The 144,179-nt window shown below is 37.1% G+C and overlaps 5 protein-coding genes across 14 annotated transcripts in view; 1 reads left to right on the top strand and 4 right to left on the bottom strand.

Annotated features, from left to right (window-relative positions):
• The window catches only part of NPF (neuropeptide F), a 4,036-nt gene extending 360 nt beyond the window's left edge, over positions 1 to 3,676 (bottom strand). The window contains exons 1-4 of one of the 2 annotated variants that reach the window (XM_090163584.1): positions 3,600 to 3,618; positions 3,307 to 3,537; positions 707 to 788; positions 1 to 28 (exon numbers count right to left, since the gene is read on the bottom strand). The exon at positions 1 to 28 is cut by the window's left edge and continues 360 nt beyond it. In XM_090163584.1, the coding sequence (XP_090019710.1) occupies positions 1 to 28; positions 707 to 788; positions 3,307 to 3,488 (292 nt within the window). In that variant the 5' untranslated portion in view covers positions 3,489 to 3,537; positions 3,600 to 3,618. Of the gene's footprint in view, positions 29 to 706; positions 789 to 3,306 lie in introns of both variants that reach the window. The other variant, XM_090163583.1, reaches the window with a different exon arrangement.
• A 17,454-nt stretch (positions 3,677 to 21,130) lies between these two features.
• LOC149922226 (uncharacterized) lies at positions 21,131 to 22,812 on the bottom strand. Its single transcript, XM_090163712.1, has 3 exons — positions 22,739 to 22,812; positions 22,172 to 22,384; positions 21,131 to 21,432 (listed from the first exon to the last, which is right to left on the bottom strand). The coding sequence occupies exons 2-3, from the start codon at positions 22,381 to 22,383 to the stop codon at positions 21,354 to 21,356; spliced, it is 291 nt and encodes a 96-aa protein (XP_090019838.1). The 5' UTR covers position 22,384; positions 22,739 to 22,812; the 3' UTR covers positions 21,131 to 21,353.
• Positions 22,813 to 52,568: 29,756 nt separating this feature from the next.
• Positions 52,569 to 54,313, top strand: LOC149922225 (solute carrier family 25 member 44). Its single transcript, XM_090162833.1, has 3 exons — positions 52,569 to 53,545; positions 53,609 to 53,736; positions 53,798 to 54,313. The coding sequence occupies exons 1-3, from the start codon at positions 52,897 to 52,899 to the stop codon at positions 53,987 to 53,989; spliced, it is 969 nt and encodes a 322-aa protein (XP_090018959.1). The 5' UTR covers positions 52,569 to 52,896; the 3' UTR covers positions 53,990 to 54,313.
• A 2,018-nt stretch (positions 54,314 to 56,331) lies between these two features.
• On the bottom strand, positions 56,332 to 62,448 carry LOC149922224 (transcription factor CP2-like protein 1). 9 transcript variants are annotated; one of them, XM_090162894.1, is made up of 17 exons: positions 62,272 to 62,448; positions 61,218 to 61,306; positions 61,020 to 61,155; positions 60,828 to 60,948; positions 60,671 to 60,758; positions 60,346 to 60,570; positions 59,778 to 60,148; positions 59,637 to 59,704; positions 59,469 to 59,574; positions 59,038 to 59,408; positions 58,449 to 58,729; positions 58,304 to 58,385; positions 58,039 to 58,235; positions 57,911 to 57,960; positions 57,692 to 57,841; positions 57,574 to 57,621; positions 56,332 to 56,601 (listed from the first exon to the last, which is right to left on the bottom strand). In XM_090162894.1, the coding sequence occupies exons 4-17, from the start codon at positions 60,934 to 60,936 to the stop codon at positions 56,549 to 56,551; spliced, it is 2,199 nt and encodes a 732-aa protein (XP_090019020.1). In that variant the 5' UTR covers positions 60,937 to 60,948; positions 61,020 to 61,155; positions 61,218 to 61,306; positions 62,272 to 62,448; the 3' UTR covers positions 56,332 to 56,548. The 9 variants fall into 9 exon arrangements, with proteins under 9 accessions (XP_090019020.1, XP_090019022.1, XP_090019025.1 ...); XM_090162896.1 differs by having other exon boundaries at positions 61,056 to 61,155; XM_090162899.1 differs by having other exon boundaries at positions 60,671 to 60,733; positions 60,827 to 60,948; positions 61,248 to 61,306.
• An 8,336-nt stretch (positions 62,449 to 70,784) lies between these two features.
• On the bottom strand, positions 70,785 to 119,984 carry fuss (SKI family transcriptional corepressor fussel). The gene is made up of 9 exons (XM_090162270.1): positions 119,888 to 119,984; positions 112,573 to 114,109; positions 110,972 to 111,336; positions 91,156 to 91,189; positions 80,045 to 80,104; positions 79,279 to 79,353; positions 73,853 to 73,927; positions 73,649 to 73,717; positions 70,785 to 71,407 (listed from the first exon to the last, which is right to left on the bottom strand). Exons 2-9 carry the CDS (start codon positions 114,017 to 114,019, stop codon positions 71,316 to 71,318), a joined length of 2,217 nt encoding a protein of 738 aa, XP_090018396.1. The 5' UTR covers positions 114,020 to 114,109; positions 119,888 to 119,984; the 3' UTR covers positions 70,785 to 71,315.
• Between the last annotated feature and the right edge of the window lie 24,195 nt (positions 119,985 to 144,179).

The following is a 144,179-nucleotide window of genomic DNA, read 5'->3' as shown; positions in this document are numbered from 1 at the left end:
TAGTAGACGCTTCGTTGTTCGAAGATTTCTGAAATGAAAAATATTTGATTAGGGTAAAATTCTACTTGAAGGTCGGAAAATGAAAATGAGATGTAGGATGCCATTTAATTAAAGACCGAGAAGAAGAAAACTACGGCTATAATAATAATTATATTAATAATAATAATCAGAATAATAATTGGCTAGGCTAATATCCTTACGGCCAAGCCATCTAGCTACTTTTAATAGCATTAATTTCGGTGGCCGGGTTAGCGTTTAAAAAATGCAAAACATATTATCTAAATCTATAATATCTATCGCGGTAAAACTTTTCAGTGGAAACTAATATTAATTACTTATAAAAAAAATCTGATATTTTTATTTCATCTTTTTAATATTTGGTTATTTTTCTATAGCAATTGAAGAAATATATTCTATGGAAATATTTATAAAACATTCTATAGAATATAGTCTATATAGAAATGCTTGGACCATCTGTAGGAATCCGCAAAAGTTGAGAATAATTTGTTTCTATAGCGAGTTTTAAAAATGGTCATAAAGGATCCTATATTACCTAGTTTATTCGACTAAAGCACGTTCTAACTTCAAGAAATTTTATATTACTTTTAAATTTAAATAAATCGTGAGGTTTGATAAGCCAAAACCCAAACCGCGAGCACGAGCCATTTTTGAAAAATAAATAGAAAAAATAAGATCGAATCCCTACCGAAGTCACGGAAGATGAAGCGTGCGGAGCCTCGGCCATTAAAGGTTGCTTACTAGGACCACTGGAGACGCTCCTTCCAAATCTGAAACGAAATATAGGAAAGTCAAATTAAGAAGAAAGCGGCGTCAATGAAGGGGAATAGGTACAGTCCGACAGTTTTTGTCCACCGATCCCAGGAGGACGTGCACCATCGAAAGATAAAAATATTTGCGCCTAAGGAATTACATAAACACTTTCCTTTTCGTTCGAGGCAACTCGAGCGTAATTAGACTAATCTAGAAAGGACATGGAAAAGAACTTAAAGGATTCCTGGCTTTCCAGATCTTATTGACAAGACACCCATCTACTCAAATAATATCTCAAACTAGGTAAATATAGAAATTAATTTGAATGGGGGGAAAAAACGGAAAAATATCATTCCGTCAAAGTGTCAGTCCTAAAACCCTGGTGGATCGCTTCTCCCTGAACGCGGTAGGCCAAACCCGATTACCGGCATGGTTCAAAACGACTATCGCGACTGTAGAAATGTATCCGCGTAACGTAGCTCAGTTGATGAGGTAAAAAACTAAATATCAAGGCGAGACTCTAATGACGGTGGCGTTTACCCTTAATGGCCTATTTGGATGGGCAAGAATCTGGTGAAAAAAGAACAATCAGATAACGAGCAGAGGGGAAAACCAAATCCAAAAGGGACGATCCGTGAGATTTAAAATAAAAATAAATAATGTTTCCCAAACCAGTAGAGAAAGGATACGTACACGTCCCAAAAGGTTTTCTACTTTAATTACTGTGAAAGGAGTAAAGTCCTGAGAGGATGAGAGTTTGCCAAAGATGAAAGAGAATACCATTAACTTTCTACTAAGAAATAATTCCTAAAGCAAGCCAAGTTTTAACGGCATTAAACATCTTAGACCATTGGCTAGAAGTTTATATTTTAATAATTCACGCGGATTTCCTATCCACCCGACTTTGTAGAATTGTAGTTGATAGTTAAGTTGGGGTCATTAATTTTAAATTACCACCGTCAGTTAAAATTGGCGTCTCCTAAAGCTTCGATAGTTCAATCTGTATTTAGAATTCGAACTAAAATCAATGTGTTTATTTAACCTCCAGAGATTCTAAATTATCAAACGCGCGTCTCTAAATTAAGCATTGTTATTAGTACGGGGGATGTGTTCGTTCAAACGCGCGTCTCTAAATTAAGCGTTGTTATTAGTCAAACGCCTTCGTTCGCGGGATGTCTTCGTGTCCCGTGGATTTGGAAAAGTCTATATAGCTTTCTCACGAATTAAATTTGACAAAGAGACAATGTCGTTCTATTGTTTTTGCTCAACTTTGTAGCGTCATTTCGAAGCGGAAACTAATCTCATTTCGCGACAAATGGCCAAGAGAGGATTACAAGCCCGCTAGCTAGACAATCTCTGATATAACCCCCAGGGGGGAGAGGGGGGTATGTTCCTTAACCGTCGCGGAGGATCAAAGAGTTTACTTCAATGTTCCTCGGGGGACAACGAAAAGTTACGAGACAAAGCCAGCCCGCAATCTCACCGACAGGTGTAATACTTGGAGAAGAAATTGGAACGAATGATCGGAAAACAACCGAAATTGATTTATATTGCCTCAAAACCACCCAGAAAACAATCCCCTTTCTTTCATTCCTAACTCCCAATGCCCGCTTGGGGGTTGAAATAAATAGACCTTTCCCTAAGGATTGGTTGTTCAGCCACCAATAACGTAAAATTTTCTATTGAAGAATACGCCCTATGGCTTCTACCAGGGTCCGCAATTTGCCAGAAATGTACCGGTGATTTATCGCTTATTACGGTGGTACTGGCTCAAATTGAATTATATCGGGATTTCGATTCGTTGCAATTTCTTCTTGGAATTAATATTTTAAAGTGGAATTTCGATAGTTCTTACAATTTATATTTTCCTTCAAATATCCCAATCAAAAATACGACGAACTATTGCTTTATTTTAAACACCAAATTCTAGCCGCGCCTGAAAATTATAATATTGAAATAAAATAACACGTTTTACGACAAAACCAAGATCTACTTAAACAACAACATCACGCATTACACTCCAAGATAAATTTTATTTTAAAAATTACCCAAAAATTGCACTGTATTTATATATTTTAATAATTTGATCAAACCCATAAAGTCTATATAACACCCCAAAGTATAAAGACCAACGATTTTAGGTTAAATTAAAACGTTGGTCTTTCTTACGTCTTTGCGTTTGAAAAGTTATCTTTCCAATCCAATAGTGATTATCGGCAATTCCCACGAATATCCTACTGGCAATGTTGTAATTTCAAACAAAATTAATCTAGCAACATAGTCACAACAATTTCAAACACAAAATAATGCCTAAAAATAAAAAAGAATATTCAAACATCAACATACTTGATTAAGTAAATTTTTAAGTACTAGAGACAATAGCCACAATATAATTCCAATTGTAAATATATTTTGAAGCATTTCGTGCACATCAAACAATTTTAATTCTCACCTAAAATTAGACATTAACTCGCTTCTTTAAAATAATTGAACACTAAACTGCGAATAATGATAAGAACTAGGAGGAAAACTTACCTGGGCCTCGCGGCTTGGGCGTAAAATCTGTCCAGTTGTTCCAAGTACTTAAGGGCTTCGGCCATATTGGCCACCTCGTCCATGGCCGGTTTGGCTTCGGCGACGGAGCCGGCGATGACCACCAGAACTGCCAAAGCGACGGAGGTGGTCAACAGAACCCAGTTGATTTTCAAACTAACCATTTTGCGTTTGAAATTGTAAAATTGAACGAAGTTGGTCAGCTAAGAGAAGCTAAATGAGAGGAACGACAACTGCTTTATCAGAGAGCTAACGCCAAGTGAATTCAAACTGACTCGTTTCGGCTGGAACTATCGGCAGAGTTTGCGAAAACTGGTGCCTGGCAAATTGACCACTTTGTGAGACAGTCCCGTTGAAGTTAGCGGCCTTATATATCCCGGTAGCGTACCACCGAGAGCGCCACCTACAATATTAGATAGTGACACCCCCCCCCGCCCCCCCCCCCCTCAACTGGTGTATGGGAAGCAACCAGCTCAGGCGCAGTTAATTTAAGACTCGCATCCTGGCGTCTTCACCCGAGTTAACAGTACAGTCAAGGTACGGATTCCACCTTACGCACCTTACGCCCGACACCAGGTGAGATCCACGCAACAAAAAAACCTTCTGCCCAGAAACTATCTTCCCCCTTTTCCCTTCCATTACTAAGATAAACCGTCGGTAGTTTATACGGGCAGAGGCTATAACTACGTCAAGTTAAGTTGGTACGACGAAGGCCGCGGTACCCAACGCGCTTGCGAGTCGTTTGTACGACTTAACCGCGTCTTCTTGGCCAAAGGAGTCGGATCTCATATTCGGGAAAAATTACACTAAAAGCCGAACTCTTACCAAACAGAGGGGGGAGAAAAGGGGGAAGGAGCGACAAGCCAATGAAACGAATCCTTAACCGAGCCACTATTGGACGGCCACGACAACGCTTTCCGTCGAACGAAAATTTACGGGCAGAACTTGCGACGGGGGTTAAATGGGGGAGTTCGTTCTGAAATTAAAAACTCGCCTATTGGAATATCTCTAATTGAGCGAAAGATGAATTCGTATTGTTGTTGCCGTAAGTTTAATATGTCTGTTTTCAGTAATTATAAATTTAAGTTATTAGTTCTTCTAAGAATAGATGTTTCTATAAAATTAAATGAGTAAAAAGGAAAAATATATAATATGTTGCTCTTAAGGGGGAAGAATACAGTAAAAGCCTCTTTTTCGTTCAAGCTGAACGTTTCTGTTTTAACAATTATATAATTGAATTATCTTTTTCTTATTAGGCTGAACCTTCCTCTAGTGCTTAAAATAATTTTGATAATTCTAATACTAATAGTTAACGAGATATAAGGTCCTAACTAAAGGGTAGTTTGGGCGCTTGCCCAACTTGTTTATCTCCGGGGGTCCGAATTAAAACGTAATAGCTTAATTATTTTTAAATTTAAAATTGTCAAAATTATTTTAAGCACTAAACAAGAAGCTGTTCTACACTTAAATATTAATTTTATACGTTAAAATACAAAATTACAAGAGTTCGGCTTGAAATAGAGCGAATGTAGACAATGGCCACTGTAGTCTTCCCCCTTAATATTAGCATAGTTAACATAATTACTCATAAGTATGCCACTGTACCTTTATTCCATTCAAATATCTTCACTAACGGTTTGTTTCACCACGAACCTGTAAAAAGGTGGACTACGTTAGATTTTAACCTTTTTATTTTAGTAATTTTGGGAGCCACACTATTGGCTACTAACATATGTATTTAAACCTCTAAATTGAAAAGGAATTTTCGGTGTCGGAATTTTAGTCAGCCCAATGTAGCTTTATTGAAATTTATAAACTCGCTCGGTTTGTGCGGATTTAAGTTAAATAATGAGTAATTTAGAAAAATAAAAGGTTGGGGAAAATGACCAATAAGTGATATCTTTCCGAAAATGGATATTCCACCAGCGTTATTAAAACCCATATCAAGCCTAGAAGAGTTAGGCCTAGGCTCAAAATAATCTGCAAAGACTCCAACCTTGTAGATGCGCCAGAAAAGCTCAATCTGAATTTCAACTATTTTTTCCAATAAACCTGCTTCTTTTATTTGACAATGCAAATTTATTTTAGAACGTGAGTCTCCGAGAACTTCATTAATTTGCAAATTAATTACATTAACAGAACTTGTAGTTCATTTTAGCTCCAAAGCCTTGGTTGTTCAAACCGGTTTGTTTACTAAAATAATGGCCGTCGGTTTATTAGATGTAGAGCTAATTGGGCGACCTCAAATATTATAAGAGACTGTGACGTAACAATTAAGCAAGAAGGCCACATCATTTTATAGAAAGACCTACTTTTCATTTATTTTTGTTGAAATAACTTTTACGGACTAGAAGCGAAATTCACGAGTTCAATTAAGTTGTAAATACTCAATCTATTGTATCTACTACAAACTTATTTGTTATGGCGGTCACGCAGGATTACGTCATGCGAAAGCTATTTTTAAAGTTAAATTTATGATTTTTAACTAATATTTGTCCTGATATTGTTTGGTTTTATGCTTTAAAGTCAGATTTTTAATAGTTGATTTTTAAATATTTCCTGACAAATTGGTTAATAACTTACACGTCAGTAATTTAAATTAATCTTCATTACTTATAATTTTAATTAGTTTAAATAGCCATTTAATTTTAATTAAAATGATTATTTATTTTGGACTACTATTTTCACACTCTATACAGAGGCATCATCAGATCTGCGATTAATTACAATTCAAAAGAGTAGTCCCAAAAATATTTTATTAATTATAATTAAATTAAATAAAAATTACGTAAAAAAATGTAATTTTATTTATTCTTTATTGATAGTTAATTTAATTTTAAAATTTAATTCAGCTTTATGATATAATAATTCTTAATTTAACCTTTGTTTTAAAAAAATCACGAGCTTTAAAATTTCCTTAAAATGTTTACAACTTAGCCATACCAACGAATCCTTAGACGAATAAAATTGGTCGTTGACCACATCAAAAGAACCTTCCTAAGTAAATATTTTCGTCCAATATCTTTACAAACAATGTTACGGAAAATGCCAAAGATTATAAAGTTGCTTTGTAAGCGTACACGTCAGTGTATGATTAAACAAACAAAAGAATTGCTCTTATAAAATGCATTGAATTCTCTCCCTCTCGATATAAAAAACAAAAGAGTGGTTTACCGAACCTGAAGCATTTATATTTCTTTGAATAACCGTATAAGCGATTGCTTCTCTGCTATAAGCGAAAGCCTCATCAATATGCCAAATAAACAATGTTTATTTTGGCCGCTGGAACAAAGGCAAATATAAGATATATAAAAGCCGCTTTTTTGAAGATGAAAATGTCTACGCTAAAAACTATAAACTTAAATAAGAATAAAAACCAAATAAAGCATTCCAATCTCATAACATTTCTGACCAGAAATTTAAGAAATAAGGGATAAAAAAATCAGTCAGAAGCGCATTGAGTAAATTTTAAGACCACTGAAGTTTTATTTATTGTCAAATATTATACAAAATCATTAGATCATTTCCGTGAAAATATTCGAAAGGTTTCGCCAAAGAAGTAATGGCAGAAGTGAATAATATCACTCTTAAAGGGGAACGGTCAAACTTTAACCAGTTAGATAGCCCTATAGCCCTTGAAAAACTAAAATTTAAGGCGAAAACCGCTTCATAAAATATTGAGTGGTTAATGTTTAATAAAATAAAGAAATTTCTGGAAATCGAAAAGCGCGCGTCCGCCGCGACACCTGGTGAGGAGTCGGTGAGACAGTAAGACAACGTTAGGATAGTTCGCAAATTGCTCGTACGGGGTTAGGGGCGCTGGCGGCAGCCCCTAAGATGGCGGCGAAAATTCAAACCCAAACACCTGGCGTTATTTTTCGTTTCAACATTTTGGGCCAAAAGGTATTTTTTCCAGACAAAAAAGGTACGTGTTAGTATATTGAACGTCTTGTTAATCTTTTGATACGGAAATAAGGCCATATTTGGAAAAGCTTGGCCGTTCCCCTTTAAGAAAGAAGGTTATAAAAAGAATTAACCCCGCTCATTTTCCAAAAAGTTACAAGAACATCATAACTGTATGGAGTTATATACTTTTCACCAAAATATATAATTCGCTTTAATGTTTAATTAGAAATTTTTGATAAAAAAAGATTTAAGAAGTTACAAAACGCATTCAACCTTATACATTTAATAATGTTCTCAAACAACTTTTAAGTAGTAGGTCTAAAATACCTACGTAAAAGCCTACAGAAGGGTAAACACCTTTTTAATTCTTTCCACGATCTGGTTTAATGGACGGAGCGGCGATTTTTATAACCTCCTAAAAGATGTCCTTAAGCCTCGGTCAATCGCGTTTGTAAGAGATAAACCACTTCTTTTATGGCCTTTGTTCCACTTAATTCAAACAGAGTGCGAACACGCCTGAAACCAAACGTGCCGTGGAAGAAAAACAACGTTTGTAGGCCTCGAAATACTAATAACGCTGAAAAAGGAATGTGGAATTTCTAATTAAATTTTCGTTCGTAGAAAAATGCCCGTTTAGATTGAGTTGCAAATTGGGATCAGTATTTTTGGAACATTTTTTGTTTAATAAATAATAAAATAATAATAATAGGAGTATTCAAGGTGAACTGACGCAGAACCATGGAGACTAACGTTCGAGGCGAAATCTGTTGCAATACCTGTCGTGATAAATTTAATTAAAATTCAACCCTTTACCGTCGCGCTACCTATCGTGAAGAGATGAAAATAAATAAAAATAAAATAAAATAAAATAAAATAAAATAAAAATTAAATAAAAATAAAAATAATATTAAAATTAAAATTAAACAAATTCAAATACAAATACAAATACAAATACAAATACAAATACAAATACAAATACAAATACCAATACAAATACAAATACCAATACCAATACCAATACCAATACCAATACCAATACCAATACCAATACCAATACCAATACCAATACCAATACCAATACAAATACAAATACAAATACAAATACAAATACAAATACAAATATAAATATAAATATAAATATAAAAAATTACATTATTAAAGTCTAAACCAGGACTGGCCAAATGGTCGATTTGCAGTAAATGGTGATCTCGACCTTGATAATGCCCATCTTGACCTTCAAAATGTGTATCTTTAAAATAAACTAAAATCTTACATTAAAAAATAACTACTAACATAATAATAATAATAATAATAATAATAATCAACTAGGCTAATACCAAAGGCACCACCTTAGGCCTAAGTCATCAAGCGACATTTAAAACCGTTTATTTCAGGAAATTCAGTTAGCCGGGTTACAATGCGTACGAAGGTGGTGGCAAGCCCTTGCCACGCGAGCCAACAGCTCCCTACACTAACTATTACCGTTAACCTCAACAAGTTTTTATGGAAGGGGAAACCGAAGAGCTCAGGGGAAAATCCCTTTAACCAGTGGGAGGAGAGCTTGCAAACTCAACGCGGAAGCAGTTGTTCCGAGTTTTCACCCAGTGCCACAAGCTGGGATCGAACCCGGCTCCATTCCACTTGACGATATCGACCTTGAGAATGGGGATCTTGACCTTTAAAAAGGCGATCTTTGAAATGGAAACTTGGTACCCCTGTTCTAAACATGTTTTTAGTGACCTTTGAAATTTAACCCACAAACCAAACGGGACTTCTTTAACAATCAATATTCCATTTCATTTCAGATTTTTTAAATTTTATCGGTGGCGACTCACGTGTATCCAAAAGACACGGTTCAAAGTTAACTACTAGACCTATCTTTATGGACTCCTGTTAAGCTGTTAAAACGTTTATAATCAAAATAGCAAATTTATAGTCGATTTGTAGAATTTTCAGGGTTCTTAAAAATGCTTTTTTTTCTTCAAAATGGGAAATGAAAAATTCAAAATTCTTTCTTCAAAACTCAAAATGTAAAATGTAAAATGCAAAATATTTTCTGCATAACTCAAAATGTAAAATGTAAAACGGTTTTTCTAGCTCAAAATAAAAATACAAAATGTTTACAAATGCACTCTGTTTACTTTTACCACTAACTATGGTAACCACAGCTAGTTTATAGTTATGAATATTTAATTAGTAATTAATTAATATTTTAAAAGGGTTCCGTAACGGAGCTCAGGGAGAAGATCGCTACCAGGAGTTAAAATTAGTTTCCATTGCAGGTTGGAAAAATAATTTAATTTTTATCTCTAAAGATGAGAGTTAGGAACACGAAGATTATCCCACGCCTCATTAACCTTGCCAACCGTTTATCTATTAAATATATTTTTCATACCAACGTTACCTGATATTAAAGGTATGGAAATAAAAAGGGGAGTCTAGCCTTTGAGAAACGGAGTAAGGTAAGCTCAATAAAGAATAGGGATAATTTCTGATTTTGACAGGTAGAAACGGTGAACCAATTTACGATGAATTAAAATGTCATAAATTTCAAATATAAGTTGAAATAAAAATATCAAAATAACGAGGAGCCCTTGAAAGTTCGTCTATTTATAGAAGTCAGATTTTTCTCCGAAAATTGGCCTTCTAAATTATTGAATTATACGTTATATCATAAGTAACATAATAAAAATATGTATGGCACACAACGAATTCGGTTAATGATAGTCTGTCGTGGAGTGATTGCGAAATAGGAAGTTTCCGAATCGGAAACTCGTCCCTTCCTACTCTTTCCGTTGGCAAAATAGTTGGTTAGTTTGATGGCGAGAAATACGAGCGTACACGCGTTTAGGTTTGAAATACGAAAAACTCTAACTTTTGAAATGGAGCCAGTGTTTATAATAGTTATTTTTATCTTCCGATAACATAATTAATTATTTTTTCCAAAAGTTATTTACTCTTTTGAAAGCATTTCAAATTTCAATAGGCCTTGGCTGCTCCGTCGAAAAGCCTACCGGCGGACCGTCGGCGATTTTCCAAATACTAGGAGCAGTTCGCGAAGAGTTTTCAGTCCGTTAGTACGTAATGGTTTACGTTGTCATTGGCGAAATACCACGGAGCAGGAGTATAAAACAGACACTTAATGTCATTGGTGAAACAAACTATCATTAAAAAATTTCATTAGCTGAATTGGAAGTGTCATACTTACGTTTATTACGTTACTTATGGCTATATGTATCGTCACCAACACGCGGAGTTGATTGAATTCACCATTACGGACGCTTCGTTAGATCTGGACGTTGATTCGTTGGCAATTTGAACAACAGCAGTTAAAATTAAAACTGTTCGATTGAAATTGTAGCCGCGAATTAACTTGACAAGTTTCGTTCAGGGAAACAAACGTTGAGAGCGAAGCTTTTAAAGTTTCAATTTTAACGTTTTTATTTATACTAGATGGCGCCATTTTGAAATTTTTGGCGGTAAACGAATAAACACCGATTTATACCACTATTTTAAAAGCTCCACCAAATCGTTTGGAAAAATCAAATTGAAGTTCAGGTAGCTTATCTTCTTCACGTTACTTTGTAGCTCCAACTTAAAAATTCAAACGATTCAATGGCCCTTTAAGCGGTGTTTTTTTGTAAAAACCAGAAACAAAACTCAAGAAAAATATGGCATAAAAAGAAATAGGAGTATAGATATTTTATACGTTTGAGAAATTGAGACTGAGGTATCTGGTAGATCTTCTGGCATTTAAAAATCGTTCACTAATGGCTAACCACTGAAAAAGGATCTTCTCCCTTGTCAAAGGTTTATTCGGAAAGTCAAGAGCTGGTCGTGACGAAATAATTCCTGGGCCGTTGTGGAAATTTGAGAATTAAAATGTCTCGAGGGCTTAGGCGGAACGGCGGGGTACAAATACACAGTTCTATGTACATATTGTAATTAGGCTAGATTTCAATAGTATTGTACTTGATATTTTTTTGGTTTTTAATTTTTTTAAATACGTTTTGACTGTCTCAAATGTATGGCACTCACGAAGCCATTTAAATGAGGGAAATTTTTAAGAGTAGCCACCGATTAGATGGCGCCACTAACAAGGAGATGACCCGAGGTGTAACGCACCGATTTTGTTCAAACTCGGGAGTTTAGTCTTAGACGATGAAATAAGGTTTAGTAGACCTTCATGTTACTTGAAAAACCCTAAAGAGAAATGTCTCCATAGGCAACCGTTTGAAAATGCTAAAAATAGAAAATATAAATAAAAAAATAATGAACAAGTTTGAAATTGATTAAAATTTTTACATGGTGGTACCCTGAAAATTGGTCAGATTCCCATGTTATATTCAATAGGAAAATTTCCATTTTGTGTTGTCATGGAGTTATTTCCCTTTAGGGTTTTTCAAGTTACACGAAGGTCTACCATACCCCCGAGTTTGAACAAAATGGGTGCGTTACTAGGTGCGTAAGTACTAGGGGAATTAAGCTATTTTCACCAATAGAAAAGAAGGGGAAAGGGCAATTACCTTTAACCCGCTTTCCAATTGGTGGAAATAAATTAATAATAATAATATCTAGCTAGGCTAATTCCCAAGGCATCGAGCGACTTTTAATGCCTTTAAGCAGGTGGACGGGTCACAACGCGTAGGAGGGTGGTGGAAAGCCCTGCATGCCGCGCGAGACAACAGCTCCCTACACTCACTATTACTATTAACCTAATGTGGTGAGAACTTGAAAAATCAAACCCAGAAGTAGTGGTTCCTGTGCCACAAGCTAGGATCGAACCCGGCTACTCTTTCTGCAGGGCAAGACTCCACTCATAACTTCCCTAGCACTCATCCCTAGCTTCAAAGGAATTTGTATTTTAACCAAAAGTAAATAAAAATTAATTTATCAATGGTTTTCCAAAATAGATGGTCGACGTTTTCAACCCCAAATGGCCGCTAAATCAATAACGAAATATACCGGATTTATCAATCTCTATTTACGAAATAAATAGAGCCGTTACAACGAAATATTTAGTCAAATATCGACACGCGTTTTTCGGGTTAGTAAAAAGAACGAGTGAACAAACAATTCGATTCGAGCCCGGGCGAAGGCTGAGCGAAAACACCTTATAAGCGCCATAACGTTTAGGGCAGCTCAAAGAGCCCGCGCCGCCTGAGGCGAGTTAGCAGAGCTATTTCCGAATGGAGCTCAAACGCATATTCATATTTTTATGGCGCGATGAATGCCTATATTCTATGGAATGGAAGTTGGGAGGAGGCACTTCATAAAGAGGGCGGTCTCTCTATTCTTGATATTTTTCCATTTTTGGCGGGATGACTCTCTAGTGCTTGTGGCCCCAGGTACTTTACAGGTATGTATTTTAACGCCTGTATGTACTACAGCCGGCGGAACATTAACCCAAAAGGTCCCCGGAAAAATAAACCTCTTCTAGCAGATTTTCAAGGAAAATATTTTTCAGACTCGTATACTCGCGGATAAGCTTTGGTGTCGCGACTGACGCCACGCTATCTTACGTAAAGAAAGAATTTCGGTATGCAGACCGATTTGCCAGTGCGTGAAACCTTCTAGTTTTGAATCGCCGTAGTCGTGAGATCATTTTTAAGTCTTCAAGAACATTATCTCAAGATTTTCAGAATTAATTTACCTGATTCTTTCTTGTTCCCCTGACCATTTTTATAGATTTTCCATGACCATTTTGAGAGATTTTCCATGACCATTTTGAGAGATTTTTCATGACCATTTTGAGAAATTTTTCATGACCATTTTGAGAGATTTGGCCATGTTTATTATTATAGATTTTCCATAACCATTTTTAGAGCTTTTCCATTGTGTTATTATCCAACTGTTATTTATTTATTTTAATATTATAAATTACGAGGCATTGTAAACATGAAACGTTCTATTTAATGTCCGAAAAACGTCTGCCTTACTTCGGCAAGTGGCGCCTCTATTGAGCGCGTCATACATTGAAGCGCGCCAAATTCAAACTGATTATACATCCATGACCATTTTTAGAGTTTTCCATGACCATTTTGAGAGATTTTTCATGATCAATTTTATAAAAATTCCACGATCATTTATAGAGATTTTCCATGACCATTTTTTGAGATTTTCCATGACCGGTTTAAGAGATTTTCCATGACCATTTTGAGAGATTTCCATGTTTATTATTATAGATTTTCCATAACCATTTTTTTAGCTTTTCCGTGACCATTTTGAGAGATTTTTCATGATAAATTTTAGAAATTTTTCACGATCATTTTTATAGATTTTCTATGACCATTTCTTGAGATTTTCCATGACCATTTTGAGAGATTTTTCACCACCTTTTTAATGCCAAAATTAAACCATTTTTAGCTTTATATTTTACTGTTATCAAAGTTGATTAATTAACTTCAGCTTTAGTAAAAATGTGATTCTTAATGTAATGTTCTATTCACAAAATTGTTGCAAAGTTTACAAACTGAAAGTTATGCGGAATTTATTTATCAGCACCCAACTAACCTTCCATTCATTTTGCCAAAACGAGTTTCCTCTTATAAAAAGATCGATTACGCAAACGCTTTCCAACAGACTATCATTAATGGAATTTTCTCAATGTCTTATACTTATGAATTTTATATATATATTTTTTTTAAATAGAGCTAATACCCAAGGCACCACCTTCGACCACATAAGCAATGTTGCTTGTGCGTGATCAAGTAACAGGTGGCCGGGTTACAATGCGTAGGAGGGTGGTGGCAAGCCCTTCATATCACTTATAAATGCCGGACCTGTAGCGAGTATAGCTTAGGCGATGTGGCTTACGTTGTTTTAATTCTTGAAGTAACGCAACGGTACCCGACTTAAGACCAAAATTTGGACACAATATTTGCGTGCCGGAACTAGAGACGATGCTTGTTTTTGTTATACATAGAGGACGGACGGATGAGTTTGTTTCTGATCTAAAAATAGTCGACTTCCCATTGTTCCGATCGGACTCATATTGTAATGGCGAACACTTCTGCAATTGGAGTCGAGTTTCAAAGCTACAACGGATCTCGAAAGATAATTTTCCTAAGGATCTGCCTCAGGCTCATTTCAATTTTCACTCAAAAAATCCCCTTTTCGAATAAAAAAAAAGGTTGATGAACAAAGTAATTAAGAAAAAGTTGTAATGATGTGGTGAAATAGCTGTTAAGTTATTAATGCTATAGTTCTAATTATTCGGGGTGATTGGGAAAGAGTTATTCGTGGACAGGCCGATTGGAAAATTCTTCTTCGTGGACAGGCTGATTGGAAAATTCTTCTTCGTGGACAGGCCGACTGGAAAATTCTTCTTTGTGGACAGGCTGATTGGAAAATTCTTCTTCGTGAACAGGCTGATTGGAAAATTCTTATCCCTGGACAGGCTGATTGGAAAATTCTTCTTCGCGGACAGGCTGATTGGAAAATTCTTCTTCGTGGACAGGCTGATTGGAAAATTCTTCTTCGTGGACAGGCTGATTGGAAAATTCTTCTTCGTGGACAGGCCGACTGGAAAATTCTTCTTTGTGGACAGGCTGATTGGAAAATTCTTCTTCGTGAACAGGCTGATTGGAAAATTCTTATCCCTGGACAGGCTGATTGGAAAATTCTTCTTCGTGGACAGGCCGATTGGAAAATTCTTATCCCTGGACAGGCTGATTGGAAAATTCTTATCCCTGGACAGGCTGATTGGAAAATTCTTCTTCGTGGACAGGCTGATTGGAAAATTCTTCTTCGTGGACAGGCCGATTGAAAAATTCTTCTTCGTGGACAGGCTGATTGGAAAATTCTTCTTCGTGGACAGGCTGATTGGAAAATTCTTCTTCGTGGACAGGCCGACTGGAAAATTCTTCTTTGTGGACAGGCTGATTGGAAAATTCTTCTTCGTGAACAGGCTGATTGGAAAATTCTTATCCCTGGACAGGCCGATTGGAAAATTCTTCTTCGTGGACAGGCTGATTGAAAAATTCTTCTTTGTGGACAGGCCGATTCGAAAATTCTTCTTCGTGGACAGGCTGATTGAAAAATTCTTCTTTGTGGACAGGCCGATTCGAAAATTCTTCTTCGTGGACAGGCTGATTGGAAAATTCTTCTTCGTGGACAGGCTGATTGGAAAATTCTTCTTCGTGGACAGGCCGATTGGAAAATTCTTATCCCTGGATAGGCTGATTGGAAAATTCTTCTTCGTGGACAGGTGATTGGAAAATTCTTCTTCGTGGACAGGTGATTGGAAAATTCTTCTTCGTGGACAGGCCGATTGTAAAATTCTTCTTCGTGGACAGGCCGATTGGAAAATTCTTATCCCTGGATAGGCTGATTGGAAAATTCTTCTTCGTGGACAGGCTGATTGGAAAATTCTTCTTCGTGGACAGGCTGATTGGGAAATTCTTCTTCGTGGACAGGCTGATTGGAAAATTCTTCTTCGTGGACAGGCCGATCGTAAAATTCTTCTTCGTGGACAGGCCGATTGGAAAATTCTTATCCCTGGATAGGCTGATTGGAAAATTCTTCTTCGTGGACAGGCTGATTGGAAAATTCTTCTTCGTGGACAGGCTGATTGGAAAATTCTTCTTCGTGGACAGGCTGATTGGAAAATTCTTCTTCGTGGACAGGCTGATTGGAAAATTCTTCTTCGTGGACAGGCCGACTGGAAAATTCTTCTTTGTGGACAGGCTGATTGGAAAATTCTTCTTCGTGAACAGGCTGATTGGAAAATTCTTATCCCTGGACAGGCTGATTGGAAAATTCTTCTTCGTGGACAGGCCGATTGGAAAATTCTTATCCCTGGACAGGCTGATTGGAAAATTCTTATCCCTGGACAGGCTGATTGGAAAATTCTTCTTCGTGGACAGGCTGATTGGAAATTTCTTCTTCGTGGACAGGCTGATTGGAAATTTCTTCTTTGTGGACAGGCTGATTGGAAAATTATTGTTCGTGGACAGGCTGATTGGAAAATTCTTCTTCGTGGACAGGCTGATTGGAAAATTCTTCTTCGTGGACAGGCCGATTGTAAAATTCTTCTTCGTGGACAGGCCGATTGGAAAATTCTTATCCCTGGATAGGCTGATTGGAAAATTCTTCTTCGTGGACAGGCTGATTGGAAAATTCTTCTTCGTGGACAGGCTGATTGGGAAATTCTTCTTCGTGGACAGGCTGATTGGAAAATTCTTCTTCGTGGACAGGCCGATCGTAAAATTCTTCTTCGTGGACAGGCCGATTGGAAAATTCTTATCCCTGGATAGGCTGATTGGAAAATTCTTCTTCGTGGACAGGCTGATTGGAAAATTCTTCTTCGTGGACAGGCTGATTGAAAAATTCTTCTTCGTGGACAGGCTGATTGGAAAATTCTTCTTCGTGGACAGGCTGATTGGAAAATTCTTCTTCGTGAACAGGCTGATTGGAAAATTCTTATCCCTGGACAGGCTGATTGGAAAATTCTTCTTCGTGGACAGGCCGATTGGAAAATTCTTATCCCTGGACAGGCTGATTGGAAAATTCTTATCCCTGGACAGGCTGATTGGAAAATTCTTCTTCGTGGACAGGCTGATTGGAAATTTCTTCTTCGTGGACAGGCTAATTGGAAATTTCTTCTTTGTGGACAGGCTGATTGGAAAATTCTTGTTCGTGGACAGGCTGATTGGAAAATTCTTCTTCGTGGACAGGCTGATTGGAAAATTCTTCTTCGTGGACAGGCTGATTGGAAAATTCTTCTTCGTGGACAGGCTGATTGGAAAATTCTTCTTCGTGGACAGGCTGATTGGAAAATTCTTCTTCGTGGACAGGCCGACTGGAAAATTCTTCTTTGTGGACAGGCTGATTGGAAAATTCTTCTTCGTGAACAGGCTGATTGGAAAATTCTTATCCCTGGACAGGCTGATTGGAAAATTCTTCTTCGTGGACAGGCCGATTGGAAAATTCTTATCCCTGGACAGGCTGATTGGAAAATTCTTATCCCTGGACAGGCTGATTGGAAAATTCTTCTTCGTGGACAGGCTGATTGGAAAATTCTTCTTCGTGGACAGGCCGATTGAAAAATTCTTCTTCGTGGACAGGCCGATTGAAAAATTCTTCTTCGTGGACAGGCTGATTGAAAAATTCTTCTTCGTGGACAGGCTGATTGGAAAATTCTTCTTCGTGGACAGGCCGATTCGAAAATTCTTCTTCGTGGACAGGCTGATTGAAAAATTCTTCTTTGTGGACAGGCCGATTCGAAAATTCTTCTTCGTGGACAGGCTGATTGGAAAATTTTTCTTCGTGGACAGGTGATTGGAAAATTCTTCTTCGTGGACAGGCCGATTGGAAAATTCTTATCCCTGGATAGGCTGATAGGAAAATTCTTCTTCGTGGACAGGCTGATAGGAAAATTCTTCTTCGTGGACAGGCCAATTTCGAAAAATATGTTTCAAGGGAAAATTACCACTTTTTGAAAAAATAGCTCACCGGTTGTTATAGTGTCTTTATTGCGTTAATGTACAGCACGTTTGAAAAAAATTCAAATTTTAACATCAATATGCAGATATATATATTCACATGTCTGTGACATATTGTTTAAACCCACATAGCATAACTAAATTATTTAAAAAAAGGAGCAGAAAATAACAACAAAAGCCATTGCGGATCTATTTGGTATTACCAAGAACGTATGTATTCGGATAATGACTATAAAACACACGACGGTGACGTTTTTTTTTTCCAATCATCTTGTACATTAACTTAATAAATGAACCCAAAATGAATTATGTTTTGGAAAATGAGTGTCTTCTCAACCACCCTCTCGTTAAACATAACTAACGCACTAACGTCGTAAGCACTAACAAGTCAATAATAATTTTATCTCCAAGGAAAAGCCACGATCACGCTTTATTAATCACCCTGTCCATTAATTAAGAACAATATTTCAATCACGCTGTACGTTAAATTAATAAGCACTCTTTAAGAATCTGAGTGAAAATTTCACCAAAATATCAACCACCCTGTACAATAACTCAATCACCCTGTTCTTTATCGCAATCAGGGCAATAATTCTTAACAACCGAACAGTTACTGTACCACAAAAAATTCATTACAACGCTATATCAATCACCCTGTTAGGCCCAAGTCAACAAGCGACTTTTAAAACCATTAATTCAGGTGGCCGGGTGACAATGCGTAGGAGGGTGGTGGCAAGCCCTTCATGCCAAATGAACCAACAGCTCCCTACAATTACTATTACCGTTAACCTCAAAAGGTTTTTATGGAAGGGGAAACCAAAGAGCTTGGGTCAACAATATTTCAATCACCTGCCATATTAACTTTATAAGCGAACTATAACCGCCTAAAGTAATAAAGAATCACTTTCTCAACAAACTAGCGCAATAAAGACGATCCTAATCAGCTTGTCATTCATCCACTGAAAAATCAATTGTATCACAACCAACGTGCAGTGAAAGCCTCTGTAGGGCGAAAAGAAGATAATGTACACGCGCAATTTCATTTTTTCCAAGGTCGACGCTCAAGTATTTGGAAATAGATGGAGGTTGAATTCTGAATCTTCAATTAGTAAGAAATTCAAATTTCAAAACGAAAATCGAAAAAAGCACTAAAATCAGCAAATGACCATTTTTTTGGGATCCGATTTAAAAAATATATGCGGGGGGGGGGACGCTAAAAAATCGTTAAAACATAAAACAAGAAAATAAAAATAAAATTCGATACTTGTTTACCAAAGCATTTACAGCTTTATCACTTTTCCAGGAGTTATCGAGGTACGGTGCATATCATAGGAAGTTATTTAAAATCTCCAAAATATTCTTTTATCATTTGGTGTAGCTTTCTAATGTTTATTTTTACTTATTTTATTCTCAATTTGGATATTTTTAACCTTGAATAAAAAATAATAATAATTAAAAATATAATTAATTTGAATATAAAATTACCATCGTTATTTTTTCCTCCCCAAATAAAGGTTTCGTTTATAACAACGAAGTGACTTAAGTATATAATCGGGGATTGCCTTGGCGTTTTCTATTGAAAGGATAGTTCCACATTTGGAATCGCTGCAGTCCTCTACTGTATGACAACATACATAATTAAATTTTATTTATTCAGAAAATGTTTCCAGGTTGGTTAGTTAACTACGGCCTAGCTTTAAAGTAACTATCGTTAGAAAAGTGTACTTTTACTGCGTATAAGCCAAAAATAATATACTGGTTTAACTATAAAATTCGTTATAATAATGCTCAGAGTTTATCATGAAGACTATTGAAACCTCGAAGCTGTGACAGTTAATAATGGCCACCATGCATACAAACAAAATCATTCCTAAAATTAAAATTATCTATTAGCCAATGGAGATTTTTCCTCTTATCACGTCATAAGAATTGAAACGCGCCAAGATCAATTTGAATGGACAAAACATTTTCTCAAAACATGTTACAGTTTATCACAAGGGCCATTTTTTAAGCCGATTCTTAATCACAAATATTGAAATCGAATAATTTTCTTACACATCCTTTTTAATGAAAAATAGTCATTCTACAAACAGTAATACATTGGTTTCGGGGTAAGTGCGTTGCGAGGGGCAATAAAACTATAAGTATACGAGTACCTCCCTTTGATCCATGCGGGTCAAAAATGTTTAATGTCAAAGGCTCGAACATAGGAGCAATTGTTTGTCGACTGTCACCGGGAACTGACGATTGGGATAAATACCATCATCTCCCTACATTAACACGACTAGCGGGTGAATCGGGGATAATACACCTCCGTAGATACGCTCGAGTACGCCTAGTCAATCGCCGTAATCGTGTTTTGTGACAATAATACGGCAGCTAGCTATCGAATCCGGAAAATGGAAACTCATCCTGATAAATGGACGGCCCACGGCAATCCCCCGGATAGAAAAACAATACCCATAAACAGTGATTTGCACCCAAGCCTAGCCCCTAAAAAAAGGCGTGGAGGGGGCACTTTGGAAAGTACGGCCACTCCGGTCACGCCTACGGGGTTCAACGACAATATGCAAATGAAGGAATCAGCAAAAAAAGCTCTCCTCTGAGCAGTCAGTCGTTGAATTAGCATATCACTTTAAAGAGAGAGGGTTACCCCATCGCGTACGCTCGAATTACGTTTAAAAACATCAAAATCATAATAAATTAAAGGACCCTGAAGCCCCAACGTTTAGCGCTTGCGTTTCCGTTTCGCCGGTAAATAAAGCTTATTGAGAAAACTCGACGAAGCCGTAATCCACTTCCAGAGTGGTTCTACTTGACAAATAGTTGGTTTATACTTAAATTCGACACTGAAATGTTTTGCATGGATCAATCTGGATAAAACCTACTTTACGCAAAATGTTTTTCGAACTTTTAAAAGTTCTGAGGTCTAGCGGATATTCCGTTTGGATTATCTAATAGCGTTTTCCATTTGATTACTCAATATTCGCTCTGAATCTGTCTCTGACGTCATAGAGCTCGCCCCAATCGACTAGAGTAAAAAAGCAAATGGAACATTCCATGAACATATTCTCGCGCTTTGTTGTTTTTCGTCTGCTTGTAATTTGAATTTTCGCGTTTTGGTCTGCCATTTTGCCAAAAAATCTAAAAGGAACACGCGAAAATTTGCTCCGATCTCGATCTCGATCCGTTGATCTGTCGAAATCGGCAGATCGGTTTTGGGCGATCTCGGAGCACCCGAGAACGCGAAATGGAACACGCGAAACTTGATCGGAGCAGATCCGAGCACGCTAATGGAACATAAAATGTTGATCAGAGCGATCTAGAGTGCTCGAGAGCAGTCAAAAGGAAAACGCTATAAATAACCTAAATATCTACGAGGCAAAGGGTATGTTCTCAGAAAATGCGTTCAGATTGTGGCTATAGATAGAAACAAGCAATCGAGGCACGACATAGAGCGAAAAATTAATTTTTATTTTGTAGTTATAAATCCCAACATGTAATAAGGTTTTAGTTATTGATCGCGTTTTAAGGAATTTCTTCCACGTTGCGACCTTGAAAGGAGAGTTGGTGTATTAAAAACATAAATGAGGTGCTGAATAGAAGGCTTGCAGTGTCGTGATGGTAGCTGGTAGCGTCGAGGGAGGACGACCAGGTCCGAGCGTCGCCAGTAGGCCTTCATATCCCTGATGGGTAGCGAGAGAAGGGGTAAGGCATACGATGGAAAGCGGTGCTCATCGAGAGGCTGCGGCCAAATCTGTATCAAAGGTAATGATTGGTTTTAAATTGGCTATCATGGCTCATAATATTTATGAAAAGTGATTTATGTCATAATGAAAATTCTGTGCAAGTAGTATAAAAATGATAGTTTAGTGTCAAGGGGTTTATACTAACTTAGGGTTTTAAATCGGTGTATACCCTATGACGAATTAATAATAATCAGCTAGGCTAATACCCAAGGCCATACCTTAGGCCTAAGTCATCAAGCGACTTTTACAGCCATTAATTTTTAGGTGGCTGGGTTACAATGCGTAGAAGGGTGGTGGCAAGCCCTTCATGCCACGCGAGCCACAGCTCCCTGCACTAACTATTACCATTAACCCCAACAAGTTTTTATGAAAGGGGAAACCGAAGAGCTCGGGGTAAAACCCCTTAAACCAGTGGGGAGATAACTTGTAAACTTAACGAAGAAGGAGTTGTTCCAAGTTTTCACCCAGTGCCACAAGCTGGGATCGAACCCGGCTCCTCTTGCTGCGAGGCAAAAGTGCTTACCTCTCCGCCACCCCAAAAAATCCTTATTTTATGCTCCCAGTAATTAAATTTAAATAATATTAATATTAATTTAAATTTTAGTTTAGTAAAAGATGCGTAAAATGTTTAAAAATCGGTAAAATCAAGTGATTTAAATAAAATATATCGATTTTAGTAAAACAATCAACAAACCATGGAGACACATTTGACGTCCCTAACACCTATACTAGTTTAGCAAACAATACCTAGGACGACCGGCGATGGCAAAGTATTTGTCCAATTCCTCTAAGTAGCTCCTGAGTTCGTCGGGACTGTTGAAGACGATGGGTGCGGATGGTAAGTCGGCCATGGCTTGTTCGTTAGCGCCTCTTTCGACACCCTCGGAAGTGGATATTTGAAGGAGAAGGCATGTAGCACCCAAGAGGAAGAGAGCCACGGAGATCACAGATTTGGCCATTCTAAGACAAACAACAACCGCAACAAAACGCGTTGTATTCGCCGTTTCTTCGAGCGCGTTTATAACATCACAAACTAGCAAATTGACCTATCTACAGCGGCATGCCACAGCTTAGTTTTATCTACAACGACATGCCACAGCTTAGTTTTATCTACAACGACATGCAACAGCTTAGTTTTATCTACAACGACATGCCACAGCTTAGTTTTATCTACAACGACATGCCACAGCTTAGTTTTATCTACAACATGCCACAGCTTAGTTTTATCTACAACGACATGCCACAGCTTAGTTTTATTTGAGATAAATAAATCAGAAAACAAAATTTAAGACACAGAAACAAGCGATAACATACCTATGGTATTGAGGAGTGAATAAATTCTAGTATACACTTCTGGGTCTCCTTGGAGGATCTGGGAACGAACTAACGCTGATCAGGGGTTTATATAGTGGTCACCAACAATTGTTTCGTGGGGGAGTCCGCTATTTCGTAAGACGAAGACCGGCGTTGTCAATGGCAGATGCGTTTCTTTACAATTCTTCCGAACGCGACCGAATTCTTCATTCGATTATTTTTCTATTGTTAGAAGACCAAAATGAAGGGCTAATGCAGTAACCTAGTACATATTGCAATCGATGACAAATTTGGATACCAGGGGGATGCGTCTAACAAATGAGTCATATTCATCAGTGTTGTATGGACATATTGAAGAAATGAGAAGGTGGGAATGAGATATACGAGCCCACATCCTTTAGATGATAATGGCAAAACTGGTATGAGGTGTGAAATAGGTATTGTGGTATACGTTTTTATCTTTAAAGATCTAACGCAGTTTCCAAAAGGAATCGCGTAAAAAGTAAAGCATTTTCAGCTTGAGCTCTTCAAAGCTTTATTGAAAGGATTTCATTGGAAGTTTTAAAGTAACCTTATATGTATAATAAATATTACAGTACTGTTTATTTATTTAATTTATCAAATCTTCTTCTCAATAACTTCAAAATACGGACGAATTTCTAATTGGAGAATCGTCAAGTACAAATTTAAAACCCCCGAGTCGCTGAAATTTTGTAAATAAATTATCAAACCAAAATCTAGACGGAGCCACACTTGCCATGGCAATTCCGTGCTGGTGCACGTGCACGTTAACGTCGTCTGATATGAACTGAAATTAACCTTGATTCGTGTTTGTTTAAGTCAAAGCAATTAATCCATCTGAATTTCTATTATGTGGAAAAATATGCCGTAGTCGTAAAAACTAATGATTTCTTATTTGTGAGAGATTACACAGTGTGTACCCTCAGCCACTTTCGTTTTATAACCATGAACCGAGTTTTTCAGATGTAAAAACTTTCAAGTAATTGATTATTTGAATTCGGTAATCATTTGCATTTTTGATGGAAATAAAAATCAGTAATATCACTAGTAATCACAAGTAATCAATGGAATTCACTAGTACTCACTGGTAAACAGAATCATATGATATCGATAATTTCAATTAAATAATCGTTTTCTGTTTTGAGGGAAATAAAAAATCAGTAGTATTCACTGGTAATCGGAAATAATCGTGTAGTTTTCAAACGTAATAAATAATAATCAGCGGTATTCATTTGCTAAAATTGAATCAGTATTCAACAATATTCAAGAGTTCTCCGATAAGCAAATGTAGTAAGCGATATTCAAGAAGAATCCCATGTAATCAGCGATATTGAAGAGGAATCAAATGTAATCAGCGATATTGAAGAGGAATCAAATGTAATCAGCGATATTGAAGAGGAATCAAATGTAATCAGCGATATTGAAGAGGAATCAAATGTAATCAGCGATATTGAAGAGGAATCAAATGTAATCAGCGATTTTCAAGAAGAATTCCATGTAATCAGCGATATTGAAGAGGAATCAAATGTAATCAGCGATATTCAAGAAGAATCCTATGTAATCAACGATATTGAAGAGGAATCAAATGTAATCAGCGATATTCAAGAAGAATTCCATGTAATCAGCGATATTGAAGAGGAATCAAATGTAATCAGCGATATTCAAGAAGAATCCTATGTAATCAACGATATTGAAGAGGAATCAAATGTAATCAGCGATATTCAAGAAGAATCCTATGTAATCAACGATATTGAAGAGGAATCAAATGTAATCAGCGATATTCAAGAAGAATTCCATGTAATCAGCGATATTGAAGAGGAATCAAATGTAATCAGCGATATTCAAGAAGAATCCTATGTAATCAACGATATTGAAGAGGAATCAAATGTAATCAGCGATATTCAAGAAGAATTCCATGTAATCAGCGATATTCAAAAGGAATCAAATGTAATCAGCGATATTCAAAAGGAATCAAATGTAATCAGCGATATTCAAAAGGAATCAAATGTAATCAGCGATATTCAAGAAGAATTCCATGTAATCAGCGATATTCAAAAGGAATCAAATGTAATCAGCGATATTCAAAAGGAATCAAATGTAATCAGCGATATTCAATATAAATCCAAATTAATCAGCGATATTCAAAAGGAATCAAATGTAATCAGCGATATTCAAAAGGAATCAGATGTAATCAGGGATATTCAAGAGGAATCAAATGTAATCAGCGATATTCAATATAAATCCAAATTAATCAGCGATATTCAAGAAGAATCAAATGTAATCAACGATATTCAAGAGGAATCAAATGTAATCAGCGATATTCAATATAAATCCAAATTAATCAGCGATATTCAAAAGGAATCAAATGTAATCAGCGATATTCAAGAGGAATCAGATGTAATCAGGGATATTCAAGAGGAATCAAATGTAATCAGCGATATTCAATATAAATCCAAATTAATCAGCGATATTCAATATAAATCCAAATTAATCAGCGATATTCAAGAAGAATCAAATGTAATCAACGATATTGCGACGACAAGTTTGGGTTTGATGATAAAAACCTTTATTTCAGTAACTATTTACAGCAGTAGTTTGGTTTATGGGTGCGTGGACGGAGAGAATACCGAGGACTTGATGCGTCAGTGATCGGCGGGGCTGGATCTAGTGGTAGCGGCGGGGTCGAGTCAGGAACGGTCAGTGGATCAGGAACGAGAGCTGGGCGAGGGTCTGGTCTGTCGCTGCAGCTGGTCTGTCCTTCGTCGGCTGCTGCCCCGGCATTTGTAGGCGGAGCGCGGCTCCCAGAGAAGCGGTCGTCCCACAATCCACCTCTGAGGGATGGGGGGTGAGCGCTGCCTCGGGGGGATGGGGGGAGAGCGTTGTCTCGGGGGACAACGCGAACCTCCGGGAACGAGTTGCTCCACAATCCAGTCGTTACAATGCCCCCTCCCTCCGGAAGACCCGCCTCGGGTCTAACTGCTTCGTGGTCGGGCTGGTGGTCGTCATGGTTGGGTCGGTGGTCGTCATGGTTGGGTCGGTGGTCGTCATGGTCGGGTTGGTGGTCGTCATGGTCGGGTTGGTGGTCGTCATGGTCGGGTTGGTGGTCGTCATGGTCGGGTTGGTGGTCGTCATGGTCGGGTTGGTGGTCGTGGTCTCGTAGATAGGCGGGCTTCATCCGAGTAACGTTGACGACCTCGGTGTGGCGGCGGCGGCCCGGGTTCGTTTTGACGGTGAAGGTAACTGGACCGGTGCGTTGGATGATCTGAAATGGTCCATGGAATTGATGGAGAAGTTTCTCCGCTCGTCCCCGCTTTCTCGTTGGCTTTTGGATGTACACCCACTGGCCGGGGGTGAAGCTGTCATCATGGCGGCGTTCGTCATAATGGGAGGCTTGTCGTGCCTGCGCGGTCTCGATGTTCGCTCGAGCACAGTCTCGGGTTTCCGCAACTGTGAGAGAGTCCTCGGCTATGCTGTCGGCGACTGGTAGGGTGCGATCGAGAGGCGTGAACGGGTCTCTTCCATACACCAGAGAAAATGGGCTGGCTCGGGTTGATTCTTGTACCGCGGTATTATATGCGAAAGTGACGCCGGGTATAGCGTCGTCCCAGTTGCGGTGGTCTTCGTCGACATACATCGAGAGCATGTCGGCCAAAGTTTTATTGAGTCGCTCTGTGAGGCCGTTGGTCTGCGGATGATAGGCGGTGGTACGGAGATGGCGGGTTCCAATCTGCATCAAGACTTCCGTCGTCAGCTTGGCCATGAACTGTGATCCTCGGTCCGTCAATAGTTCCTTCGGGGCGCCGTGGCGAAATACCACTTGGTCCACGAAAAAGGCGGCAGCTTCGGCTGCGGTAGCTTCGGGTACCGCTCGGATTTCAGCCCACTTTGTCAAGTAGTCGGTGCATACCAAAATGAACGTGTTTCCTTGCCGCGACTTGGGAAATGGCCCGAGAAAGTCCATCCCGACTCGTTGAAATGGTTGGTCGGGGCAAGGCCAGGATTGAAGTCGTCCAACTGGGCCGGTCGTCGGCGTTTTGCGGGTCTGGCACAAGGAACAGGTGCGAATGTATTGTTCAACTGATTTCTGCAGCTTAGGCCAATAATAGCGCTCGGAAATGCGCCGAAATGTTTTGAAAAATCCCATGTGGCCAGCGGACGGTGGATCGTGAGCGGCTTGAAGTACATCAGAGCGTAAAGAGCTTGGAACCGCCAGTAAAGGCCGCTTCTGGGCTTTGCGGTAAAGAACGTCATTCGTCAGGAGGTACTTAGTGGCTCGGCGTTGCAAGGCTCTAGAAACTGGGATCGATGGATCGTGGAGGTGATGTATGATGGGGCCAAAGACTAGATCGGCGAGTTGTAACGTCGCTATATCTGGTAGGTCGATTAAGGCGTTGATCGGGCCAGCCTCTGTGGGAGCTCCGGTGATTTCATCGGCAATAAGGCGGCTTAAGCAATCGGCGTTGGAATGGCGACGCCCACTGCGATGTACAATCTCGAGGTCCTGGTCTTGCACTTGTAACGACCATCGGGCGAGACGACCGTGGGGATCTTTAAGGGTCTGCAGCCAGCACAGGGCGTGATGATCAGTAATGATGCGGACGTGACGGCCGTAGATATAGGGACGAAACTGCTTCAGAGCCCATACGAGAGCCAAACACTCCTTTTCCGTGGTGCTATAATTGACTTCCGGGTCCGACAGGGAGCGGCTGGCATATGCTATGACGTGTTCGTTGCCATCTTTGCGCTGCGAGAGAACTGCTCCCACGCCCTTGTTTGAGGCGTCAGGGTGAATCTCCGTAGGGAGCTCAGGATCGAAGTGGCACAGGATCGGTGGCTGCGTCAGTTTGGCTTTCAGCGTCCGGAAAGCTCGTGCTTGTGCCTGACCCCATTGAAATATGGCTTGCGGACTTGTGAGCTCGGTCAAAGGCCGGGCGATTGTTGAAAAATTCTTTACGAATCTGCGATAGTATGAGCAGAGCCCTAGGAATGACTGCAGGTCTTTTCGAGTGGTGGGAGCCGGAAAAGCGTCAACTGCTTGTGTTTTAGCTGGATCTGGTGAAACCCCTTTCTCTGATATGATGTGGCCTAGATACGACATGGAGCTGTCTGCAAAATGACATTTTTCGGCGTTGAGGGAAAGACCGGCTTCGCTGATTCTGCCCAGTACTTGCTTTAAACGAGTAATGTGGGCCTCGAATGTTTCGGAGAAGACTACTATGTCGTCAAGGTAGACTAGACAGGTATTCCACTTGAGGCCGGCAAGGACGACATCCATTGTCCGCTGGAAAGTGGCAGCGGCGTTGCTCAGCCCCATGGGTAGGACGTTGAATTCGAAGAGGCCGTCCGGTGTACAGAAGGCGGTCTTTTCTCTATCGTCGGCGGCGAGCGGAATCTGCCAGTATCCTTTAGCTAAGTCCATTGTGCTAAAATATTTTGCACCGTGGAGTCGATCCAGAGCGTCGTCAACTCTTGGCAACGGGTAAACGTCTCGCTTTGTCAGATCGTTGAGACGGCGGAAATCAATGCAAAAGCGGGGTGTGCCGTCTTTTTTGGCGACGAGTCGTACGCGTGAAGCCCATGGGCTAGTGGATGGACGGATTATCTTGTCTCGCATCATCTTACGGACCTCTTCGCAGATAATGTCTCGTTCGGCGAATGACGTGCGGCGTGGCGGTAGGTGAACGGGCAAATGTCCCTGGGTGTTGATAGTATGCGGCGGCAGCTTGGAGCGGCGGAGAGGATCTTCGGCCTTTTTGAAACAGTAGCCAAATTCGGCCAAAATGGATTCTACTCTGCGGCGTTCAGCATCGGATAAATCAGCGCCGATCGTGGAGCGTTGCCACGCGTGAGGGTCAGGAACTGTCATGTGATTGACGGTGGCAACGGTAGTTGTGGATATTGCCAGGTTTTCGATGGTACCGATCTGCATTCCAGGTTGCAAAATCTTATCGTCGAAGGAAAGATTGCCAACAGCGGCGGCGAGGTCGGTTTTTATCGGGAGAATAGCGAACGGCGCGGCGAGGCCCGACTTTCGACGTAATTCTCTGCTGGGTGTGAGGAGAGCGTCCGTGAAATCTGGAGAGCGGGAGAGCTTGATTGGGAGGAGTGTTTCCGTCCAAGGTTTAAGGGTCATCGGAGTCTCAATATCGAGAAAGGCGATGATCGGGGCCTCCTCGGGGTACGGCTGGTTTCCGGGAAGATCTTCAAGCATCGTTGCGTCAGGGTGGTCAGGACTGGACGGTGTATTCGGCAGTTGTAGAACGTCTGTGGAGCCGAAATTGAGGACGAGTTTCGTATCACGGCACCAGTCGATCCCCAGCAGAACGTCGGCGGGTAGATTTGGCAGTACAAGCGCGGAGAAAGTTGTTTTCGACCCTCCAATGCTTAGTTTGACTGGAACACGGCCCCGGGAAAAGATGATATGACCACTGGCGGACTTGATCGGCACCTCGCAGGGCTGGATTGAAAGTTGATGTGCGGAGACGAAATCTTGACTGATGGCTGAAACAGCAGCGCCGGGGTCGATGAGTGCGTGAGCGGGATGACCGTGAACACGGCATAATCGGCGGATTAAAGCGTCGTTGGCAGAGGGAATTTGTGACAAGGCTGCGATCGGACCCTCTGCAGAGTGAACGGAATGGACGGAACGGGAGTCGCAATGCTTGGCGACGTGGCCCACGCCTTGGCACAGGAAACAGATCGGACGACCCTCCGGAGTACGCAGCTGATCGGCACGGCGAAGCGGACGTTGCGGCTGCTGCGGAGCGGGCGGGGGCGGCAGACCAAGCTGGCCGGGAATTGGCGTAACTGGTTGTCGAGGAGAAATAGCTGGTAGAGCAGGCGTCTGCGAAAATGAGCGAGGCTGGTACTGAATCATCCGGGCGGCGTCGGGACGAGGTTGCGGCGGCTGAATCTGCCTTTCTACGGTCCGGCTACGGGTCGCGGCGTCTCTCGCGGTTGTCAGCAATGATATCGTAGCGGCGAGGTCAACCACAGACGTGGGTTCAGACTGAACCGCGTCTTGAACGAGATCGGAGTGAAGGCCACGCAAAAGACATCGAACCTTTTCTGCCTCTTCCACCGTGCGGCCCAACTGCTTGCAGAGGTGTAGAATATCGGCGCAGTATATCTCGAAAGGCTCGGCCGGGCCTTGGCGGCGAGTGAATAAGCGGTGTTCGATCTCGGCGATGTCGATTTCTTTTCCAAACGTGGCTTTAAGAAGAGCGGTGGCGGCGTCCCAATCGGGCGGAGGAGAGATTTCGAGGATATTCTCCCAATACGTTGATGCAGTACCTTCCAAGTTGAGAGCCAGGTACGTATTCCAATCGGCGGCTGGCCATTTAGAGAGCGTGGCGATTCGGGAAAAACGCCTGAGCCATACGGCGACGTCGTCGGAAGGAGCTCCGGTGAAAGGCGGTAGAGTGAGCGGCATGGTAACGCTGGGTTCGAAGCGGCGCCTCCACCAATGCGACGACAAGTTTGGGTTTGATGATAAAAACCTTTATTTCAGTAACTATTTACAGCAGTAGTTTGGTTTATGGGTGCGTGGACGGAGAGAATACCGAGGACTTGATGCGTCAGTGATCGGCGGGGCTGGATCTAGTGGTAGCGGCGGGGTCGAGTCAGGAACGGTCAGTGGATCAGGAACGAGAGCTGGGCGAGGGTCTGGTCTGTCGCTGCAGCTGGTCTGTCCTTCGTCGGCTGCTGCCCCGGCATTTGTAGGCGGAGCGCGGCTCCCAGAGAAGCGGTCGTCCCACAATCCACCTCTGAGGGATGGGGGGTGAGCGCTGCCTCGGGGGGATGGGGGAGAGCGTTGTCTCGGGGGACAACGCGAACCTCCGGGAACGAGTTGCTCCACAATCCAGTCGTTACAATATTCAAGAGGAATCAAATGTAATCAGCGATATTCAATATAAATCCAAATTAATCAGCGATATTCAAGAGGAATCAAATGTAATCAGGGATATTCAAGAGAAATCAAATGTAATAAGTGATATTCAAGTAGAATCAAATGTAATCAGCGTTATTCAAGATAAATCAAATGTAATCAGCGATATTCAAGCGGAATCAAATGTAAACAGCGTTATTCAAGAGAAATCAAATGTAATCAGCGATATTCAATATAAATCCAAATTAATCAGCGATATTCAAGAAGAATCAAATGTAATCAACGATATTCAAGAGGAATCAAATGTAATCAGCGATATTCAATATAAATCCAAATTAATCAGCGATATTCAAAAGGAATCAAATGTAATCAGCGATATTCAAGAGGAATCAGATGTAATCAGGGATATTCAAGAGGAATCAAATGTAATCAGCAATATTCAATATAAATCCAAATTAATCAGCGATATTCAAGAAGAATCAAATGTAATCAACGATATTCAAGAGGAATCATATGTAATCAGCGATATTCAATATAAATCCAAATTAATCAGCGATATTCAAGAGGAATCAAATGTAATCAGGGATATTCAAGAGAAATCAAATGTAATAAGTGATATTCAAGTAGAATCAAATGTAATCAGCGTTATTCAAGATAAATCAAATGTAATCAGCGATATTCTAATGGATCAAAATTGTCGTGACACTCTAAACTGAGTGGGGGAGTTTGAAATTTGTAACTTATGATAACCTTGAAACATTAGTTCAAGGTCATTCAAAATTTATCCCGAGAACCATTAGGATTAGGAGAATGGATCCAATTAGAAAAATGCCCCCAAGGTTTTTTAAGTCAAATTACCTTTTACCCGGGGTAAATAAACCAATAAAATTCCAAAATTAACGTTAATTAATTGATTTAAGACGTACCAAGTATTTTTATTAACTTTTTTTAGTGTAAATGTTTTAAACACAAAAGAAACTAAAGAAGTAATTGAAATAAATTGAATGACCTTGAACTAAATGTTCAAGGTCATCATAAGTTACAAATTACGAACTCGTTTAGAGTGTCACGACAATTTTGATCCATTAGATCTGGTAGTTTTCAATTTATAAGCTCTTAAATGTCGTGTCTTTATTTGAATACCACACACGACCTTATGGTTTTTGGTCTAACATTTCTTGGCTTCCCAATGGTCAAATTAGATCGGGTAAAAGTTGTTTTGACTTCAACTTAAACGTAAAACACATTTCTAATTGGAACCATTCTTCTAATCCTAATGGTTCTCGAGATACAATTTGAATGACCTTGAAGACCTGGTTCAAGGTCATTGAAAATTGCATTGAAATTTTTCCCCCTGCACCCTCTATGTAACCTGCAAATTTCAAATTCTTAGATAAAACACATTTTGAGTAATTGGCTCTGTATCGTTTTTTTAGTTAACACCCTGTATAAACCAACTCAAACTTCCTTCACCCTCCTGGGTATAAGATTTAATCAAAATATTAAAATGTCAGATAAAAATCAGGATTAAAATATAAATTTGTGGTTGAAATGATTATATCGAGATTGAAAATATAAAATCGTTATTGAAATGATTAAATCAAGGTTTAAATTACTTAATCGAGGTTGATATGATTACATCGAGATTGAAATGATTATATCGAGATTGAAAATATAAAATCGTTATTGAAATGATTAAATCGAGATTGAATTGATTAAATCGATATTGAATTGATTAAATCGAGATTGAATTGATTAAATCGAGATTGAATTGATTAAATCGAGATTGAATTGATTAAATCGAGATTGAATTGATTAAATCGAGATTGAATTGATTAAATCGAGATTGAATTGATTAAATCGAGATTGAATTGATTAAATCGAGACTGAATTGATTAAATCGAGATTGAATTGATTAAATAAGGATTGCATTGATTAAATCGAGATTGCATTGATTAAATCGGGATTGCATTGATTAAATCGAGATTGAATTGATTAAATCGAGATTGCATTGATTAAATCGAGATTGCATTGATTAAATCGAGATTGCATTGATTAAATCGAGATTGCAAGATTAAATCGAGATTGAATTGATTAAATCGAGATTGAATTGATTAAATCGAGATTGAATTGATTAAATCGAGATTGAATTGATTAAATCGAGATTGAATTGATTAAATCGAGATTGAATTGATTAAATCGAGATTGAATTGATTAAATCGAGATTGAATTGATTAAATCGAGATTGAATTGATTAAATCGAGATTGAATTGATTAAATCGAGATTGAATTGATTAAATCGAGATTGAATTGATTAAATCGAGATTGAATTGATTAAATCGAGATTGAATTGATTAAATTGAGATTGAATTGATTAAATCGAGATTGAATTGATTAAATCGAGATTGAATTGATTAAATCGAGATTGAATTGATTAAATCGAGATTGAATTGATTAAATCGAGATTGAATTGATTAAATCGAGATTGAATTGATTAAATCGAGATTGAATTGATTAAATCGAGATTGAATTGATTAAATCGAGATTGAATTGATTAAATCGAGATTGAAATGATTAAATCGAGATTGAATTGATTAAATCGAGATTGAATTGATTAAATCGAGATTGAATTGATTAAATCGAGATTGAATTGATTAAATCGAGATTGAAATGATTAAATCTAGGATTAAATGATTAAATCTAGGATTAAATGATTAAATCTAGGATTAAATGATTAAATCTAGGATTAAATGATTAAATCTAGGATTAAATGATTAAATCTAGGATTAAATGATTAAATCTAGGATTAAATGATTAAATCTAGGATTAAATGATTAAATCTAGGATTAAATGATTAAATCTAGGATTAAATGATTAAATCTAGGATTAAATGATTAAATCAAGGATTAAATGATTAAATCAAGGATTAAATGATTAAATCTAGGATTAAATGATTAAATCCAGGAATAAATGATTAAATCTAGGATTAAATGATTAAATCTAGGATTAAATGATTAAATCTAGGATTAAATGATTAAATCAAGGATTAAATGATTAAATCTAGGATTAAATGATTAAATCCAGGATTAAATGATTAAATCTAGGATTAAATGATTAAATCTAGGATTAAATGATTAAATCAAGGATTAAATGATTAAATCTAGGATTAAATGATTAAATCTAAATTAAAATGCTTAAATCGAGGTTGAAATGATTGAACCCAAATTGAAATGATTAAATCGAGGTTGAAATGATTGAACCCAAATTGAAATGATTAAATCGAGGTTGAAATGATTGAACCCAAATTGAATTGATTAAATCGAAGTTGAAATGATTGAACCCAAATTGAATTGATTAAATCGAGGTTGAAATGATTAAAATGAGGTTGAAATTAATAAATTGAGATTGAAAATGCTTAAAACGTGGTTGAAATGATTATGTCGAAATTGAAATTATTAAATCGAGATTGAAATGATTAAATCGAGGTTGAAATGAATAAATTGAGATTGAAGTTATTAAATCCAGGTTTAAATGATTAAATCTAGGATTAAATGATTAAATCTAGGATTAAATGATTAAATCTAGGATTAAATGATTAAATCAAGGATTAAATGATTAAATCTAGGATTAAATGATTAAATCAAGGATTAAATGATTAAATCTAGGATTAAATGATTAAATCCAGGAATAAATGATTAAATCAAGGATTAAATGATTAAATCTAGGATTAAATGATTAAATCTAGGATTAAATGATTAAATCAAGGATTAAATGATTAAATCTAGGATTAAATGATTAAATCCAGGATTAAATGATTAAATCTAGGATTAAATGATTAAATCTAGGATTAAATGATTAAATCAAGGATTAAATGATTAAATCTAGGATTAAATGATTAAATCTAAATTGAAATGCTTAAATCTAGGTTGAAATGATTGAACCCAAATTGAAATGATTAAATCGAGGTTGAAATGATTGAACCCAAATTGAATTGATTAAATCGAAGTTGAAATGATTGAACCCAAATTGAATTGATTAAATCGGGATTGCATTGATTAAATCGAGATTGAATTGATTAAATCGAGATTGCATTGATTAAATCGAGATTGCATTGATTAAATCGAGATTGCATTGATTAAATCGAGATTGCAAGATTAAATCGAGATTGAATTGATTAAATCGAGATTGAATTGATTAAATCGAGATTGAATTGATTAAATCGAGATTGAATTGATTAAATCGAGATTGAATTGATTAAATCGAGATTGAATTGATTAAATCGAGATTGAATTGATTAAATCGAGATTGAATTGATTAAATCGAGATTGAATTGATTAAATCGAGATTGAATTGATTAAATCGAGATTGAATTGATTAAATCGAGATTGAATTGATTAAATCGAGATTGAATTGATTAAATCGAGATTGAATTGATTAAATCGAGATTGAATTGATTAAATCGAGATTGAATTGATTAAATCGAGATTGAATTGATTAAATCGAGATTGAATTGATTAAATCGAGATTGAATTGATTAAATCGAGATTGAATTGATTAAATCGAGATTGAATTGATTAAATCGAGATTGAATTGATTAAATCGAGATTGAATTGATTAAATCGAGATTGAAATGATTAAATCGAGATTGAATTGATTAAATCGAGATTGAATTGATTAAATCGAGATTGAATTGATTAAATCGAGATTGAATTGATTAAATCGAGATTGAAATGATTAAATCTAGGATTAAATGATTAAATCTAGGATTAAATGATTAAATCTAGGATTAAATGATTAAATCTAGGATTAAATGATTAAATCTAGGATTAAATGATTAAATCTAGGATTAAATGATTAAATCTAGGATTAAATGATTAAATCTAGGATTAAATGATTAAATCTAGGATTAAATGATTAAATCTAGGATTAAATGATTAAATCTAGGATTAAATGATTAAATCAAGGATTAAATGATTAAATCAAGGATTAAATGATTAAATCTAGGATTAAATGATTAAATCCAGGAATAAATGATTAAATCTAGGATTAAATGATTAAATCTAGGATTAAATGATTAAATCTAGGATTAAATGATTAAATCAAGGATTAAATGATTAAATCTAGGATTAAATGATTAAATCCAGGATTAAATGATTAAATCTAGGATTAAATGATTAAATCTAGGATTAAATGATTAAATCAAGGATTAAATGATTAAATCTAGGATTAAATGATTAAATCTAAATTAAAATGCTTAAATCGAGGTTGAAATGATTGAACCCAAATTGAAATGATTAAATCGAGGTTGAAATGATTGAACCCAAATTGAAATGATTAAATCGAGGTTGAAATGATTGAACCCAAATTGAATTGATTAAATCGAAGTTGAAATGATTGAACCCAAATTGAATTGATTAAATCGAGGTTGAAATGATTAAAATGAGGTTGAAATTAATAAATTGAGATTGAAAATGCTTAAAACGTGGTTGAAATGATTATGTCGAAATTGAAATTATTAAATCGAGATTGAAATGATTAAATCGAGGTTGAAATGAATAAATTGAGATTGAAGTTATTAAATCCAGGTTTAAATGATTAAATCTAGGATTAAATGATTAAATCTAGGATTAAATGATTAAATCTAGGATTAAATGATTAAATCAAGGATTAAATGATTAAATCTAGGATTAAATGATTAAATCAAGGATTAAATGATTAAATCTAGGATTAAATGATTAAATCCAGGAATAAATGATTAAATCAAGGATTAAATGATTAAATCTAGGATTAAATGATTAAATCTAGGATTAAATGATTAAATCAAGGATTAAATGATTAAATCTAGGATTAAATGATTAAATCCAGGATTAAATGATTAAATCTAGGATTAAATGATTAAATCTAGGATTAAATGATTAAATCAAGGATTAAATGATTAAATCTAGGATTAAATGATTAAATCTAAATTGAAATGCTTAAATCTAGGTTGAAATGATTGAACCCAAATTGAAATGATTAAATCGAGGTTGAAATGATTGAACCCAAATTGAATTGATTAAATCGAAGTTGAAATGATTGAACCCAAATTGAATTGATTAAATCGAGGTTGAAATGATTGAACCCAAATTGAATTGATTAAATCGAGGTTGAAATGATTAAAATAAGGTTGAAATTAATAAATTGAGATTGTAAATGCTTAGAACGTGGTTGAAATGATTATGTCGAAATTGAAATTATTAAATCGAGATTGAAATGATTAAATCGAGGTTGAAATGAATAAATTGAGATTGAAGTTATTAAATCCAGGTTTAAATGATTAAATCGAAAATGAAATGATTAAATCGAGGTTGAAATTTTTAGATGGAAATTGAAATGCTTAAACTGAGATTGAATTGTTTGAACCGAGATAGAAATGATTAAATCTTGATTAAAATGATTAAATCTTGATTAAAATGATTAAATTGAGATTGAATTGATTAAATCGAGATTGAATTGATTAATTCGAGATTGAAATGATTAAATCGAGATTGAAATGAATAATCGAGATTGAATTGATTAAATCGAGATTGAAATGATTAAATCGAGATTCAATTGATTAAATCGAGATTGAAATGATTAAATCGAGATTGAAATTATTAAATCGAGATTGAAATTATTAAATCGAGATTGAAATGAATAATCGATATTAAAATGATTAAATCGAGATTGAATTGATTAATTCGAGATTGAAATGATTAAATCTTGATTAAAATGATTAAATTGAGATTGAATTGATTAATTCGAGATTGAAATGATTAAATCGAGATTGAAATGAATAATCGAGATTGAATTGATTAAATCGAGATTGAAATGATTAAATCGAGATTCAATTGATTAAATCGATATTGAAATTATTAAATCGAGATTGAAATTATTAAATCGAGATTGAAATTATTAAATCGAGATTGAAATTATTAAATCGAGATTGAAATTATTAAATCGAGATTGAAATGAATAATCGATATTAAAATGATTAAATCGAGATTGAATTGATTAATTCGAGATTGAAATGATTAAATCGATATTGAAATAATTAAGTCGAGATTGAAATAATTAAATCGAGATTGAAATGATTAAATCGAGATTGAAATGATTAAATCGGTATTGAAATGATTAAATCGAGATTAAAATGACTAAATCTATATTGAAATGATTGAATCGAGGTTAAAATTAATAATGAACACGGTTGAAGATGTAAAAAAGACCAACAAAGTTTGGGGAAACTAGAATATATTTATAAGTCTTAACCTCGACCATCGTCTTGAAGGCCTATCGGTCGAAGTACCGCGTACCGGTTTAAATTAATAAATAAATATATTTTAACCGTGTTTATTGCTACCTTTAGATCGGTGGTTTTCGTTTTCTTGAAATGAATAATTTGAGATTGAAATAATTAAATCCAGGTTGAAATGATTAAATCGAGATTGGAATGATAAATTTGAGATTGAAATTATAAATTTGAGATTTAAGTGAATAAATCGAGTTTAAAATGATTAAAACAATATTTAAATTATTAATTCTTGGTTGAAAGGTTAATTCTTGATTTAAATGATTAATTCTTGATTGAAATGATTAATTCCTTATGGAAATGATAAATTCTTGGTTGAAATGTTTAATTCTTGGTTGAAATGTTTAATTCTTGGTTGAAATTATTCATAGAGATAGAAATTATTAATAGAGATAGAAATGATAAATAGAGATAGAAATGATAAACAGAGATAGAAATGGTAAGTAGAGAGAGAAGTGATAAATACATACAAATGATAGAGATAAATGATAAATAGAAAGATAAATGATAAATAGAGATAAATGATAAATAGAGATAAATGATAAATAGAGATAAATGATAAATAGAGATAAATGATAGAGATAAATGATAAATAGTGATAAATGATAAATAGAGATAAATGATAAATAGAGATAAATGATAAATAGAGATAAATGATAAATAGAGATAAATGATAAATAGAGATAAATGATAAATAGTGATAAATGATAAATAGAGATAAATGATAAATAGAGATAAATGATAAATAGAGATAAATGATAAATAGAGATAAATGATAAATAGAGATAAATGATAAATAGAGATAAATGATAAATAGAGATAAATGATAAATAGAGATAAATGATAAATAGAGATAAATGATAAATAGAGATAAATGATAAATAGAGATAAATGATAAATAGAGATAAATGATAAATAGAGATAAATGATAAATAGAGATAAATGATAAATAGAGATAAATGATAAATAGAGATAAATGATAAATAGAGATAAATGATAAATAGAGATAAATGATAAATAGAGATAAATGATAAATAGAGATAAATGATAAATAGAGATAAATGATAAATAGAGATAAATGATAAATAGAGATAAATGATAAATAGAGATAAATGATAAATAGAGATAAATGATAAATAGAGATAAATGATAAATAGAGATAATGATAAATAGAGATAAATTATAAATAGAGATAAATGATAAATATAGATAAATGATAAATAGAGATAAATGATAAATAGAGATAAATGATAAATAGAGATAAATGATAAATAGAGATAAATAATAAATAGAGATAAATGATAAATAGAGATAAATGATAAATAGAGATAAATGATAAATAGAGATAAATGATAAATAGAGATAAATGATAAATAGAGATAAATAATAAATAGAGATAAATGATAAATAGAGATAAATGATAAATAGAGATAAATGATAAATAGAGATAAATGATAAATAGATATAAAATTATGAAACTGTGTAAGAAATGATTTAATCGTGATTGAAGTTTTTAAATCGATATTGAAATGATTAAATCATTTACAGTATTGTGATCTTTCCATCGTCACTTCCTTGAAAGCCTTTGAGGGTTTCTTCCAGTACATCAACACTGACGGTCTAAAATCTTTTTCCGATACTTTCTTGTGGTACAATCGAGAGCAGTAACTATATTTCTTAATGTAGGAGTTGTTCCATCATTCGATGATTAGCAAGTATACATGTGCTAGCAAGTAGCAGCCCTCCGGGTAGGAATGCTCTGAAGTGACATAAATGTGATCATAATGAAACGTAATTCTCCGTTTCGTAATTTTGCTAACTAACTTATGTTTCTCAAAATTAATCATTAATTGTGATCAAAGGCAATTAACAAATACCCAAAGAGGTTCACTTAATTAGCTAAAGGCGTTGCCACCCGAATTAATATCCCATAAAACTCGTCTACAAAGATGAAATGATAAATTTCGGCTCTTTTTGTGAGCAGAATGATAACCAGGTTTTGTTGATGGTAACAAATAACAGTGAAAAGCGTTTTTAGTTCCACATCGATATATACAGGTTGTTTTAATTTGATCGCTCAAAACTATATTACGTATAAATGTGAAATTTTCAGGATGTACACTATCGGTAAAGGTCGTTGTTATTTGTACATTTCAGCAACATTGTGACATTTTACACGGTTTTACAAATTTTATTTTTTAACGCTATGGGGTATACGAAAACTGTCAATGAGCAAGTTGTAGAGCATACTCGAAAACCTGAAATGAAATTGTTTTGGTCTAAATAGGTCAGTTTGTCACTGAGATGAAAAATAACAAGTTGGTAACTAATTTAGAAATAAAATTTAACATTATTAAAACTAATTTTTACCTCTCCGAGGGGACTTTGTACCCTAGGAGGAATTATACAACCACCGTGTCTGTCTGTCTGTGGGTGGGTGGGTCGGTCTGTCTGTCTGTCAGGCCTCGAACACGTTAGCATTTTCGAGGCAAAGGGTAATCACTGCGTACGCAGTTTGTTAGAATCAGGGAAAATGTTTTTCCAAAAGCGCCCTCTTTTTGTCATTGGGTGTAGTATAATTTTTTAATCGGCCGGGATTCGAACCCGAGCCCTCTTGAACGACGGGTTAGCGTTCTACCGCAGAACCACGGATACAGTTACGCTTCACTGAAAAATAAAAACTCTTCCGAGGAGAGGTATATTTTGGCTTGCAAACTTGTTTCATAAGTAATTAATTTTGAGGGAAAACAATTTTCAAAAGTGTTACAAAATTTACAAATGTACCAGTCTTATACTAAATGAGGTTCAATAATTCCACCATCTGCTGCTATACACGTTCGTGCGCGAGACAGCATTTTTTGAAATGAACCACGGACCATAGCTGGAGTTACGAGTCGAAAAGCTGCAATAATTCTCAGGCGCAAGTCTTCTTCTTATAAACATCCTCCCGAGGGGCTAACCACTATCCGTAATCGGTGTATAAGCCCGTAGCTTTGACTGTACTAAAGAGATTACGTAGTCGATTACAGATTTAGCACTACCAAGGCTGTACTCGCTGTAATCGGTGTACAGAATTGAAGGAAGTGGTAAGCCGCCCCTCACGTCCTCCTTCAGGAATCCCCACAGGAAAAAGTACGGCGGTGTCAAATCTGGAGACCTAGGAGGCCATCGCACTGGACCGTTCCTTCCAATCCAACGCCCAGGGAACTCGGTGTTAAGGAACTGTGCCACACCTCTTTGTTGGTGAGGAAGCGCACCGTCATGCTGGAACCAAAGGTGTGGGATTTCGATCAAAGGTACATGTTCCAACGCTTGCGCAACTTCATTCTGTAGGAAGGCCAAGTAGTTCTCCCCATTAAGCCGCTTCGGTAGAAAAAATGGTCCAATAACGCGATCTCCTAGTAGATCAGACGTTGAAGCAAAATTGGACCTCATTGTGGTGAGGAAATCCCAGTGCGAATTTTGATGGCTCCACACGTGGTTGTTCTGTCTCTTATACGGGCCGTCTCTGGAGAATGAGCACTCATCCGACACGAGGAGTAAACGGAGGAAATTTTCATTTGCATCGGTCATGGTACTGAACTACGTTACAAAAGTTCAATCTAAGTCTCGAGTGGCATATTTCCTGACCAAGAAATCAGAAGTCAACGATCGATTCAAGGAATTACTTGCTGTGTGCGGGAATCAGGAACATATTGTTCGAGAACTGGTCACAGACAATGGAACGGAATATGTCAAAGAAGAATTCGGTCGTTCGTCAGCGTAAGAAGCTGGTATGAAGCATCGTACCTCAATGCCGTACACGCCCGAACAGAATGGAGTTGCTGAACGAGAGAACAGTACGATCATGGAGTCTGTTCGAGCCATGCTACATTCTAAACCCGATTTACCATCAAAGCTGTGGGCAGAAGCGGTCAATACAGCCACGTATAGCAGGGCTCCAACACGTGTTCCTGGGAAGACGCCATATGAGCTATGGACGGGGAAGATTAATCCTTCAGTAAAGCTTCTCCGAGTCTTTGGGACTGAATGTTACGTTCATATTCGTAAGGAGAAGAGAAAGAAACTATCAAAAAAAAAGGGTACAAAAGAGTTCTAGTCGGCTACTAAGATAATGCTGATGGCTATCGAGTCTACGTCATCGAGCTCAATGACGTCTTGCGATCCCGAGACGTGAAATTCAATCCTGAAAAATGTTCCATTGATTTCCGGGTGCCTGTTGCAGAGGAAGTTTCAAGCCAGGGCGAACAGATTGCAAAGACGTGGAACCGAGACCCGTCGATGAATTCAAAGACGTGACACCCAGATCCGCCAATGTACCCCGAGAAGAGCCAGCCGCAGCAATCGGTCCTGTTCTGAAAGATCATTAGACGCTTTACCACAGACAGCTGAAGAAGCGTGTTCGAACTTCGAGTACCGATTTCGTCAAATGGCAGAAAGCGATGCAAGAAGAATTGGCAGCCATGAAAAACCTAAGGTTTACGATTTGGTCGATCTTCCCTGTGGTAGGAAGATAGACGGAAATCGCTGGGTGTTCCGTACAAAAACAACGAAGACGGCACGATCATGAAGCATAAGGCTCAATTCGTGGCGAAGGGCTACACGCAAAGAGAAGTCATCGATCACGAAGAAACGTTTTCTCCAGTGGCTTGTTTCGAGACACTACGAATCTTCCTCAGTATCGTTGCCCAGAAACGACTTCATCTAAAGCGGTTCGACGTAAAGACAGCGTTTTTGCACGGGACCTTGTCGGGAAAAAATCTATATGCGTCAACCAGAAGGTTTTGACGAAGGCAGCGTTATAGTCTGGAAACTACGAAGGAGTGCCTATGGTCTAAAGCAATCACCGCGCTGCTGAAACGAGTGGATTGACAAATTTCTACGAAGCTTTGGATTCAATAGAGCAGATGGAGATCGTTGCCTTTACATTCTATCAACTGAGGATCAATTCCTAGTCCTCGTACTCTACGTCGACAATGTATTTTATCGCAGGTAACACCGATGAAGTTCGGCATTTCAGTGAAGAGTTCGAGACCACAACGCGGGTCCTGTTTATCGGCTGGAAGATTGTCCTCCATTAAAGCGCATGCGTCAAGAGCGGTTCAACATGTCTGAATGCAAACCTGTCAAGACACCCGCCAGCGCTGGAGATTCCTGCACAGAAGGTCAAGAAGAGTTTGAGTCGACAGCCATTTAAGCCTCAGCTATTGGGAGTCTTCGTTACGCAGCCATGGGTGCATGACCTGACATTGAGTTCGCAGCCAACCGTGCGTCTCAAGCAATGGCTACACCTTCTAAATCTGATTGGAATGCAGTCAAGCGTGTCTTCCGTTACCTGAGACGGACAACAACACTGGGGCTATTATTCAATGCTGATAACTCTTCGACGCAAACTACGCATGCTGTGGAAAGACGAGACGATGAAAGTCCGGGATCGTTTGTCTCTTGGGGTCAACGCCAGTCATTTGGGCCAGCAGGAAGCAACAGTTACGACAGAAGCCGAGCTGGTAGCAGCAACAGAGGCCGCAAAAGATAAAGTTTGGGTCAAAGGCATCCTCTCTGATATTCAAGGAGACAGAGACACGGATGTACCAGTGCTCAGCATCGACAATGCTGGGACTATCAAACTAATCATGAATCCAGAGTACCACCGTCGCACGAAGCACATCAGCATACGGCAGTATTACTTACGGGAGTTGGTTGAAAGATTGATAATCCAGGGGTCGGACATTTGGCCGAATCCCGTACAAAATTTGGAAAAAAATCCACAAATCCAAAATCCAAGAATTTTGCTCCCATAGACTTTGTATGACAAATCCACAATAAAAAATCCTGGATTTTTAAAAAATCCAAAATCCCGTACACAAAAGAGGCAAATGTCCGACCCCTCGGGGATAATCGATATCATGTATGTTCCAAGTGAAGACCAGTTGGCTGATATCTTCACCAAGCCGCTTGGAAACGAAATTTTCTTACGCCTACGCCAGATGTTAAATCTCCACACGCATGAAAAAGTCTTCAAAAAACGATATAGACTTTTCCCTTTCCCCCTTGCTTTAATTGTTTATACATTGTAACGGAGTTTTTTAACTGATAACGTTTAATTTTTGACAATGTATACAGGGTATTTGTAAAGGTTATGCAAAAAATCTAAGGAGTTGTAGGGGGTGAGATGAGAAGTATGCCGGTTTCTTCCCCATTTTCCTACGATGAGTTAAAAGAGCACCAGAGAGCTTCAAAGTGTGGCCTACTAGCACCTGGAAGTAGGCTGCAACCAGCACAAAACCAACTGAACATTGCGGGCAACCCGTGGTCGACCTACTTCGTTCCGGTTCTGTAAAACGAACAAAACGTTTGTAATGAACCAGTCGCGGAGAAGTTCAAGTAAAAAATTAAATAACGTACCCAGAATGTGCCTGTGACGATGGACATTGGTAAAAGTCAGTGAGATGCATTTTGCCTACCGTTCAATATCGCAATTGAACGCATTGCCAAAGGCTGTGAAACTTGTGCAGTTAGATTTTATGTGAGATAGCATCTCCGTCCAGACTTTAATAGGAAACTTGTGTGGCAGAATCTGCATAAGCTGCACCGTGACACTGTGGAAAGGAGAGAACTGTGGCAGCAAAGGTATGAGCTTTAGAGTCATAGTGCAGTCTGAACAGATTCCGCTCACGTCACATTTGTTGCCCTTTAACCTTAATTTTGACGGCGGTATCAGCACGGGTGAACGAAACTATTAGAGCGCACTCCGCCTTTGAGCAATATGGACTATTTAGTATGACCCCCGGTTTATTGCGGTGTCATTTAAAGGTCGAACATTGAGCTAGAGGCGTAAGCCCACATTCAAAACGAAGGGATACTCGAAAAATACAGTCCACCCGCGGATGGTAAGAAAGATTTAGGGTAGTTATTTGGTCTATGTAAATTATTTATTTTCTTAATATAATCGTTTGCTGCTATTATTTTTCACCTCCCTTTCCTGATTTCTATGAATTAAAATATTGTGAAAACCCTTAAAACAGAGATTTATCCTTACTCAGTTAATTTATCGAAAAAATTGATCTACTGCGTCGCGGTTAGGGCCGTTCGGGTTAACGGACTGCTATATGTTTGTAATGTGCGGCAATGTCGTTAGTTTACCACTCTGTATTATGTCGCCCTAGTATTACTTGCTGTAAGTGCCAATCACGTGATCCTCCTAAACGTCTCAACCGCTGGGAAGACTACTCATTTAATTTCCTGTACCTTCTGTAAGACTGACCACTAGTTTCACGTTGATTGTGTTGGAATTTCAATCAATGACTTATAGTGATTCGCAGCGAAATCAAATCCCCTAGACGTCTGCCCTCCGTTCACGCTGGTGGCCTCCTACTTAACAATTACCACCTGCGCTCTTCACTTCAAACCACTTCTAGACTCTCCGCACTCTGTGCCACATTAAGATCTAGTAATCATGTTAAACAGTTGGAGTCTAACCTAAAATCCAAAGAAGTAACCAACAAATGATGATCCTAAACGACAATATAGATGGACAGGGTAAGGAGATTATGAACCTTAAGAGGACAATCACGATAATGTTACTAAAAGCCTACTCGCATTTGACTCGGGATTCGCTCGACCATCGTCTACAATGTCTTCATTCCATGTGACCAGAAGCCAACATCTTCAAACGAGGTTGTCCTCAATGGCTAATCTACCATTCCAGACAACCATGACCATCTTGTACGCACGACTTTCAAATTACCAAAAGCCTTTAGAAGTCTGCGTTTGACCCTTTCAAACGACCGTGGATCCTAAAGTCGGTATTGATAAAGAACTAATACCTCAGGTTAAAATACACCGATTGCACTCCTTGCACGCAAAGTCAACAGCCTCCAAGCACTATCAACCTATAACGCTGGAGTTTCCCACGTTGAAGGTCAAGCATGCCTTTTTGAAAGATATCAAAACCCCCAGGACTGACGACCACTCCGTTAAGTTTTCTCGCACAAAGGCTGACTCACAGACTTTGTTGCCGAACTAAAACAACGTTTAGTGGCTGGAGAAAGAGAGCTTTGTATTCCTGATTGCTGCTCTGGGACAGCCTACACTGTCTCGGCTTACCCCTATCTTTCCAAAAAGAACTGACATTGCCCCCAATAGGAATCTCATGTAAATTTGTACATACATGTAGTGCTCCATCTTTCTCGTCAGCCACCACTCCTCCATTCCAACCGGCATTAGCTACCGTAATGAGTCAATATACCCGTTTTCCCGGCACGTACGATAGCCCTTTCATGTATTACTGTCAAGGATTACTGTTCTGCTGTAAGTGCTAACACTCCCTCATTTCGACCAACATCTCAACTGTACTTAAAGTGCTTCAAGTCTCTGTTGCACTGTGACGAATAATTGAGTGCGCTGACTTAATAATTAGTTTTCTGAAATAGAGCAACTTGTAGCTACAGGTATCAATCTTGATGGCGCCAGTCTAGTGGGGTCAGTTCGGGCCTACCTACATTTCTAATCCCATTTGAATAAGTGGATCATTCTCTCTAAGTAGACAAAACGCTATGCTACCTATGACTAGAGTCTTTGTCGGGGTCGGTCTGGCAGCCCTTTGCAACTGTGTATCACCTCAACTTCACTCTGAATTTATACTGCCGAATGTAACGTTTCTTAAACCTCTTATGGTACGTTTCACGTCTGAAACGTGTCTCGAGTGCCCGAGAGAGATAAATTTGAGGGTTGGCTCTTCGAATCCCCCCCCCCCACAAAACCTATACCATATTTGTTCAAGGTAAGTTTCAAATCCAAGGGTAGAGTTTTGTTCAATAAACGCACCATTAGTTGCCGTTATGACCACTCGGTGGCGTCACCGCTGAAATATTTTCAAAAAATTTCTCTCTGGAGTTTGCTCTCTATACAAGCTCTGACGTCACGAAACCCAGACTAAGATACCCGACCGAGACCCGGAACTTGTATACTTAGAGAGAATGATCCACTTATGCCATTTGTAAATACATTTCAAGAAGGGTCTCGAAGAAATACTTTTTTTTGTATATTTTTAGTCTTGTATATTGTTATTCGCGTATTTTCCCAAAATGGCCTGCCAAAAAGACACGGCAAAAGCCCGTCATGTTGTTTTGTGTGTGTGGGTTGATGTGGCCAGGAAAGCACTCGAAGGTTTCAAGGAAAGTATCTCAAATAAAAAACGGCAAAGTCGCTCAGGGTTCCAACGGGAGTCAGAGTCCTGAAATTTCGTTACGCTGGGAAGTTCCGGAATGAAAGTGCGGTGATAGCTTTGCCCATGAATAGCCATAGTATCTTCGGATGGTGTTAGCAATGCAAGTTCGCATCTGAAGCACGTTCCCATCTGCCAGATCGAGCTACGTACCGAGAATCGCAATGCCGTAAGAGCTGCCAGGAGTTTCCGCCTCACCCCTCAGAACCAGACCAGTCAAGGAGTCCATGATCGCAGTTGAGCTAAGTAAGTACTGTAAGACATTCAAACCATCCCACTTGTATTAGCCAAAGATTATATCCACTGGGTGACTTTAGTTAGGTGCAATGGGCCTATGGTATTTACTATTGCCTAGTTCAATTGACGGTGATTTAATCAAAAGTTAAAAGGAACCACCTATGAACTGCATTGTAAAGGATGATAAAATTGGCGAATAAGTAGATAAGTCCATAATGAAAAGGGATAATAAAGCTAAACCCTAAATAAATTTGAAGAAATTTAAAAACTTACTAATAGCTCGTACCGATAGGTCTTCGAGCAAACAAAAAACGCGAAACTCGGACCAAATAGATTTTCGAGTGAATAATAAAATTAAATTTAATTTGCTCGAAGACCTATCGGTACGAGCTATTAGTAAGTTTTTAAATTTATTCAAATTCATTTAGGGTTTAGCTTTATTATCCCTTTTCATTATGGACTTATCTACTTATTCGCCAATTTTATCATCCTTTTCAGTGATTTTATCAGTCAAGTGTAGTTAGCAGCGGCAGTGCTCTGAAAAGTAACTAGGTTACGTAACCACAAGATATATATATTATATTAATTTTTTTTGTTTTAAAAATAAAAGATTTATTCACTTTAAGCACTTAAACAAAGTGTTATGGTGAACCAAAATAAAATAAAATAAATTAGCACAAGGTTGCCAGGTAATCGGTAAGCGAAGCACCAGGGGGGAACGAGTTAAGAACTGATGCTGCGTTCCCTCTTTGAACCGCAATAGCAATTCTTTTTTTTCTTTTTTTTTAAATAGAGCTAATACCCAAGGCACCACCTTCGAGCACATAAGCAATGTTGCTTGTGCGTGATCAAGTAACAGGTGGCCGGGTTACAATGCGTAGGAGGGTGGTGGCAAGCCCTTCATGCCACGCGAGCCAACAGCTCCCTACACTAACTATTACCGTTAACCTCAGCAAGTTTTTATGGGAAGGGGAAACCGAAGATCTCGGTGGAAAACCCCTTTAACCAGTGGGGAGAGAACTTACAAACTCTAAGGAGTGGTTCCGGATTTTCACCCAGTGCCACTAGCTGGGATCGAACCCGGCTCCTCTTGCTGCGATCTAAAGTGCTAACCACTCAGCCACCCCACCTTTGCGTGAGAAATTCCACCGATCGCGGCTCGCCGGTAACCTCACGAATTCGACGCCCGATGGCGTGTATCAACGCCAAACGGTCCCGACCGAAGGAGCCGAGGGTTTCGATGGCAACGGCCTTAAACATGTATCGACTCTCGAGGCCCTCGTATTTGACTTTCTTTTTTTGTTCAGCCTGGGTAGCCGCCCAGAGAGGGTCTGAGGAAGAAGAGGCCAAATAAGAGGACGCTAGAGGGTCGGTACGGGTGAAGTCCCAGACGAGGGATTTCCCGCCCGATCAAGGGACCAGGGTTAATCCATCTGGGCGTTTTCCGTCATCACGCGGAAGACCCGGCGGCTCTAGGATTCACGGAAGTCCAGCGGAGACCAGGGCGCGTTTTAAAATGTCGTTTACAGCACCGTGACGGGAAAGCCGACCCGCGCTACGCTTACAGCTAAGACCATGGGTGCCGAAAGAGTCAACAGCACTTAAACAATTACACGAATGCGGCACACAGATGCGGGCGCCCAGGCGAAGGCCGACGGCGATTCGAAATGAATCGTCGTTTAAGAGGGTGCCAAGAGACGGCGAGGGGAGCGCGTTCAACCAGCATCCCGACTCCTTGGATTTTACAGAGTGCAGTTTTGCCTTGTCCCTATCAGTGGCAGCGAAGTCCCACAGGAAAGCGGACGACTTTTCGACTAATGGGCTCTCCCACACTTTTTGATGGGGCCAGTGGTCAGAGGGCGGTAAATTTGCGTCTGTCCTGAGCTTCCACTGTGTTAAGGCATCATGAAACGCGGGATCTGAAGAGACGGAAATTGACGCGGGTAGAATGTCGCGCACCAGGCCGACTACGCTGGAGGCCGAAGCCAGGAATGCTGGCAGGGATAAAGTAGCCGCGTGTCGAATTCCAAGACCGCCCGCTGCCACCGGAAGCGAGGATTCTATCCAAGGGGCGTCGTCCATCAAAGTATTTGTGACATCTTGCAGCGCAACACGTAGGGTATCGTCGAACGACTGAAGCCCGTCCTCGAATCGCCAGACAGGGGAGCTACGTAGGAGATACGAGAGCTTAGGAATAGCCAACGAGTTCTTTAAGAGGAAGAAGCCGTGATGGCCCGATATGTCTTTGAGGTTCCCGACCATTGTTTTTAGCGCCGCGATCTTACTCGTGATGCAAGAGGAAATAGCTTCGTCCGAAAGGGGTGCACCGAGAAGGACGTAATCGGAGCGAGCGACTGTTGAGATACCAGGGGCTGCCGATTCGAAAATGGACTGAAAGTAAGCTTGATCAAATGAACCCGGATTCAGGATAAGAAGCTCGCACTTCGAAGGGTTTAGTGCCAGAACTATGTCCGATGAAAGTTCTTGCGGGAGGTACAAGTCTTCCAGGACCACTTCGGGGCTGTCGCCGAGCGAAGAATCGTCTAAATACCAGATATTCAGCTCTGACTTCATGCGGGAAACTACACGCTGCACGATGTATAGTTTTAGGCCTTCTCCAAACCGTAAAATTAGCTTTCACTTTGCACGCACACACTCTTAATATTGTATCAATAATTTCCATAATGTATAATTGAATTTACATGTTTGGTTATCTTAAAGGGAATATAACCTCTGGTATTTCTGTCGCCCTCCGAGGGTTCCAATATTGTCCGCTGCCTCCCATGGCTTTTCACACTTGCGGCGCTGATAATCGCTGATTGTGAAGGGAATATAGGAAATTGATGGGGTCTTCCATAAAGAATGCGTTTGGAGGTTCTATTCCCTTTAAATAGAGAACCTTCTCTGAAATTCTCATACATTTATTACTTAAGATTAATTAGAATTTGTCTAGCAGACTCCACTTGGCTGTTGACCTTTAAAGGGAATATAACCTCAAGTATTTTGTGGGGAACACCAACGCTTGCAGTTCCGGCCGCTCTTGCCTTTGGCTTTAAAAATGTTTGGCGCCACTGTAGAGGGTAATTTGAAAAATTGAAGGGTTCAAACTTGAGTTGTGAAAAGTTTCCATTATATTAACAAGAACCAAATAAACAGTGCTTTGCAGATCCTGGGGCCTATTCTGTAAATATTCGAAATCCAATTTTTGATCGAAAACTACATTTCGAATTTCGAGATGTCGACGAATTCTATTCTGTAAAGATTTCGAATAAGCATAAATCAATGCAAATTGTCGAAGTCGATCCCATTTTACAGAATCGCCCCCTTGGCTCTCGGAAATATTACTTCTTGGCAATTACCTTGAAGATGTTTTATTGAAGCGTCTATAGACTAAATATATCGTTGCTAGTACTATTACAGTAGACTTTGTTGTCTATTTTGAGACTAACTCTCAGTAAATATTTAAATGGTGCAAAGCAGTGGCGTAGCCAGGATTTTATTTCGTCATTGAAAAAAAATTAAAAAAATAAAAATATTTGTACGTACGACCTACGTTTCGGGGGGGGGCATGTGTCCCCTGTGCCCCCCCCCTGGCTACGCCACTGGTGCAAAGGTAGAGTTGACACACTTTTTGGTTTTATGTCGCTTTTGCTTGTACATATCCGCCAAGACACCTGCCCACAAACCGCCATCGGCTATGTAGGTCTAGTGCTTAGAATAAACAAATAAATAAAGAACGCCTTACAGTCTGCTATTGTCTATAAAACAAATTACTAATAATGAATTCCTCTTTCGTAAGAGATATAAGCCGCGTTCACACTAGACACTTTGGAACCGTTTTAAAACGGTTTCAAAAGATCGAATTGTAAAATTTTGATATCGAATGTATTTATAGTATGGCTATTAATACAGTTGACACCGAAAATGTTCAATTTTATCTTTCGAAACCGTTTAAAAACGGTTCCAAAGTGTCTAGTGTGAACACGGCTATATTGTGGGTACGTTCAGTAACGAAAATCCGTTGGAAATCGGTGTTTGCTTGATGAGGTCGTGTCGCCACAGGTTGTTGAACGGGGTACTTTTAAAACATGGCGGGGAAATCTACTAGCAACGCGTGTGACGTCACGGTATCATAAAATCATATCTTCTAGCTGATTTTTCTGATGTAAATGATGGGCATTATGACGTCAAAACAGTAACAAAATGATTACATCGCTTACTCACCGATTTTTTTAATCGCTTTACTGAACGTACCCTATATACTTCTGATCTCACTGAAGTTTATGTTAGCAAAAGGTTATGTTTAGAGCAAAAAAAAAATTAGTTGAATTTTGAAAAAATCCCATTATTTTACCAAGAATGTATTTATTTATACTCAGGGAGAATGAATATGTCGAGATTATTTTTAGCGTTTCTCCAATTCCACCCGTCGGGGCCCCCGGTATGCTCCTCCGCTTTAATAAAATCAAATAATACTGCAATTTCATTGGTTCTTAAAAATTACGTTTTTCGACGCGATTAACGCTGCGAGGACGCAAAAAATAAGACCGCCTCCTTTTTTCCCTCCCCCCCCCCCCCCCCCCTTTAGCGTGACGGGGTTAGGGCCTCAACGTGTCCGTCGATAGTCTCGACATATTCATTCTTCCTGAGTATAAATAAATACATTCTTGATATTACCATGTAATAAAATAATAATTATTATTCCTCACCGAAAACTATCGCTGCGCCCTCTTTGGTTCGCCATTGAAACCTAGATAGGTAGCAGCTAAAAAGCAGACGCTATTAGTTTTTCCTCATCATTATTTGTAAATTTGACTTCATAAATAATAATACTAGAATTTTTATATAATTTTTGCATCGTTTGTTTATATTTTGAGAAGTTTATTAGAAAAAAACGTTCTTATGACTTTTTAATTAGTCTGTAGCAGACGCTAGATCATAGGCGGATTAGGCGCTACCTCGGAGAAACTAGCACCGTTACGCCATCTAGACTCGTTTCGGTCCCGAATACACTCCTTATCAAAATAATTTGTCATTTGAAGGCCAGATGGCGACAGTATCTCACTACCTTAATTTACGATACAAAAATATAAAAAAATACATCTATATATCAATATCATAAGAATCAAACATGCTGCTCATGCTCTAGTTTAGCGTTTTATTTAAAAATTTGTAAAAAATTCTATATTTAAATAAACTTTTGACGGAGAGATTATATCAAGAATGAAAACCTATCTTTTCAAATTAAACTGAAAAGGGGAAAACGTTTTACTTTTCAAAAATGAAGTAAGTCAGCCAAGTCTTAGTAGAACCTAAAAGACTGATTGATTAATAATGGAATTGCATCACATCAGATTCTAATCGCATGTGATGAATTTTCAAGGATAATCGTCGTAGGTTGGGCGCAATCTACTAAAAAACTTACTTATTATTCTTGATTACTACAAAACGCTAACTACATGGAACCCGTAGAGTCACAAAGGCTTTTTACGATAGAATGGGAGATGATGGATAAAAGCCGATTCTTTTCCTTCAGCCTAGTAAACTCGCTAGCATTACGTACTATACTATATCCTCTAACAGTCATAAAGACGCGGCTACAAATTCAAAGACACCATGCATTATATAAAGGAACATTCGACGCATTCAACAAAATTATCAGATACGAAGGAGTGTGCGGTCTGTACAAAGGATACGCGGTTAACTCTATTCAAATTGTATCGGGAATTGGCTATATATGGTCTTACGAAAAGGTTAGGCACAGCTTAGATACTCAGCTAGGTATAAAAGATGGTCGCGTAAAAGGTTTAATTGCTGGTGGTTTTGGCTCTCTAATTGGACAAACTATAATAACACCATTTGATGTTGTGTCTCAGCACATGATGCTATTAGGGCAAAAAAGTGGAGGTCCTGGTAACGGGAGTATGAACACCTTAAAGCTTCAATTTGAAACTTTAAATGGCAAACCAATAAAGGTTGCACCTTCCATTATAAAAGAACTTTATCATAGAGATGGAATAAAAGGTTTCTATCGTGGATATTTTGCATCTCTCAATATCTCTGTTCCCAGCAGTGCATTATGGTGGCTATTCTACCCTGTTTATTCTGGTAATTATTGGTTTTAAGCTCAATAATTATACTTTATTCACATATTTTTGGTTTTTGTGGTAGATCTACTAGCAGCATTTATACCAATTGGTTTTCCTAGACTATTGATATACAGTATGGCAGGTCCAATGAGTGGCATTACTGTTAGCATCATAACTAATCCATTAGACGTGGTTAGGGCTCGAATTCAAGTAATAAATGCATCATTACCATTATAATTTTCACATCTAACTAATTGTGTTTCATTTAAAGGTGTATCGGCTCAATTCAATTGGAGAAGCAGTGTCAGCCTTATGGAATGAAGAAAAAATGGGCATATTCACAAAAGGGTTGTCTGCTAGAATGACGCAGAGTTGTATATCTTCCTTCTTTGTAGTTTTAGGATATGAAACTTTAAAGAGATGGAGTCTATATGACCAATACAAAGATCAAGTCCGTTGGTGACCTGTAAGGTCATTCACTTTCATATAGAATGATTAACTTGAATGTTTTTCATATTGTGATACACAATAACTAGGCCTTAAACAAATTAGCTATATATTAAAAAAAAGACTAGACGCAGAATGATTAGTTAAAAAACCCATTGTTTCTGACTGTTTCAATGGCGCGCTGCCAAGTTCCAGCCAAGCTTCATTCAACTTCCTGTTACACTATGATTTGATTGTTAGTAGAAATTATGTTTAATTCAGAGAAAACGGCATGGTATTAGAAGATAAAACTTATTTTATACAAGACGTTTCGAGCCGAGGCTCTTCTTCAGTCGTTCGTTAGTTTTAATTTGATTTAAAATTTTACCACGCGCCATATTCAAGTTCTAATATCACGCGAGCAGAAGGTCAGCGTGTTAAAAAATAAACAAAAGTTTTACTGATTTTAACAATTTACGTGTGTAATAGAATCAATGTAACCGATAAATCCAAAGTATATGTAAGTCAGTGTGAATTATTAAAATATAAATATAAAATAAAATAAAATTTTAAATCACAATATTACCCCAATTAGTTACTTCTTGACATCCTTTATCTAAATTTAAATTACCTAGTTTACGAATATACAACAATATTCGTAAACTAGGTAATTTAAATTTAGATAAAGGATGTCAAGAAGTAACTAATTGGGGTAATATTGTGATTTAAAATTTTATTTTATTTTATATTTATATTTTAATAATTCACACTGACTTACATATACTTTGGATTTATCGGTTACATTGATTCTATTACACACGTAAATTGTTAAAATCAGTAAAACTTTTGTTTATTTTTTAACACGCTGACCTTCTGCTCGCGTGATATTAGAACTTGAATATGGCGCGTGGTAAAATTTTAAATCAAATTAAAACTAACGAACGACTGAAGAAGAGCCTCGGCTCGAAACGTCTTGTATAAAATAAGTTTTATCTTCTAATACCATGCCGTTTTCTCTGAATTAAACATAATTTCTACTAATATTCACCATGGTAAATAATAAGTTTAATATATATGATTTGATTGGTTTAGCTTCATGTCCTCAGTAGCTTATTGGATGAAACTCATATAGGAAGTTGATAGAAGTGCATCCTTGTTGTGAAAATGTGACAAAATAGTTTAAACCACGTGGGGTGGTGTACTCTCTTAAAAAGGTGAAAACTATACGCCCTCCCCCAGCTGTTGAGACTACACTATTACCAACGTTTCACATTCTGTAACAGCAATAGTGTAGCACTTTTGGTGTCCTAGGCCTTTGGCCGACACCATAAGTTTGTTCTCAAAAAAAAAAATAGTGTAGCATGAAATTGGGTGTAATTGCTCAGGGCCAGGCCAAAGTTATTCATCTAAAACTATTTAAACGTTAAGACTTAAAATTATTATGAAACAAAAACTATTTTAAAAAGTCTAGTATTAAACATGTACTTAATGTGTAAACTATATAAATGAAATTGATTTAACCTAGAGTTGAATTCAAAAAGATAATCGAGCTTGTCATAAATATTAAAATTAAGTTAATAGTTTTCAGATTTATTGCCTGATTTTGCACCTTGGCTCTAAATAATTAGTTACCCCCTTAATTCCACAATGTACATAAATAGTAAACTCTAGTCTCGTTGTAAATTTATAATATTGATTATTTATGTTAATATATTTTTTGGAAAAAATTTAATAGGCTTGAAAATTAAATTTTGGGGTTTTAAATTGTATATATAAAACAATTATATATTTGTGCGCATGCCTGTAATAATAACACTATTATAATTGCTGTTAAGTTTAAATAATATTTTCTTGATTAAACAAGAAAGTTACAAAACTGAAGTACTTCATTTTCTTTGCAAAATACACTTTTTTTATTAAGTCTTATCACAGGACGAGACATAAAACCTTTTTTTGCACTCTTTGCAATTCTTTTTTAAACATATTTGATATTTACAAAATGGCAGATGATAATGTAAAAAGCAACGTAATATTTACAAGTTGCGAAATGACGCCTGCAAAAATTGCAATGGCACTTTTTCATTTGTGAGGACTTCCTATACGCCATTTAACTTTGCCCGTTTATGTAAAAAAAACTTTTAAGGTGACTTTCTTGAAAAATTATCAAAAATAGCTTGATTAATCAAAAAACTCTTTACTAACTAAACCAGTCACCTGATACATCCGTAACTATTTAATAAATGCGGGAAAATATATAAATCCTTTTGAAACAAAAAAAATTTAAATCTTTTGTATAAAAAAATCTACAATGCCATGGACAATTATATAATAGAGGCTATATATATTTTAAGATTTTATCTGTACATTTGTTTATACAAAAAAAAATTTCCCTAAGACCCCTTATGGAAAATTAATTTAAATAATCCGGCTTTGTATTAGCGTAAATGTCTCCCCCATATAGCGGCTTATTTTGTACTAAAAGTCATCAAAGTTTCGTATAAAAATCGCGATATTTTAAAATTGAAAAAATTTCCGTCTCTTTCCCTTTCCTTAAGCAATAAAGTATAAAAGTGCAAATAGTTTTCTTCATAATGGATTAATGTGGGCTGTAAATTTTAAGTAGAATCTTACAGCTATCTTCAGATTGGTCTAAAGAAAATTGGAAATTAATTGAACATGCCAAATCAGTAGTTTTTCGAACCGTATCAGAAGTTATAACACAAGCTTCCAGAGTAAGCTACACTTATTACTAGGTATGCACCGGTATATCGGCCTATTTTTATAATATCGGTATCGGCCAATATCATCTTAAGCGCAGCCGATATAAGAAAAATATTTTCAGAAAATTATTTCAAAATAAAAAAATTATCTAAGCTAGATCTCATTCCTTTTTATAGATGGGTTTAAGAGTGTAAACAAATAAACAACTATATTCGATCTGTGATTGAAAATATGTATCAAGTAAAATGAACAGAAATAGTCTGATATGCTCTTGCAAACTTTTTTTCATGAAAAATTAGAATAAACTGGTATGACAGTGTACTCGAGGAGCAACAAACACAAGGAGAACGCAGCTAGCCTTTAAACACCCTAACGCAGTGTTGTGTACAAAATTCATTGGACAAACCTTTATGCTGAACGTTTTACGGAAAGGGGGAAAACAATTTCCAAATTTTCCCCTTCAGACGACAGCAGGCGCTAAAGCGTGTAACAAATGAAAATTGTACACAAGAAAATGCATGACTTTTGACGGGTTGCGTTCTCCTTGTGTGGGCAGTGCTGTGTTTGTTGCTCCTAGGTGTACTGAACAGTCTTTTACAATGTTTTTATCATATACACTATTGTTATGATAGATTACTTTGTTAATATCGGCCGATATATGGTTTGATATTACCGCCGATATATGTCTAATGAAGCGTTTGAAAATTGAGGCGTACATGCCAATATGCAGAAACATTTAACGTGATTTTCATTTGTTTTTTAAATTTCTTTTATAGTGTATCGGTAATTGTTGTATAGTTTTTATATAATCATAACTCTTTTTAGGGAGTTAATTTGATAATGAAGCTCTGAACAACTTTATTACTAACTCCTGATAACAATTACTATAGTAAGACTCACCTTTAAGTTTTTCAATTATGAACATGGAATCATCTTTCATGTTTTGTACTACCTAAAATTTATAACACAATTTGATTAACGACACCTCAAATATTTAAATGATTAATAATTAAGTGACATGCCTCATCAGTGACTAAAACTCGAATTCCTAATGGGCCAATGTAAAAAATTTTCAAAGTGGCTGGTGTAGATGTAAAAGCAAAAAAAGAGCACAGCTTAGAAGCAAAATCTAGCAGTTTTAAGTTCTCCAAGTAAATTGCGTGGAACGCTATATCGAATAAAAACATTAGGTTTTGTCTAGTGAGACCCTACAGAAGCTGTCAAAATGTATTCATACTTTTTTCAGAATTAAGACAGACGTAAAGAGTAAGTCTGGGACGTATTCCTCTGAAAATTGAACATTTTAAATTCAGCTCTGAGCTTTTTTGGAGTTACTGAACCCAGCCAATAGTTGAGATATTATACTTAGAATGAAGAGAATTATGAAGTCGGATTCCATCCGCTAATCCACATATTTGTATGAGATCATCTCTGTTAAGACTTAAAATGTCTGCACCAGAGAAATTTGAAAAAGTTTGAATGAAGGGGTCAAAACGGTGCTTCAATAACCATTGAGCAGCTTCGGATGAAGAGGCGTCTGCAGACAAAGGTCGCACTTGCCACTATTTAACAGATTATCAAAACCAATTTTCTAAAAGCCTAAAAAGTAAAAATCCAAAGGTAAACTTACAGTGGAACTTTGAACCGAAATATCAGATTTGGGGGATGTAGAGATATCAGATGGAGGTGAAGGGCAACTTCCAATGGGTCCACTATAAAACAGAATACTATTTTAGCTTTCGGTAATTCTCAGTTTAGTTGTTTAAAATACTCACAAGCTTGAAGGTTGGGGAGATATACTAGTGATGCTCGCAATGTGAGAATCGGTGGTCAAAGAGGACGTGGATGAGGATGGAGCAGTTGTAGTAACTGATGAGGCCAAAGCTAAACTTTTCTTGGACGAGTCTTTAACTGAGTTATCTACATCTACAGTCACTTTCTGAGGGGTAGTTTTTGGTGATTCATTTGAGATACAGGGAGTAGTAGATACGGTATTGGTCAGAGGACTTGTAGTTACGGCGCTACTAGTCAGAAGATAAACCGAGTCGATTGGGCACTGAAAGTAGAAATTTCTTGTATTTTTTTTACCTAGGAGCCACAGCACCCCACTCAAGGAGAACTCAACCCGTCAAAAGTTGTGCATTTCCTTGCATACATTTTTTATTGGTTAGACGTTTTAGCGCCTGCTGCCATAGCTAGGGGAAAATTCCGAAATGGTCTTCCCGTTTTCCATAAAACATTCAGCGAAAAGGCTCGTCCAATGAAATTTGGGCACAACACTTCGTTAGCGTGTTTATAGGCTAGCTGCGTTCTCCTTGTGTTTGTTGCTCCTAGGTTTAACCAACTAATAAGTGTGAAATGTACCTCTGAAAAAACTGTACAGTCATAGGACGGTTGATACTTTTCTTGTTCCGACTGAGCTCTTTTACTCATCTTTTCCCGATCAGTTTTGTGTTTACGGTCAGCTCCTTTAGGCTTGAACACTTTGACCTGACACGATGCAACGTGCAACTGTTTTTTGCTTGTGATAATATCAGAGTGAGAATAAGTCTCAATCTGGATACGAAATGGAACCCCTTTCTCTCCACCATGTTTTTTAGGGGTAAACTCAGTACTAATGCAGTTAACTCGAACAAAAACGCCAGTTTCTTTGGTGGGATCCCATAGAAATTCACTCATATTGACTGTTTTTGGATCATTCACTACGTCGTAAACCCCATAAGATAATGGCACATCTATACAATTTTTTTTTAATTTATACAATGTTAACATAGTGATAATTCAAATTATCATACCAATTTCTACAATTCTTTCTCCAACTCTTTGCAGCTGCCACTGGGTGATTTGTTCTTTCTCCATATACTGCAAACGCCGTTCTTGGAATCCAACTCTAACGATGCTCTAAAAATGAATTACTTTTAAGGAATATGCTATTTATACAGCGATAATTACTAAATATTTACCTTCAACATTTTCCCCCTCATTTCAGTCAAGTCGCCCAATTTCTTCAGTTTTATTTCGTAAGACTGGCCTAAAATTAACAGCGAATTGAATTTAAAAAAATATCCATATTCTCCTGGTAAAGAGCAAAGAAATGAATTGACCTTGGTTGAGGTAAGTCATAGTTTCTTCGTGGATCTTGGTAGCAATGGACGTGGCTGCTGCTAAAACATACTGAAAATTACTGTTGCCAAAATACTGATAGCTCTCTTTGATAGCTATTGGCGTTGAGGATGTAGGAATTTGAGATGATGAAGAGGATGATGAGAACTGCAGCATCTGGGAAAGCATGGAGGGACTAGCCGAAGGCGCGACGGTTGAAGTGGGGGAAGATTGTTGCACTGCGGTTATTAAATCAGGTGCTGAGGAGCTATGGCGACACCTGCTGGTAGGGTCATGCGAGTGAGTGTCTGGCATGGCGCAAGAAAGGCTGTTGGTTAATGGAGGGGGACCAGGAGCCCGACCATAATAGCCACTGTTGGCAAGGAAAGAAAAAAACACACCCAAAAAAATTGCAAAAACAAAAAAGAAATACCGGTACTAAAACTGAGACGATATCATGACACAGAAAATAAAAAATTTCTAATAAAAAAAGATTGAATACCTGATAAAAAACTTAAGTAAAATATTGGCAATAAAGGTTTTTAGTTTTCTAAGAAATTATTATATTACCTAGCAGAGTGAGGTGAACCATTCCCAAGCTCACGATCATTACTAACGCAGAATCGTTTAATTGCACCCGTGATGTCATCATCATTGGTTAAAGGAAGGCGATTTTTCTTGCCATGATGAAGGTTGCCTGATGGTATGACAGTAGTCACAGTTGGTAAAGGTTGACTGTGGTTTATGACATCATCGTTGCTCTGAGGACGGCTGTCGCTGCTTTGGGATGTATCACTGTATAAATGTAAAGACTTGGTTAACCTTTGCATAGAATCAAGCGATGTGATAAAAGATTCAAAACCGTGTTCACCAGAAACGTATTAGAAAAAATTACCCATTTTCCCTGATTGCTTCCTGTTTTAATGTTGACAATGATGGTAAAGCCATGAGGGTATCACTGCTCCACGAAAACAGGATCGTCCAAATTCACAAAACAGACCAAATTATACATATACAAAGACAGCTAAATAACTGATTCAAAGTGTCTCACCTCATATTGAAGGATGAAGTACCCAATTCCATCCCCAAACCGGACAGGCTGCCATCAAAATCAGCCGCTAAACAATCATCAATATCATGCCAATGGGTAGCAGCGGCCATAATTAAACCGACCTAAATACACCAGTGCCTTTTTTAACTTTTATTCGTAATAATATAGTCATTTATACTGTAGGTTAAGTTACTGTATTTTAGCACCAAGGTATCGATTAAAAATGTACCTCCAGGTAGATTCAAATTAACATGAGTTGTAATCACAGTATCAGCCCTTCAAAAGTTAGAGACTGAATTCTAAGGTGAAGAGATAGGGGTTAAAAAACCCTAAAAAATAAATTCACCTTTAATCTTTCACTTATGTTAAAATTGTATTTAAAAAACAGTACCAAAAACAATTGAAGATTAAATATATTTACTTAAATGTTTTTCATGTTAAGATTGTATAGGGAAAGGGAATCCCTAACCTCCGGGCCACCTAAAAATAATTTAAAGTTATGTTAAAATTTACTTTAAGAGAAGTTTATGTTAACAGCTTGGATTGTGGTAAACTAGATGAAGCCAAGTGATAAACTAGATGAAGCCAAGAAGACAAATTTAAGAGAACAATAAATTTATTTACAAGCAAACTTTCAACAAAGCAACTTAGTTATTTTTTTATAGGACAGTGAGTAGGTATTATGTTGAGGCAATGGGTTGGGGTTAAATTAATTGCTCATTTGCTTCTTGTTCCCCAAAGGGTCTTCTTGTTCCATTTTTAAAAATTGTAAATATCTATTTTATTTAATTCCACATTGTGCTTTTAATTTCTAAATATTATGTCTAATGTTCTACGAGAAACTTATTTAAGTACGTAAATTCTGGGTTCTACTCATTACACTGATTGACTAAGAATTTGCCAACCTCTTAGAGGCATTTGGGCTGTTTTTTCCTTCAATAAATAAATAAATAAATAAATAAAATTTGGTGTGATTTTAAAAGTTTCCTAAGTTTACTTCATTTAAATGATTTAAGCAAATACTATTATATGTATTACATTAGTATACACCTAAGCAATATTTGGCTTTTGATAGTAAAAATGTTGTACCAATCACATGAGCCACTTGACCTTAGTGACCCTAGGAGAGGGGGGGGGTTAAGTTTTTTGTTATCATTTGATTAATTTCAAGTCTGAAGTTCTGAACTTCAGAACTTGAGTTCTAAGCCTTTGATTCTTTAAATAATCAATCAAAAATTAAATTTAACCATTCAATACTAATTAATCACGTGAGTTCCTTTAGAAAGGAACTGTTGGAATATAAAGATAAACCTAAAATTAGAAGTTGACTTGAAAAATACCAGTTTTCATATTAAAAAAAGACACCCCTGGGGGTTAAATATCCCAGCAATGAAACCCCAACATATAAAAACTAGGCTAAACATAACAAGCCAAGTGTTGATTACCAGAAAATCAGTCGAAGGCACTGAAAAACGGTGACCAATATTTATACCAACTACATCCCGAATTAAAAATCATTGAATATTTTTTAAAAATTTGTTAAGAATTCTCAGATACACGAAAAACTCTTAAACAGTGAAAATGGCGACTTGGCCCTATGCTCGGACTGGGACTGGTTTGCTTTAAACAACATAAACCAAATATGTTAGTATAAAAACTGAACAAGCGGACTGGACATTAATATCGTAAGTCGTAACTTTGGTTCCTCTCACAAACTGATTGAACTGAGGAAGTGAACTCATCGGAAAGAAATAAACTATGGCAACTGAAATTTATTTTCCTCCGGAAATAAATTATAGTTCATTTTAAGTGGGGATAAACTATTTGAAATCTAAAGCTATAAAACGGAGAAATATTTAGAACGATTTTTACAAAATTTCGGTGCGGCCTGATTAGAACCGTGCCTTCAGCAAGAGCGCCATCTCTACGGCGTCTAACTAAAACAATCTCATTAAAATCCAAATTAAAATGGCGGTTTTAAGATCGTCGCTAGACGCTTTTTATTGAAACAAGAGAAAGCGTTTTTTTTTGATATTTGGAAACGCGGTTTTCATAAAATATGAGCAATGATTCAAAACTATGTTATTCGCGATCAAAACGAGCCTAGGTGGCGTAACGGTAGCGCCTATGATCTAGCGTCTTTACAGAACTGGTTTTATTTAGTTATTTACTAGGAGATACCTCAAAAATTTATAAATACATTATTGACAATTGTTTCATTGTTATTTATAAATAATTTTGTCTCTTGGGACAATTTTGAGACCCTTTCTAGATCAATTTGGGGCCCCTAAAATTTTTAATGTAGGCAGTGGCCTACCCCCTAGCGCCGCCACTGCCGGCTCTCAATATCTCAAGTTTCACGAACATTCGCTCCTGAAGAAAGCGAACAAGTTATCAAGAGTAGTGCGTCATGTGGGATATTAGGAGTATAATATTTACCAGCCCTGACATATGGGAATGAAGTTACAAATATTGAACCCGAGGTCCAAAAACACCTTGACCGGACCCAAAATCGAGTTGGTCTAACTGCCGGGGGTGGTAACTTTATAACACCGAAGGCTCGCAGAAATTGCCAAGCAGTAATATTTCCGACTGCCAGGACTCATAAGTTACTATTTATATAGTGCTTGTTGAAATATTAAAAAGCTGGAAACTTTCTCGAACGTAACATCAGTTTTTTGATAAGCCTTAACATGCCAAAAAAGTTACCTGGTTAAAAGGAAACACTTGTTGCGTACCGTACTGCAAAAGTAATATGTTTAGTTCTAAAGGAATGAGTTTTCATCTTTTTCCAAAAGATAATTTTATACGAAATGAATTGACTCTGCATCCATGAGAAGCTTTAAAATTGCCCGGTATTATAAAAATATTACATATAATTTTAATTATTTATACCATAAGAGGATGATAATAATAATAATATTATCTTCTTATACTTAGTTTTAGTAACATTATATAGTTTACCTTAAAATATATTATCGAAAATCAACATTAGTATGTTCCTTATACACGTGAGCCGACGCGTTTCTTATCTGACGCAAAATTCTCATGAGGGCAAAAACGCGTCTCAAATTGGCTTAAATATGCCTTTTTGGCTAGCCATTCTAACCGTTTAACCGACCGACCGGAAATAGTTCCTTCCCAGATGAATTTGGAGAGGGGAGTAAAAACCGAGTATCTTTTATTGAAACGTCCATTGAATTATTTGGCCGCCTTCGTTACATGTCGCAAGATCGACTACATTCGCCTCACCGGCACCCACACCAAATGGCTCAAGAGACTGACGTATCTTGATCAGTTGTACGCACAGGGCACTAACAGAGGAGAGGCGACAAATGAGAGCGAGTGGCGCGCCAAAGTTGGCAAGGGTGTACTGGAGAAGGCCCAAGCGGACTGAATGTCCGAGGTAAAGAAACACCCCAGCCTAGTCCTGTATTCCTGTAAAGAGTCTCCGGCCACTGAAGCGTTCTATTACAATGATCTAGGAGGTCTTCTGTTATTCCTGGCCCGCTGTGGAGCCCTCACCACTGGCAGACGATTTCAGGAAATATTCCAAGAAGACCCGGCTTGCCTTCTTTGTGGGGCACCAAATGAAGACCTCCTCCACATTATCCGAGATTGTCCAGAATTGGATCGCGCCAGAGTGGAAGACCATCGATGGTTAACGCCATAGATATAGGAAACGTATATAAAGGTCTAGATAAAATATTTCAAAGGGAGTGAATACGGAGGTGACAGCTAGCAGAAACGCGTAATTTCTGCAGGCTATCCTTATAAGGCGCTATCTATCGGTAAGAAAGCTAGTGCTATCGTCGCGAGAGCCATTGTCTCGTGCTTAAAAATTATACTAAAAGTCACCAACAGATGGTGTCTAAAGACTACGGCCTGCGGAAAGGTCAAGCACTTACGTCGTTAGTACTAAAATGCTAAGAGAGCTCGCGCTCTTGCTCAGTGTCTGCTAGGTGTCAATTCCGTATTTTATGTTAGGCTTAGACGCCCCGAAATTTATCTAGACCTTTATATACATATCTATGGATAACGCTTAAATCTCTCCTGGCGTTTGATAATGAGCCCGATATCCGGCTGATTGATAGTACTAAAACGCTTCTGAACTTGAAGCTTTGGTGGACCGTCCGCGGTGCAAAACGAAAAGCTACGCCATAGGGTTTGCCCCCTCTGACCGTGTTATACGTCACATTTTACCATTTTGTATATAGCACTTGTTCATTTAACTTAAGTTTTTTTTGTTTTTTATTATTTTTTATTAACTCGAAACTTATTATATCAACGTTTCTTATTGTTGTTTCTACATTATCATTATGTACCTGCGACCTTTGCTCCTCCCTGATTTAAAAGGGATCTTATGGGTAAATAAAATTAATTAATTAATTCATTCATTCTCTATATAAAAAAGTAGACAAAATTTTTTGTGCAATTATCCCACACTCACAAATGAGATGAGCTACTACGAAATATTGAAAACGAGCTGTAAGTTACATATAGTACCACTTATTTTATGACATACACTAGATAAGTAACATATTTCTTTGCATAACATACGAGATTACAAAAGGGGTAAGCAAGAGGCCACTAAAAGTATTTTAGAAACCGATATCTAAGCCTAACTTCATTGATGCTGACAGCTTGGAGCAACAAACACAAGGAGTACGCAACTAGCCTTTAAACACGCTAAAGCAGTGTTGTGTACAAATTTCATTGGACAAGCCTTTACGCTGAACGTTTTACGGGCGGAGGGGGAAGAAAATTTCCGAATTTTCCCCTTCCGACGGCAGCAGGCGCTAAAGCGTCTAGCCAATTAAAAATGTACACAAGAAAATGCACGACTTTTGACGGGTTGCGTTATACTTGGGTGGGGCGCTTTGTTTGTTGCTCCTAGCTGACAGATTAACAGCCAAAAATACCACCAACTCACTTATTTAAATAATAAAGTAACATTAAAAACGTATTTTGAAAAAAAATATCACCCTATAAAGTACTAAGAACGTTATAAATAAATGGTTTATTTACCTTTCGAAACGTAGATCCTTAAATTGACAGCTTGCTCTAAAAAGTAAAATTACTTGTTATGTAATGCGAACTAAATTCGTTGAATTCTAGTGTTAGAGGAAATTAAAAAATTACAAATTTCATTGGACAAGCCTTTACGCTGAACGTTTCGCGGGCGGAGGGGGGGGAAGAAAATTTCGTAACACGCGTAGCAAAAACGCAACACGCGTAGCAAAAACGTAACACGCGTAGCAAAAACGTAACACGCGTAGCAAAAACGTAACACGCGTAGCAAAAACGTAACACGCGTAGCAAAAACGCAACACGCGTAGCAAAAACGCAACACGCGTAGCAAAAACGCAACACGCGTAGCAAAAACGCAACACGCGTACCAAAAACGCAACACGCGTAGCAAAAACGCAACACGCGTACCAAAAACGCAACACGCGTACCAAAAACGCAACACGCGTAGCAAAAACGCAACACGCGTACCAAAAACGTAACACGCGTACCAAAAACGCAACACGCGTAGCAAAAACGCAACACGCGTACCAAAAACGCCACACGCGTAGCAAAAACGCCACACGCGTAGCAAAAACGCCACACGCGTAGCAAAAACGCCACACGCGTACCAAAAACGCAACACGCGTAGCAAAACCGCAACACGCGTAGCAAAAACGCAACACGCGTACCAAAAACGCAACACGCGTAGCAAAAACGCCACACGCGTAGCAAAAACGCAACACGCGTACCAAAAACGCAACACGCGTAGCAAAAACGCAACACGCGTACCAAAAACGTAACACGCGTACCAAAAACGCCACACGCGTAGCAAAAACGCCACACGCGTAGCAAAAACGCCACACGCGTACCAAAAACGTAACACGCGTAACAAAAACGTAACACGCGTAGCAAAAACGTAACACGCGTAGCAAAAACGCCACACGCGTAGCAAAAACGCCACACGCGTAGCAAAAACGCCACACGCGTACCAAAAACGTAACACGCGTAACAAAAACGTAACACGCGTAGCAAAAACGTAACACGCGTAACAAAAACGTAACACGCGTAGCAAAAACGTAACACGCGTACCAAAAACGTAACACGCGTAGCAAAAACGCAACACGCGTAGCAAAAACGCCACACGCGTAGCAAAAACGCCACACGCGTAGCAAAAACGCCACACGCGTACCAAAAACGTAACACGCGTAGCAAAAACGCCACACGCGTACCAAAAACGTAACACGCGTAGCAAAAACGCCACACGCGTACCAAAAACGTAACACGCGTAGCAAAAACGTAACACGCGTAGCAAAAACGCCACACGCGTAGCAAAAACGCCACACGCGTAGCAAAAACGCCACACGCGTACCAAAAACGTAACACGCGTAACAAAAACGTAACACGCGTAGCAAAAACGTAACACGCGTAACAAAAACGTAACACGCGTAGCAAAAACGTAACACGCGTAGCAAAAACGTAACACGCGTAGCAAAAACGCAACACGCGTAGCAAAAACGTAACACGCGTAGCAAAAACGTAACACGCGTAGCAAAAACGTAACACGCGTAGCAAAAACGTAACACGCGTAGCAAAAACGTAACACGCGTAGCAAAAACGCAACACGCGTAGCAAAAACGTAACACGCGTAGCAAAAACGTAACACGCGTAGCAAAAACGTAACACGCGTAGCAAAAACGTAACACGCGTAGCAAAAAGCCCTGAACTACTCAAAAATCCCAACAAAACCTCCCCTTCTACGAAGTCCCTTTTTGTTCACACTAACTCCCCTTCTACGAATTTCACACTAACCCGTTCAAAAAATTTAAAGGTCGGGACGGGCGTAAGGAACTCAAGAGAGGAAAACAAACCGGGCGACGTTTTAAAACAAATAACGGCGCGACCAGGCGACATTAAAAAAACATTTGATCCGTAAAATAGATAAGGGAAGCAAAGGGGTGCTATTTTAAAGGGCCCCGAGTCGTTTTTCGCGGGGGGGGGGTTCCTAGTTACGCCACTGATCCTCTCACAACTCGAAATAATTTTTTAAGCAAATGGCAAATAACACATGTAATGCCCTAAATGAACCCAAGTTCTGCGAACAAATAAGGCCTAGCAAAAGTATCACTCGATTCGTGAGTTTCAGATAATGTAAACCACTGCTAGGGTTAGTCGCTTGTAATAAACTGCCTACACTAATAAGTGTGCCGAGTCAATTACATTACCAAAGTATCATTCTTATTTTTTATTGGTTAGTCATATGTCCTACCAATTGTGGCTGCAGCTGGTCAGCTGAAAATAATTTATAAAAAGATTTCATATATTAAAGCTGTCAAGTTAAAGGGGCTACAAAGTTCGGTGGCAAAAACAAGAAAATTGAGCATGCTTTTCATTCCCCCCAGCCCCTCACTCGGCCTTGGCAGAGGCGGGCAGAGTCAACCGTAAATTTCGCACTTTACTGACTTTACACACATTTTGCCTGGCGAAGAAAGTTGTTGGTAATTTAAATAAAATACCGCTTCTATTACAAAATATGTCATCTTATATTAATAAAGGTATCTAATATTAATATTATCACTTATTTTTGTTTCATCAAAAGGATGTGTACGAAATTTATTAGATTTAAATATTTATGGCTAAGCCTCGGTCAGAGAACCCGGGCGTTCTTCAAAACTTGGCCTACAGAAGCGTTTTTTGTGGATATAGTTTCTCTTTTCACAGGTAGCAGCCATAGAAATAGAAATGAGACTAGAAGCACGATCGGATTGGGGGAGATGTACCTGCTAGAACGCCGCCATTAGAGTGGAATAGCGCACATCCGCGCCATCTAATAAACAAATTGAAACTAAATATGATCGATCGGTTTTCAACATTGTTGAGTTGAAATAGACAACAACATCATATAAGTTACTTAAACAATTACTATAAAATAATTACGTTCACAAGAATCTACATTACCGTAAATTACAGGTAAGACACTTTTTTAAACGTTTTAAATATAATAGCCTTGAAATAAAATAAGTTTAGAAAGGTTTTGTCAAATTGCTTTCCCAACTCAACGTCAAACATGTGGTCTTGAAGTTCACTGAAAATGAATAACACTTATTTTCCGAGATTATTATAAAATAATTCATACTAGGAGGGGTATTACAATGACCGTGTGTGTGTGTGTGTGTGTCCGGGCTGCGAACGCGTTCCCATTTTCGGAGCAAAGTGTAATCGCTGTTTCTTGGAATAAGGGAAAAGGTTTTTCCAAAAGCGCCCACTTTTGTCATTGGGTGTATTATAATTTTCTTTTGCGAATTGTGAGTGTACGTGAATAATCTTCGACGTTTGGGACGGACCCAAGGTTCTTACAAGCGGCACGGACCGAGTGCTGAGGGTTACGTTAAACCTCTCAACGTCCAAATGGCAGGGTTCCCACCAAATGTTCACGGTACACGTCTTATTATCAATTTGCGATAGTATCGGGCGGAATTGAACACGAGCGCTCCTGCATGACAGGAGAGTGTTCTACTACAGAACCACCAATACATGTTACACTTCATTGAAAATTATAAACTCAGCTTAGCGGAAGAGTATTAAAACTTTTTAAAGTCTACATTTTTTACGTATGAAATTTTAAAGGTCAAATCTTGTTTTAGCGCAGTCAGCAGAGATAAGATGGTTAAAGGGTGGTCCACATAGTTAGTATTTGTAATTTATTTACGGGTTTTCTTATCGACTTAAATATAGTTGTATTAATGTGGTGGCGTTGGTTTAACGTTTATTGATATACGAGCTGTCGTTTAGTCAAGTGTCTTTCTGTGCTTTGTTAATGGTAAGGTTTTTGCTTCTTGTTAATACATTTGGTGTGGATATTTGGATATCTACGATTCCTAATGCCGTCGTTGATTTCCTGGGTGTGCGAGTCATTATATGATATTGGAAATAGGACGACATTGGTCTTTATTACGCGGTATGCGTCATAACGTCAACAGGAAGTCTACTAGTCGTCCACTACCAGATGTCGAATATAGCTATTCTACGGTATCTTCATCAAGGGCGAGTGTTGAAATAGCATGAGCGTTAAAGATGCGGCAAGTATTTCGTAAGCGAGAAAAATACAAATACCCTCTGTAGATATTTATTTCATTAAAATTTGCTTCGTATTATATTTAACTGATAAACTTGTTCTGTAAATAGGTGTAAATTAAATTGTGCATTGTTTTAGTACGTCTAACTCGCTGTTGTAACTTCTTAATTTATAATATTCTGAATAAATTAAACTCGGTTGTTTCGTCTCAATTATTTTAATTATAATTAAAATTTTATACCGGGCGGGATGGAACCGGGATTACGTTTTTAGTAAATATCTCTGAATTGCGGAGATATATCTTTAAGGGTCATCTCGAGAAATTAATACCACTAGGGACGATTCTTCCAAGGAGAGGTATATTTTGGCATGCTAACTTGTATTTCTTTCCGAAATCGGTTTTTACAGTACAAAAAAAAACGCATTTTATTTTGCATTTTTAATTTTCCGCGGTTATGCTTAGAGACGCGAAAAACGCAAACACAAAAGTACCGCCACTGCGCACGACGCGATGCGCAGTGGCTCGCCACCTTCAAAATTTTCGCCGTAACCATGGCGACAATGTTTAATGCCCTTGTCAGATGCCGCGGATAACCCGATTCCACCCTAATGGCAGCCTTCTAGCTTGCCCGTTTCATTTGGGATTGGCGGAAAGCGCAGTGGTTCTAATCTCATTTCTATTTCTATGGGAGCAACTCGGTTTGCGACTCGTGTAGACCAACAATGCTTTTGAACTCGTATGAATAAGCCTTAAGAAAAGGATAAATCAACATCCGTTTTTTTACATTTAACTTCAATGACACACAATTCGCGCCCAAAATTAAAATGGATATTTTTTTTAATACTTTATTGTTTACATTATATAGTTTGTTCCAGTTTTCAAACAGTCGCTTTCCTGAGACAACAATTCCTTAAAAGCGATTTCATTTTCAGTATTTTTAAGCTAGATTTTTAATTGTTATTCCGCAAAACATATAATTCTAATGCTAAATATCACGCTACGAGAAATTTGTACATTGAAAAGTTTTTTCTCCTTTCCTCTGGTGGCGTAAATCAAAACTCTATATTACCCGACAATCATACAACGGAAAATTCTTCTTTAATACCTAACGTTTTCTATATGCGAATAGAAATAATATTATCTAGCGTACATATTTAGTATTTGATTTTTTTTTACATTAACTATACCAACTTTCTACATACAATAGCGAGAAAATTGAATAAATACCTATACGTAATACTACTATAATAGTTTACAACACGAAATGGAAATTATCTTCGAAAATTAGTATTATTATACAGAGCCTAATAAGCAGTCGCTATAATTGTTACTTTAAGCTACGTTTTTTTACGATTAAATTTGTATGTATAATTTGGCTTTTTTTTAATTTTAGAAGGGTTTTGACTTTATTCGGAAATGAGGGAGTTTTCCCGCAATTCATCGCAGTGCCTTGTGTTCGAAAGCTTGCAAGAAAAATGCTGAAGAGCACAGTGAGCTTCTGAAATTTGAAAGATAAATATATCATTAACTTATTAGTCAATGATGCCTTAGGTATAACCAAGAATGTATTTATTTATACTCAGGGAGAATTAGAGGTCGGCGGAACAAATAAATTAACCGCAAAAATTTCAATTAATCATTAAAATTAGTATTATTTGTTTTATACGGATAAATTATACGATTAAACAACGATTTAACATGCAAAATTAATCCTTTTTTCTAATATTTGTGAATAATTATCGGTTATGGATAAATATAAACAATCGTATAATTTATTATTCAAACGCCGACCTCTAGGGAGAATGAATATGTCGAGATTATTTTTAACGTTTCTCCAATTCCACCCGTTGGGGCCCCCGGTATGCTCCTCCGCTGTAATCAAATCAAATAATACTGCAATCTCATTGGTTCTTAAAAATTACGTTTATCGACGCGATTAACGCTGCTGCGAGGACGCAAAAAAATAAGACCGCCTCCTTAACCTCCCCCCCCCCCCCTTAGCGTGACGGGGTTAGGGCCTCAACGTGTCCGTCGATAGTCTCGGCATATTCATTATCCCTGAGTATAAATAAATACATTCTTGGTATAACCTTAAACGAAAAACAATTTAGGGATAATGCAAACGATCGGTGGGCACCAGAGGGCTGTAGGAACGCGCCATGGGAAACTTCGACCATGATACCCATGGATGCTCTCAACAACGTTTGGCTTGTCATCTAGCGTTTTTACGCACGTGCTTTGTATTTGGGTGGAAATGTTTCGCGATTTTCTCGGTAGGAGCACTGGTGGGCGAAGCAATTTAAAGAATGAGGGTTTTGCTTATTGATTGTGGTCCTTTAGTTTATTTGTCCAAGAAATTTTGCTACCGTTTTATTATTTTAATATTATCAAGAATGTATTTATTTATATTTAGGAAGAATGATTATGTTGCGACAATCGCCGGGCACGTTGAACGCCTTTCCCCCGTCTCGCGCGGGGGGAAAGACAAAACGTCACCGGCGTTTGATTTCCATCACGTTAGGTGACGTAAATTTTAAGCAGCCAATGAAATACCGGGACTATTCGTTTTATTTTAAGCGGAGGAGCGTACTGGAGGGACCAACGGGTGGATTGACAGAAAGGCTAAAACCCGTCTCGACATAGACATTCTCCCTAGGTATAAATAAATACATTCTTGATTTTATTAAAAATTTTATTTAGCTACCGTTTTATTATTTTAATATTATGAAAAATTTTATTTAGGCAATTATTTTTTACTTCTTTTTCCCTAGCACTATCATTATAAGCCTCATATAATTTCAATTTTGAGAAATAAGTGTTTGATTCAAGAGGTGCTTAAATAAAACATCCTGTAATCCTTCAAGGAAATCGCCAAGAAGTAATACTTCCGAGCGTCAGGACCGGCAAGGGAGTGGAAAGTTTCATTTTTATCGTGTATCACCAAATTTAAAGGGAGTGGAAAGTTTCATTTTTATCGTGTATCACCAAATTTTGGCCACCAGACTTCTAAGAAGCTAGTGTATTTGGCGCTAAAAATAGGTCGTAGCGATTGTTAGGGGACGATGTTTCGATTAAGAATATATTTATTTAAACTTAGAAGGAATCCCACCAATTCCACTGAAGCATTTAAAAATATGACTTCAATAGACGATTAAATAAAACCTCTCTAGAAGTAATATTACGGAGAGCCAGGACATACTTGTAAAAGCGTAATATTTTTTAGAGCACTGCTTAATATTTAAATATAGAAGGGCTCATTCAATTGAAAGAACAAAATAATGAGCGCGCGCTATCAACTTTAAACCTTACAAATAAAACACCTGGCTATTTTAATCAGTGACTCGAGCGCATGCGCGTAGGGGGGGGGGGCGGAGAAAAAGAGAGCGGCATTTATTGAAGTGCCTATTAAAATTAATTGGCACCCATAAGATTTCTATAAGAAGGTGGTAAAAGGCGCGTACATTTTGCGCCACCCGAAAAAGTAAAACTTCGAAACTGAGAGTGAACCCTAAACTTTTAGAATTTAAGAATAAAAGGGTGACATTAAAAGGGCCTCCGATAAACTAAATACAATTTCGCACTATGACGGCGATGGTCCCATTAACGTTAAAGGCTGGTTTTCCCTAGAGCAAAAACGCCGAGACGCAAAAAATATCCGTTAGGCCTAATACTTTTTTTTGCGTCGACTACGAATAGGAGTGTCGGAGGGCGTCATGGATAATACAATAGGGTAACGAACCTTTTAGTTTCCGTTGCATCGAGAATCGGGCTTTCCTCTCCTGCTCCAGCTCCTGACATAAGGAATCTGCTTTATGGAGGAAAAACGAGAGAAAAGCTATTAGAGAGCTTTTTTTCGTCGTCGGTGAGGCCGAGTGTTAAGGATTTGCTGGGAGGGACTGCTAAGAGAGAGAGAGAGAGAGCGTCAAAGAGTGGCCTTACTTGCCTCTCACAAATTGCAGCTGCTTGGCTATGTCTTCTCTGTAGGAAATTTCCTTCCGTACTTGCTCTTCGAAAGTTTCTGAAGGAACGAAAAAGGTTTCTATAACACGAGCGTTAATTCGCCTCAGAGTCATTGGCCGGCCAAATTTGTAAGCTCTTTTCGTCGCGCGCCAGAAAAATAAGTTACAATTTCGAACGGTAGATGTCTCCACACCAATTGAACGCGTTTTCTATATGCTTAATAAGTTAGCCATAAAATCGAGCAGCTTAGAAAATTCAATAGGCTTCGTGCGTAGTCTAAATTTTGATCACAAGTATCGCCGCCTACCGACATAGTTTTAAATTTAATATGTGAAAGCTTTCGTTCAAAATTATCTTTACACAACAGCTGAGAGTTTTAACCTAAGAACATTGAAATTCAAAATTCGTCTGCTATTTTTTTTTATAATTTAGTTGCCAGATATTAAGGCAGATGGCGTTATATTTCATACGCTCGTAGCCTATAGACCGATACTACCCTTGTGTGGTAAAAAATATACTAGAGATTCAACCTTTTGTGAATTCTTGTCATAACCATTGAATTGGGAATAATACTGCTAGAATTACAATTACGATTTCGGTTGCCATGGTTAAGCGGGACCTGTTCTGATAAGACTGTACGAAATTCATCTTTATAATTAGGTGGTAGCGCCATCTATATTTTGTAAAGTTATATGGCTAAAAATAAATAATTATTAGCTAACTCACCGCAACTTGAGTTAAAAAGGATCGTGTTGACAGAATAAAATTATTTTTAAACAACTTCAAAGGTTTGTTTGTTACGAGAAATCATACATTTAATTTCGCATCAGATTCACGAAAAAAATTCAATTGCCATATAGTTGCCACCACTAGAGACAGATGCCGCCACGGTAGAACGATCAAATTTATAAAGTCTCCTTATGGAACGAAATTGGTCCCGCGCCAGCCAGATTTAGTTGTACCTCTATTTATTCCCAACTCAAAGGTCATAACAGACGAAATTTTGTAATAACACTACCGTCATCTTTGGGCTGCGTTCAACAACTAAAATCGATACTGATTACGTTACAGTTCGGTCCAATTGCTTATCGTGGCGTTAATGGTTTGTTGAACGGCAAAACGCTCAAGAGCCAAACAATTTTAGGGATTACCTCCGTAACAAACCACTAAATAGCGCCTAAAATGTCAAAAGCCATAGGAGGGAGCGGCCACTATTGGACAGAAATACCAGAGGTTGTATTCCTTGATTTTAATAGTAAAAAATCGCTGTGATGATGAATCACGTATGTCACACTTCAACATGACCCCAAAAGTCACCCCATTGCTTCAAATATATATACAATTTTTAATTAAAGAACTTCCCTTGTAAATAAACTTCGCACCGAACACCAGAGCCTCAAAAGCTGGAATACACGCCGACCAAAAGTGACATAATTACCAAAAGTGTGTCAATCGGACCTATTTCATAATGAATGTTACGAGCGAAATACAAGTTGGGAGGGGAGAAGGGAAAGTATGCCTTGGGGAGGGAAGGAAGTTAAAACAAACAAATAACGCCTCGTAGTGAGGAACGGAGGAACTAAGTAGCACTGGTCAAAGTTGGTGTATTTTTCTGATTTTTCGTCGTTCTGTGGAGATGCTATCGCCATCTACCTACTATATAATACCATAGACTAAAAAAAGATCCAGAAAGGCGACAATAAATAGTCTTTTATGTGGTCGATCTCGAGTCGATCATTCATTAAACCTTTAGCAAATGCAAGTACAGGGATTGTCACACTTTTGGTAATTATGTCACTTTTGCGCCGACCTAAGCTCCCTCGAAATTAATTGACCATTGGGGTGACACTGAGTCACTGACTATTAATTCTATTGATGGTATATGTATTATGTATATATGAGTTCATGGGCACGTCAACATTCTAAGAATTCTTCCCTTGATAGTGATAATTCTCACTTCTCAAAATTTTGACGGTCCTTCTCACGGGAAGTGACGTAATCTCTTCTCGCGAGTTCTACTGAGAAGAGTGAGAATGTCTCCGAGCATTCTCACTTGGTCCAAAAGTTGGGGATAATATAAATAAAAATAGCAGCTAATATTCTAATCAGTTTACTTGATGCTGAAGAAAATAAACATTATGATATTTTTGTGAACGAAAAGGAATTTCAGAGAAAACCGAATGTTAAGTTTATTTATAATGAAATATTGCCTTTTAAATTATAAATAAAATGTTTTATTCCTTTATATATTGTCATGAAAAGGTTTAAGAATAATATTTATTGTCAAAGGCTTATAGTTTACAACGTTCGTGGCATTTTCGTAAGCCGCCATCTTTAGAAGGATCTTTTTACATTTGACGCGTTTTTAGTTTGTTCTCACGGGCAGAAAAATTCCCACGAAGAACTCTTCTCAAGAGAAGAATTCCTTTTTAGAATTTTGACACACCCCTGGTCTACTTATTATGTGTAAAAATGCATTAAATTAATTAATTCATACATTCCTTTTTAGTTCTAATGTTAAGCCTAATAATTAGTCTTTCAAAATTTACGAAAAACACCGTTGGAGAGATAACTATATGAAAAACGTTATCAAAAAATTGTAAGTGAAAAAGAAAAAGCTATTTATTTTTAATATTATCATTTAGTTTTGCGTAATCAAAAGGATGTGTTTGAAAAGTATTTGATTTAAATATTTGTAGGTAATCCTCGGTCAGGAAAATCGACCGCTCTTCAAAACTTGACAACAAAAGCGTTTGTGTCCTGAAGATATTTTATTGATTCACACCAATAATGTTTCGTAAAAATGTGGGCTGGTGTGAATCTTAAGCATTATTTTCTGCCAAAATTTTTCCTTCCTTATTTATGCTTAGTTTCACATTTAAGGTCTCGATTTACAAAACGTTACCAAAATCAAAGCATATAAATATAATTAAACTTCTTGCAGTAAATTCTTTTAAACGCGTACACGCTTGGAAATTATAGTTGGCGGGGTGTATAATTTCACTACATTAAGAATTAAAAATACGCTCGGAAGTAACCCCTTTTACAAGAAAAACGATTAAGGCAAATTTGCCGATTATAACCCATTCTATTTCAGACCCCCCCCTCATAATTAAAAACGCCTTTTTAAAATAATTCCCGGAATAAACTAGATTTTTCCAGCCGACGTATTCCTTCCAAAACAAAACTCAAGTCCCATCAGTGATCGTCACCTCGTAGTACAAACCAAACTGGGCGGTACACCGGCTTAAAAAGGCAGCGATACCAAGTAGAAAACGGCTTACGAAATGTCCTCGTCAAATTTAAAAACGCGTTGCGAATATAAAAAAAAAACCTTCCTATAAATTAAATTACTAGGCAAAGGAAGAAGCTTCATCATTTTTACAGTTTAATGGAAACAAAGCCTGATTTCCCCCTTCCGAAAATTAAATTTGTTTAAAAATTTCGCCCTATTTCCTACCCTTTCCATTTTGACAAGACCCTGTAGCAGACGACGGGGTAAAAATATAACCGGGACATTTATCGAAAGGGTGACGCGAAAAAATAAAGGGAGATCCTGAGGTACTCCACCCATCGAGGCGCCTAATATTAAATACGGATATGAATATTTTGCCGTTTACAAGCGGCCTCCTTTTTTCTTATAATTCCGCCCCAAAAGCGTCCGCGCAGGAGGATAGCCACAGTTAAATTAGATTTGTACATTGAAATTACGTGTCCCGAATACGGTCCCATTGTTTCCCGCTCCCTTTAATAAGCCCAAGGTTTACTAGATACTGGCAACCCAGTAATCATTTCAATTGCGGCGGTAGGAACAATTAAACAACGCCACCACCCGACGACTAAAATAGACAGGGACGTCTCCCCCAAACCCTCCAGCCGGTGTTTACAAAATAAGAGATAGAATGTACCCTTCGGAGGGGGGCTACACCTTTTAATTGGTAAAATAGTTGGGTGAACACACTATACGGACTGATTTGATACGCTCAAAAGCGTCTTGTTGATCGCTATGAATTCAAAGTAAGCGACACACAAAATGGGTCCGAACTACGACGGAAAAAATTTGCCAAATTTGATCTTTTTAGGTTTCGGTTGGAATAGGTCGGCGTTAAATTTGGCGGTGTTAAACAGTGGCTGTTACTAACCCACGGACGAAAAGGCCAACTTTAAAGGAATCAATTTAAATTTAAGATAGGTTTTCACTAGGGCCAAAATGGCCTCGCCGCCAAAAATCGCCGTTAGGCCTAATACAATTTTTTGCGTCAACGGTCACCGTCACAACGTTTTTGCCCTATAGTGAAAACCAGGTTTTAAGGTTGATTTTCAAAAACGCCGCTATGTGTCGCGTTAACATTTAAAATTATTATTATTATTATTATTTATTAGAATAGCTGATTATTATGATTCAAATCTCCGTTTAGGTCTAGTATTTTTTGCGTCACGGTGGGCAACACTGTACCATAGTAGTTTGTTAGTAGGCAGTATTTTTAATTTGCACCTAATGACGGCAAGAATAATACCATCTAACCTTATTTCGGTAATCATAATAAACTTCCATGATTCATTTTATAATTATTTCTTAATTTTAATCGTAATTGTGTTTCATTAACCTAAAAAATAACAATTAAAGATTCCAAATATGTGGGACCGTAAATATTTTCACTTAAAATATCGATTAATTTTCTAATATACTGCCGTCATGTAGGTTACCTTAAATATCCATGTATAATAGAAATCAAATTAATGTTCCGCTACCACGATTTTGTCGCGATGTTTTAAGGGTTCGACAACTAACATTTCGACCATCTTGGGTTAAAAATAATATCTAAAACATTTTTCGCCTCAAAATTAGTCAAAGCACGTATTCACAAACCACGTTCACTTTTTTTTTAACGGAATCAGATTTTTTCGTCGTACCCCCATTTGATCCCCCTCCCTCTAATCTTCAGAGTGAATTAATAATTGGACTCTATTTCACTAAATGCGATTATTTTTTTGGAGTATAAATTTGGAATATTAAAAGCTAAATACTTTACGAAATTGCCGTTTTACGTATAAACTAAATTCGAGCCCAACAGGGGACCAAGTTTTCAACGCTCGACTACCCTTCGCGTTTCTACGTATTAGTTCCGAAGATGTACGCTCTTAACTAAATTTGCAAGCAACTATATATTCACTCCGCCGTATAAATGCTCTAAGGACTTCAGCTATGGCAAACTTTTCAAACTTTTAAATATTTAAGGGTCGGAATTATATATTGAGAGCCAAAGACGCGGGTTTAATATCAAATTAAGCAAACTGGGAAAGATTACAGCGAAATCAGCTCTTGTTTAGGCCTAAATTAGTGCGTCAACAAAGGTACGTACAAATAGATTGAAAATTAAAATGGATTTTTCTCTTACATGAACGCACCTCTCATGATTTGGAATTCCACCTCAGCTTTTCTCCTGGCTTGAGCCTCTTGCAATAATACTTCGTGGAGTTCATCTGCGGATAAAACAAAAACAAACAAAGGTTTCGTTAGATTTCGAGGAATTCTGAGCTTCGCTTTTCCCCTCCATCTCTCCCTAAAGGGTTCCAATATTGTCCACTTCACATTTTTGCAGGGTGGGAAACAAACCGGCTTTTTTTGAAAAAATCCAGCTATAACCGGTTTTTTCGGTTATAAACGGCTAAAATATAAACAGTACCTTTTACTTATGTAAGTAGAAATTGTCTGCAGTTATTGTCGTAAATAAGAAACTAAACAAATAAAGCGAAATAACTATATAAAATAACTGAACTCTTTTGATTTCCTCGGGAAATTCCCCTAGTTTTTGCGTATGACACACCGACAGAAGCGAGGCAGCGGACTTTGGAACTTTAAACCTACCGAAAAACTGGTTAAAGTAAACCGGTTTCTAAATATGAAACAAAAAATAAACTAAATTTCTAAATAAAAACTATTAATTTACTAAAATATTCATATTGTAATTTAAAAAAATAGCCAAAAAAATATGGATTTTTCCAAGTGTCTATAACCGGATTTAACCAGGTATGGCTGGTTAAATGCAACCCTGCATTTTTGGCACTGCTTAGTGGATATTTCGGAAGATAATCTTTTCAATTTTTGGGGTCTTTGGTAAAGAACGAGATGGAGGTTATATTCCCTTTAAGAATAATTTAAAAATATACATACCTTTAGTTAAAGAGGACAGTTTTTGAACGTCCACCGCAGCTGGTAGCCAAGGCATCAACCCTAAAACAATAAGAAATAATTTTATAAATTTACGTAATGTAATTTTGTATGAAAATCAAGGTTTTCTTTTCCCATGGTTAGAGAAAAGATAGAAAATTTAATTTTAGGTGAGTAAAATTTCAAGATAATTGAAATTAGAGTTGGTAATTTTCCGGAAAAATTAAATGCGGGAAAATGTTCGGAAAATTTTCCGCAAATTGGAAAAAGAAAATTAAACATATTTTACTTTTTTTAAGGGTTTTAATTCTAGACTAGTCTAGAGGTTTAGTTTTACTTTTAGATTCAATAAAATGAGGTGAAAATTCCACGAAATTTAAATTGGCGAACAATATTAGACTAGTCATGAAATAAAAACATTTTTTTTTAAATTTTCTTGGGAAAAATACGGTAAATTTTCCGGATAATTACCGAAGCCTTTTTCCGGAAAATTTACCGTATTTTTTTTCCGGAAAAAAGGCTTCGGTAATTTTCCGGAAAACTTTCCGACCTACAACTCTAATTGAAATAAGACTGTAAAATTACCCATTGAAAAGTGAAAACACAACCGGTTAGTATATATTTTTTCCGTATGTGTTGCCTATTTCAATACGTTTCAAGGAATTTACCTAATCAAATCGAGTGTTTAACCCGTCTTTTATTAATGAAACATCCCTATTTAAATATAAAGACGCGATTTTTAAACATCAGTTTATGGAATTAAAACCAAAATTTTCAAAGTAAGCGGGTTGAGGTAGTTTAATTTAGGAATGTCCAAAGTCGCCAGCCAAGAAAGGAGGTTGTCTCAGTTTGCAAATAAATAGAAGCGAGGTAGGGGCGCCAGCGGAATCCTAATTAAATTTCCTCCAATTAATCGGGACCTGGCGGGAACAATTGGCTAGAAAAATCTCTAAATAAGAATGCGACTCGGACGGGCAGTCCATTCTTTAAAGTTTGAATTCGTTACTAGAGTAGGATAACTTAACTACCGGCGTACAGCGGCGGAAGACTTCGGATGATTACAGAAACTTTAATTGAAAAGAGCGATTGGACCAAAAGAGGACGCACCGGCTCGCTTTCACAAACAAAGCTCAAGGCACACTCTCAGAGCCAAAACCCTGATTAAACTGTACCGCGGACTCTCTTTAAATTTGTTAAGTCACCGGTAAAGGAACCAACTGTAACCGTAATAAGAGGCGAGCTAAAACTCGCCACAGACTTTACCCTTAATTCCCGCTTAGACGGTAAAGTCGACTAATAGGACTAGCTCCACTTTGTAAGAGATTTAAAAGATCCGAGCGGGTCTAGAAGTAGCGCGGGGTCCGAGGGCCAGCCAAATTTAATTATAGCAAAACCCGGAGCGGCGGTTGTCGTCCTGGCAAAGCGGTGGCTGGAATTATCAAAGCCCGATTAATGTCCTTTACGCTCGGGAACTTCCTAAGCCCTTCCGCAATTTTTCGGCGACCCGGCGTACAGCCTCGAAACCTACGTATAAATCATCGGTATTAAGTTAATACCTTCTTAGCTCGTTTCCCCCGCGTATACCATCCCAGTCAGCGTCGGATATATAGCTAGTGGCGGAGGCAGTTCATCCCCGTTGGTCCCCGCGTGCGGTTTCGAAGGCCGACCTTCTCCCCCAGGCGTTTCGGGGGAACGCTTACTTAGGTTTGGAAGCTTTCGACGGAGATTGGTTTTGCGTTCGATTAAGTTGAATAAGTTTTGGGGGAAATATCTAAGCCGTTTTGTTTAATATACGACCGGTTTAAAGGTATAATACGACGACGTTATTATCCCTATATTTGTTTTCACATCGCGGTAGGTGAAAAGTAGGCCAGTCGCCTGTAGAAGTGTTCCGCACGCTGAGCTCCGGTGTTCAGGAAGGAGTCGACTAACAGGGGTATCGTATCTAAGCTTTGGTACATATATTCTTCGATATTTCAAGGAATAAATCGTAAATCTATTTAGGGATTAAAATGATTTTGGGTCACTTTATATTATATTTAATGTCCCGGTACTCGGAATTTGTACCCGAGTAGACAAATGAACCTTTGGGTTAAAAAAATAAAGCTTTAGATTAACGCAGCTAAGTTGATCTTTAGTGGGGTGGCGGAGTGGTTAGCACTTTCGCCTCGCAGCAAGAGGAGCCGGATTCGATCCCAGCTTGTGGCACTGGGTGAAAACTCGGAACCACTCCTTCCGCGTTGAAGGGGTTTTACCTCGAGTTCTTCGGTTTCCACTTTCCATAAAAACTTGCGGAGGTTAACGGTAATAGCTGCTACCGCCAAACGGGGGCTCACGCTTGATTTGAAATAGTAAATTTTTTGCCTTTATGTTTCAAGGGTCTGTCACCGAAGTCACGATTTTAATAAGTTGTTTTATGTCCTCGGACTATATTTGCTCTGAATTTTGCAGTACCCAAGCAATGTATTTTTGATATATATTTTATCATTCTTTATTACGCCTGAGGCGCTAATCGAATGTTTTCGTGACGTCGTCGTCAGACCCTGTCACTTTCATCTCGTCTCTTATTTGAAGGCTTTAAAAAGGGCCGCGCGAGCCCACCTATATTAGCGTCTCTAGAAACCTTGGCTACCACCCTCCTACGCATTGTAACCCGGCCACCTGAATTAAAGGCTTTAAAAGTCGCTTGATGACTTAGGTTTAAAGTGGTGCCTTTTGTATTAGCCTAGCTGATTATTATTATTTCTAAATACATTTAAGCGTTCAATATTGCGAAAGACCTACCGGGCTCGTGTTCTAAAGAAAATGAATGAACGAGCCCTCAGGTGCGGAGCCAGGCGCGTGAAATTCTCAATCGGATACGCGGGCGAGGAGATAGACTTGTAGAATTGTCGGTCGAGAGGGGCAACCGCAAATACTCTCGCCGTTAGCCGACTGGCTTAAGCCGTTAATAGCGGCGGAAGCGAGTGACGCCTACCACCGGGGAGAGTCCTTCCTTCCGCCGGGGAGTGCCAAAGCGGAAATCTAAATCACCGATCGACCAAAGAGAGAACTCGAGAATCTCTCCCCGCGACTCCGGATGATACGCTTCCCGCACCACCTAAGGATTAACCGATAGCCTTCAATAGGCGTAGACTCGACCTTCTCGCCTGTCCCCGGACCTAGTACCCGCTAGGATGGGACCTTTTTTTCCGGCATAACGCGGCGGACAATCATCCCTTCCATTTACATCGTAACGAGCCTCTTCATTTGACCGATATACGCGTAACCGTCGCTATAACAAAGTCGACCAGTTTTTACAACGCCTTCTGTAGATCCAAATCGCTACTAAAGCTAGCATTAACGTTGCTTCGAAAAAGATTTTGGAAATACGAGTGATAGCTATCTGACAACCGCGTTTCGGACCAGACCAATACCTGATAATACCTCGAAGAGGGCCCAAAAAAAAAATGCCGTCCATGTCGTCATCCCCGCAAGTACATCGAGATCGTTAGTGGATCCCCATCTCTTCCCGCGATGTCCCGTAGATCCCTCGCTCCCTTTTATCGACGGAAAAAAGCCCGTTAAACAGCTGAGGCGCGCTATATTCCACACTAAATAAGGAGCTCTTTGGGAAATCGTATACGACGGGACGTAAATTTTGACGACGAACGGTAAAAAGGCTGACGAGTCGCCGGGACTACTCCTTCTTCTACGACGAATAATCGAAAGATCGCTGTCATTTCGGACCGAAAATAAAGCAACTCCAAAAATAAAAGTGTTGTTAATTTTCTGGAAAAATAAAATCAGGCTGGCCACGAAATTTTCCAAACCAAATTCCCGGACTTGTCCAGGTTTTCCCTGACATGTTTTTGTGTTTTTCCCTGACATTTTTGAAGTAAAAACCAGCCAATTCTGTATAATGTTTTCGAATTTTTAACATTTATTGTAACTAAGAATTACAATTTACCCTTCAAACATTTTAAAATGACAAGAATTTTACTTTTATCACAAAATTTAATAAGTTTTAAGGAACTTCTGCATCACAGACTTTAGTGAAATGAAAGCTCGGTAGGGGTTATAATAGAATTCCGGGACATTTCCCGGACTTTATATATTTTTATTCAAATTCCCTGACTTTTCCCTGACGTTTAGAGTCCATTTTTAAATTCCCTGACTTTTCCCTGTTTTCCCTGACGCGTGCCAACCCTGAAAATGCGGATAAATTTCTAATAAATTTCTGGAAACTTTTCCGAATGGCCGATAATTTTCTTCAATCGGAAAAATAAAAAAAAATAAACATAAAATACTTTTTAAGGGTTTTTAATATTTTTAACTTTTTATGGATAAAAAATTTCTAATATCAGTAACCATACTACAAAACATTAATAGTGTTACATTGTTAATCAGTTTAAACTAGTCTAGAGGTTTAGTTTTACTTTTAGATTCGAAAAAAAAGGCGAAAATTTCTCTTTATTTAAGTTTGCAAACAATATATTAGACTTCTCATGAAATGAAAACTTTTTTATATTTGTCGGAAAAATACGGAAAATTTTTTTGCGACACTAAAAAATAACAAAAGCTAAATTAAAAAAACATTGGAATTTTGCCTTTTTAATTTTAAATCATTTTCTCTTTTAATTCAAAAAATAAAGTATTGCACGTTTCCATATTTTGTAAATCAATTAAAAACTCAAAATTATATTAAAGAATTTTTATTTAAACCATACCATATTTCAATTAACAAATTACATATGGTACGGTATTTCGGATGTCCATAAAATAAAAATTTCCACTCATATATACCATAACTAAGAATCTAGATTTTTCCTTTTACAGCGATTAAAGAAATTTGAGTTTCATTTCAGTAGCAATCAAATTGCGATATTAAATAAATTCAAAATTAAATTTGAGTTTCATTTCAGTTACAATCAAATCGCGAAATTAAATCAATTCAAAATTAAATTTGAGTTTCATTTCAGTTACAATCAAATCGCGAAATTAAATCAATTCAAAATTAAATTTGTATTTATTTTACAAGCAATCAAATCGCGATATTAAATCAATTCAAAATTAAATTTGTATTTATTTTACAGGCAATCAAATCGCGAAATTAAATCAATTAAAAATTAATTAAAATTCGTTCTATTAGAAGATTTGAATTTAAACCATCCCACATATTTTAAACAACATATTACATACGATACGGTAATTGCGATTTCCTTAAAATTTCTTAAAATAAATATTATAAATGAGACTAAAGGTTTTGCTTTACAATGATTAAATAAATTTGAGGTTATTATATGGTTGCTCTCCTATAAATATAGGAAATTTTCAAATAATAACACCATAAGATATTTAGAATTACTATTTTAACACAGTAAGGCCATGGTTTTAATATCGCCTCTCCAAGTAAATAATCGTATTTTTCCCCAAATTCGAGTTACCACATTCGTGTCCTTCTAGAGCGAGGTGTCCTTTCGCGGTGTTTAAAAAAATGTGGGCAAGCTTTACGGAACAGAAGCGAAAAAGGAGCCTTTTTTTGCTTGTTAGCGTCCCCGCGAGCCGATCATCCGAGAGAGAGAGTTAGGAGTCGCTTAATCACCGCCCCCAGATTTAACCGCCAGCGAAAGGATTTACAACCCGGGGAGAAGATTGAGCTTCCACCGACAGGGACAATAAACCCACCAACCCCAGATAATTACAAGTTTTTTCTACCTTACTCCGTCCTTATACAACGTGTTAGCGGGCCCCTTTCTCAAAATAACGAATCTATACCACGACGGACATAATGTTATATTAGCATTACATATCGAGTATTGAATTACCGATCCTGTTTCGGGTCATTTTTTGCCGCACAGAGATGCGGGGTTGCCAGATCGCCAAATTTAAATTTCCCTTTCAAGGCGATAAAAATTACCTTTTTAGGCGTTGGAATTTTTATTTCAAGGCTTTAAATTTACCTTTTGAGGCGTCAAAATTTCCTTTATAAAGCGTTAAAATTTCCCTTTTAAAACGTTAAAATTTCCATTTTACGCCGTTAAAATTTCCCTTATAAAACGTTAAAATTTCCCTTTTACGGCGTTAAAACTATCCTTTTTAAAGCGTTGAAATTTCCCTTTTAAAGCTCTAAAATTTCCTTTTCAAGGCTTTAAAATTTCGATTTCAAAGCGTTATAATTTCCCTTTTAAAAGCTTTAAAATTTCCCTTTTAAGGCGTTAAAATTTCCCATTTAAGAGGATAAAATTTCCCTTTTCGGAACATAATTTGCCTAAGAAACCTTCGTATTTACAAACTCTGGGAAAAGTCGGATTCGTTATTATCCAAACAATTATCCCTGTTTAGAAAATATAGCGCCATCTGCATTCTAAATATTAAACTATATAACCTTCTTTCATATCTAATTTTGTTTGCTTTTTTAGTATTAAGTTACGTACTTTAATGAAGGCAAGATTGCAAGGTTATCCTCTCAACCGAATCAGACAAAAACCTGATGATCTATTGCTCTTTTTTTCGTATTTTATTTCAAATATAATCAATTTTAAGGCTAAAGATTATGTTAATTATTAATTGCCGGTCTGATTTTTTCATTTCAAGGTGAAAATTACCTTTGAGTGGTTAATTTTTCGGTAAAATTTCCGCAAATCGGAAAAATAAAAATTGGAACATAAATTACTTTTTAAGGGCTTTTATTCTAGACTAATCTAGAGGTTTATTTTTACTTTTGGATTCGAAAATATTAGGTGAAAATTCCGCAAAATTGAAATTCGCGAACAATACTAGGCTAATCATGGAATGAAAACTTTTTTGTTTCGGAAAAATACGGAAATTTTTCCGGAAAAAAGACCTCGGTAATTTTCCGGAAAATTGCCGACTGACAACTCTACCCTCGATCTGGTATCATCATTGAATTGGGAATAATACTGCTAGAATTACAATTACGATTTCGGTTGCCTTGGTTACACGGGACCTGTTCTGATAAGACTGTACGAAATTCATCTTTATAATTAGGCGGTAGCGCCTTCTATATTTTGTAAAGTTATATGGCTAAAAATAAATAATTATTAGGTAACTCACCGTAACTTGAGTTAAAAAGGATCGTGTTGACAAAATAAAATTATATTTAAACAACTTCAAAGGTTTGTTTGTTACGATAAATCATACATTTCAATTTCGCATCAGATTCGCGAAAAAATTCAATTGCCATATAGTTGCCACCACTAGAGACAGAAGCCGCCAAGGTAGAACGATAAAGTTGATATAGTCTCCTTATGGAACGAAATTGGTCCCACGCCAGCCAGATTTAGTTGTACCTCTATTTATTCCCAACTCAATGGGTATCACTGCAGGAATGGATTGTAGGCCTCATTTTAAAGCTCTTCTAGCTTTAGTACTAATCTAAACAGCTTGGTGGCGCTCTCTCTTAATGTTGTAGCTACTTTTAATTTTAAACTCTGAAACTGAAATTAAACCTTAATATATGATATTTTGCCATCATAAATCATTCAATTACTATATACCACTCAAGAACGACATAAATAATTAATAATAATAATGGCGTCGTTTCTACTACGTATAATAATAATTATTAATTTAATACTTTGTTAAAACCATATGCATATAGGTGTATCCGTTTAACGCGGTTCTAAAGGCCGGCGTTTCACTTCCAATTTTCCTTTTGTATACGCGGCTAAATATTAAAGGTTGTAAAACATTCAAATATAACGATGAAGATAGTTTACGCAAATTCCTAGAAATCTCCTTTAAGTGTGTTTCTGATTTACAAATGGAAATGCGAGCCTGTCTTAGAAGTTCAAATATAAATAATTTTTAAGGAAAGTGACGAGAACAATAGCGCAGTGGTGGTATAGATATATGTCGTAGCAGGGGGGGGGGAATAAACCCTTTTTAGGTCGGCGCTTCAGAGATGGCGCCGTAATCATACGTTGATGAAGAGACCAATTTCATAAAGTAGCCCTTGGATATCTACAAACTGGGTCCCAGGGTATAGATATACGTCGTCGTCTGTTCTAGGAATATAGATAATTTTATGGTGCTGGAGGGTAAACTTAAATGCTTTATTTTTAAAACTAAATTAATATTAAATTGAAATTAAGAATGAGGAAGATATTTATTTAGACTTATGCTAAGATGGTGCAACACAAAATTAGACGACAGGGTAGTCACTTTAATAATCAGGTGCACAACTCGTAGGTCATCACCGGAAATCGGTTAAGAAAATCAGTGTAAATTACAGATATATTATGATAAATCAGTGGAAATCACAGATATATTATGATATATCAGTGGAAAACACATTTATATTAGTAGAAATCAGTGGAAATCACAGATATATTATGAGAAATCCTTGGAAATTACAGATATGCTATGATAAATCCGTGGAAATCACAGTTATATTATGATAAATCAGTTGATATCAGGGATATATTATGATAAATCATTGGAAATCACAGATATATTATGATAAATCATTGGAAATCACAGATATATTATGATAAATCATTGGAAATCACAGATATATTATGATAAATCAAGGAAATCATAGATATATTATGATAAATCACTGTAAATCACAGATATGTTAATCATCATCAGCTAGGCTAATACCCAAAGCACCACCTTAGGCCCAAGTCATCTAGTGAAATCAGTGGAAATCACTGCGCAATATAGTGGAATGTTATTCGAAAATCAGTTATCAGTGGTACAAAAATTGTACTAGCGACTACCCCCTCGACATTAGGGGCTTAACCGTTTCTATCTATCAGATTTGACGATTGTGGATTGGAGACTTAAGCGCCGGACTGCGCTTTGTCTTTCGGTAGCTTGTTAGATAAAAGCTTGTTCATGGATGATATGAGCCTATAAAACCCCTTTGTCGGAAAATCGCTCGTATTGACTCCGCGAAAAGCAGCTTTGCCGCTAAAATCGTTTTATTTATTCTAGTTTCGCCCCAGGAAAAGATACGCGAAATTTTCACCCCTCTTTTGGACAAGCGCCGAAAACAAAGCCGTCGCCCCCGTAGCTAAGACTACGGTCTTACTAATAAAACATTCCCCCGATTCGTCGTATAACTTATTGTGTTGACACAAGCGGGACGAATATTGTCGAGTAATTGTAAACACTCTTCTCGCCAAAAACTAGTTTCATTATACCATACAACAAAACTTCTCTATTAAATATTTTCGGATTTATAAAAATTTAAATTCACAGCCCCACCCCCCACCCCTGTAACTACACGCTGAAATTCAGCCCTGGAGATATTTTGGGGAATTTAAAACTTTAAAAATGTTACGAAATTTTCTAAGCTTACATATATGTGATTTTTAGATTTTCTTTTGTGCCGTTGTTTGATCTTTAAAGTTACGATTCTATGAAGATTGTTTCTATTGTTTTATTAAAGTATTGTTTGTGATATAGCAGAAAGTCAATTATTTATTTCTAACAAAAGCGAGCAATATTTTAAATAAGCCGGTTGCACTGATAAAAATTGATAATATTACTAACGCCATCTTTCGGTACGTGACCGAACACCTATTGTCAATTGCTCAGGTTATTCAAGGCGTAATTTTCGAATATCTGAAGATCATCAGTTGGTTAGATCGGAGTTATCACTTATATTTTCCCCACCTAACAATCTGATATCATATTGAATTTTATTCATTATACCAAAGTAACCGATATGAACTAATCCCATGTAATTCAATTCACCAAATTCAGTTAGTTGAAAAGTTGTCTGACATTATCTCACCTTCTGTATATGTATGGTTTAATATGAATTCAGATAAGTTTCTGGTTTGAACTATCTAGTTTGAATTTACTACTGATCTTCGGATAAACTGATATCTGATTTATCACGATTATTTTATCGGTTCAAATAACGAAATTTGAGAATCGATTGGAAGGACTAACAAGGAGAGTACCCGAGGTGTTTATTGCCGATTTTGTTCAAAGTCGGGCGTAATGTAGACCTATATGAGATATTAAATTAACAAAAGGAGACGTTGCACTACCCATTTTATTTCCAATGGCAACCGAAAAGGTTTTTGACCATTTAAAACAAAAATAAGATTTTTTCCTTATATTACCCAAACATTGTTACATTTTTATCGTAAAAATGTTTCAATTTACCAAAACTTGATGAAATTTACCTAAATGTGGTCCAAATTACCCATTTCGTGATTTTAATTTTTTTTTAAATTTTCGTAACGGAAAAAATCCCATACTTCTTTAAATGAAGATATTTTTGTTTTAAATGGTCAAAACATTTTCGGTTGCCATGGCAAATCGAATGGGTAGTGCAATGTTTCCTTCTGGTAAATTTCATATCTCATTTAGGTCTACATTACGCCCGACTTTGAACAAAATCGGAAATAAACACCTCGGGTACTCTCCTTGCAAGCCGGAGACAGTTTCTAAAATTCCCGAATTAGTGTCGCAACACCATTTGCTTAAACGTTGTGGAACCAGTTAAAATAAAAAAAAACAGTCTTGACCCCAAAGAGCGATCATATTACGCTCGTCGAAAACGCCTTTAAAGCGTGGCCGCCATCTTGAGCAAATTTGGGGCGACACCTCCTTACGAGATTACAAAAAGGGTCATTGGTATAGCGCCTCAAATGGTTAATTATCCTGGCAAATTAGAAACAAGTAATTTATTCCGCTTAAGTGTGAACCACCTTGTAAAACTACCGAAAACGTCACGTACGAGGCTAAAAAGGTCCGTAAAATATTTCCAAAAAACTCGGTGGTAGATAACACGTCCGACAACAAGCTTAGTTATATTTGCTATACACACAGCGAGGCGCTTCAAAAATACATTTAGTACCCACCCAGCAGAGAAGCGCGTATCTAGGAAAAAAAAGTATAGTCGAATTACGCCTCAACCCCCAGTTTAGTCAAAGTCACTCGCTGTTTTACGCCGGCCCCGATAACGTTTAAAGTCTCGCTTCCAACTATAACCCAACTTTAGAAACACGATTTCCACAAATCTATCAACCCTGCCTCCTCGCCACCCAACTATAAAATCTACTTTTTATATTTTTTTATACGGCAGATGTTTCGACGAATAAAAAAAATAAAGTTTATAAATATTTTTATATGAAATAGAAGCTTACCCATTTCGTGCGCTTGCGGTACCACCACATCGTCCTAAGGAAAAGAAATAAAAAATATTGAAAATATATAAATTTTCTTACTCAAATCACGTCTGGAAAAGTTTTATATTTAGACTATTCTTTATAGTGAAAGAAATATGTAAGTCTGGAGGAGTTTTTTCCCCCGTTCATAGAAGTTTAAATTTGAAATATGTACTTCCTTTGAAGTATAATTTATTTGTTGGGGTTAAATTTATGGCATCTCTATAAGTAACGTTTCGAAAAATCTTTTTAATAATATGTCAGATTTCTATAAAAGAAATGACCAACTAATATATTAATCTTTCATTAAAAGTATATAACTTAAAAGGAGACTACCCGAGGTTGTTATCACCGATTTTGTTGAAACTCGGGGGTTAAGTAGACCTTATGGTAGTATGAAAATTGCCAAAGGGAAAAGTTGCAATGGGCTTTTGTTTTCCTATGGCAACCGAAAATGTTTTTGATCTCTCAAAACAAAAAAATCTCCGTTTAAAAAAGCATGGGATTTTCTCGGTTTCACTTACTTAAAAAATTTTTAAAAATTATATTTTCAAAACTTACCCAAAAAGATAAATTTGACTTATTTTGGGTAAAATTGATCAAGGATTTTGGGTAAAATTGATCAATTTTGATAAAATTTTAACAAAATTTGGGTAACAGAGAAAATCCCACGCTTTTTTAAATGGAGAGGTCAAAACATTTTCGGTTGCCATAGAGAAACTAAAGCCCATTGCAACTTTTCCCTTTGGCAATTTTCATACTACCATAAGGTCTACTTAACCCCCGAGTTTCAACAAAATCGGTGATAACCACCTCGGGTAGTCTCCTTTGTTAGTTGTTCTAAATTTTTTAATTAGAATAGTTCTAAGAGTCGGTAGGGTGTGAGACTGTTTGTAAAAATATCGAGTCTAAATCAAGTTTGACAGTCAAGCCACGTTGGGGGCGATCCTTTTATGCGCGTATTTTTAGAGATGTAATATATCTCATTAGCATAAACTTTAATTTGAAGCAACCGTATTCGTATTCAACCAGCGCGGGGAGGGAAAGAATCATTTGAATAAACTTGGGACTCTCGTTGAGAGTCTAAAAATAAGCCTTTAAATGATATTCTATATAGGAAGATTTTAATTATTAAATCGTAGAAGTGGGCCGCTTAGTATCAAGTAGATCAGTTTCATTTTAACTCGAGGTTACATTCCCGACACTGGTGGAGATCCCACGAGAAAGATTTCTAATCTCACTTTCCTAATTCAGTTTTTTTTGCAGAATTTCTTTTAATATTAAAGATGCAGTTAACCGTAAGATGAAATTAGCATAAAATTTATTTCGATGGAATCGTCCAAACAGAAAATCGCGTCGTCGTGTACCCTGTTTTAACCAATTATCTAGACCATTGAATTTGGAATAATACTGCTAGAATTACAATTACGATTTCGGTTGCCATGGTTACACGGGACCGGTTCTGATAAAACTGTACGAAATTCATTTTTATAATTAGGCGGTAGCGCCTTCTATATTTTTTAAAGTTATATGTCTAAAAATAAATAATTATTAGCTAACTCACCGTAACTTGAGTTTAAAAGGATCGTGTTGACAGAATAAAATTATTTTTAAACAACTTCAAAGGTTTGTTTGTTACGAGTAATCATACATTTCAATTTCGCATCAGATTCGCGAAAAAATTCAATTGCAATATAGTTGCCACCACTAGAGACAGATGCCGCCACGGTATAACGATATAGTTGATATAGTCTCCTTATTGAACGAAATTGGTCCCGCGCCAGCCAGTTTTAGTTGTACCTCTATTTATTCCCAACTCAATGATCTAGACAGCATAAAATACCTCCGTAATGCATGCGGCTAACAAAGGCTTAATGATCAACGTTCACAGAGATTTTTCTTAAATTTATTTATCAATGAATTCATTGCAGGATGAGGTATTAGAATTAAGACCACATTTGGGCATTATATTTATCTGAAGGCGTTAAAAGGATAAATAGAAATAATACGTCAATTAATATGAAATAATAAGGATTCGCGGTCACAATTTCAATTTGGGAAAAATACGGACCCAGATATTGGGTAATTAATTATATTTCTATGTTGATGTGGAACTAATATTACCATGAATGTATTAATTTCCAAAATGCATATCGAACTATATCTTAAGCCGCCTGGGGCTATGGTACTTTCTGAGTTTAGGTATTTTATGTATATACATTTTTGAATTAAAAAATGACCTGGGCCCCCACAGGAATTTTTTTCCGATCGTCGCTGCTGATTACTGACGGTCATGATGTCCCTATCCCTGTACCATGGCAGGGTTCGTACACGACCTTGAAAACCGGGAAAAATCAGGGAATTGAAAATGGTCCAAATAAGTAAGGGAATTTTAAAATGGTCCAAATAAGTAAGGGAATTTGAAAATGGTCCAAATAAGTAAGGGAATTTGAAAATGGTCCAAATAAGTAAGGGAATTTGAAAATGGTCCAAATACGTAAGGGAATTTGAAAATGGTCCAAATAAGTAAGGGAATTTGAAAATGGTCTAAATAAGTAAGGGAATTTGAAAATGGTCCAAATAAGTAAGGGAATTTGAAAATGGTCCAAATAAGTAAGGGAATTTGAAAATGGTCCAAATAAGTAAGGGAAATTGAAAATGGTCCAAATACGTAAGGGAATTTGAAAATGGTCCAAATAAGTAAGGGAATTTGAAAATGGTCTAAATAAGTAAGGGAATTTGAAAATGGGCCAAATAAGTAAGGGAATTTTAAAATGGTCCAAATAAGTAAGGGAATTTTAAAATGGTCCAAATAAGTAAGGGAATTTGAAAATGGTCCAAATAAGTAAGGGAATTTGAAAATGGTCCAAATAAGTAAGGGAAATTGAAAATGGTCCAAATAAGTAAGGGAATTTTAAAATGGTCCAAATAAGTAAGGGAATTTGAAAATGGTCCAAATAAGTAAGGGAATTTGAAAATGGTCCAAATAAGTAAGGGAAATTGAAAATGGTCCAAATAAGTAAGGGAATTTGAAAATGGGCCAAATAAGTAAGGGAATTTTAAAATGGTCCAAATAAGTAAGGGAATTTGAAAATGGGCCAAATAAGTAAGGGAATTTTAAAATGGTCCAAATAAGTAAGGGAATTTTAAAATGGTCCAAATAAGTAAGGGAATTTGAAAATGGTCCAAATAAGTAAGGGAATTTGAAAATGGTCCAAATAAGTAAGGGAATTTGAAAATGGTCCAAATAAGTAAGGGAATTTGAAAATGGGCCAAATAAGTAAGGGAATTTTAAAATGGTCCAAATAAGTAAGGGAATTTTAAAATGGTCCAAATAAGTAAGGGAATTTGAAAATGGTCCAAATAAGTAAGGGAATTTGAAAATGGTCCAAATAAGTAAGGGAAATTGAAAATGGTCCAAATAAGTAAGGGAATTTTAAAATGGTCCAAATAAGTAAGGGAATTTGAAAATGGTCCAAATAAGTAAGGGAATTTGAAAATGGTCCAAATAAGTAAGGGAATTTGAAAATGGTCCAAATACGTAAGGGAATTTGAAAATGGTCCAAATAAGTAAGGGAATTTGAAAATGGTCTAAATAAGTAAGGGAATTTGAAAATGGTCCAAATAAGTAAGGGAATTTGAAAATGGTCCAAATAAGTAAGGGAATTTGAAAATGGTCCAAATAAGTAAGGGAAATTGAAAATGGTCCAAATACGTAAGGGAATTTGAAAATGGTCCAAATAAGTAAGGGAATTTGAAAATGGTCTAAATAAGTAAGGGAATTTGAAAATGGGCCAAATAAGTAAGGGAATTTTAAAATGGTCCAAATAAGTAAGGGAATTTTAAAATGGTCCAAATAAGTAAGGGAATTTGAAAATGGTCCAAATAAGTAAGGGAATTTGAAAATGGTCCAAATAAGTAAGGGAAATTGAAAATGGTCCAAATAAGTAAGGGAATTTTAAAATGGTCCAAATAAGTAAGGGAATTTGAAAATGGTCCAAATAAGTAAGGGAATTTGAAAATGGTCCAAATAAGTAAGGGAAATTGAAAATGGTCCAAATAAGTAAGGGAATTTGAAAATGGGCCAAATAAGTAAGGGAATTTTAAAATGGTCCAAATAAGTAAGGGAATTTGAAAATGGGCCAAATAAGTAAGGGAATTTTAAAATGGTCCAAATAAGTAAGGGAATTTTAAAATGGTCCAAATAAGTAAGGGAATTTGAAAATGGTCCAAATAAGTAAGGGAATTTGAAAATGGTCCAAATAAGTAAGGGAATTTGAAAATGGTCCAAATAAGTAAGGGAATTTGAAAATGGGCCAAATAAGTAAGGGAATTTTAAAATGGTCCAAATAAGTAAGGGAATTTTAAAATGGTCCAAATAAGTAAGGGAATTTGAAAATGGTCCAAATAAGTAAGGGAATTTGAAAATGGTCCAAATAAGTAAGGGAAATTGAAAATGGTCCAAATAAGTAAGGGAATTTTAAAATGGTCCAAATAAGTAAGGGAATTTGAAAATGGTCCAAATAAGTAAGGGAATTTGAAAATGGTCCAAATAAGTAAGGGAAATTGAAAATGGTCCAAATAAGTAAGGGAATTTGAAAATGGGCCAAATAAGTAAGGGAATTTTAAAATGGTCCAAATAAGTAAGGGAATTTGAAAATGGGCCAAATAAGTAAGGGAATTTTAAAATGGTCCAAATAAGTAAGGGAATTTTAAAATGGTCCAAATAAGTAAGGGAATTTGAAAATGGTCCAAATAAGTAAGGGAATTTGAAAATGGTCCAAATAAGTAAGGGAATTTGAAAATGGTCCAAATAAGTAAGGGAATTTGAAAATGGGCCAAATAAGTAAGGGAATTTTAAAATGGTCCAAATAAGTAAGGGAATTTTAAAATGGTCCAAATAAGTAAGGGAATTTGAAAATGGTCCAAATAAGTAAGGGAATTTGAAAATGGTCCAAATAAGTAAGGGAAATTGAAAATGGTCCAAATAAGTAAGGGAATTTTAAAATGGTCCAAATAAGTAAGGGAATTTGAAAATGGTCCAAATAAGTAAGGGAATTTGAAAATGGTCCAAATAAGTAAGGGAAATTGAAAATGGTCCAAATAAGTAAGGGAATTTGAAAATGGGCCAAATAAGTAAGGGAATTTTAAAATGGTCCAAATAAGTAAGGGAATTTGAAAATGGGCCAAATAAGTAAGGGAATTTTAAAATGGTCCAAATAAGTAAGGGAATTTTAAAATGGTCCAAATAAGTAAGGGAATTTGAAAATGGTCCAAATAAGTAAGGGAATTTGAAAATGGTCCAAATAAGTAAGGGAATTTGAAAATGGTCCAAATAAGTAAGGGAATTTGAAAATGGGCCAAATAAGTAAGGGAATTTTAAAATGGTCCAAATAAGTAAGGGAATTTTAAAATGGTCCAAATAAGTAAGGGAATTTGAAAATGGTCCAAATAAGTAAGGGAAATTGAAAATGGTCCAAATACGTAAGGGAATTTGAAAATGGTCCAAATAAGTAAGGGAAATTGAAAATGGTCCAAATACGTAAGGGAATTTGAAAATGGTCCAAATAAGTAAGGGAATTTTAAAATGGTCCAAATAAGTAAGGGAATTTTAAAATGGTCCAAATAAGTAAGGGAATTTGAAAATGGTCCAAATAAGTAAGGGAATTTTAAAATGGGCCAAATAAGTAAGGGAATTTTAAAATGGTCCAAATAAGTAAGGGAATTTTAAAATGGTCCAAATAAGTAAGGGAATTTTAAAATGACCCCAAAAAATTCAGGCAAATAAATTTTTGAAATATGTACATAATAAATATTTTTCAAGATTTTGCCTCGAACCATTCATTTATTCTACAAAAATGGTACGGGAAAATTTGGCAATTTGGTCCGGGAAAAACTGGAAATGTCAGGGAATTTAATTCTGGAAATTTTGTACGAACCCTGCGTGGCCTCTAAGTAAGGTAGAAAATCGGATTATTAGGGCTTTTGGGACATGAAAGAAAGTTGGAAAAATACGGTAAGACGTAAATTTTTCTTTACCGTAAACAACAATCTTAATATTTTAGCATATAAATCCATTGAAATCTTAATAGGCCTTTAGAATTGACTGATTTTAAAATGCGCATCTATTAAAACGCTTACAGTAATAGTTAAAGTTGGTGTTGGTTCGCGTGGCATGAATGGCTTGCCACCATCCTCCTAATACAACATAACCTGGCCATCCGGAATATTGGGTTTCAAAGTCGTTCGATGACTAATTAAGGCTATAGGCGTGTCTTGGGAATGAGCGTAGCTAATTATTATCAAAAATTTAATTTCGAGATATGTCAATTGAGCTACTATAAAATCTCACCAGATGGCACTAACGTCATTTGAAAGCTTGTATACTTTTTAAATAAGGACTTGGCAGTATGACGTCACGCTGTACCTTTGGCTATGGCCAGCGTGCTGGTAATCTTTTTTTGTTCAATAAACGAAACTATAAAGTCCAAGGGGGGTGAAAAGATGGTAGTCACGTGACTTTGTGTAGAGCTGCAGCGCCATCTATCTTAAGAAATACGAACTATTTATTTTGCTAATATGGCGGTTTAAATTTTGATCAATTCATCTAAATTAACTTATTATTATTATTATTTAAAACCTTTTGTAATAGAAAGGGGTAAGTTAATTAGCTGTCTGCAGTATCTGGAAGGAATAATTTTTTTCTTTACCGTCGCACGACCAACTATGAACACGAGTTACCGAATCGAAGTTGGCTTTGAAATGGTAGTCACGTGATTTTGTTTTCCCATTTAAACAAGTTGGTTAAGACCAAATTTACTTTATAGTTTCACCTATTGGAAAAAGTTTTGGTGACGTATAATATACTAAAATGTCTAAGAATCCATTACCGTCTGGAGAAATGGGTGGGGCTTCAACTACATCAAATGATTGACTGACCACCATCGCGAGCGAAATCTCAGCTGTAAACCACGCCCCTTTCTACAATAAAAATAAGGATCTCCATATTTTTCCTCAGACATTCTAACACGGATTGGATACTCAACTCGTGGAAAAGGTTCGAGTGACAGATTTCCAACGAAAAGAAATTTGAGCAAAAATGAAACAGGTACGAAGAAAAACGTTATATCCGCGAAGTTTTATTTTCAATCAACCCTAGATTTGGAAGCTCCCTTCGAGAGAGAGAAGGGTTTTCTGATATATGGGCACCCGTTTTTAAATTAAGGCGTATCGTAGCGGGCAGGCTGGTACGCGAATATGTAAAACGTGGTTTCGTAGCGACTTCATTACATCTTCATCAGCGGACGTCACGTCGCCTCGCGCTTAAATCTGCATAGTCCGCTCGGCGTAACCCATAAACACACGCGCGTCGTGTCCGAGGCGGATTCGTTCTATTCGGCGAGAACACGTCTTCCGCCCAACGAGGATTCCTTACGACGGGAAGGCTTAACGTTGACTAAAAACTATCCAGCGAACGCCGGGGTAAAATCTCTAATAGATGGTAGAGGGTGGGCTGAATCCGTTTTTTGGCCAGCCACACCGTCGCCCTATCGCGAAGAGGATGATCCGAGCCCCGAGAATACCATTAACTAATAGACCGCTAACGGCCGATGGACTTCATTAAGTACAGCGAGCACGTCACGATGTCCATTGGCCCCGAACGCCAGAGTGTGTGTCCCTTCCTCTCTTTCCAAGTGACGAGCGTCAAAGAAGGTACTTAAAGTACCGCGACGGGTCCGTATACCGAAAAAGAACGGACCCCCAAAAGAAAGCTAAGGTGGCCCGTACGATTTACTCAGGTAGACAAGCCGTAATTTTAGGTCTTTGGCCCGCGTAGGATAAAAATATATCCCGAGGGTCATCTTAAAGCGTTGTCGAAAGCGGAGGACGGGGTACGGTCGTTGCCTATCTAGGCCCGATTGAGATGGCGGATGACTTCCGAGAGGGTCGTATCTCTATATATAAAAGGGCCATAATGTTATTCTAAAACCTATTGAAGCGGCGAGAAATTTGAGGAGGCCAGCGTCCCAGTCGTCGCCGGAAAGGTTCATTTTCGATAATGGGAGAGACTTATTAAAGGCTTTGATATATTTTATCCTCGATCGGGAACATGGGTGTAACGGACTGCGAGCTTAATCAATAAAGACTATTTGGGTTAACTTATTATCGAACATTATCTCCCCCCTCTCTTTCGTTCCCCCAAAGCTTCTTTCAAAAGCTGATCGCTCAATAGAGCTAATGTCGATAGATAAATTAGGGAATAATTTGTGTAAAATTTAAAAAGTACGTTTTACAAGGTATTGCGCTTAACGTTCAAAAACTAAAAGATTTTTTTGTTGAAGTGATTAAAGACTAAAGTTATTAAATTTGGTTCGATTAACGTTAATTTTGGGGTAAGGGTTTCTTTGGTATTTGTAATTAGAAATTAATTTAACAAATTAAAATCAGATAGATATTTTGTTGAAGCGATTAAGGACTAAAGTTATTAAATTTGGTTCGGTTAACGTTAATTTGCGGGTAAAGATTTGCTATTTGTAATTAGAAATTAATTTAACAAATTAAAATCAGCTAGATATTTTGTTGAAGCGATTAAGGACTAAAGTTATTAAATTGGGTTTGATTAACGTTAATTTGCGTGTAAAGATTTGCTATTTGTAATTAGAAATTAATTTAACAAATTAAAATCAGCTAGATATTTTGTTGAAGCGATTAAGGACTAAAGTTATTAAATTTGGTTCGGTTAACGTTAATTTGCGGGTAAAGATTTCTTTGCTATTTGTAATTATAAATTAATTTAACAAATAAAAATCAGCTAGATATAAAATATTTATAATCCCATTATTAAATTTAATATTTATTTCGAATTTTAATTAAATTAAGGACTAAAGTTATTAAATTGGGTTCGATTAACGTTAATTTGCGAGTAAAGATTTCTTTGCTATTTGTAATTATAAATTAATTTAACAAATAAAAATCAGCTAGATATAAAATATTTATAATCCCATTATTAAATTTAATATTTCTTTCGAATTTTAATTAAATTCTTTAAATTATAATTATCATATTTAGTTGGTTTTATTTGCACAAAATTACTTGTTAAAAAAGGGGGAATACAACGATGTTTAAAAGTGCGCGAGAAAATGGTTTTATTTTAAAAACAATTTAAAATTTATACCCGACTAGTTTTGGACGCGTTATCGCTCCGTCATCAGGGGGATTGACCCGTTCATCCTTACATCTCTTATTTATAAGTTCGGTCACAGTAATTTTTTAGAATAAAAGTTTTTTTATAACGTGGCCGAAACTAGTCGTGTATAAATTTTAAATTGTTTTTAAAATAAAACCATTTTCCCGCGCACTTTTAAACATCGTTGTTTCCCCCTTTTTTAACAAGTATAATTATCATTTGAAATTTGATCATATTGCAGTTGGATTACTTCACCTTGGACACGGGCGTAACGCGTGTGGAACACTTTTACAGGCGCCACGGCCGATATTTCCTCGCGAAACGCAAAATACCGTAATTTCGAGAAAGAGCTAAAACCTTGATCCCCATTAAAAATCAATCAACGTGATAAACTTGATAAGCCCACACCTGGAAAGGTAAGGAACTAAGCGAGACTAATTTTATTTCAAAGGCAGTAACACTTACTCCCACCCGCGACGCTAGAGTCCCCGTAAAAATAGGGTCCGTGAAAGGGAACAATGAAGATATAACTGTTTCCGAGGGCCGCTTCCCCCGCACCCAATTTATCTCCGGAGGGGTCCTCTCCGCGGAAGGTGTCGCGCGTCGGGATGAGGCCCTCTCCAATTGATTTCGGAAATAAAGCGTAAACGTTCCGCTCACAGACGTAATGCCTTTAAAAGTGGTGCCGTCATTTTAATATAAGCGGGAACACGCACGGACGAGAGAAAAGAGCTAGCCGCGTTTCAATGCAATCACGCGGTAACTCGTGTTTTCGTAGAAAATCAGATACACGTTCTTGTTCAGATTAGAAAATCGATTAATTTCTAGAATCGAAATATAAAAGTTACAGTTAGAAAATAGATCAATTTGTAGAAACGAAATTTATACCTTACAGTTAGAAAGTAGATTGATTTCTAGAATCGAAATAAATACGTTACAGTTAGAAAAGAGATGGATTTCTATAATCGAAATATAAAAGTTACAGTTAGAAAATAGATTAATTTGTAGAATCGAAATTTATACGTTACAGTTAGAAAAGAGATGGATTTCTATAATCGAAATATAAAAGTTACAGTTAGAAAATAGATTAATTTCTATAATCGAAATATAAAAGTTACAGTTAGAAAATAGATGGATTTCTAGAATCGAAATATATATGTTACAGTTAGAAAATAGATTAATTTCTATATGTTACAGTTAGAAAATAAATTGATTTCTAGAATCGAAATTTATACGTTACAGTTAGAAAATAGATTAATTTGTAGAATTGAAATATATACGTTATAGTTAGAAAATAGATTAATTTGTAGAATTGAAATATATACGTTATAGTTAGAAAATAGATTAATTTTTAGAATCGAAATCGTTAGTGTTTTTATAACGTACAGTTAAAACTAAAAAATTATTATTTAAAATTTCAAGTTTCCATACATATAATATCAATAATTTTTTCCAATATAAAAATATCGAAGGGACGATCAGTCCCTGTACAGATATTTGAATGTATTACAGTGATTACTCAGCTGATTAAATATTTCCAGAAGAAAATAGGGGAAGTACGTATCTGTAGCTTTGAGCCATAGAAGTCGTCGTGTGACCCACGAAAATGCCTTTTTACGCATAATAAACCAAACTGAAAAAGGAGTTCCACTTTTGTTTTGATTCAACTGGGCTATAAACGACGAAAGCAAATACGCCTTAGCTCAATTAGCAGAGAATGAGAAGGACATTATGTTACAATTGTTCTATTTAAGAAAAATTGATTTTTTAAACGATGTATTCATCCGCGATTTCCCGCCAAACCGTTTTGGCGCGAAAATTCGTGAAAAGTGACGCCTTTCCAAAGCTGACTAGAAGCGTACTTCCCCCTATTTTCTTCTGATATTTAGGATTAACCAAGGTGTACAGATTTTTATACTCTCGAAGATTATTTACATTTTCTGAATAGAATAACGCTCTTATTAGCACTAACTCCTCAAAAACGTACAATTATCCACTTTTTACAGTGGCGTACTTATAAATTCAGGGTGGCTAATTGGGCGATCTTAGGAATTTTACAATTTTGACTTCGAAATTTTTTTTAGGAAATATCATAAAACCTTAAGATAAAAAATAACAACTTTAAACACGGATATTTTGACCTTCTAAAATTGACAAATTTGTCCACTGAAATTCTTTAAATACAATAACTTCCCTATTTCTTAAAATAGTAAAATCCCAAAGCCATAACTTAGAAAGAAAGATAAAAACGAGCTTTTTCGAGTTAGAACATTTTCGCGTCGAGATGTAGCGTGGGTCTCTCCGTCGATAAAGAGCCGTTCTAGCATCTATCTTTCTTTCAGACTTTTATGCCCCCTGAGTACCGGCGAATCGAATTCCGCGGGGATTTCGCGGAAGTATAGTTTACGCCTTTGTAGCGGCGCGGCTCTCCCGCGGTGCACCGTTCAAAAGGGCGCGAGATGGTTACCCGACTGCGGGTACAAAGAGGGGGTAGGCCTCCCTATAGATTGCTGGGAGGTGTACCGGTGGCTAGAGGATTAGGGGAACTATATACTGATTACAATCTGGCGCGGTCGTTTGTTCGTGATGTTAGAAGAGTCCCGGAGGAACTTTGTTATCGGGTGGAGCGGATCACGTTACGAGCCAGTGTAGTGCCGCGCGCTGTGGATGAGATACGACTAATCAGATCGAACCGAGATAGCAGCCAATATGGTTATGATTTTCGACGTTTCGATTTTCATTCGTACAAATCCCTTACACTCTAAATCAATTTGTAAAAATAAAAATCAACTAGAGAAAAATAATTTTAGAAATTAATTTGTAAAACCAGAAATCAACCAGAGAAAAATAATTTTAGAAATCAATTTGTAAAAACTAAAATCAACTAGAGAAAAATAATTTTAGAAATCAATTTGTAAATTGTGAAATCTGAGCCAAAATCAGTTCCATAATCTCAAAATTAGCCCGAAAAACCAGAAATCAACACGAAAATCGTGCTCCGAAATACCAAAATCAGTTTCTGATTTCTGAAATAACATTGAGATTCAAAATCCCGTACGCCAAATTTGCTTTCATTGTTTTACGTTAAGAAACTATATTAAACGATTTACATTTCGCGTGATTTTAAAACAATATATTTTTTCAGGAATCCATACCTCCACTTGGAATGCTTATCGTGGCAGATTTTCGTCTTGATGTGGCGGGCGGTTTTGTTGACGTCACTATGTTAACTTAACAAACAACAACGTGAGAGTGTATTTTTTCTCTCGTAGGCGGGGCCAAAGCCGTCAGAGTGATCTTACCATATCGCGGTACGCCAGGATAAGCATTCCAAGTAGAGGTATGGATTCCTGATTTCATTTATAGATAAAAAGTATAAATAAAAAAGTTTATGATTTGGTAATTTCCCTCCTAACCTAAATTTATTATTGTCCGTGGTTTTAAAACTATAGTAAATAGAAGAATTGCAATTTCAATTTTGAAAAACGTTTTTAAAGGGGAACGGTCAAGCTTTAACCAGTTAGATAGCCCTATAGCCCGTTAAAAACTAAAATTTATGGCGAAAACCGCATCAAAAAATTTTTATTGGTTAATTTTTAATAAAATAAAGAACTTTCGGGAAATCGTAAAGCGCGCGTCCGCCGCGACACCTGGTGAGAAGTCGGTGAGAAAGAAAAACAACGTAAAAGCACGCGCTGCTGAAGACGCAAAAAATATGTTCTGTACGCGCGGCGCGTTCCAGTTATAAGAGACTTAAGCCTAAATTGCGCGATTTTAAAAGTTAGGATAGTTCGCAAATCGCTCATACGGGGTTAAGGGCGCTGGCGGCAGCCCCTAAGATGGCGGCGAAAATTCAAACCCAAACACCTGGCGTTATTTTTCGTTTAAACTTTTTGGGCCAAAAGCTATTTTTTCAAGACAAAAAAGGTACGTGTTAGTATATTGAACATCTTGTTAATCTTTTGCCATATTTGGAAAAGCTGGGCCGTTCCCCTTTAATTACACATTGAGGTTTATTTCAATTTTGGAAAACGTTTTCAAAGCGCCTACTGTTTAATTTTAAAAACTTTGATTAAAATTTTTTAAATTGAAATAAATGACGTATAAATTTTATAAATCTGTAAAAGTATCGGCTACATCAAAAACGGAAAAAATCTTTTGAGGATTGTACCAACATCATCAGCCGAATGCAAATGATACGCGTATAATTTCAGCTCAACCAAACCATCCTTGAAGCGTAGAAGGCAAACTTGATGAGAATGGAGAGTAGAGACCTAAACCGTGAGCGCGAATAAGATGTTTCGCCCAGCCACGAGAGCCTATCATTGAATTCTTAAATAAATATTAATAGAGTAATAGAGGCGAACAAATTGTAAATGAAGTCATCACGCGTCGGCTTCGAGGCGTGTGATCTTTGAAGAACCGCGCCCGCGATCAAAAGAGTGAAAAGGGAGGGAGCCACCAAGATCTCTCTACGCTCGAAAAAGGTGTTCGGCCGACAGCTCCCCCTGCCCACGGAGATTGCGCGGGAAAAGATGCGCTCCGAGAGGAGGGAGAGGGAACCCGAGGGATTTGCCTTCACTGCCAACTATGCCCGACTTTTCCTCTTTAAATATCTCATCGCAGTTTTCCCCGCGTATAATAAACTATCTCGCTTTATATATACGTAATAATCACTAATTTTTTACAAACGTTTTGCTATTTTTCGTAGTTGGCAATCTGGAACTTGGAAAAATAAATTACTCGACTCGCGTTTTTGGGTACTTTTAGGGCGGTGTGGCTTGTAGCGCCACATGGTGTACGATTTTGGAAAGATTTTCAACCGATTATTCGAAAAAGAAGATATGCTTAATAACTTTTTTGAGCACGACCTTGTTAATTTTCCGGAAATAGGAAAAATATAAAATTTAAACATATTTTACTTTTTAGGGGGTTTTTCTAGACTAGTCTAGAGGTAAAGCTGTAAGACGCGTCTGAAGAAGGACCTCGGTCCGAAAGCTCCCGAGTGATTTTAATTAAAATAAACTATGAAGTAGCAGATCTTTTGTTTTTAATAATTATTAGTAAAGTTTTTCTTTTGGATTCGACAAAATGTGAGGAAAATTCCGCGAAATTTAAATTTGAGAACAATATTAGGCTAATCATGGAATGGAATAAAAACCTAAATTTTTTCTCTTTTCGGGAAAATCCGGTCAATTTTCCAGAAAATAATCCTCTGTAATTTTCCAAAAAAAAATTCGACTTACAACTATAGAGTACGTTAATTTTGGGTGGTAATGTTTCGTATTTTTCTCGGTAGGAGCGCTGGATTGCTATGCGATTTGAAGAATGAAAGTTTTGCCTATGATACGGGTCCATTAGTTTATTGGTCCAAGTTTAGATTGCCCCAAATTAGTTTTTAAGGATATTTAATATATTTCGATAAATGTTTGTTTCTTCATAGTGTTGAAAACATAATCGAAATAAATGTTTATTTGACAATTATTATTTATTGAAATAAATTAACAATTGGATTGGGCTACCTATAATGAACTTAAATAGAGAGTGGGCCGAGTAAACCATTTGAATTTGTAGCGTAAAGTCCAAGTGAATTGTATGTTCGTATTCAAATTTATCAGACTAAAAAATTTTAAAAATATGAAATAGGAATATTTCAAAAACTATCAAATAGGAAAATTTCGAAAACTCAAATACGAAAATTTCCAAAATATTAAAATTGCAAAACGTCTAAAATTTACAAATTTTAAAATGACAAGAGTTATAAAATTATAAGGCTTCAGAAATGACAAAAATGATAAAATTTTAAAATTTATAAAATTATAAAAATTAGAAAAATTTAAAAAATTAGAAAAATTTAAAAAAGTAGTAAATTTTTAAAATTATAAAAAGGAGTAAATTTTAAAAACTATGAAAAGTCGTAAATTTTTTAAATTATGAAAAGTCGTAAATTTTTAAAATTATGGAAAGTAATAAACTTTTAAAACTATGAAAAGTAGTAAATTTTAAAAACTTTGAAAATTAGATTTTTTTTTAAAATTATGGAAAGTAGTAAATTTTAAAAATTATCAGCATCGAAAAAACGTTATTTCAAAAATTAGAAATTTTTTAAAAAAATGTGAAAAGTAGTAAATTTTAAAAATTATCAGCAACGAAAAAATGTTATTTCAAAAATTACCAAACTGGAAAATCTAAAAAATAGTCAAATTGAAAAATTAAAAAAATAATCAGACTTCAAAATATTATTCCCTATCATGACGTAAGACTTTTATTCCGGTCCAATTATCCCTCGACAAGGCCGGTACACGGTGTTACACTTTAGGGTCTATTACGTAACTATTTTTTTGGTACCCTTACCAATCGGCAACTTGAAAAAGGACCAAACCGGGAACCCCGCGTATATCGAATTTCTTTCAGCGAGTCTAATTCTGAATCGTCAATTGGCGCTTTCGCCCGCGAAGAGCATGGAGGGCGGCATGGGAGGGGGCATTGGAGGGGCGCAGCATAAGCATTAAATTATAGAGCGCCTCATCCCCATAAAATACACAGCCACCCGACCATCCCCGACATTCTACCTTTAATACTAAATGAATTCGGGCACGCTGTTCCATAGAAATTCGATCACCCCGTCATCCCTATTCTGTAGAGAATTGAATTAAAAATTGATATAATGTTCTTTCAGAAGCGGGGGGGAATCCTAAAAAGGGGGAAATAGGGGGCGCGAGATTAGTAAATCGTTTAAAGAAAATTACTCCATTAGCAGGCGACACCTTGCCACGTTGAAACGTATATTTATTTTGAACGTCATCCTATTAAATTTGATAACAAAGCGACTGGATTAAATTGTTGATTTTTATCGAGTAAATTCTAATTTAATTCGGTGTAATAAATTAATGGATTATCGTTTGCATTACGTGGTCTTTTATGAATCTGATTGGCGTTTATTGGTGCAGCCTGCAGGGGAAGCGTATAGCGTATAACGAGATCAGTATCCATTCAATTTCAAAATGGCTATGAATTAATGAGGCAGTAATAAAAACTAAAACGGCATTAAAAAAATGGAAATAAATTGATAAAATAAGCAGTAAGTAAACTAGATTTAAAAAAATGAATTGGGCAGTTTCAATTCGAAACTAGCAGTAATATGTTTTTTTAAATTATCTATTTGATTTAAATAACAAACTTTATCAGTTTAGTATTTAATTAAATAGCGGATTACCTAATATAGTTTTAAAAAATTTCGAAGCTTCAAATTACTACAAAAAATTGTATTTAGTTATAATTATGTTCAATTTAATGACAGCAATTGGAAACTGTCTATTTGTTCTTGTGCATATTTCTTAAAAAATGTCTGTGTAAACACGTTTTCGGGATAGCGGTTATTAGATGAATATTGTTTTCTGTTGAGTCAAAACCGATTAAAATTGGTCAAAAACGTAAAAGAGGTCACCGAAAGTTATATATATCCTAGAAATATAATTCCTAGAAGCTAGTTTTGGTTTATCTACACAATTATTTACATCGAATTTCTCTTCTTCAGCCGAATCAAATAACTCTTGAATCTTATTCTCCAATTTTTGTGTATCATTTTCGTTTTTATACCATCCGTCGTGATGTAAATATACTGAATACATAAAGATTATGCGGAGTACGCCAGGGTTACCCCAATATTACAATGAGTACGTCGATATTACGCGGAGTATAGTAATTATTTGGAGTACACCGAGATTACGCAGAGTGTACAAATTACGCGGAGCACACGAAGATTACGCGAGAAAGCGAAAATTACGCGGAGTACGCGAAGATTACGCGGAGTGTCCAAATTACGCGGAGTACACGAAGATTACGCGAGAAAGCGAAAATTACGCGGAGTACGCGAAGATTACGCGGAGTGTCCAAATTACGCGGAGTACACGAAGATTACGCAGAGTGTACAAATTACGTGGAGCACACGAAGATTACGCGAGAAAGCGAAAATTACGCGGAGTACGCGAAGATTACGCGGAGTGTCCAAATTACGCGGAGTACGCGAAGATTACGCGGAGTGTCCAAATTACGCGGAGTACACGAAGATTACGCGGAGTGTCCAAATTACGCGGAAGTACACGAAGATTACGCGGAGTGTCCAAATTACGCGGAAGTACACGAAGATTACGCGGAGTGTCCAAATTACGCGGAAGTACACGAAGATTACGCGGAGTGTCCATATTACGCGGAGTACGCGAAGATTACGCGGAGTGTCCATATTACGCGGAGTACGCGAAGATTACGCGGAGTGTCCAAATTACGCGGGAGTACGCGATGATTACGCGGAGTACGCTGACAAATGTCCCATAAGCACAAGTGGTAAAATTAGTTTTGGATAACTTATTTTTTACAAAAGTGATTAATTACAAATTTTATCCTAATTTTCGTTCACGTTGTGTAGTTCTAAAAAAGTATTTAAATAAGCGCTGCACTAAGCAGCATGTCAAAAGCCGTAGGAAGGAGTGGCTAACATTGGAAAGCTACTTCACATCTACTTCCATGAGCTACGGTATTAGCCACAGCTCTGAAATATTTCCTCTCGAGAAAGCGTCGGATCCTCGCTTATTTGGTGTTCAAGGAGAAGTTAATTTACAGGGTTACCGGTACTAACGCCATCTATGTTATTGTTTCAAACTAATAGCGTAATTTAAAATAGTATATTAAAAATAAAAGTGGAAGTGTAATTTATTTCATAATAATTTCCTTATTAATAAATAAAAAAATTACAGGGTAAAATAAAGTCGTTTATAAATGAATTCTAAAAATCGTACAATCTCTTCAAATTTGATTTCGATGACTTTGAAAACTTAATTTTAGGTAACATTGAACACTAAATATTACATTTTAATAGCATTAATATTTTAATTATTAATATAATTCACGCTCTTGTGAAATAACTTTATCGCTATACATTAAAATTCAGTAATTTACTATTTACCACGATAAACTATAAATGGTAATTAGTCTTCATTCGTTAGAAAAAAACACCTATTTAATAATTTTTCTGTAAAAATTAAAGTTTTTCTTAAATAAGTGGAACCATCAAAGCGCCTTAATTAACGAAAAATTAATTTAATCTATCGGATACAAAAAACACACGCTCCAACAAAAGCGGAAAATTGAAAATTTCCCTCGACAATTTATCCAACCTTTGGCGAAAAATCGGGCAAAAGATTTTTTTCCGCTCATTGGATCGCTTGGATTTCCGCTCAAAAATTGGGAAAAATATTAAAACTTTCTTCCCATACATTTCCTATTTTCAAGACAGCATAAATAGAAACTCTTTCAAATTGAGTTCCTCATAGATGGCGACAAGTACGATTTAGCTAGAGGAGGGAGGTGAAATTCACCCGTATAAAAAGATTTCGCGGTGCTTTTGAAGCTAGGAAAAGCGTGAAAAATTTCAAAGTTAAAATCGCTTTTAATGAATAGGAAAGCAGGCGACGATCCAGCCAATTAACGTTACGAGGTAACCACCATTGCACGTGGGATTGCCTTAGTACCCCCCCCCCCCTCTGTACACCCCCCTCGTGGCCACCACGAAGCCGGAGGGCTCAAACTTTAAATGGAGAGCGAGGTGGGATATTTCAAAATTTTCACCGAATTTTTGACACCGATTTAAAAACGTTTATAGATGCTTAAGATTTTTAAATTACTTCAGTTCACCCGGACGAGTCGCTTTGAGGGAATTCGAATAACAACTTGTTGAAAATTTCCAAAGTATGTATAGTTAATGAAATATAGTTTTAAGCCTTTTCATTTTTTAACCCGCAGAACGTATCTCTCATAGGAATATGAATAATGTTAAAGTATGTTTTATACGGGTAAAATTTCAGAGCAGGTTTTACAGAAACCTGAATAAATAGAATTTTGACTTCTCTATCTATACTTTAGACTTTGTACGTCTCTTAATGAACGCTTTCAACGCTAATTTCCCTCAGGTACGGAGGTATGTTTAGCAAAACATGTTTTTAAATAGTTTATAAGTACAACTTTATTTGTATGTGGACGAGATTTACAGGGTTTTCTTATCATTTCTTAAAATTTTAGTACTTTCTAATTTCAGAATGGGCGCTGAATATTTTAATTTCATTTTTTTCTTTAAAATAAAATTGAAAATTTCTTTAATTTAATTTTTTTTAAATATAGTTTTCCATCTATATTTAGAAAAAATAAATTAAAGTAATTTAAAGGGATATAAAACTAATATTAAATGCATGTTTGGGCAATTAATTATTAACTGCCAAAATTTCGATTATTCATAAAAAAAATCGGTAACTGTTTATTTATGGATATTATTCTCGGCTATAAAACGATTTTATTTCGGTTATGGATAAAAATAAATAAAACGGATATTTCTTATCCAAACACTGAGGTCCAATCGTTCCATGGCTATATACAAAATGGGTGCCAAAATAAGCGTTCTTTTGTTTACGGCAATTATGACCTACTAAATGGTGATTACGACCGTCAAAATTATAATCTCGAAAATATACAAATATGTACTAAAATATGGCGTAAAATCAACAGTCTATCATCGCTAACAATCGCGCGTATAGAAAAAAAAGGCACTTGGTAACTCACCGGCAGACTATCCCTGTCCAAGTCCTTCCTGATGGGCACGGATTGCGGTCTCGAGGGAGAATCGGAAGTCCTTTCGGTCGCGACGACGGTGGCCAAGCTTTGCCTGAGTTCTTTGACTTTCCGAGATTTGGGCAGGTCGTCGCCGCTATCGCTGCTCACGTCGGTGACGTCCACCTCGTCGTGCTCGCTGCCTTCCGCCGCGCCGCAGTCCGAGTCGTCGCCGCCCGGGGAGCCTCCTCCCAAGCGCCGTTCCGCCTCGTCTCCGTCGACGAAATCTTCTCCAGCGCCGCAGCCTTCGATCGAAGCGCGCGATGAAGCGCCGGCCACCGAACTTGACGGACCCGGAGAGTCGCGATTCACTCGACCTGCGACATTTATTAGGTTTCATTTCATTAATTTCATTATTATATCCACTAAAATTGACTTTTTATCCCTTAAAACTGATCCCGTGTATACTAATCAAAGAGACTACCCGGGGTGATTTTCACCGATTTTATTTAAATTCGGGGGATAAGTAGACCTTTATGTAACTTGAAATTTCCCAAAAGGCAACCAAAAATGTTTTTGATTTCTTAAAATCTACTTTTTTCTATGGAAATTAACGTGGAGAAATCGCTGATTATTATGTTTAAAAAATGTACATTGGGTAAATTTAGGTTAATTTGGGTTTAAATTTGGACAATTTACTGGCATTTATCTTATATACCCATTTTACAAATAATTACCGAAATGTACATGCATATACCCATTTTTACTCATTTTAAAATATAAACCAAATTTACTTGTATTTACCTAATTTACTTATTTTTCCACAAACTTACACGCATTTACCCAAATTAAACTGAATTTACCCAATGTACAATTTTATTAATATAATTTATTTTTTTAATATTTAAAATTTTTTCAAACCATTAAATCTGCGATTTCTCCATGTTAATTTCGATAAGGAAATGTAGGTTTTAAGTTATCAAAATCATTTTTGGTTGCCATGGCAAAACTAAAGCCCGTCGAATTATTTCCTTTTGGAAAATTTCAAGTTACATAAAGGTCTACTTATCCCCCGAATTTGAATAAAATCGTTGCTTATCACCTCGGGTAGTCTCCTTGTAAGTTGTAACTATTTTGTATCGATCCCATTATTCGCGGATATAATTATAATAGGAGCCTCGCGATTAAAATTCAAGAAACACAATGTTTCTCTACTGGATTTTTCACTAAGTCTAGATTTAATCGTTTGGGTGTATTTGATTTTAGCACTTTGAAGAGAAATACAATCATTTGAAAAATGCAGTCCAAATATCAGTAGGATTCTCCCTTTCCATATCTATAGATTGCAATTGGCCTACTCCTGACTAGCCCGGGAAAACTGTGAAATTTTAATCCATTCTGTGGTCGTTTAATAATCTAAGACTTTTTTAAATTGTAATTTCCCATCCCTTAAATTAATTATGAGATGTTACACTTCTATCAAAATAAACGTGAGGCTCTCTTTTGTAATTAAATTAATTAAAAATAGGAAGTTTGTGGTATTTGGATGTATAGGAAATTTAGCTACATCTCTTAAAATTTCAACTCGAAATAAAGAATAAAAAAAATCTTACCGGGAATAATTCTTCCAACGGGGCGAAACGCGGAGGGATGAGTGACCTCCCCGAAGGTGACCGGCTCTTCCTCCCTCAGCAGAGACGGGGTTCCATCGCTCGACGATGACAAGGGTCTTCGATGGCCGTCTCTGGGCGTAGAAGAGGTCGACGAAGCGTCCCCGACCCGAAAAACGTTCCCCGACGACACGGAGTCGTTGGTTCGGTCTTCGGAGCTGCCTTCCTGCATGTGCGGGCTCAACCCGTGCGGGCTCAACCCGTGCGGACTCAACCCGGGCGGGCTCAGGGCCGAGGGGCTCATCCCGGGAGGGCTGAGTCCCGCGGGACACAAACCGGGAGGAGGCCTGGGCCACAAGACGGCTCCGTACGGGAGCGGGAAAGGGTGCTTGCCGGCCCACATGTACTCGGCGAAGTTCTGTCGAATGTCATTGGGGCTAATCGTCTTGGACAGCGCGAAAGAAGCGGGTGGCGCGATCAAAGACGTCGCGGAGGGACTCGACATGGAAAAGGTTTTGTTCGGCAGAGGAACTAAGGGAAATAAGGGTTTGCCGTGCAGCGACAGGTCGCGGCCTGAACTGTTCTGGAGGTCCGCGACCGACTCCTGGGCGGCGGACACGACCGAGGCGGTGGCGGCAGCCGCGTTCATCCGGTGTCTCTTCAATTCCTGGTTGCGCGAGAAGCTGTTGAGGCTGGCGGCCAAGACGCGTTTGCGGCTGCCTCCGTTGAACATGGCCTTGACGTCCTCCCACGCGAACATCACCTCGTCGGGCGGGCCGCCGCTCAACTTGATGTGCCTCCGCCACGAATTGAAGTTGGCCGCGTCGGGTTGAACGTACTTCGAGTCCGGCAATCGGTGAGAATGGAAAATGAACTTGTTGGGTGAGAAGAAAAGGCCGCAGTAGGCGCACTTCAAGCATTTGGCCCGGGAGCTGTTGTATCGCGACGGAACGAACGAGCCGCGGCAGCCCCAGGCGCACTGGTGGAACACGTCGAAGGCGAAGTTGTCGGGCAGCTTCGGCGGGCTGGTGTCGGCCAGGAACGATTTGCACAGTCTTTCCGCCTCCCTCTTGGTGATCATGCCGCATCGGCGCGACGACACGGGCATGGCGCCGGCTCTTCTCAGCAACTCCAACTGCACCGGGGTGCACTGCACGCAAGTAATACCCAGTGCCACTCGCCGATTGTGAATCTCGTTGTAGCTGAATTCCTTCAAGAGCGTGTTGGAAATCTGCGCCAGGCAAAGGCGCTCCTGGTTGTCGATGACCAGAGACACGATGGGGATTCCGTACAGCATGACCGAGCGGACCTCGTTGTTGCGTCCGCTGCACGTTTCCACCACCGCCGCCGACGCCGATGACGTCGAAGGCGGGGGATGTCCGGATCTGTGGTGCTGCTGGATGGGATGCGAATAAGCGCTGTGGCGCGACACCTCCTTCTCGGCGCCCATCCTCCTGTTCTCGGCGGGTGACGAAGGACGATGACCATGTCCACGTGACGAAACTCGAGGGTCCTTCAAAAGACGTGGTTTCGGGAGAAACTAACATTATTATTATTTGGCTCTTTGCAACCATAAAAAAGTCCATCAAATTACGGTAAGATATGACACATATGACACGCAAACGAGGGTCAAGTAAAATGATAAAAAAACACCTAATTTCCTGATGACTAACAAGTTCAGCAACAAACTACGCATATTTCAGTTTTCCTTAAGATAAAATCATATCATATTTTATTTTTAAATTAGATCCATAAATTTTTCTTCGTGTTAACATACAAATACGCTTTCAATCAAGACATACCTGTTTACTTTGAACCTAACTACATTTGAAGTTGTACTAAATATAAATTGCGTTTGAAATACGGAATATTTTACCCGCAAACACGGCGAATATCGCCAATTAATTTTAACATTTTTCTCCGATCAAGATACGAATAATTTTAAGGCAGATAACTATTTGGTACAAATTACAATTTACCACGCCATGATAGCTATTTTAAATAAATCAAATTTTCCCTATTTGCCGACCAAAGCGAATAACAATGTTAATAACGCTAGTCGTTCTTTTTCCATAAATTACTCGCCGTTCCCGAAAGGTAATGTAATCAATGGTGTTTTTATGTCAGAAATGCAATCTCCTTCAAATTAAAATAAAATGAACATTTCCGTGCACCTAATAGCATAGCAAATATTATGGCGAAAGTCTAAATGAACTCTATAGCTGTAACAATGATACGGATTCGTTACTTTCAGTGGCGAATCTAGTCGAACTATTAAATCTCTCGCCGTTTAAAAACGGTTTCTTTATCGTCGAAAAGTTCTTTTTTTTCTATTCCCCGATGATTGACCCTTTTGTTCGGAAGGACTGCTTTGATTTGCCGTCAAACAAATCGCTGATATTAAAAATAACGTATAAAAATAGCGAGTAATTTAAGCCAAAAACAAGATGAACGTATATATACTAGCTCCACTTTGATATTTAAAGGGGGACGGTCAAGTTTTAACCAGTTAGATAGGCCTATAGCCCATTAAAAACTAAAATTTATGGCGAAAACCGCATCAAAAAATATTGAGTGGTTAAGTTTTAATAAAATAAAGAAAAATTCGGGAAATCGAAAAGCGCTCGTCAGCCGTGACACCTGGTGAGAAGTCGGTGACACAGAAAAACAACGTAAAAGCGCGCGCTGCTGAAGACGCAAAAATATGTTTTGCACGCGCGGCGCGTTCCAGTTATAAGAGCCTTAAGCCTAAATTGCGCGATTTCAAAAGTTAGGCTAGTTCACAAATCGCTCATACAAGACAAAAAAGGTACGTGTTAGTATATTGAACGTCTTGTTAATATTTTCATACGGAAATAAGGCCATATTTGGAAAAGCTTGGCCGTTCCCCTTTAGGCTACAATTTTATTTTAATTAAAACGTTTTTACATCTGATTTCGGTAATTTCTCACAATATTTCGGTGATTTCCAGTGATTTCCAGTGACTTTCTTAAGTGATGTTTACCTACGATTTATACACTTGATTACTTCAGTGACTACCCGCTCGGTCTTTTTATAAAAACTTTTACGTTTTTATTTTTCATTGTTCACTCAAAATAAAAGATTGATTTTCAAACCATTTTAAGGGTTTTTTGTCCCATATTTAACACCTTAACAGGTTTATAAAAGATTTTCTACACCTTAAATAAAACATTTTCTTTTACGGTGTTTATTTACACTGTTTGGGGTTCTGTTATCCTCCGTTTTGGTTACTTTATTACCCCGTTTGTGGTGTAGAACTACACCCTTCAGGGCTCTTAGCTACTCCCTTTAGGTTACAAAGCTACTCCTTTTAGGGTATTAAACAACTCTCTTCCGAGTGTTACACTACTTCCTTAAGGGTTCTACAATACTCCCTTTAAAGTGTTAAACTACTCCTATAAAGGTAGTAAACTACTGCTTTAAGGGTTCTACAATACTCCCTTAAAAGTGTTAAACTACTCCCTTTGGGGTACTAAACTACTGCTTTAAGGGTTCTACAATAATCCATTAAAAGTGTTAAAATACTCCTATAAAGGTAATAAACTACTGCTTTAAGGGATCTACAATACTCCCTTAAGGGTTCTACAATACTACCTTTAAAGTGTTAAACTACTATTATAAGGGCTCTACAATACTCCATTTAATGTGTTAAACTACTATTATAAGGGTACTAAACTACTACCGGAACCCACGCTAGCAACATATATTCAATTTCATAACATTTCACAACGGACTTTTGCAATTCGGGCCCAAAAACGCGAAGTCGGTATTTTTATACCTTTTTGTAATGGCCGTTTAACTTCATTAGTGGAGAGCGAGAGAGAGAGAGATGGGGGAGATGCGGGGGGACGGGAACTTTCGTCGAAATAACACATCAATTGACAATTACTAAGCAAATAAAGAGAAACGGGTATTCGTTTAAACAAGGACACAAACAAACGCCAGATAGCAAAAAAAAATATCAACGGCATATTGCAGGGATCCTAAAAGAGAAAACTTAATTACGCCGGTCTGCCAGCAACGCCAACGGCGAATGTCAAACGGCAACTTTGCTTCAATATTAAAGGGGGCTTGATCACGCGGGCTCCGGCCACGGGCAATCACGGAGGCCGAGCGCCGGCCAATCGCTTCTTCGACGCTCATTTCTCGCCACCATTATTTGTATTTGTCGTTTTCACGACGGAGCGTGACCATTCGTATTTGTCTTTTACCTTGGACGACGCGGGGGGGGGGGTAAAGGAACCCGCTTGGAAGGGGGGTGGTGACATCGCGCTATATGACAGAAAGCTGTCAAAAGACATTTGTTCCGAATTACCTTTACATAAACGCTAAATATCGACTGCCCAAAAAATAAGGGACGTAATTTAATATTCCCCGACGTGAGAGGACACCCTTTAAACGACTCGCGTCCAGTTTACGGGGATTAAGTACGGTTTAAGGTGGGAGGGTCGCGTTCCAAAGTTTAACTCGGAGTGTATGGAAATCGGCTCTGTTTATAAGTTTACTAGGCATAAATAATATTATTATTTTTATTTTCCACGTTGCTAATTAAGGAAAGTAAGGTGGGGTGACGATTACTAATTATTTTAATTTTATTACTTCACTTTTTGAAGTGTAGATTAAAATTGTATTGAAATTTAATTTAGTTTATAATTATAAATTTTGGTATTTCGTGGTTTAGAATAGAATTTGAACAAGCCAAATACTGCCTACAATTGAGCTTAGATTATTGAGTGGATTAACATACATATAATTATTAACTGAAACTATCATCGTATATAACTGAAATACATAATAATTTATTTTCACGTATTTCTGTTCTATACATATTACAATTGTTATCCCTAAGTTAATTACAATAATATAAAATGTTGATTTTTTTAGGTCAAGAGGTTGAACTAATAACCACGCCTAATTAAAAATAAATAAATTGGACGTTTATGCTATTACCAATTAATGGAAATTATTGTAAACGGCAAGTTATATAAAATATTCTAGATTACGTATTAATGGACTAATCTACTTATTCGCTAATTTTATCATCCTTTACAATGCAGTCCATAGGTGGTTCCTTTTAACTTAACATTACGTATTAAATAACCGCTTAAAAAAATCGTTCCCCTCTTGAATACTCCCAAATATGATAAAAACAATAATCAGCACCACCTTTGGCCAAAGTCATATAGCGATTTTTAATATAATTAATTTAGGTGGTCGGGTTATACCGCGTTGGAAGGTGGTGGCAAGCACTTCATGCCACGCGAGCCAACAGCTCCCTTACACTTACTATTACCGTTAACCTCAACAAGTTTTTATGGAACTACTTTTTATTTCTATACCGCTAGCTTGAAAAAGCCGGGTTTGGGTTGTACGCCGAAGTTTCTCTACGGATATTTTGGTATATATATATATATATATATATATATATATATATATATATATATATATATATATATATATATATATATATATATATATATATATATATATATATATATATAGAACCACCGACACGCATCGGAAAAAACTCTAATTTTTCGTATTTCAAACGCCTTTGAAAATCTAGCTTTAAAAGAGGAAGAGTGCTTATGGTTCGCCTATTATCTTCGTTATCGCGTGGTGGAGGTTCACGGCTATTTCCCACTGTACTCCTTAACTCTATGCCCGGTCTGTTACGTCCAACGATTTTAATAATAATAATAATAATAATCAGCTAGGCTAATACCCAGCGATAGGCCTAAGTGTTTCGTTATACACTTTTAACGCTGCCAAAGTGTTTCGTTATACACTTTTAACGCTACCGAAGTGTTTCCTTATACACTTTTAACGCTACCAAAGTGTTTCGTTATACACTTTTAACGCTGCCAAAGTGTTTCGTTATACACTTTTAACGCTACCGAAGTGTTTCCTTATACACTTTTAACGCTAGCAAAGTGTTTCGTTATACACTTTTAACGCTACCGAAGTGTTTCCTTATACACTTTTAACGCTAGCAAAGTGTTTCGTTATACACTTTTAAATACCCTTTCTGAGCGCGATTAGAAGTTTTAAAGTCTATGATTTCGTAAATAATTCGTTACATTTACTGGATTAATTAGACGAAAATTTTATTTCCGTTCTGTAAAAGTAATACAAACCCTATGCAACTTCCCAATATAGATTTCTGTTCATTAGTTTGCAAGTCCCACTTACAGGGCCAATATGTCGTCTACAAATTAAGTAACTTTTCATTTAGGTCCTCTAAATATTAGACGGGTTAAGTCCGCAAACGTATAAATGTTTAAGTAACATTGTGTGTTCCCTCGTATTTAGGACTACTACCTCAGGACTATAATTCAATGTCCATATAAGCTTAGTAAACCACCCAACGTCAAAGTAAATAACTTTTTATTTATCTTACGAGTTATTTCACCATTTTTTAAATACTAATTTCCAATACGGTTTTAACCTTTTGTTTAATTCTATCTTAATTTATAACTTTTTATCCCAAATATTTTGCGCGGAATCCCGGTGTGTCTTAATATACTGTAAACTAAATAAATAAATAAAAGCATGGTGAAACAGAAACAATAATAAATTAAGCTTATTGCCAATATGGTTTTAACTTTTAGTTTAATTATATCTTAATTTATAACTTCTTAACCCCCCTATTATTGCGCATAATTCCGGTGTGTCTTACCTATGGACTGCATTGCAAAGGATGATAAAATTAGAGAATAAGTAGATTAGTTCATATTGAAAAAGGATAAAAAAGCTATACACCCTAATAAAATTTGAAGAAATTAAAAAATTTACAAATAGCTCGTATACTAATAGGTCTTCGAGCAAACTAAAAGACGCGAATCTCGGACCAAATAGATCTTCGAGTGAGAGAGTCTGCCTGTTTTCCTTTACGTTTTCTTCCGGCTGCGCAAATTGCCTGGTGGTAGGCCAACCGCAGAACACGTTGGCCTACCACCAGGATATTTGCGCGGCGGGAAGAAAACTTAAAGGAAAACAGGCAGAAGAAAGCTCACTGGAAGATCTATTTGGTCCGAGTTTCGCGTCTTTATGTTTGCTCGAAGAACTATTAGTACAAGCAATTTGTAAGTTTTTAAATTTCTTCTAATTTGTTTAGGGTGTAGCATTTTTATCCCTATTCATTATGGACTAATCTACTTATTCGTGTATTTTATCATCCTTACTAAATTGTACTTATAAAATAAATTAAAATATCCATCCAAAAAAAAATAATAAATGAAGCTTATTTCAAATGGTTCTATAAAATCTATTTCCATAAAACACGAGCTGAACTTACTGCTGTGACATCGGGGGCGGGAGGAGGGCTCTCTTCGCTGTCCTCACTGGCGATCCTGGACAAGGTCGACGTCTTGGGCGAAGACCTACTGGGGCCGATCATCATCCGGACAGATTTCGGAATAAACTCGTTTCCAGCCACCGAAGTAAGACTAAGTCTCTTTTAATTCCGGCGAAATAGCAGACGACAGATACGTAACGTAGAGAGGGGGTGGCAGAGCCGCGGGAGTGACTGACTGAGTGTCCCGGTAACCGTCTGTCGTTTGAGAGAGAGAGAGAGAGCGGTACAACGAATGTCCAGGCTTTTCGAAGGGGACCCACAGGTTATTGTCACGGGCGCGTGTCGTTGCTCGGGGACCCTTCGGAACCTCTTCCCAAAACGTCCGCGCGCCGAGTATTTGGTAGTCCCCCGGGGGAGCGGAGCGATGCCAGCAACGGGGCAAAGTCCCCGCACGCTCCCACCGAGTCCCGTTAGTTTACTTTTCTCAGGGAATATTAATACGATCCTCGATTTTTGAGTCCAATGCCGTAAATTTGGGGGTTTTTTTATATCTTTTCGTTAACCGATATTATAAATATAATTATAAGTAGCCCAGCTCGGGACGACCGATTTCGCGTTTACGGCGCCGAAATTTGAAACGGACGACATTCGGGAGGAAGGTTTTTATAGTCTTTGGATAGCCGCGGCCGGCGCGTGAGGCCAGAGACAAAGAGCGCTGACAGGAGAGAAGCGGAGGAGAGCCGGAGAGAGGGGTGTCTCTCCTCGACAGGCCTCGCTTCCTGATTGGACGAAGGCCTACTAGGCGCGCGCAAAGGAAAAGTCAGAGTCGCGGGAGGCAACTACGGGACTTGACGGCGCTGGATGGAAATGATTAGCGACCGAGGCGCCCCCTCTGAGACAGACGAAGGCCAAGATGCCTTCTGCCTTCGTGATTCTCCCATTATGCTCCCCTTCTTCACCGCGAATCAGAAACGCGTCAGTTTAAACAACTTTACTAAGAGTGTTATAAAGGGTATTAGGAAATTGTTAATACTTACTTATTGTTCCCAAGAACAGAGTACAATCAGGGTATACCGATGTTATGTTTATTCGACTGTTTTCTAAATTCGTTAAAGATTACTCGGTATCTGGAATTATCGCGGATATATTTAAGAAAATAATATCTAATTGGCTTATAGTGCATGGTTATGACCAACTGTTCAAATTCTTAGATTTAAAAAAAAATAAATAAAAAGAAAAATAATAAATATTGTACAAGTTGTTAGGACTATTATGAAACTGTATTAATGTATAAATGTAATGTCTTATTTTGTTTGGAAAATGTATCGATTGCCGTTAAATAAATTCTATATCCCCTACCACGTTCAAGCTTATAGCTTATGTGGATCGGGGAAGATGTATTAGCTTATGTTACCACACTATTGTAATTATCATAAGGCGTCAATAAATTATATCAAATCAAATCTTTATACAGGGTGTTTCAAAAGGTTATGCGAAATTTTAAGGAATTGTAGGGGATGAGTTGAGAAGTATGCCTGTTTTTCCCCATTTTCCTACGATGAGTTAAAAGAGCGCCAGAGAGCTTCCAAGTGTGGCCTACTAGCACCTGGAAGTAGGCTGCAACAAGCGCCAACCCAAGCAGCAGGGAAATGCGAACATTAAGGGTTGCTGGGTTTGTGTGATAGGTGAAAAAGGACTTCGTAAACAAATCGAGGTAACCTGCAGCGTAAAATGTAAACTTAAAAGGATTTAAAGTCCCTGTTGCTTGGTTTTGCATTTGTTGCAGCCTACGTCCTGGGGCTAGTACGCCACACTTTGAAGCTCTCTGGCGCTCTTTTAACTCATCATAGGAAATTGGTGAAAAATCAGACATTCTTCTCAACTCACCCCCTACAACTCCTTCAAATTTTTGCATAAACTTTTGAAACACCTTGTATATTAATTATTTACCTCATATTATACATCTATAGTATCTTAAAGACCTAGGTTTTCTTCTGTCATTCACCCTCTAAATTTACTTTCCTTCCAAGCAAATACCCTGGGGGTAGGCCAACAGCAGAACACATTGGCCTACCATCAGGGTATTTGTTTGGAAGGAAAATAAATTTAAATGGTAACAGACAGAAGAAAACTTAGGCCTTTAAGGTTATATCAGAGAGTGTAAAGATTATGAGAGGCGTCTCTCTTTAAAAAAAGCGTACTAACTTTTTTTTTCCCAAAAATGTCCACTACTACCGTAAGAGCGATGGCGCCACCAGTGGCGCCGTTCTCACAGCGCGTGCGTTTCGATGTTAGGTTTAAAAGAGACGCAAAAACTTTCCAGATTTTTAATGCTAGTTTTACAAGGTTTTTAAATAATTTAGTGTGTCTGGGGTATATTGTTCCGTTTTAAATTGTGAAATATCGAAAACAAGAAATCCTTGTTTATCTTTTTATAAGTTTCCATAGGAAAAAGACTGGTAAATTCGCATTTTCATTAGATAGGCTTATTGGCATATTAACTTATTATAAATTTTAGTTCTATTTTGTGACTGAAAAATGTAAATGATGGGCTTACAAATAAAACTACGGAATATTTACACGTTAACCATAGAATTTGCGCGAATCATTTCATTGATGCCAGTTTCATGAATATTAGAACTAAAAATAGGCTCACACCATCCGCTGTGCCAACAATTTTCAGTCTTAATGACTCTACACCATTGGAAATTTCAGAAAATGGTAATTTCAATTCAAGCCTTGCTACTCCTCTGGGAAGATCTAAAGGATAATTTTGGTTTTAAGTTTTTATTAACGGACAGGATTAGCCAAGATTTTGTAGATAATTTTCTTGGATCTATAAGACAGAAAGGAGGCAACCGTGATCATCCCAATCCACAACAATTTCGAGGTGCATACAGGGCTGCCTCTGTGAATAATCTCTTGAAACCACCGGATTCTAATTTTGAAAATCTTGTAGTCTCGCAAAGCCAGGGGCAATGTTCCGATGAAGACTTAGAATTTTGTAATTTTATTGGAAGTCCAAACCTGCTAAAACAAAATGTTCTTAGTTACATTTCAGGATATCTAATTCACCGCTGCTACTCAAACCTTCAATGCTCTTCTTGCATAAGTCAACTCAAAAATGACAATCCAATTGTTGACCCAACAAATCTGCTCTTTTACTTTAAAGCTTTCAAAACAGCAAAGAATTCTTCTATCAGCTGCTCAGCAGCCTCATCGTACCAACTGGTAGTTTCTTCAAATTTGTAACGGAGACAAATGAAGTATTTGACACCAGTTTTAAGCTTTTATCGCACATGACAAATATTAAAGGACGTTTGGAGAGATTAATCATTCAAAGAATTGACAATAAATATTTTAAAGCTTATGAAGATTCTCCATGTGCAACTGCATACCAAAACATGATATCTTTTTTCATAGAATTCTGCATACATAGTTCCCTTAAAAAACAAGATCTCAACCATGAATACATGAAAACCCAAAAAAGATTAGATAGGAAACTGTTAAAAATACAACATTAATCTCATTTTACCAACTTCAATGTTTCCTTGTATTTTTTAATTTATACCACTCTGTTCTCGTTAAGCCTCGGCCATTTCATAAAATTTCCAATGAATTTCCTTGGTTAATCAAACAAATAATTCTTTTAGTATCAAAATATTATAATTAGTCCGCTTTCTTGTACTTACGTTTCTTTATTTTTCATGGGAATTGAATTTTATTAATTTTAAATTAGCATAATTCAACTATGTTTAACAGCCATGACTGATGAAAAACTTTCCGGATGTTTACAAAATTTAAAAATTTTCCAGTAGCGACATCGTGTGTCGGATAGTAACGTAACCTCTCCTATGGGCGCGCGCTCTCAAAATCTTGTACGAAATTTTAACGTTACGAGAATAGGAAGAGACGCCTCTCATAATCTTTACACTCTCTGGTTATATAGTGGAAAGGTAGATAACAAAATTACCGTATTGATTACGCCAGCTATAGGTGTAAATATTTTTTCACGTCACTAGCCATAGCTTTTGAAGATAGAGAACACGCGCAAAAGTCGACCAAGAACGCGCGTGCCAATAAAGTACTAAAAAGCTAAAAGCTCGTGACGCGGAATTTTTTTAATGTTTTATTTTATGAAATCTGAAATATTATAGATTCTACTTTGAAATATAGTGTATAGAAGAAGGAGACTACCCGAGGTGGCAGGGCCGGATTTAAAGGTGTGGAGGCCCTGGGGCAACATAGGAGTGGAGGCCCCCTAATTATCTTTCAACCAAGTTAAAAAATTTAAGTGTTTAAATAATTTATAGCAGAACCAATCAAATTATAATTTTAACAAATTACAAATGGAACCTTGCGCACTTTTTTCGACGAAAAATCATTAATGATTTCGGTGAAATCCAGCTCTCGGAGTATATCACTTTCAATGCTAAGTAGAGATAACTTTGATAAGCGGTTTTGTTTCGTCGTAGTTCGTAGCCTATTTTTTATAAGTTTCATTTTGGAAATTGAACGCTCTCCAGTTGGAGAGAAACAAAGCCAAAATCGGTTGACGGTCTCTTGATTTTGGTTGCGGCGTGTGAACATATTCTTTGAACATTTCCGATTACGAACAAAGTTAAAAGGATTTTGTAGAACTGAATTCTGCAAAGATACGTCATCACAATTTTGAAGTTCTGTGGAACCTTTATGCGCCCAATATTTAATAATTTCTTCTGTAATACCCTCAGGCCAAAGACCAATGTCATTTTTGAATTTTGACACCACAAAATTCTGCTTGCTCTTGATTCTGATTGTAAGTTTTGAAAGATTCTGTGGTGTCGCCTGAGGCATCAGCTGGAATATCATTATCTAAAATACTATCCACCAAATCTGCATCTATTGTTGAATCACCTATTGCATTTGCAGGATCTTGCGGAACGTCTTGTTTGGTTGACGTAATAAAGTAATTGGTCAATTTGTGTGTTTTAGCTCATAATCATAATAATCATAATAATCAGCTAATACCCAAGGCTAAAGTTCCTTCGGTTTTCTTTACACGTTCCTCTTCTGGGAACCACTTGCAAATACTCGAGGAGTTTTGTGACGATCACCCATGATTCCACTAGCACTATAAAAAAAGGTTAAGAAAACATGCAACTGAAAATGGAAACCCCTTGACTAATGAGGAATTTTCAATTCTCAAAATTGGTAATTTGGTAAGTCCCTCCTTTAAAACAAAATAAAAACTATCTGAGAACCTTCTCAGATAGTTTTTATTTTGTTTTAATTTTAAAAACGATATCTCAAAGGTTGCATTCGTACTGTCAATGTTCAGAATAAAACGTAAGCGGCACAAACTTCTGGAAAGTTAACGGCCAAATGTGAAGTAATATACATTAAGGATTTCACTACTATAAATGTTTTAAAATTATATTTTCCCATCATAGCTTACGTAGAACGGTAGAAACGTATAATCAGTAAGATTTAAAACGGATTCTTTATAACGGTATATTAGTATTACCTAAACCAAATGTTTTGTCGTCTTGTGTGGTCGTGCACCCTACTACATCATAAAAAATAAAGAACGTTTGAGGGAAACGATAAAGTTTCAGTTTCACTTTCGATAATAAAGCGTCAATTCAGGAATATTTATCAATTATCAGTTTTAATTATTATCAATGTCATTTAAAATCAATTAAGTAATAAAAAATACAAAAAATAACTTACAACGGAGTCAGACGAACTTCTATCTAAGGTTTTTAGTACGTTAATAGACGCCGGACTCATGAAAGTAAAATTTGTATTTGGAATCTTGGATTATACTAATACAGATGCATTTATATTTATGATTTATTATTTATGTATGTTCTTCTTTAATCATGGGGAAATGTTTGTTGACAGAATTTGTTTTAAATATAATTGTGTATATCATTCGGTATATGTTAGAAAATTGAATAAACACTGCCTAGAAAATTTATCTAGAAGTCTCTTTTGTGGGGGCCCCTTTCTTGTGGAGGCCCCGGGCTTTTGCCCCGGTTGCCCCGCCTTAAATCCGGCCCTGCGAGGTGGTTATCTCCAATTTGGTTCAAACTCGCGTGGTAAGTAGACCTTCATGTAACTGTAAAATTCCTAAAAGGGTGGACAAGAATGGGCTTTCATTTTGCCATGGCAATCAAAAATGTTTTTCACAACTTAAAAACTGATTTTCTCTCCCTAACAATATTTTTCAAAAAAATAAAAAAAGGTTCATCAAATAGATACAAAATTCAGATCATGGCTAAATCTGGTACATTTGGACCAATATACGTCATTTTTGGTAAATATGAGTAAATATACATACATTTGGTAAATACAAATAATCAGTTTTTAAATTGTGAAAAACATTTTTGGTTGCCATGGCAAAACGAAAGTCCATTCTTTTCCACCCTTTTAGGGATTTTCAAGTTACATGAAGGTATACTTACCACCCGAGTTTGAACCAAATCGGAGATAAACACCTCGGGTAGTCTCCTTGTCAGTGTCACCTTAAAGGTAGTCGCGTGTTACCAGATAACCAAATTTATTATTCATATAAATTCATTGGAGACAAGCAATGACGCAAATATAAAATGATAAATTATTATATTATTATATCTGGTCTGATTCGGTTCGTTTAAGGGATAATTTATCTCAACCCGTTTCGGAAATTTAAATTATAAATTTGAACGGAGTTGTACTCGCGCAAACAAGGTATTTTAAAGGTATTTAGGAAAACCTACGTTAAATTAAAGCGAATTACGATATTTAGATTCGACGGTATAGTCGTCATTTTCCGGTGATAAACTTCAGAATAACCCGGGGGAATGTATTGTTGGACGCAGACATGTCGTAACTACCAGAAAATCGACGGAAGTTGACTCAATTAACCAATAATGGTTAGGTAATTAGTTTAACGGGAAGAAATGGGGACTGTTACGCAAACTGTCAACAACGGAGGAAGAGGGATTTGGGACCACGCGAGAGAGAGAGAGAGAGAGAGAGAGAGAGAGAGTCGGGGACAAACAAGAGTAACTCGGATGTTTTGGGCGCGTGTATCTAACGTAAACGAACCCAAGAGGCTTTCGTTGCGACGGGGAAGAAATAGGCTCGTTGATTGGTCACTACAAATAGCTGGCCTCCTGGTCAAGCGAGAGGAGAGCGACCCTTCCGGCGCTGACACGGCGTTTATCGATCACTCAAGTTCTTGACCGGTACGCTGACCGAGGAGGGGGGAGGGTGGGAAGCAACGGCGAGGTCCGAGTTGATGCGATTAGCTCTTTAAAAGAGTCACCCAAGAATTACGTTACGAGCTAGCGTTCTCTAGAATAAACCCTCCGAAAGTGTTTCGGTACATAAGCTCGCCACCCAAGGACTATAGATTCTGACCCCAAATACAGAGAATATCCCGCGTTCTCGCTACAGATAAAGGAAGCCGCGTTCGCATGGAATCGACTTAAGACCAGCTGCTGTTGAGATATTCGAAGTTGAATGGAAAATCGGATGCTTATACATGGGTTTCACGGGTCTGGTCCCGTTTCGCCGTTTTTCATTTCGCCGCCAAGTTGTCCCGTTTCGCCGTTTTTCATTTCGCCGCCAAGTTGTCCCGTTTCGCCGCTTTTCATTTCGCCGCCAAGTGGTCCCGTTTCGCCGTTTTTCATTAAGCCGCCAAGTGGTCCCGTTTCACCGTTTTTCATTTCGCCGCCAAATGGTCCCGTTTCGCCGTTTTTCATTAAGCCGCCAAGTAGTCCCGTTTCGCCGCTTTTTATTTCGCCGCCAAGTGGTCCCATTTCGCCGTTTTTCATTTCGCCACCAAGTGGTCCCATTTCGCCGTTTTTCATTTCGCCGCCAAGTGGTCCCGTTTCGCCGTTTTTCATTAAGCCGCCAAGTGGTCCCGTTTCGCCGTTTTTCATTAAGCCGCCAAGTGGTCCCGTTTCGCCGTTTTTCATTAAGCCGCCAAGTGGTCCCGTTTCGCCGTTTTTCATTAAGCCGCCAAGTGGTCCCGTTTCGCCGTTTTTCATTAAGCCGCCAAGTGGTCCCGTTTCGCCGTTTTTCATTAAGCCGCCAAGTGGTCCCGTTTCGCCGTTTTTCATTAAGCCGCCAAGTGGTCCCGTTTCGCCGTTTTTCATTAAGCCGCCAAGTGGTCCCGTTTCGCCGTTTTTCATTAAGCCGCCAAGTGGTCCCGTTTCGCCGTTTTTCATTAAGCCGCCAAGTGGTCCCGTTTCGCCGTTTTTCATTAAGCCGCCAAGTGGTCCCGTTTCGCCGTTTTTCATTAAGCCGCCAAGTGGTCCCGTTTCGCCGTTTTTCATTAAGCCGCCAAGTGGTCCCGTTTCGCCGTTTTTCATTAAGCCGCCAAGTGGTCCCGTTTCGCCGTTTTTCATTAAGCCGCCAAGTGGTCCCGTTTCGCCGTTTTTCATTAAGCCGCCAAGTGGTCCCGTTTCGCCGTTTTTCATTAAGCCGCCAAGTGGTCCCGTTTCGTCGTTTTTCATTAAGCCGCCAAGTGGTCCCGTTTCGCCGTTTTTCATTAAGCCGCCAAGTGGTCCCGTTTCGCCGTTTTTCATTAAGCCGCCAAGTGGTCCCGTTTCGCCGTTTTTCATTAAGCCGCCAAGTGGTCCCGTTTCGCCGTTTTTCATTAAGTCGCCCAGATAGTTTCAATTCGCCGCTGGTGCAATTCGCCGCCTTTCAATGTGAATTAAAGATTCAATTTAGAAATAAAAGTTTTTATTAAAAAAAAATAATTTACATTTTACAATTAATTATTCGCAGTGTTTGATAAGATGGCTTGTTGCATCTAGATATTCTATCCATGATATATCTAAATTATCTACTCAACCAGTTCAACGTAAGTTGAGTCCCGTTTACGGATTTTTGGAAGGCGACCAAATGGAAAGGCGGCGAAATGAAAAGCGGTGAATCGAACAAATTTTTGGCGGCGGATTGATGAGACTGCGAAATGAAAAGCGGCGAAACGGGACCAACCGTTTCACGTGTTATTTATTTTAAAATGTTCGAAAAGCTTTTCTAGAAAGGTTTCGTAGTTAATACGTATTCACCGTTTAGAGATATTATTAACAATTTGGTTCGAGATCAGTAAAGAAAACGGCCAGGATTGTCAACGTCACTGATTGTTTAAAAAAATGTTTTTGAAAACCAATAGAAAATGCTCGGCTAGCGCGAACGCAACTCTGGAGAGGAGCGTAGGCGAAAGGCCATAAAAGAAGCGCCTATTGGAAACGGGTCAAGCGTTTCGGACTGCAGCTAGGGTCAACGCGAAAGAGAGTTGAGTTTCTTGCGGGGCGTAATAGCGGCGCTGGCTGGTCAGTCGGCGGACGGCGATGTGCCTTCGGTAATTAATGTATCTCGTTAAGCCCGATATTGTCGTCCATCGGGATATAGTTTCCGCCAGTATATGCCCCCAGGGGGACGCTCGGAAAAGACTCCGGCCATTGGTCAGTGGATAAAACGACGACGGCTACGGGACATCTTCCCAACGGTCCAGTTGGCAGCATTTGCTGATTGGGGGACAGGGACAGAGGGGGGGGAGTGGTATAAAACGCGCTTGGTCTCTCGCAGCTTTTATCTTGATTAATACTAACTATCTAAGCGGGAGCCTCTACCTTCGCCTTAACTCTTTTTATAAGGCCATCCTCGACTCAATGGACGAACAGGTATGTCCGCGCTCACCCATTTCGGAAGCTCAGAGATATAAGCATCCTGGGGGACCTCTAACCCAGAATGGTCAGTTACTTTTTTTTGGATGTTTCACGGATTCAATGGCTATAACAGAGTTATTCCTACGAATCTCAATACAACGATATGGTCCAAAGTGGCACTGTGATCTTAAACCCAGTTAAACTAGCTTTGAATGACCAATAAAAACGGCTGAAAACTGGCCATTAAAACAAGTTTGGAGCGACTGTAAAAATATTTCAAAGGAAAAACTATTTTCTGAGAGCTTTTTAACATAAGACTGTTTGCTGTTTGTGATATGTCCAAATATAGGTGCAACTTAAGGTAGTAGTATGCAAATGATTCTATAATAATGGTATTATAAATCCACTTACCAAGATCCTCATATTATAATAACTATATTTTTATAAATCAATTCTTCCTAAAGGCCAAAGTAGAACTCTTCTTACAGAGACTTAATTACAATATACCAACTAATTCAGTTTTTAATTAATGCAAATGTAAAACTCTTCTTACAGAGACTTAATTACAATATACCAACTAATTCAGTTTTTCCTTAATGCAAATGTAGAACTCTTCCTACAGAGACTTAATTACAATATACCAACTAAGTCAGTTTTTAATTAATGCAAATGTAAAACTCTTCTTACAGAGACTTAATTACAATATACCAACTAATTCAGTTTTCCCTTAATACCAATGTAGAACTCTTCTTACAGAGACTTAATTACAATATAACAACTAATTCAGTTTTCCCTTAAGGGCAATGTAGAACTCTGCTTACAGAGACTTAATTACAATATATACCAACTAATTAAGTTTTTCCTTAGGTCAATGTAGAACTCTTCTTACAGAGACTTAATTACAATATACCAACTAATTCAGTTTTCCCTTAATACCAATGTAGAACTCTTCTTACAGAGACTTAATTACAATATAACAACTAATTCAGTTTTCCCTTAAGGGCAATATACACTCTTAAAAAAAAGGGTGTTTTAATGGTATATTAAGGGTGTAATATCTGTAAAAAAACACTCTTTAATGTTAATTTAAACGCCCTAAAGGGATTTTTATTGTCCCAAATTAAAAACTTGTAAAGGTGTATAAAGGGTGTTATATTACCCCGTAAATTGAGTGATTTAACAGCTCGTAAGGGTGTAGCTCCCTTAAGGCAGTAGTTTAGTACCCTAAAAGGAGTATTTTAACACTTTAAAGGGAGTATTGTAGCACCCTTACGGCAGTAGTTTAGAACCTTCAAGGGAGTAGTTAAAAACTTTAAAGGAAGTATTATAGAACCCTTAAGGGAGTATTGCAGAACCCTGAAGGGGGTAGTGTAACACCCTGAAGGGAGTCGTTTGGTACCCTTAAAGGAGTGATCTTGTACCCTAGAGGGAGAAGATAATAACCCTGAAGGGAATAGTTTTATACCACAAACTGTTAACAAAGGAACCAAAACGGAGGACATAAGCACCCCAAACAGTGTAAATAAACACCCTAGCAGGAAAACTGCTTTTTAAGGTGTAGAATAACATCCTTTATAAACCTGTTAAGGTGCTAAATATGGGACAAGAAAAAACTCTTAAAGGTTTGAAAATACACCCTTTTTTTAAGAGTGTAGAACTCTGCGTACAGAGACTATATAACTCATTCAGTTTTTCCTTAATGCAAATGTAAAACTCTTCTTACAGGAACTTAATTTTTTCACAACACGCTAATTATCACTATCAATCCGTCCCTAAGAGTAAACCATTACCTAATTCGAGACACCTTAAGGTAATAAACTCTCTGTAAAAGGCGAAACCCCGATCAAATTGGTGACAAACGTCATTCTACGATTATCTCGTAAATCCAATGATTCGATTCCGCGGCGAAGAAGGAACAACGGGACCTCTCTAATCCGCGATCCCGTTTCGAGATTCGGCCCGCAGAGGAGAGAGAGAAAGAAGAGTGGCATATGGTCTCGGAAGCGTCACTAATTGGGGGGTCGAACGGAGTTGACATGTCGCCAAGTTTCCGATCATCGCGTCGCGATATTGCCGCGTCCATTACACCATCCAGTCCTCGCGGCCATGATTAAGTGGGAAAATGAGCCCCTCGCGGAACAGACAGACGGAAACGAGCCAAAGTTAATATTATAAAGCGAAGAGTCGACTCCATCAGCGAAAACCCGAGCCCATTCCGTTTTTCTGAGCGGGTAAACAGGGACAATCGCGCACCCTCCGCCCGAGATCCCAAAGAGCGGACATCCCATCGGAGTTGAAAGAGGAAACCCGACTCCTCGCCGCTATTACGGACCATCTATACGTATACGCTGCCATCCCGTTCCAGTTGAGTTACAATCCAAGCTAATCCGTAACCCATAAAATGCACCGAACATACATTTTCCACCGTAGAAACTCAGCTTCAATCTCGGGCCACATTACAGGGCTGCCACACGCCAGGGAAAAGTCAGAGAATTTAAAAATAAGCCTAAAAAATCAGGGAAAGGTCAGGGAATTTTAAGAATTTGTAATAATTCAGGGAAAAGTCAGGGTATTTGGACATTTTTTTAAGGTAATTTTACCCCAGATCTATGACAAATTCTATGGTTCTCATTTATTTCCTTGAAAGTTTGGCTATTTTTTTCAACATTGCCATAACCTTTTTACTGAAATATAAGTCAATTTAATTTTTTTAGCTTCTGATAAAAGTAAAATATAAAATAATAATTTTGGCTTTAAAAAGTCAGGGAAAATCTTTTAAAGTGGTCAGGGAATTTGAATCACAAAATTTTGTAGCAACCCTGCATTAGTTTGAAATCTCAGGGTGTAAATGTTTTAAATCTCAGGCTGCAGGGTGTTTCCAATAAGCATGTCAAAAATTCTGGGGCGTGTTCTATGGGTCCCAATGAGTAAAAAATATGAAATGATTATGGGTCCTAAAGCGCTTCGTTTCAGAGATATGGGCTGCCAAAAAACTACCCCAAAAACCGGTACACAGGCTAAAAACTGAACCAAATTGTTTGTATAAAATCAGTTGTTTTATCGGTGAAGCGAGAAAATTAATAACAAGTGACCAAAGTTCATGATTGATAATTCAGATGAATACAAGCTATTTCAAAGTATTGCTACTGTTCCATCCGATATTCTTCCCAAATGTTTTTGATTATTAAATTAGACATTTTCTACTCATTTGGACACATAAAACACGCCCCTGAATTTTCTGACATATTATTCGTAACACCCTGTATTGTTCAATTTTAACTTATTAGAAGCACTGCGTATCAACTACGAGGTTATAAATTATACGCGTTATGCTTTCTGGCAGCCAGGGTATATCTTATTAAAATTATACGTTATAACGTAAGCTGTCCAAGTCCAAAAATGGTATTAGCTCAGCTTTGATAAAATAGACCAAGAATCTGAAGGTGTGGTATTAATTGCAAAGCTTGCTGCTGTACGATTGCAATTTTAAGAAATCGTCTCCAGTTTGTTTGAAATTAACAAAAAAAATTTGAGCCAAAGTAATACCATAAGTTAAATATTATATTTCACGTAAGTGTGTCAGTTCCCTATCTTCAACGCGATCTTTGAATTTCAGCATGAGTAACATAATAATAATACGCATGTCAAGTAGGAAAAATTATCACCGAACTGATTTTAGGAACCATTGCGAAATCTAGGTTTAGTTCTCAGCGCAGAACCCCCTAGTGCCTAAGGCGAAATATACTTCTACTTAATTCGAGGGCAAGTCCAAGTCGGGGCTTGGCGAAAATTTCAGTGTCGAAAAAAGGTTCGGTCAGGAAATTAACATTAAAACAACAGAAAGTGTCATACTTACGTCGTTAGTGTTATTATGTTACTTATGATTGAGAACGCGTTAGACTTTGGTTTTAAGTGTCGTATTTTCTCGATAGAGGCGCTTATCTTTTTGGATATGACGTCAATTCTACATCATTACTTACACAGCTATCAATAATTGTTTCGTCAAACTGACACACTTATGGAACATAATTATAGACTTTTGGCGATACTCTTACTCGCTCGTTATGACTTACGAAAAATATACGTTATTACCCTTGAGATACATTGCAACCAACTCGCTATAACCTATAAATGATATACGCTAGATCTCGTTATTGAGATATTTATAAGGGCGACATATTGACTTCCAGACGTGGAACATTAAAGTGATTACCGGAGGGGGGTTTCAGGTTAGTTCCCCCTACCGCCTCTTCCCCCGGGTAGCCCAAATATAATGGGTCTTCAGTCAAATCATTCGAGGATTACAAATTACGCCGAATTACCCCCCAATAAATATATAATGGGGCTAGCGTCAAAACTAGGGACCTTTATTGTGATTGCAAACCCCCTTTGTTAAAACGCAATTCGATACTCCGTCCTCAAAAGAACATCTGCCCGGATAAATTAGGCGAAATACATTCGAGTCAAAATAGTCAAAATTGATTTTGACGTAGCGAGCTAATTTTCACGCTAAAACGAACACAGTGTCCATAAATATGATAATCTTTACAATGTCTATAAAAATAGGCCAAACGCCTGTAAAAGTGTTCCACACGCTGAGCTTCGCTGTGCAGGGATGAGCGTACTACCAGGGATTTGGAATTACCATTAATACGTAATTTATCTGCTAAAACGGATAGTGTGATTAATATGATATTCTTTACAATGTCTATAAAAATAGGCCAAACGCCTGTAGAAGTATTCCACACGCTGAACTTCAGTGTTCAGGGACGAGTTAGCATTATACCGCATTTACTAATATCAATTCACGAGATTAAAACGAAATATATTATATAAAGGAGGTAATCGTAATTATTCTTCAGCGACAAACTTAAAGTTAAAAATATTTACGCCAATAGACGCGGAATTTTATCAAAAGTCGTGGATTAACCTGATTCTTTTACGAATAATAAAACACTAAAAAAAATAGGTATAAAACCATTAATATTGGGAGTGGAACCATTATACAATGTTATTATTAATATTATACTTTACAAAAGAAAGGTAACATTTAAAAATTAAATCATTTGCTATTCTGGATTTAGGCGCGGGGTATTTCGGAAACCAGATTTCCCCTGTTGTGTCATAGCGCGGCAGAAAGAGAGAGAGAGACAGTTAAGGGAAGGACCATGACTCGGACCACGCGGGAGAGCAAAGCAAAACTCCAATTAAAAGAGCAGTCAGCTAGCTTTGAATAATGAATGAGAGGCAAAGAATGAGGGCCCCCACCGACGTTCGCCTTCAACCGCGGAACGCCAGAGTCCCCGCCTTCCAGGGCGCTAGCCTCCCGAGCGGGTGCGAAGGAAGGAGAGAAGTTGCGAGTGTCATAGACGGGGCGACGACGCTTTCATCATAAATTAATTTACTCTCAAATGAAAGGTTAAGAATCATAACGGAAAACGAAATTGAAACCAAAAAGGAATATCTATCCGCACCGTATCCGCATTAATTTTTAAAAATATCTGCCCCGCGGTATGAAGCCACTTGAATTGAAATTCGTAAAAATTAATTCAAATTGAAAATATTAAAAGGATATACGGTCATTTGAGTATAGAATGCGTACTTTATATAATAATTCCAAGACCAATTTTGGCACCGTTTAATTAGTGCTACGCATTTAATTAGCTTTACGTTTTATTTAAGAAATTAAGATTAAGCTAAAACAACTATGTCTATTCTTCTTGATTAATATTATTTCAAAATTTTACTCGATTTAAATTTTTGAAAATCGAATATTCTGGTGGGGGAAAAAAATTAAATCCTCGTGTTTTTTTTATCAGCCAAAGCATATTATTTATAATATTGTCTAAAAAACTACTTTGTGACTGCCATCGTGTAATCTGCTTTACTACAAAATAGCTAAAATCGATTGTATTGCTTTGTTCAAATATTTTCTCTTTCCCATGATTTTCGTGTTTCATCGTTTACTCAATTTTTTTTTATGTATTTCGAAAGTTTTAAACCGAAATGTGACTTAAAAAGCTTTTTGAAAATTTTTCGAAGAACATGACTAGAATTAAGTTGAATCTACGATGCAATTATTGGATCAAGGTAGTACGTTTTGAATAAATAAATAAATACAATGTTATGAATAAAGTGGTGAAATATGTTTAACAGCGCACGTTAGTCAAATGAAGAAGACCTATTGGCACGAGTTATTTGTAAGTTTTTAAATAAGTTCAAATTTGTTTAGGGTTTAGCTATTTTATCCCTTTTAATTATGGACTAATCTACTTATTCGCGTATTTTATCATCCTTTGCACAGTTCATAGGTGGTTTCTTCTAACCTAAAATGAAGAAGTAACTTATTGCTAAATTTAAAAAATGATTGGTTATTTGAAATCAGCCATTTTAAACCAATCATTATAGCTCAGACGTGCCTATTTTCAGATACATATTTTATTTACGTTTTTCAAAATGTTGTGACACGGAATTCCACCAAGTACCGACACTGCCATATAAGAGGTACACTAATTGATGTGTTTTTATAATATTTCTATATTTTTGGAGAAATCTAACTAGATGGTTAATTTTTATTCAATAGATAAAGCTCTCAAAATTATTCGTAAAACGTTTTGATCAAGTAATTTATATTTCTGTATTATCTGATTAATTTTTTGATAAATTTGTAAAAATAATCGGAAAAACGACGTTTTTTTCGATAAAAAGCTCAAATTTTACGAATAATACATATTTTTTAATCATTTTCCGAAATATTAACCGGTAAATTTCTTTGTTTACATTTTTTTCCCAAAAAAAAACCAATTTAATCATGGATAATGATTAACCGTTACCGACCTCTAAATCTAACGTTAGTTATCTCGTCAAGATCACACCTAAAAAACGCTGAAAAAATTCAGATAATAAAATTCAACTAATAGTTAGTAGTCAATCTTACATCACAAAATAATTTTACAATTTAAAACAATTGGGTCTAAGACCAGTAGAGAACTTAGCAGTGAAATGGCGCAGGGCTAACTTTAGACTAGTTTTAACTCACGAAAAATAATCAAGCGTTGATAATACGGCACCAGCGATAATTACTGATGATTTAATCAAGGGAGGGATGGCGAAGTGCAATCCCAGTGGCCTCGTAAGCCAAAGCAAAATCGTTTTCTAACGCGCATACACACAATTATATACAGCGGCCACAACACAACCTCGATAGATAACCACCCCATCACCCATCGCGCGACTCCTTTACAATTTGTATTTTAGATTAGAGCGCGCCACTAGGGCCACTTATAACTCTCGCCCACTCACCAATACAGCAAACTTTACCGTCACCCATGACACCTACGGAACATCCGAGTAACGGTCCAGGAGGACAACTGCGGGGTTAGAAGGGCGGCTACCGTAATTCACGTTTCGTTTACATGTTTGGACTCATAGGCCTTCCTCGCGGCGGACCTAGAGTCGGCCGAAGAGAGAGATAGATATATATCCACAGTGCAGAAATATGGTAACTTCACTTATTTCTAAACTGATAAAAACTGTAGACTAGTCACTTCGAATGGACACTAGAAATAACGTTGTTATTTTAATGTCAATCAGTATATCTTCGCGAGTAGTCAAAACTCATACGTGTATTTAGTTCTTAGCCTCTCGATAAAAAATAATATCAATTCCTTTACGAAACATTATCGTCTTGGTTTCGATTATCGCAGTTTGAAGTGGTGTAAGTTGGTTCTTCACTATTTAGCATTTATCTTAATTACTATGAGTAATTCTTTGCCAAGTAGGTAAGACCACCATCAAATACCACACTATTTAATTAATAATAAAAACCATAATCAGCTAGGCACCACCTTAGACCTAAGCTTTAATGCCATTAGTTCAGGTGGCCTGGTTACAATTCGTAGGAGGGTGGTGGCAAGCCCTTAATGCCACGCGAGCCAACAGCTCCCTACACTAACTATTACCGTTAACATAAGTGGAAAATAAACATAAGTATGGCACAGAAAGAATTCGGTTAATGATAAATAGGGAGGCTGCGAACAGGAAACTTGTCCCTTCCTACTCTTTCCGTTGGCAAAATAATTGGTTAGTTTAATGGCGAGAAAAAAACCCAACTTCTGAAATGGAGCCAGTGTTTATAATAGTTATTTTTATCTTCCAATTCAATAATTCATCATAATTTTCCAAAAGTAAGCGTTATTTACACTTTTGAAAAGGCGGCAGGCGGACTGTCGGTGATTTTCAAAGCTTCCTCCAAATACTACGAGCAGTTCGCGGAGAGTTGTCGGTCCGTCGGTACGTAATGGTTTACGTTGTCATTGGCGAAACAGACTATCATTAAAAAATTTACATTGGGTGAATAGTAAATATTAAGTGTCATAGTTATGTTTATATTATCCACTTATTCCGTTAATATTATCATCATCTTTAAATTTAATAACATTTTCGTATTTTGAAAAAGCGGTAATATCGGAGTTAGGATATTTTGGCGGCGAGTGCGCAATATGTAAATAGATATCTCCGAGTCTTTCAGCCCCCTCTCGCGGTGTCCGTATTTATAACAGGGGGGGGGGGGGGGAGATAGGCTCCGAATGGTCTGTCTACCTTCATCAGGCGTAATAGTATTAAACATTAAGTACAGCGGAGAGAAAATTACGAACCATGACAATACCGCTAATGAAAGAGGCATTTGTATGCGGCATGTCAGCCACCTCCGCTACCTGGCCAACCTCGGCGAAAAAAGGGCCCACTCGCGAGGCGGACCGCGAAGGTTTGTGCCTCTGAAATATGTCCGTTTTTACGCGATTGGGGACTTCAATTATTCACGGCGGCCGGCTCACGTCGAAAGAGCGCCACCAGAAATAAAAGCGCAGTTATTTAATTTTCTCCCCATTATATCGTACGAGCCTCTATCGCAATGACGAGCACGCTGATCAGATACGGCCTATTGTGAACTGCTTTTCAAAACGAATTACTCGAGATAGATGAATATGTTTTTACGTACCCTTAAAAAAGGTTTCGGTAGAAAAACCTTGTAAGAAAACTATTCATGTTTTCTGAGTCACTTTGGGTTAATTTTTTACACAATTTCTACAGAAAGGTTCTTACGAGTATATTAAAGGCCTAGGTTTTCTTCCGCCTGTAACCCTTTAAATTTACTTTCCTTCCAAACAAATACCCTGGTGGTAGGCTAACGTGTTCCGCTGTTTTGAGATCGTATTTTATTATTTTTAAATGTTTTTCCTGCAAATATTTCTCAAATACTGGTATCGGCCAATATCCGCTTCGTTTAAGCCGATATTGGCCGATACCGATATGAGAAAAATAGGCCGATATATCGGTTCATCCCTAGGTGACAGGCAGAAGATAACCTAGCCCTGCCCACTTTTCATGTAATAGTCCTTTATCAGTACCATGTTGGTTAAGCCCGCGCTTAGAAACGCGTATACGGTGGACGAGTAGGGTATAGTATATAGTTTACATTCTTGTTAAAACAAATAAATCTTTTTACTCACTGTTTACTTTATCTGATGAACTGAAATTGGAATGCAAACTATTTTTTGATTTTGAAAAACAGCTATCTGTCGTTGGGTAGAAGCTATATCGAAAAATCTTCTACTTACACACGCTACGTCTTGTTTTTAACGTAACTAGCACCATCCATCCTTAGTTAAATATGGAAGTTCAAACTCCCTTTAATGACAACAGGCGTCGCCTGCTTAGCTCTTTGGCGAATCTTAGCCATACACTATAATTTATTAAAAAAATATATACCTCTAGAAAAGTTATCCATATTTATCGGTTTCCCCTGTGTGCCATCCCTATAGCCCGTACAAAAAATGTTCTACATTAATTACACTAAATTGCACCACTCAATTTTAGTAGAATGTTGTGGTGGTAATTTTATTTATTTGTATAGAAACTATATTAAATTTGGTGTAGAAACTTTATTAAAGTTCGTGTAGAAACTTTATTAAAGTTTGTGTGGTAACTCTGTAACTTTTGTGTGGTAACTCTGTAACTTTTGTGTGTGAGGGAGTCTTGCAAGGTCGTTTGTACTTGATCTTAAAATTTCAAAATGGCAATCTAATGCGGTTGATATTGTTACGTAATTTTTTGCGCTTTATATTTTAGTAATTTTTAATTTTGGTTTTTTAATTCATTGAAAACTATCCACTGATATTTAGTATATCATATTTAATCTATAAAAACGTGAAAAAATACCTTTTGGCGTAAAAATGTACTTCGTGTTTATCTTTTTTATTTTTTCGAACAGTATCGTCCACTTTTAGCGATACTTGTTTTATTTTCAAATAACCTTGGACGACTCCTTAGTGTGATTGGTTTACGGGGGCTAAAAACCAGGCTTTTTACCGATCCACTAAAATCTACTATACATGCTAATAGTTATTCTGAAAGTTGAGCTATATTTTTCCTTTTCTATAAGGTATCTACCCAGCCAAGCTCCGTATGAGGCCTTAGAATTGTAAGGCCCCAGGGCACCACCCAGTTTTGCGCCTACGCAAAAAGGGTATTCATTTATGTACAACTTTTAATTTATCTTTTAGTATATTTAATTTGTACTATTTTCCATACATTAATAACCAAATAATTAAAGCAATTTTTAATGTTAATTTTGTTCAAAGCACTTGATATCTTTAAGTCTATTATTTGAATGAATTCGACCTAAACGAATCAGTGTAAAAAATATAATTTAAAATAGTTCAATTAGTGTATAACGCGTGACCTCTTCGTTGGCTTCGCTATTACAAAAAAGCTTCCAATTAACCAATTTCAAATTGAAAACACGGAAAAAACCCACCATCCAAGTACAAATAATAAAACCGTGGGTAAAAAAATATATAGTCTTGTAATTAATACGAACTACTAGCAATTGGGTTCCAAGTTGTTTTTGTCCACTATTACATCGAAAGCTTATCGTGACACTGCAGTAGCTAGTAGCTACGAAGTACATTCACTGTATTTATAACTTAAAGGCGACTATCGGGTAAGGCGGTACTTCAATAAGGTTCTTTATCTCAAATCTAAAAGGCTACCGTCGGATCACGTACCGAGAGAAAAACATTACTCTTCTGGTTACGAGCGGACGCAAAAACAGCAAAACTTTCAACTCTGGGTCCCATTAACGAAAGAAATAGGATCTGATTCGGCTTAATAGGCTTGGCTGACGCGTTGAATTCTCTATTAGGTCGAAAAGGACGCGGTATATATTCTATTAAAAAAGTATTTTATCTAGATAATGCAATTTAACTTTCTATTTATAGGAATTGTACGTAAGAGTTAACGTTTCATTAAAAAAAGCGAAATAAAATAATAATTTTTTCTTGTTAGGGTTTCGCCTCGAAGCGATTTACAACAACGATGAAATTATTTTTTTTTAAATATATCAGGCTAAAATAGCAATTAAGGTCCAGAAGTCTCGCTTCCTTGCCTACTAACTTATGACGGCTCTGGATAATTAAAAGATCACCTTCACCCGAAACAATACGACTCCGCCCTATTGGAAATATTTTAAAATTTGGAATTTATATTTATACACTGTATATGGTTGTTAATTATAATTGGTACTTGTCATTATGAAGCGATTACTATTTTTTGTTCTCCATAGGTTTGAAATATACTTTCATCACAGTTTATCCGGGTTCAAAACTATCTCGTGACACAGAATTCTCTACCCTTCTGTTAAGGGATTTTTATCCGGATACTTCAGTTTTCTCTTTTCATAAAAACTCACGAAGGTTAATCATAAGTAACATAAAAGTAAACCAGGATGACACTTTTGTCAGTGGTAGATTCGAATTATAATTCAATATAAAGACACTTATGCCATCTAGCGGACACTGACGCGGTGGTGGCGCTTGAGCCACCTGTATCATTTCTAAAGCGCCTCCTAAAATTCAGAATTTTTCCAATTCACTCAAGTGGTGAAAAGTTTCTTCGAAATGCTTCCTTAAAAATACTCATCAATAACTTTCCAAACTTCTTTGGACCAGGGCTTATGGCTTAAGCGCCGCCAGTTTTGAAATCCTGGTGACGCCACCACACTGACGTAACCTAATTTACCTGTACACGCGTTTTGTTTGTTTTAGTTTGTTGAAAAGAGTGTCCGCTCAATTTGTAATGAAGAAGTCAAGCTGTTAAACATTCTTTTGTATTAAATTGGTTTATTCTCTTTCACATATGTTGAGGTCTCGCCATTAACAAATACTGACAACTTTCTGTTCTCAAGACGCTAAATCAGTGATACAACATACCAATGTCAAAATTTTACCCAAAAATTCCAACTGAAGATCGGTTTCGCCAGTTTGAGGCTAATCAGTTCTGTGTAAGAATTCTGGCAACTGCCGATATCAGTCAAACATATTGGAAACACAGTTGTATATTATATATCATTACGTGGCTAAGGACTGAGAGCTTTCTTTGAGCTGTTCTAGTCTTCAAAAATGTCAGCTAAAAGTGACCGTCTACTTGGAGGATCTTCTAAAGCTTATTGAAAAGCTTTCAACACTAAAAATAACGTTTATTTTGGCAAAATAATGACCAATAATTTTTTCGAAACTTAAAATTGAGTATTGTAAACATACCTTTCGTTTCTGAAGGTATTTATTTTGGAATATTTATTTATCTACATCAAACTAAACTGGCTGTGAATTTGCCAACGAAGTATCCTTTTACGAAACTTTCGATTTCTCACTCCGCGATAGATTATACCGTTAACCGAAATCGTTCAATGTAATACTTACTTATATTACTTATGGTAGTAGCATAAGTAACATAATAACAATAATTAGTATGACAACTAACGAGATTTACAACCAAGCTGATTTTCTTAGTTATTGCGAAATCAAGATGTTTTCTCAGCACAGAGCCCTCTAGTGTCTAAAATACGCGAGACTTCCGATAGATAGGCGGAATATTTGGATAAAAATTAAAAAAGTTTTTCTCGGCTCCACGAGCTCGTGTTTTTTTATCACGCGTGATTCGCACGCGGGCTTCAAAACAAAGCCAAAGCCCCTCGCGACTCCAGAACGTGCTCTCCTTTATTAGGCTTACATTTTTATCAAAACGTAGTCAACCAAAACGGTAAGTCGCGAGTCCAAGTCACAGCTTGAAAAGAGTATCAGTGCCGAAAAAAGGTTCGGTTAGAAAATTAGCAATAAAGCCATAGGAAGTGTCATACTTATTTTTATTATGTTAGTTATGGTAGTAGTAAGCGTAGGCACTCTAGTGGTTAAAAATGGCATGATAACTAGCCACCACCAATGTTCCAAGCAGTTAACGAAGGAACATCGTGAAAAACATCTCATAAACCAAGATAATAGTTTGATCGATGAAAAGAATTGAAGTATAGACAAACATGCCATTTTTATTTGAAAACTGCTGCGGAAAAAACACTCTCCTGGCCAAAAAATTGCAATAGGGTGACGGAGTGGTTAGCACTTTCACCTCACAGCAAGATTAACCGGGTTCGATCTAAGCTTGTGACACTGTGTGAAGACTCGGAACCACTCCTTCCGCGTTGAGTTTGCAAGTTCTCTCCCCACTGGTTAATGAGGTTTTCCCTCGAGTTCTTCGGTTTCTCCTTCCATAAAAACTTGTTGAGGTTAACAGTAATAGTTAGTGTAGGGAGCTGTTGGCTCACGTGGCATGAAGCGCTTTCCACCACCCTCCTACGCGTCGTAACCCGGCCACCTGAAGTAATGGCTTTAAAAGTCGCTCGATGACTTAGGCCTAAGGTGGTGCTTTGGGTATTAGCCTAGCTGATTATTATTATTATTATTATTACCATTAAAATATTAAAATACTCATAATTTGGAAAAATTCCAGGAAAACTTTTCTCTTCTAAAAAAAAAGTTTCGGTTTAGCGTATTCAAATGAATTTACACAAAGTTATAGAATGGTAACTGGAAATTAAAAATTGAACTTAAATTAGAAGCGCAATTCGCGAGGAAATAAAATGAAGAGCGACAAGAGAAACCCGTTGAAATAGAAAGTTAAAATATGCAAGAGTAGCGTCGCAGATTAAAACTCAAGTGGCCTCGGAGCCATATTTTCCCGAACAGAAACGTGATTCTCGAAGAAATTTTGCCTTTCAGCTATACCCCAAGAAATAACCCCTCTTCCAATTAAACACTTATTTATCTGGTAATAATACGGAAAACTTTCTTGCATATTTAAGACCATCTGAATTGATAACTACTCGAGTGAAATAGTCGAGGATAACTTGACAGTGGGGCCAAAGCGTGCGATTAAGTTTAGTTTGCTATTACTCTAGACATCCAGGGATACATTTGGACAGTGTCTTGGAATTTCATCGTTCGAAGCATTGTAAATTAACCCACGGCATAGGAACGATTGTTTGCGTCCATAAATGATGCAAAAGGTGGATTTCGGAGTGAAATATTTGAAATCTCAGTTTTACTGAAAACAAGATAAATAATAGAATTAAAGTTTGTCGTAAAACGGGGTCTCTCCTAAGTATATTCTAAGAATATTCTATCGACTCGAAATGAGATAATTAAAATAAATTCCGATTTGGGACTTTTGAATTAAGGCCATTTTAATAAGTGATTTCATTTTACAACTTTATGAAACCAGGAAAGTATATATTTATGCATAGG

The sequence above is a fragment of the Leiobunum rupestre genome, chromosome 11 (genome assembly GCF_980474605.1).
Source record: "Leiobunum rupestre chromosome 11, qqLeiRupe1.1.hap1, whole genome shotgun sequence".
In the NCBI taxonomy this organism is placed as follows: Eukaryota; Metazoa; Arthropoda; class Arachnida; order Opiliones; family Sclerosomatidae; genus Leiobunum; species Leiobunum rupestre.
The sequence above is the reverse complement of the archived record's forward strand: the minus strand, read 5'-3'. Positions and strand labels throughout refer to the sequence as shown.

What these genes read in the sequence shown, in the direction of transcription:
- LOC149922226 (XM_090163712.1), bottom strand. Translation starts at nt 22,383, where the DNA reads ATGGCCAAATCTGTGATCTCCGTGGCTCTCTTCCTCTTGGGTGCTACA. An exon ending in GCCATCGCCGGTCGTCCTAG is followed by an intron (nt 21,433 to 22,171) that starts GTATTGTTTGCT and finishes CCTTTGATACAG; the next exon opens with ATTTGGCCGCAGCCTCTCGA.
- LOC149922225 (XM_090162833.1), top strand. Translation starts at nt 52,897, where the DNA reads ATGGAACCCGTAGAGTCACAAAGGCTTTTTACGATAGAATGGGAGATG. An exon ending in ATTCTACCCTGTTTATTCTG is followed by an intron (nt 53,546 to 53,608) that starts GTAATTATTGGT and finishes TTTTTGTGGTAG; the next exon opens with ATCTACTAGCAGCATTTATA. An exon ending in TGGTTAGGGCTCGAATTCAA is followed by an intron (nt 53,737 to 53,797) that starts GTAATAAATGCA and finishes TTTCATTTAAAG; the next exon opens with GTGTATCGGCTCAATTCAAT.
- LOC149922224 (XM_090162894.1), bottom strand. Translation starts at nt 60,936, where the DNA reads ATGGCCGCTGCTACCCATTGGCATGATATTGATGATTGTTTAGCGGCT. An exon ending in CTGTCTTAATTCTGAAAAAA is followed by an intron (nt 57,842 to 57,910) that starts GTATGAATACAT and finishes TATTCGATATAG; the next exon opens with CGTTCCACGCAATTTACTTG. An exon ending in TTTAGTCACTGATGAGGCAT is followed by an intron (nt 57,622 to 57,691) that starts GTCACTTAATTA and finishes AATTTTAGGTAG; the next exon opens with TACAAAACATGAAAGATGAT.
- fuss (XM_090162270.1), bottom strand. Translation starts at nt 114,019, where the DNA reads ATGGGCGCCGAGAAGGAGGTGTCGCGCCACAGCGCTTATTCGCATCCC. An exon ending in GGAATTCCAAATCATGAGAG is followed by an intron (nt 73,928 to 79,278) that starts GTGCGTTCATGT and finishes TCGTTCCTTCAG; the next exon opens with AAACTTTCGAAGAGCAAGTA. An exon ending in GCAGCTGCAATTTGTGAGAG is followed by an intron (nt 73,718 to 73,852) that starts GCAAGTAAGGCC and finishes TCCTCCATAAAG; the next exon opens with CAGATTCCTTATGTCAGGAG.